At 38.4% G+C, this 139,317-nt stretch overlaps 2 protein-coding genes and 1 long non-coding RNA gene across 6 annotated transcripts; 2 read left to right on the top strand and 1 right to left on the bottom strand.

Moving 5' to 3' along the window:
- Positions 1-5,017: 5,017 nt before the first annotated feature.
- LOC140228616 (L-lactate dehydrogenase-like) lies at positions 5,018-34,145 on the bottom strand. 4 transcript variants are annotated; one of them, XM_072308858.1, is made up of 10 exons: positions 34,033-34,145; positions 29,234-29,394; positions 28,242-28,359; positions 24,177-24,287; positions 22,186-22,422; positions 20,479-20,596; positions 17,311-17,367; positions 14,539-14,662; positions 13,404-13,579; positions 5,018-8,447 (listed from the first exon to the last, which is right to left on the bottom strand). In XM_072308858.1, exons 2-10 carry the CDS (start codon positions 29,360-29,362, stop codon positions 8,360-8,362), a joined length of 1,158 nt encoding a protein of 385 aa, XP_072164959.1. In that variant the 5' UTR covers positions 29,363-29,394; positions 34,033-34,145; the 3' UTR covers positions 5,018-8,359. The 4 variants fall into 4 exon arrangements, with proteins under 4 accessions (XP_072164959.1, XP_072164960.1, XP_072164961.1 ...); XM_072308860.1 differs by having other exon boundaries at positions 8,326-8,447; positions 13,376-13,579; XM_072308859.1 differs by lacking the exon at positions 17,311-17,367.
- Positions 34,146-40,863: 6,718 nt separating this feature from the next.
- LOC140229159 (uncharacterized) lies at positions 40,864-50,327 on the top strand. The gene is made up of 3 exons (XR_011901271.1): positions 40,864-40,934; positions 49,183-49,287; positions 50,085-50,327. It is a non-coding gene; the product is annotated as an uncharacterized lncRNA (long non-coding RNA).
- Positions 50,328-74,322: 23,995 nt separating this feature from the next.
- Positions 74,323-134,013, top strand: LOC140229158 (protein FAM13A-like). The gene is made up of 24 exons (XM_072309425.1): positions 74,323-74,512; positions 90,157-90,366; positions 90,815-90,998; positions 97,586-97,844; positions 104,897-104,991; positions 106,288-106,398; positions 107,492-107,586; positions 109,105-109,165; positions 109,804-110,002; positions 110,383-110,502; positions 111,037-111,095; positions 111,757-112,268; positions 113,026-113,146; positions 115,836-115,904; positions 117,757-117,828; positions 123,294-123,432; positions 125,260-125,341; positions 125,745-125,938; positions 127,042-127,125; positions 128,044-128,121; positions 129,119-129,214; positions 131,153-131,364; positions 132,120-132,276; positions 133,704-134,013. The coding sequence occupies exons 1-24, from the start codon at positions 74,359-74,361 to the stop codon at positions 133,779-133,781; spliced, it is 3,441 nt and encodes a 1,146-aa protein (XP_072165526.1). The 5' UTR covers positions 74,323-74,358; the 3' UTR covers positions 133,782-134,013.
- Positions 134,014-139,317: the final 5,304 nt, after the last annotated feature.

Below are 139,317 nucleotides of genomic sequence, written 5' to 3'. Positions count from 1 at the left end.
CCTCACACACACACTCTCTCTCTCTCTCTCTCTCATTCTGTGAGCATTATGAGTTTGTGCCTGAGGTTGGATGTATAGCGGAATGGTAGGGATGTATTATACCTTTTTGCTGTTGCTGTAGGTAGCTGTGGTTAATGAGTTATATTCTCACAAGTGTTGTTAGAGAAGTACAGAAGTACAGTGTACTGATACTGTCAGGCATTATTATGTAACATGATTTCTGTGATATAAGTAGTGGATGTTTTGTAGGAACAAATTTACACACATTCATAATGATTGGAGATGACAATTTAATGTAATCAAAATAGTTTTGACATTAGTTGGTTAATCGTTAGCTGGCGTATATGTTTTGTAGCTTAGGCTTTTATATGACAGTTTCATGAATTTATATATAATAGATGTTTTAAGATAATAATTAGTTATAGTTAATAATTTTGAGTTAATAGAATAAGTTTATTTTGTATACTCAGTTATGGTCAGTGATACATAAGGAAAAGTTTGAGAATTTATATTTCCGTGTTGATTTATGCAACAATAATTTTAATAACAAGTTAAAATATGGTTGAAGTTATGAAAGATTAAAAGTGAATAAGTTTTGGATAATATTGGAAGTGAATGTTAATAAAGTATATGAATAATATAAACAGTTGAGGTTTTAGTTGATCATATAACAGTTAATTCAGAAAATTATAAAATACGGATAAGTTTGGTTTATAACTGGTGAGTAAAGTGAACGAGAATATGTATTATAAGTTAGTGATATATAACAAAGATTATTGGTAGATTGTGTTATTAGACTTTAAATGAGGTAAAATGGTGTTAAACCATGTAATGTTTTATGAAGCTATTCATGTACATTTAAACGTAATTGTAAAACTTTGTTTTTGTGTATTATATTTCAGATTGTTATCTGAAGGTCCGTTATGAACTGAAGGTGCATATGAACCGAAGGTCGTTATCTAAAGTGAAGCTCAGTAACTGGAAGTCCGTAACTGAAGAATTGACTGGAATTTCATATTGGAAACATCAGTGTGTTAGCGTGATAAACAAGTATTTGTCACGGTAACCGGATGTCACCTTGTTTCATATTTGACCTTGTGAATAACAACTAAGGAGGGTTGTTTGAATTAACAGTGGAAACTCCTCCGTGGTACGAGTTGTCCCGGAGGCAGTCACAACGTATATTCCCTAATTCATCAAAGAGTGTGCAGCAGATCTTTCACTTAACAAAAGCAACCTAATATGTATAGAGGCGTCGAAGGGGGGGGGGATGGTTCTCAAATAAAAGTTGGACAAACAAAAGCGAAAAATATAGCTACAAACGGCAGTTTTTGGAGTGTAAAATGTTAAAATTTTAAAGCTCGCTCGCTCCGCTCGCTCGCATTTAACCGCTATGCCATTCTCCTGATGTTGCTGCCAGTAATTGACAGCAGGTGCACCCGGTGCGCCCCCCTTAATTTTCAAAGCGAAAATATAGCTACAAACGACAGTTTTTAGGACTGGAAAATGTCAAAATTTTCAAGCTCACTCGCTTCGCTCGCTAGCATTTAATCAGTATGCCATTCTCCTGATGTTGCTGCCAGTAATTGCCGGCAGTTGCGCCCGGTGTGCCCCCTTAATTTCCAAAGCGAAAAAATACAGCCACAAACGGCAGTCTTTGGACTGTAAAATGTTAAAATTTTCAAGCTCGCTCGCTCCGCTCGCTCGCATTTAACCGCTATGCCATTCTCCTGATGTTGCTGCCAGTAATTGCCGGCAGTTGCACTCGGTGTGCCCCCTAAATTTCCAAAGCGAAAAAGTATAGCTACAAACGGCAGTTTTTAGACTGTAAAATGTCAAAATTTTCAAGCTCGCTCGCTCCGCTCGCTCGCATTTAATCGCTATGCCATTCTCTTGATGTTACTGCCAGTGATTGTGAGCAGGTGCGCCCCCCTTAATTTCCAAAGCGAAAAATATAGCTACAAACGGCAGTTTGGGGACTGTAAAATGTCAAATTTTGAAGCTCGCTCGCTCGCATTTAATTATTATTCCATTCTCCTGATGTTGCTGCCAGTAATTGCCAGCAGTTTTCGCCCGATGCGCCTCCTTAATTTCCAAAGCGAAAAATATAGCTACAAACGGCAGTTTTGGGACTGTCAAATGTCAAAATTTTGAAGCTCGCTCGCATTTAATCATTATGCCATTCATTGCCAACAGTTTTTGCCCGGTGCGCCCCCTTAATTTCCAAAGCGAAAAATTACAGCCACAAACGACAGTTTTTGGGACTGGAAAATGTCAAAATTTTCAAGCTCATTCGCTTCGCTCGCTCGCAATTAATCATTATGCCATTCTCCTGATGTTGCTGCCAGTAATTGCCAGCAGTTTTCGCCCGGTGCGCCCCCCCCCCCCCCTTAATTTCCAAAGCGAAAAAATACTAGTACAGCCACAAAGGACATGTGGGACTGTAAAATATCAAAATTTTCAAGCTCACTCGCTTCGCTCGCTCGCATTTAATCGTTATGCCATTCTGATGTTGCTGCCCGATTGCCGGCAGTTGCGCCCGGTGTGCCCCCATAATTTCCAAACCGAAAAAATACAGCCATAAACGGCAGTCTTTGGACTGTAAAGTGTCAAAATTTTCAAGCTCGCTCGCCCCGCTCGCTCGCATTTAACTAGGCATACGTTCACATTTTGGAGCAAAATTTGACAACTTTTGCAGGCGTACCAGAACTTTGTTTGGGCTTTAAATAGAAATTGGAGGACTTATCAAGCTTCAAGTTACTGTAGTATCAAGTGAAGTACATTCAGAATGATAGGTAAGTTGCTCATATTGAAAATTTCTTTCTTTGTTTTAGAGTTTTGGATTCATGTGATATACAAAATATGTCCTCGCAACTGGCTCTGCATGGTTACCACTTGTACAAGAGTGACAGAGACGATCCTTCGTTATTACCCGAAGATTTTGTATTTTCACCTCTACAACACTGCTTGAAAGAACAGTGTCATCACGGTGAATCACTGTGTGAATCACAGCGTGCACACAGAGTGAATCACACTGTGTTCACAATGTGTTCACAGTGTGAAACATTTTGATTTAGCTCTACTTTGTGAATCATTGATTTACATTTCGCCCCGCTCGCTCGCATTTAACTGCTATGCCATTCTCCTGATGTTGCTGCCAGTATTTGCCAGCAGTTGCGCCTGATGCGGCCCCCCTTAATTTCCAAAGCGAAAAAGTATAGCTACAAACGGCAGTTTTTAGACTGTAAATTGTTAAAATTTTCATGTTCGCTCGCTCCGCTCGCTCGCATTTAATCGCTATGCCATTCTCCTGATGTTGCTGCCAGTGATTGACAGCAGTTGCGCCTGGTGTGCCCCCCTTAATTTCCAAAGCGAAGAATATAGCTACAAACGGCAGTTTTTTGACTGAAAAATGTCAAAATTTTCAACGCAAAGAGATTTCACCGTAGGAGGGGGAAGCCCCCTTACCATACCCTCCCCCTCGCTTGATTCGTTCCCTCACATAACCGCTCCTCCTAAGATCAAATCCTGTCTACGCCGATGATAGGCCCCATTATTTAGTAGGCCTTCACAGTGATGTCGCACAGCAAGAGCTGAAATACCACGATTTTGTCATTCAATAATATATTGTGAATATTTCATTTTCTTATTGTTTTTTTAAAGAAAAGAAAAAATTTTCACCACAAGTGAGCACCAGATCGCTGAATTTCAGGTCTGAAAATGCAAAATCTTCCTCGTGTGGGAGAGGGATACCCCCCCCCCCATACATACCCTTCCCCCGTTCGGTCGTTCCGCTCCCTCTCACGGATATTCCCCCCCCCCCCCCCCCAAAAAAAAAAAAAAAAAAAAAAATGTTTTCATACTTTTAAGGTCTGATTTTCCGCCGAAAGTCGTCTGACAAGCAAGAAAACAAAAAAAGCAACAAGAACAAAAAGTCTTTATGTCGTTGCTGCCACTTTTCTCCCACTTTATATTTCATGCAAAAGAGTGGGGCATCCGATCCCTGTAAAGTGTGTGTGTGTGGGGGGGGGGGGGGGGGGAGGGGGCACAAAGCTTCTCCCCCCCCCCCCCCCCAAAAAAAAAAAAAAAAAAAAAAGGCTGCGCCGGTCCGGTTATGGGCTTGTAATCGTGGTGATGGTGACCATCCCCCCCACTCCTCAGTATGGATTTACGCCGTTGGTTGTAGGCCTATACTGTTTTGGAGCCACATCTACTCACAGATTTTACCTGAAGCTCTCAAGACAAAGTTCACTTGTGTGAAAGAATGTTAGCATGTTTGACGTTCCACGATATATACAGGTGTAGCTAGTACATGTACATGAATACTGTATTTTGAAAATGCGTTAAACTATTTGTGAAATGTCGCAAAGCAATTGCGACATCGTGCTCTGCTTTGTGCGGTCACTGCTGGAAATCTCCACGTCAACCTCGCATCCACCACACAATTTCATGAATTACTGTCCCTTAAACTTTCTGATCCAAAATATACTCTTGCCAAGTACACGTATACGGTGTCTCCAATAGCACAATATTCACGTCAGGTCTATACTGCCCTCGGTGAATAATAGGCCTACTCTTATGGAGTCGCCCCTGTATTAATTTGCCTCGTCTCAATCCTATGCCAATCCATCTATGTACACACATGTATTAAAGCTGTCATCCTTCATGTGCCTTGATCTATAATCTAGTACCAGAATTTTTTAAAACGAATTAGAAGTGATTGGTGTTAACAACATATCAATTCATCATCTATTTAATAAAGTGTTAGGTTGCACTGTGAACGTTTTGCCATATTTCTATTGAAGCATAATAATGTATGCTCATTTAAATGTGTGTTTGGGTTTTCCCTTCTGGAGATATATAATTGTTAGCCCAAACCTTTGGATTGTTCTCTGCCATTCCCCTTAAAGTGTAGAGAACTACACAAGTTTTATTCCCATTCCCTACTCTACTGACCGCTTGCAGACTGGACAAGAGCCACAGCAGTATAAAGTGATATTTGCACATTGTACATGTATTATATTTTGCAAACATTAATTTGTTTTATTCACACATCATGACGTATACATGCATTACACTGAAAATAATACTTTGCATGATTGTCAAAGGGCAGATGGCACTAGGCTATAGTGGCATGTACACTGTACAAGCAATCAACATTTGCCACATTATACGAATATCACCTATGACTGCAAGCAGATATGAGTTTTTCTCTGTTCTGGCAGAAGAATCAAGCCATACCTTTATATATGTATTTCAAATTTCAGTGTCAACTACTGTATATGCATACAGTGTATGAAGAAATCGATCACATTCCCTACAGAACTGACTAAACATGAATTGTTCATTTTTTTATTTCTCAGAATGATACAAAAGTATGACACAACCATTATAGAACTATTTTTTTCAAGAATTATTTCATTGTATGATATTTCAATGTTTATCATAATGCAGTTCAACTGTATTTGTTAACTGCTTTATATATTCAAGAGTCATCAAGTCCTTACACAAATATTTGGCACACATTCTGGCTTGTACATTGCTAGTGCTATGCAGCAATATAATAATTTGAAACTGGATAAAAAGTGCATGACACTGTACTTTAACAACATCTGAAATAATGATAACAATGATACCTCACATTCTACAGAACTGTCAACTGAAAATAAAATAATGGCCTGGTATGTGAAGAAGACATCACTGTGTGAATTTCCAATTCATACATTCTTCGTGAATAATTTGCTTGTGAGTTGGTATGAAAATAATGTACAGGAGTAAAAAGACAAGTTGAAAGTAACAAAGTAGGAAATTTTACAAAAGAGGAAATGTTCTATATCTACACTCAATCCAACCATCCATTTCATTTAACATTCTTTCTCAAAATTGTTTGCACGTCGTTGCTCGGCATGCTCTTTCCGCAAGTAATCATACAAATTAAGTGGTGTTACATTAATGAGGCAATCACATAGACTACGTTTCAAGCATTATTGTCAAACATGCCACTGAGAATATCAACTGACTACTTGTATTCTTTCCTTCATGGAATTGTCATGTTTCATTCCCCTCTCACTGAAACTGATGTTATATCTTTCATCTAGAATAGGCTGTTCCTCTACAATTTAAACAAAAATCGTCCAAGGTCTGAAATTTATCACACTTTAGAAAATACTGTGGATCTTGCATATTAGAAGAAAAAAAAATACCAGCTTTACGGAAAAAAAAAAAATTATCAAAACCTAAAGACACGCTTCTTGATTCAATTTGGAGTAATGAGCCCCCAAACCTTTTCACATTATGTATGCTGATACTTGCAAATTCTGATATTCAGTGATTTGCTCTTTCTAACAAACTTAGGTGCAATGTGGTTTTAGACAACCATGGAATGAAATATGTAAATCTGAATATCTAATGTTTTGAATACTGTCTCAAATGGTTCTTGTCTGAAGAAACCAGAACTCGGTAAAATTAGACACACCACCGATTTAGATACAAAATCTGTGCGACAAGGTGCATAGTGCAGGATTTCACAGCAATGTTAGGTTTGGCAGCAACACCAGTGTAAAATAGCCTGGATTCTAATTGATGCAGTGCAAACACCAATAATAATTATGTCGATTGCGGGACTCCAATATGCTGATGGTCTGATCCATAGCAGACTCCATTTCTACAATCTTACATTTTGCTCTCAAGAACATTAAGAAATGCTACAACACAGTTTTCTAGAAGACTAACATGTACCAAATATCCTGTAGGCTACACGGATTACCATGCAAATACACTATAGTCACTATCCACTGTCTGCCACATACACACAGCAATATCATTTTAGTCTCACCTCCCTGTTCTGTCTCTTCTGTATTATAACATGATATACTACACAAAATATACATAAGTTAACACTAAAGTGTGTGCACAAACATGTGTATATAAATACATGTACAAAACCTGTACATGTACAGCCTTCATTATATGTGTGAAGTCTGTATGACACATACACTACAATGATTAAAAGAATTTCAGGTCAGAGTATCACACAAGTAATATTACAAACGTATCTTATTTTTGCATGAGTTGTTTCACAAAGTTTCACTCAGGCAAATACAATGAAGGTGGAAAGTAGACCTGCCCATGAAGTGCATGTTTTGAAGAATCTCATTGGTAAAAGACACTTAATTAATGAATAAGTGAATAACTTAATAAAAGGATGGATAAACATGTAACTAAACAAATGTATGAACAAATAAGGAGTCCAAACAAAAAGAGATGAAATAAAAGAATAAAAATGCATGTGACAAGAGAAATATCCCATGATATCAAACTTCCCAACACTTTCTCATTTGAGTTTTAATGCCTACCATGTCAATCATAGTATCCCTCCAAATATGTCATCTCGATCTGTTTCACACAGATTTTAGAATATCCTCTCACTAGCAATCCTGAAATTAAAAAAAAAAAGGACTTCAGGATAGCGAAGATGAAGACCTTAAGAGTTTCCTAGTTTTCCACAAATAATAACACTGTGAGCACCTAACAGTTTACATCTGCTCACTCTAGTAAAGAAAGGAAAAAAACAAACAAACAAACAGCGAACATAGTGAGCATGAACTTGAACTAACTTTGCTCACTGTTCCGTGTACTGGTATTGCACATACACTACAGTAATGGTATTCAAACACGTTGCACAATCACTGAACATACATACTAAATTTGTGTCTGCATAAGAAGATGTTGATGGCCTACACAATTTCAAAATCAGAGATAGACAGAGAAAACAACAGCTAAATGTGAATGGTATTACCATTCTGATTATGCAGAAATAATGCATGGTTTGAACACCATAAACAGAAAAAACAAACTTAGGAGAGGTAGTGACTCTGCTTTAACATTGCAGATCAACTTTACAAGTAAGCACTGCCTCGTAAATTAGTATTACATTTGATGACCAATAATATTCGCCGTGCTGTGCACACATCAACTACTTCTGGAACGATCATGAGTCGACTACTTCACGTGACCTGCTAGCAAAATGTTTATATGCGGAGATAATGCAAATACAGCTTGAGTCCAGTGGTTGTACAAATATGTAGGTCCTTCACCATTTGAGATGGTCCTAAGATGATGTGGGTGTCTATCCTTATGACATTTTTCATCCTTCAGATACTGTAGAACATATTTGTGCCACTGAGTCTTCAGTATCCTAAGCACCTCTTAAACTCTTTTCAGCACACACACACACACACACACACACTAATACACTTCTTTACAAAATGACAATTGGGTCCTAAAGGCAAAGAAATGAGGTCGTCTGCTCTCCTGCCTGCCGTCAATCTGTATCTCCTGGTTACGACAAAGGGGGGCGCTATTTGTCGCCCGCCAGGAATGCCACCAGGGGTCCGATGATGGCCCACATGAACAGGTGGTAGCAGCCCATCAGCATGTTGGAGTACCTGGGGGAAAAAAGCACACAAAATATCGATAAATGATTCAAGACGTTTCTGAGTTTCGGAATCGATGAATCGATGGTGAATTCATTGCAATCGAATACATGAGCAACACACTTTTTCTGTGAAAATTCTTGACTCTTAATCAACAGTGCACTCCCTTGATAATGAACACAGTCATAACGAAATTCTAGTTACAACAAAGTAAAAATTCAGGTCCAAACATTATCCGCTCTTTGTTTTTAAATTGTTTATTTGTTAGGTTATAAGGAAATTTCGATATAATAAAAGGAAACAGCTAGTCCGGAGGACTTCATCATAACAGGAGTCGACTGAACTAAGCTATCGTTTGGTATACATGGCTTTTGCCTCAATGATTATCCCATTAACTTATCGTCCTTGTACACTTTTGGTATGGAATAGCTCTTCTCACATGGCTATTTTCTCTAGATGCATGTACATGTATTGTTAACACATCCTTTAGTCCAATCTAAAAAGTGTGCGGATTATGTATTTCTCTGACAGTCCTTTTGACTTCTTGGTTACAATTCTGTCGGTGATCCAACAAAGTGCTACAATTCTACTTCCCTTACCTTCAGCAAAAAAAACAAAAACAAGCAAACAAAAACAACCACCCAAATCCTGATCGCTTTGTGAAAATTGAAGAAAGAATACTGTGTTTGAGGTACTTGTCAGAGAATTTCTTCCCTCCTGTCAGGATTGATACAAAATGATGCTTACCCGATATTCAATTAGAGTTGAATATTACTGAAATCTTGTAGTTACAAGTATTTAAACGAGACCATGCAAGTAGTATTTTCATCTTCTTCTTTTCTTTTGTTTTTTTAAATTATACAACACAGAGGGTTGCAGTGTTTTATCCCGAATACATGGCTGAACAATTCATTGTCTTGCCAGAGTGGGGTGGGTGAGAATGCAACTTTCCACATTAAAATGTGATGATATTCATAACAGAGCAGCATGTTTCACTTACATGGTATTACTTCCAACATAAAACTTCAAGTCCCTCTATTGACAATGATGGAATGAACACTGAGGGTCAGATTAACTGTAAAAGACAACAAGACAGCTAAAAGTGAAATATTACACTATCATTTCTCTATCTTTTCTTTTAACACATGTGTAGTCTTCAAATAGCCATTCACTTAAAAAATACAGTGAACTTCTCACTTTGATATTCTGATTTTAAACTAAGACAGAAGTTGGACATTACTACAAGAGTTTCCACGAAGAGATGGATTGTACATTTGTAGTTTGTTAGATATCTCATTTGCATTTTGCAAATGTGAAAATCTTTTCTTCTGACTGCCATGGCATAAAACCGTTGTGAACTCTTAAGAGGAGCTAGGACATCATTGTTGTGTTATATGAAACAGCTTGCCTTTCATATTCTAAAAATAAAACAAAAACTTTAACATATATATATATATATATATATATATATATATATATATATATATACATATATATATATACTCCTAGATGGGTCATTTGGAAGACATTTCCATTTGTTTTATATGCAAATTTACTATATACATGTTCAATGGCAGTTTACGCAATGGAGACACGAAAATTGTCTCCTTAATGACCAGTTGTCTCCCTAATGAAGACACTTCCCCCCAATATGTCTCCCTAAGGTGCCAACTAGGTATATATATATATATATATATATATATATATATATATACATATATGTATATATAGATGTATAAATAATATATCCAAAATATAAACTTTTTCAATGAATGCTGCTATTACATGTAGCTCACTGCTCATTTCAGTCTCATTATTGTTCACATGCATAATATGAGTAATGCTTGCATTCTTGAAAATGCAACTGTTGTTCTTCCTTTCTACATTCACAGGTACTGAGTACGTAAAAGCGATGGCATAAAATTGAATTCGTGCTTACAAACTGTAAACAAAGACTGTATAGAATTCTATGACCTCAGCATTACTCTTCCAATTTCACCAACAGTAACAAGCATACATACATGTACATATGACACATTAATTTTTCCACTACTAAGAAGAGTTGAAATCATGAGATCACTATTCTTATAAGGATTTATGGAAAACAATCTAGTCTTGTAAGCTGACACATAACCATCATAATTCACATGATACCAACACATGTATGAAAAGACCCATAATGATGCATTGTTCCATAAATGGAATCTTAGAAATATTTTAATACAGCTTTCTTCATACATAGAAATATGTTCATAAAGTACAAATCTTTGGTCAACTCCTTTGTGGCATGGAAAACCAAGCACATGGCCATTTTAGATGGTAAAATTGTCTTTTTAGCTTTTGAATAGCTGAACTGAGAAAACTGAACGTAAGCTATAAACAAGATTAAAAGTACATAAATCATCAAATCTTCCTACTTTGACTACAATGACATCACAAAAATAAATAACTATTACTTTTCATTTTAATACTGCTTTGAGCACTGTCATCACTTTTGTTTTAGCGGTGTGACACTATGGACTCAGACATAACTTAAATAGTTTGCCGATTCTAAAAAAGCTGCAGCATGTAATCAAGTGCAGCATGTGACGTGTGTTACTACTACGAGGTAATATGTATCTTAAAAACATATTGAAATGAATAGAATAGATTGTCTCTAAAAAGCACTACCATATACCATACAGATTGAGATGATCACCTCTCAAAATTTATCATACATTACAGCTTTGCATGAAGATGAATTCATACAGAGAATTCATCAGAGGTACAGAAAATACTGTAAATCAAATTCTTGAAGTGACAGGACATTATATCCCCACACTTGATGGACATTCCTTCTTTGTTTAACCCTGTATTTGGAAAATTTCACATAAAACACATACAAGTTCTGTCGTTCACAAAACCATAACATCAATAAAACATAGACATGACATGAAGTGCTTACATTTTATTTTTCTACAATATAAGAAGACAAAATTGCTGACACACAAAAAACAAACAATGTACTTTGCAGGATAACATAGAGACACATATTAAAACAGAGGTGGATGTAAGGAAAGAAAATAAAACCCAGCTGCTCTGTTATGTACAGGAAATACCGTGTGTGGATTGATTTTGATGCTGTATGCAATGATCTTTTTGTACAGCTTCAATGATTTTCTTCAGAAACAATTGTGAAAGTGTGAAGAAAAATGGCAATTTATATGCCATCTAGCGTTCACAAGTTCACAATCTGTGAGCAGATTTCATAATTTGTCTCCACTACAAGAAAAGGAGAACTAAACAGCAGCTACAAGTGTACATACACACATACAGTGTACATGTATTCAACTGTTTCATGGAATAGACTTGCAAGCTTCTCTATTAGAGTGACAATATCTCAACATTATCATCTTTTGAAATTTTCAAACATGTAGCAAGCAGAACCAATATCTAACTGCACTGCACATATAGGAGTCAGCATGTTGAAATTATAGATCAGTGTATACAACATAAAGAATAGAACATGAATGCATGTTGAAAAAGAAAAAGAAGCAAAATTTGGGGATTTTCTGCGTGATGAAGAGAGGCGAAAGGTTAGCCATGGCACAATTACTCATAAGTAAGCTCCAAGGTCCCCTACAGCCAATCAGAGAGAAGTAAACCCATGATAAGAGAGCCTAGCCAATGTACAGTAGCATCCTTGCACTTCTAGGCCAAGTAAAATAGAGTATAAAAGAATACAGCCAGTTTAAATGTTAGTCAACACACATACAAAAAGGGAACAAGAAAGGGGACATTGGACTTACGATTGATTTAATTTAGATCAAAATACTTTTCCACCACTAAGTTCAGAAAGGAAAACTTAATCTGAATACACACATTTCGAGAAAATTGAATTATTTCACACTGAAATCAAATGGATTTGGATTGATTAAAGATTCTATTTACTTCATTGAAAAAAAGTCATAATTCCTTTTCAATTATGTGTATTGGTATTGAACTAAAATAAAACCAATATAAAAATTTACTCCAAAACCTTGAAGCACAAGAGACTGTTTAAAATCTAATACTAAACGGGAGATATGGGGGGGGGGGGGGGGGGAGGGGAGGAGGAGGGGAAACATGCAAGTGTAAATCTCTTTGAAACAACACATACACAAAATGAAACCAGTTGTGAATTTTGCAGACAAAACAAATAGTTAATTATGATAGTTGACAAGCAAGCAAAATTCTGATACAATGAAGATCAAGCAAACCAAAAGAACATGGAAGAAAGCAACACAAAGAAAGCGATTTCAAACAGAAATGGAAATTAAAAATTTGAAGCTGGAGTATTTGATGATGGCTGAAAGCGAAGAGGATTTAAAAGAACACTGCCCTCAAACATGAACCACTCATGGATTGACTCCTTTGACATTAAGCAACAGAAACACTTCTCGATGCAACTCCCCCATCCTTAACAGTCAAACTTTTCCTTTCCATTGTGGCCATTAAATACATAGATCCAAAGCTTTACAGCCCTTTTCTCGAAAGTGGTATTTCTGAGTTGGAATATTCTTTGACATTAAATATTTCATTACTCGGGAAAATCCACTTTTCTTATACATCGTTCAAAAGTTAAGATCGTTTTCACTTCTCTAAAACTTATCATAACCCAAAATCCCACCTGGTGACTTTTTATTACATTTTGTGATACAAGATCACCAAAGTGTTCACAAGAGTAACAGTTTCACTAACAAAGAAGAAACTGCAGAGCATTACAATGTTCAAAGCCGACATGCTGGTCTGATCATGCATACGAATACCCAACAATGACATTTTATCTCGATACAGGAACAACACCATCCAACACTGTGCTTGAAAAGAGAGAAAAGTAGCTGCAATGAAAGCACTACAGCTTTGATACACGCAAGCACAAGCACATATGAATAATACTATAATTTGGCCGGGTTATTGACCTTGTCTGCGATAGAGGGAGCCCCTTACTTCGACGGTTCCTTGAGATCCAGGGACCTGGCGATGTCCCACAGCGTGTTGGCGCTCTCCTGGAGCTGCGCCTGCTCCTTGGGGTTCAGGTTCTGCTTGATGACATGAGAGATGCCATCCTGGCCCAGCACACAGGGAAGACTCAGAAACACGGGATGCTGGATGCCATGGTAACCCTGATAATTGGAGGTGGAAGGAGGAAATTAGGAACATTTATGACATGCACAATGACACCTATTAAGCATCAACGAGTCCCACACAGGTGTATTGCTTAAGGTTAGTCTTTGTGCTGTACAAACGACCAATATCATATCCTGTAAAAAGAGGAAATTGTCGCACATTTTGCGCAACATGGAAGTAGTGCAAGTATAGAAGCAAGCGAACTGTTTCCTTGTTATATGGAATGCTCATTTACATATCATCTATGGAATTCAAAAAACTCGAAATTTATCTTACCAGGCCTAGCACAATAAATCAAATGTGCGAAAATTACCACTTTTACAGTAGTATAAGGTCTCTGTTTCTCTTTTCATTTCTTTTCTCTTTACTTAAACTTTGAGTCTCTTACAGAAGAAAATTCATAGCACTCTCTTATTTTCAGCAGTTTTGTAAATAATTCTCAATAAAACTGATTAGACTTCAGTAATGATTTAAGACTGATACACTGATTTATCGTGAGATTAAATTATCTTAAGTTGGAAAACAGACAAAAAAGTAGGCAGCTGCATAGTACAGCATATGTGGGAGATTTAGTTTGGAGACTGGTCGATCCACAGAGTTTCGTACCTCTGTTCAAAACAAAGAATTGAGTTCATTACACATCCTTTAATGAATTGATTGTCCATTACAAATCCTTACTTGGCAAAACAAATGGCAAAGATCACTAAAGCATAGTAAGTCCTTTGTGTTATTTACTTATGTTGTCCACGAGGAGACTGCAAATTACAAGCCTGGCTTTTCAGCACATCTCCATTTCCTGCAACTTTGATTTTAATTCAATTTCATCTGTGATGCTTAGTACTGTTAATTTCATGTATTTTTCTTCGTTATTACATTGTATTAATATTGTGTTATGATGTGTGTGTGAATGTTTTGAATAGTTGGAAATGAAATTAATGAAATGAAATGAAGTCACCTTTGCCACTGTGGACACGGCGAAGACCCCCTTCTGGTTGCGTAGGACGGCTGAGGCTAAGGAGGCACAGCTGAGTCCGATGGCCCATGAAGTATAACCCTTCAACTTGATGATTTCATATGCACTGAGTGAACAAAAGAAAAAGACACAACCCAACACAATCTTTAATAAAAAGAATCATGCTGACAAGACAGCAGGCACAGTTAGATCATGGCCCAAACCTCTTGATATTACAAATTAAAGTGTAAGCTCCGTAAATCTTCGAAAGAAATCATATATGAGAAGGAAGATCCTTCACATAAAAGCCAATCCTTTGGAGATTTTCTCACAAAATATTTCTAAAGACATTACACAACTGGCAGTAGCTTTTATCAGTGAGTGCATGATTACATGGAAGCAGGAGTGGCATATCCATTCATAACGAGAAGCACATGGCAATTTCTGAAATCTAATGAAAATCTAAACTAACCTTTAAAGAGGAAATCCAGTCCAAATATAAGTTAGTCTGATAAAAGAGTAAAATTTTACGAGTTCAACGGTAAATATTTGACTGAAATTGGATGAAAAATAAGGAAGTGATGAAATTTTGAAGTTTTGATAATTTCCCTAAAACATTTCTTGTACAGTATGAATATGCAAATAAGTGAGCCAACCATGTCATACCCTCACAATTTTTCATAAATTGTGTAAAAAAAAAAAAAAATGACGAAAATTCAATGTTTCTGTCATTGAAGTCCGAAACATGATGTTATTCCTGGTGAATAACTTCAGAATAGTGATCAGTTAGATATATTAGGATTTGAGCCTTGGGCATAATTGCGTTTGAATGAAAAACTGGAAATTTCAGAATTTTATGTACAAACTACAAGTATATGGTAAGTTGTGAGGGAATGACATGCTCACTTTCCATTTGCATATTCACATTGACTGTTCAAGAAGAGTTTCCCCCAAAATAGCGAAACTTCAAAATGTCATAACTTCCTTATTTTTCATCCGATTTTGATCAAATTTACACCACTGAACTCGTAATATTTTACTCTTTCTTATCAGACTAACTTATATTTGGACTGGATTTTCCCTTTAAGTATGTCTCTACATGCAAGTTGATCATACATGTACTTATACATGCCGCAATAAACTGAGCGACTGCATACGACAATGTGCAGGTAAGAAACATAAAGTTACAAATGGGATCATTTTTGGACAATTTCAAAATGCAGCTCGTCTACGTGTACACTAAAATCCTTCCGCAAGGTTCCATCGCAATCAAGGGTTAAAACTAGTGGTATTCCCATGCAGGAAATGTTGCATTTACTGTCAGAACACTTGACATAAAGAGAAAAATCAGACAAAAAATAAATATACATTTTAGTCTGTGAATAAAGCAGCAGCTTGGCAAAGAATCATTGTCTCACAGCTTCAAATGACAAGAAAATGAGTGTATTCTGAATTATCCAAGTAAGTAGACTAAAACTGCATGCAACTGCAGGACATCTAGAACATATTGATATCCACAATTGAATGGGATGGTCAATAGTAGAAATGGAAACATGTAATAACATGTTCACCATAGTTGCCTGTGTGAATAACAAAACTTGAAGTAAAAAAAAAAGGAAATCAATGATGTTCAGCAAATAATCCAACTGCATTCCCATGACTTAGGTGCAATCAGTAAATAATCAGTAAATAAACAAACATGAAAGAAATTCAACTTATGAAACGTGGATTATATCTTACAAGGTACACTATTATAGTATATAGGTACAGCTGTATAGGCCCTATAAATATCAGTCTGTATCTGGGTTTTGTTTTTTTTTTTTTGTATACTGTAAAGCAAAATATTTTCATGGCATGAAATTCTCGCCACTTGGAGTGGACAGCCTTTTTTTTTTTTTGTGGCATAAAATTTTCAGGAATTGCCACTGGCATTCAATGCATATAGTGGAGACAAGAACTTTTGTGTGCATTTGAATTTTGCAAATCTACATGTAGGCTCTTGCGAAATTAATGAAATTAAAATGCACGCAAACATTTCTGGTTTCACAGTGCTGTGTATTTGTGTCATCAAGTCTGTGTGCATATGTTTGTACCAGTGTTTACGTCTGGCTGTTTGGCCGTGTCTGTGTTTATGTCTCTGTCTGTCATACATTTCAGTGTGTGTGTGCGTGTGTGTGACGAGGCTCACGAAAGCTTATACTTGTAAATGATATGCTCATGTTTTGGTCAGTTCAAAACCACACAATTAAGGATTAGTTTGCAGGTTTGCACACTGACTATCTGTTCTTTTTTCTTCTTCCAGAGCTTTGAAAGCACATTATTCAGGGCACAATTCTTTTAATGCAAATCCACACAATATCTAATATAAGATTAGTAATGTATTTTTTTCTCTCTATTTTTTCACATATGATGCACAATCATTATATTATTTACCACAAACATAAGCTTAGAATTTAATTCTTGATAATATGCTACAGAGAAATGCATATAATGGGATCAGTGTGAAACATAGCAGTGAAACACAATCCTAGGTCATGCACGCTGAAAGAGTTTACATCACCAGCAAACAATAAGAGCACTGAAAACACACACACACTTTTGACAGAATGACAAACGATAAAGCATACAAATAAAAGAGAAGAAGTAAAATCAATATTTGAATGAACAATGACTAAAAGAAGTGCCGCACAATATGATGGTAGTATGATATGGGTGAAAAAAAAAAAGGAGGCCAGATGGTATTTTTTTGTTGTTGCAAGAATGAAACTCACAAACCTGTTCTTCACGGATTGAAGAATGCCATCAAGCGATTTTTCGGTATCACTTGAGGTACTAATGACAGACAATTGAAAACAAGACTACATAGCAAAACAAGACTACATAGCAAAACAATTTTGATGTTTTGAAAGGAAAATGACGAAAACTTGCACTGTGGGATCATGACTTTGAATAACAGACACACCCATAGAAAAAAAAAAACAACAACTATGCTTTTGTATTATGAATGCCTACTCTCGAACAAAAAACAATTCTGTTTTCAACAAACCATACTTCTAATGCCATGTTTCAGATTTTTTTCGTCTTTGCTTTGTTTCATGCACCATTATGCAGATCACATTGTATCTTCCCCTTACCCCATCCCCTGGAAAGAAAGAAAGAAAAAAATATATATATATACAACAGGATGTAATACAAATTCAATGGTCATCACAAATGACAAGATTTATCAAAGCAAATGAAATGTTGGAGATTGCTTGCTGAAACAAATCAATGTTTTGGGAGTAGAAATGAGTTAACTGATGGGTGTATTTATGCTATATACAGAGCACAGTTACTTGAAAATTTGCAAATGAATGGCAATCGAAAACCATAGCAATCTCCATAGGACTCAAAGTGGAGGACATGTTGGGCCCATGCATAAAATCTAACGGACAGAGCACAGGTAGAATATGTGACCAGTCACCATGGTAGCCGAGAAGAGCTGATGAGCGTCAATCGCCAGAGTAAGAGCACCACTGTACTCTACACCTTGTACATTTTGATTGAAATCCATATACACTTGCACTCCAATCGTTTCAATGACATACAATTTGTCTCACTACATCAACACGATCCTGACAATAAACCCATAAGAATTCGAGCCAAACAAATACATGTGGTTTCGAAAAGATCGAGTTTGAAGTTCAGATCACGTCAAATATGTCAGACATTGGGCTCATACAACATTGGCATACACAGCCAGAAGTTTGATCACATGAAAGGAAATGCATTTGTCAAAATAAGTTGAATTTGCTCATAAAAACAGGCTCTATCATCGTTACAACTATCAAAATAATGCGCATCTACTAATAATCAGCTTTTTCAAATGAAATGAACTTAAAAGTACTTCTTGATTGATTCTGGAACTGTTATCAGCGGTTAACAAACATCTATGACCATTTTCAACTCTGGGTCAAACTTTTGATGAATACAAAATGGATTCACTACAAAAGTTTTAAACTTCTACATAGTCTATAACCTTGACATCTAGATATGGGGTAGTTACATTGTACACTGGGTGGTATGAACCTTTTAAGATGGGTAACAAGCTTTAAGGCAACCCCATGTGGTATAGTCATAAGAAGGACTCTTTATAGGTGGAAGAGGATAGTAATGAAGAAAGGGTGTGGTTTTTTTTTTCAGTGCTACAAAAAAATGATAACTAGAAAACCATTCTGAGAGCGCAGACCTCCGCCAAGCATGCAGCTCCTTTCCACCACTGATTTTGTTCTTCCATAGATATCAGTGAGCATTGTGTGCTGAAAGTCGCCGATTTCCCAATATAGAAGCCTTTGTTACATCATAAACCCTCAGCTGCATGGCACGCCTCGCCCTAGCAGAAACTGGAGCACGCAATTTAGTGTGCGCATGCAAACCTCAAATACGCGCAGCTTGAACTCCCAAGTTCATTGACCCTACCTGCCAAAATACCACAAATCCTTCATAAATTCCCAAAAAATTCTCAGATCACCACCAAAAGTTATCGTTTGTTACTTGTGTCATTCTTAACCTTTCCTGCAAGTTTCATGCAAATCTGTTAACTACTTTTTGAGTTATTTTGCACACGGACAAACAAACTAACACACACACAAACCAACGGTAACGAAAACATAACCTCCCCCCTTGGTGGAGGTAATAATAATTTGAGGTCAACTATTATAGCACAGGACATGAGAGATGTAAAAAAAAAAAAAAAGATAAATGAGTGGCAGGTTGAGAAGAAAAGGTATTGTTTTCGCTCTTAGCAGTTCTGAATGGAACTTGTGAGGAGGGGGTAAGCAGGGCAGGGAGGTCCTGAAAAGAGCAGTGGCTAGTCATCTCAGTGGAAAGATCAAAGGACAGCGGGGGAAAGGCTACCCGTCCGCTGTAAATTTCTTCCAAGCAGAACTAATATAGTGATTGAGGTCAAGGGGACAGGCGTATTGGGGCCAATGGGTCTGAAAAGAACTTTTTGTAGAGGAGTGGTAGTGGAGGAGAATAGAACAGTGGAAAGTTGAGAAGAGAGGGGTATTTTATCTTTGCCACATATTAGTTTTGAGTGAAACTTGTAGTGGAGCTAAAAGGGAAGGTATGTAGTTTTGGTTGAGACCTAAGTTAAGGTTTCTAACTTCTTTTTTTTTTAAAGATAATGAGAAACCTCATAAAAAATATGAAAGAGCATGTAATTCCAAGAGGGATTGAACATTTATTTGATGAAAACTGGTTCTGAAATGGCTGAGATATCCAAAACAGGGCAATCCTAATACAAGGTGGGACCCACCTTTTATTATGATTGCTTTGTTTTACTTTGTTTTTGGATGTCTCAGCCATTACGAAACCGATTTTTATCTAATAAACTTTGAATTCCTCTTAGAATGGTATGCTCTGTATTATTTCATAAGTGGTTTCTTGGTATCTCGCAAAAAAAAAAAAAAAAAAAAAAAAAATTATAAGCCCAATCCCCATCTCTACCAATAGGATACCATCCTTGAAGAGGAAATGAGAAACTAGCTCAGAGAAGTGGTGCTGTCACTAAACTCTTGATCTACAACACTCATCACAGAAAGTTTCACTCACCAAATAAACCTTGGAATATGGAATAAATCTCATCTTTTATATTTTCCACCTCAAACCACCTAGTCTTGATTTTTTTTTTTCCTCAGCTCTATGGTTTACAACTTGTCAGGTTGAAAGGGTGACTGGTCACATATTCTAATATAACAGGTACCAGTATTGCAACTATGTATATCATGAGTAATGTTAAGCATGTATGACAAGGGACACCAACGTTTTTCATACAGAGTGGATGGCAAAATGATTTTGGCAAACTTTGAAGACTGGTCACAGGAACGGGGTGATGGTACAGCAATATATGGACAACTTCACATGGAAAAGGACATAATAATTATGGACATTTTGCCTTACCTCTCAACGACCTCCTTGTGAACTTTCTGCATGCTTTCCTTGTCTTTGGGTGTACCAATGTCTGGGTCAAGCTCTTTGAGGTTGACTCCTGCGATAGTTGTACCTGACCAGCAGGCAACTGGCACCAAATAAAAAAAAAAAAAAAAAACAGGAAATTGATAACAAATTCAATGTTCAGTGTGCACTGCTTTGGCTTACGATCAACTGCCCTATTCACAACACATGCTTAAAGATAATATAAAGTTTTGGTATTACCTCAAAAGTTTCTCTGAATTTCGTTGTCTTAGTTTGTGTTTCAGGTTAAAGTACCTTTCATATAACTAACACTGTGAGACTTACTCGCCCCAAAGTGCTCTCATGTCTTAGTAATCATGCAATAATGGTTTCGTACCAGAGCCGCCGCCGTACAGCGGCGGCGAGGTAGTACACGTATTGTGCGAATATCACTGCGACCAGCAGCGTGCAGCCCCATACGCATACTGTGTAGCTAACTGCGACCAGCAGCCCCATACGCATAGCTAAATGGGGCTTCGCATTGTAGCTTACATGATCATGACAGATTTAGTATCGCGGGTAAATATCAACTTAAAATCCAAAAATTTCTTCACTTTAAAGACTTACAACCAGTTAAGTTGAAGTATTGAAAACAGGCTTTGGGCAACGTTTGGTTTTGCCAATAGTCCCTTTCTGTTCGAATTGATGACTGAATGTGACTCGGTTGAGAGGACCTTGGGAGAGCTACGTACACTGAATTGACGGCCAGCGCATGCGCACACAAACATCTTATCCGTTCATGGATTTGAAATTTGTTCGCATGTGATGTGTGCGTATGCGCTGGCCGTAGTAATCAGTGTATGTAGCTCTCCCACGGTCCTCTCGACAGAGTCACATTCAGTCATCAATTCGAACAGAAAGGGACTAATGGCAGAACCAAACGTTGCCCGAAGCCTGTTTTCAAGACTTCAACTTAATTGGTAAGTCTTCAAATTGAAGAATTTTGTGGATTTTAAATTGATATTTGCCCGAGATACTAAATCTGTCATGATCCTGGATGCTACAATGCGAAGCCCCATTACGCTCTGCGTATGGGGCTGCTGGTTGCAGTTAATTGCATGATTACTAAGAAATGAGAGCACTTTGGGGCGAGTAAGTCTCACAGTGTTAGTTATATGATAGATACTTTAACCTGAAACACGGAAATTCAGGGAAACTTTTGACGTACCAAAACTTTTTATTATCTTTAAAACTCTGCACGTTTTAATCCAAAAGCAATGACAACAAAAGACTTACTCTCCACTACTATGTCACTTTGTAACTATTCTAGAGTAATTACAAATGTTCTTGAAAGGACTGACAAGTTGTGGATAGACAGAGTGGCATTTATCAGCCTGGGTATGAATAATTCACCATGCAGCTAAGCCAATATGACTTTCAAGGGGCTACTTGAAAAAGCCATCTTTGCTACAGGGCAATGCTAGTATCTTCTTTATTTTGTGAGAAGAAATGTCAAATATGCTTAGATATTTGCTCAACTGTCATTATGGTTACATACGGTTTATTCTGGTAAGGTTTCTCAATAAGGAAACTCCTCTCTTCAAATATGATTTAAAAATAGTGTAATAATTTCCTTTTTTGAAGTGCCCCAGGTCAAGACAGAAAGAAACAATTATTTTCACGATGGAGATGAAAATGAAAGCTAACACTTACCACTCGAATCTCCATGTTCGCCAACAATATATCCATGGACACTAGAGGCCGCTATGCCAAGTTTCTCGCCTAGCAGGAAGCGGAACCTGGCCGTGTCCAGGTTCGTGCCACTCCCTATGACGCGGTTTGCCGGCAGTCCGCTCAGTTTCCATGTCACGTAGGTGAGAATGTCGACGGGATTGGACACCACTAGCAGGACAGTGTTGGGGCTGTACCTCACCAAGTTGGGCACAATTCCTGAGAAAGGGGGGAAAAAAAATCAGATGGTGCTGGACAAAAAACAGATACATTTTCTGCAGATTTGATGTTACACTTGCATGTTATCATATATCTCATCAGTTGTACACCAACGAAGATTTTGTGATCCATGACATTGTAATGGTATACAAAACAAATGTTGTACAATGGAGGGAATCACTTGCTGGTTTTGATCCCCATAAATGTCTTCGTGGCTGTCCAGCTCCTGTGGGCCAACATAATATGTATCATTTGTTACTGACTGTGATCACACATATTTGGGGGGTATCATTTACATGTACATGTACTCCTATGAAGATTCACTACATCCAAAAGTCAACTCACCACACACAAAAAAAAGCACATCATGAAACTTACAGTCATACAGTCGATTTCCCTTACAAGTTCCTGGATTAGGCCTTTAGCTTCAGAAAGAAACAACAACCTCCAGGAAATTGAAAAGCTGTTTGCTTTTCTCGCCGAAGCTTAATTAGCAATCTTGATGGTACCCGCCATCAAAATATTAGATTTCATGAAGAGCACAAAGAGCTTCCACATATAGGCTACTTCCTTAAAGGTGTTGTTGTTGTTGTTGTTCACAGGACAAAACACTGTCACATTGGTCTCACAATAGAGAAGTTAATAATGAAAGCTGTAAGGGAAAAACTCTCCAGACTCATTAATGGTTACGTCAGGGATGCTACAAAGTCATCATAGTTTTCATGATAGGGAAGATAGATCTGTCTACAGACTTGATGGCTATATCCTTGAACCCTAGGAATTGAAATCCAAAGACGACGGACTAAAGATCTGGCTCCAATCTTGATGCTTTAACCCCTTCTCTGCTGAGCACTAAAATCCTAACCTATGGGATTATAAATGTAGATCCGGCTTCTGTCTTCACAGTTCTAAAATCCCAGGATGGGTACTGAAGATGTGGCTCCAATCCTGATGGTGTAATGTCTTTTCCATAGTACACTAAAATCAAGGACTGCAGGACTATCTTTTGTGAACCTGGGTTTCTTTTCTTGTGGTTTTTGCTCTACATGTAAAATCCACTTACTTGAGCAATACACAGCACATCAGCAGAATAGACTTGGCAAAAGACAAATGGGATTAATGAGTATTGTTGGCCAAACTTACATTTACTTGTAAGTCACATGCAAGGCATTGGATGAAAATGTTCAGCATGGAATCCAATATTATACAATGCTTTGTTAACATATCAGGAGTGGTGTGCCTTCTTTGTCAATAGGCAAATTGCCCCAAGACAAACGGTCAATGAATGAATACCGATAGCCTAATTCTCCCATTTCCTTTATCTGATCACACAGCCTCCCTTAAGATTTATTGAACTGCAGAACACCGCAACAGATCCCTCCTAAACTTGTCTAAGTTGGGCATACGGGCAACTGTCCAATGCATATATCACATGCCTAAAAAGGGCTGTTTAGTTGCCCTGGTCCTGTTGAATAAAAAAGAAACTGCAATCAAACATAAGTCAAAAAATCAACACACAGAAATTTCTGTTTGATTTTCTGACTTAATATGTCTAATCCCAACTTTTATGCAACAGGGCCCTGGGCTAGCAGGTAAGTGGCTTCATGGCACACTGCATTGTTATATTGGAATGGGGTTTACTGGATTGCAAAGAACTAAATTCAGGTGTGAATCTACCAAGTGCCAAAGAATTTTAATAGCAAGTTATTGTGAAGTGCAGAGTGTCATAAAGGGTTCCACGGATCCATCCAAACCTTCAAATATTTTGACGTTCCTCTGGACTAGGTTCAGCCTGCTCTCTCCTTCCCTCTGTCTGGCTCCAGCTGTGATGATGCACAACCTGGATCCGGATGTCACCTTGTAATCTACAGAACGACAAAAACATGAGATGTAATACATGAAAGAATCCCATCCAACAAAACAGGCCATATCCATGTACTGTATACCATGCCATATATTTCACAGATTTTTTGTTATTTTTACAAATTAAGGGTGCTGTTTAGCAAATTCTAAAACATGTGAATATAATTTATACAAACTGATCCCCACATGCATGCCACGTGCACACACACATTTCTCCGTCCCCTGCTGTACTCCACAATAAAAAATTCAACCTCTAATAGAATTGTTAGAAAGTCCCTGATTCGTGAAAAATGAGACTTGCTAAATATATGGTGTATACAGTAACTGTTGATGGTATGTATCAACTTTCACCCAATTATATTTATAAATCACTTTGTAACTTTGGTATGAATTCAAGACTGGGATATTAAATCTTTACAGATACGATACGCAAGATGAGATTTCTTTAGAGGAAGGATGAAACAACATGTATGGAAAACACAAAAAAATATAAGATACAGTATATATATTTTTTTTTCTGCGACATAGGCAAGACACGTTATATCAAAAAACTGCGGAAGGATGCAAAGACCTTTACGGATTGTCAGATAGATTATAGATCTTACTGAAATACAAATTGATTTTTTTTTGGACAATGTTACCAGAGCTGCTTAACCAGTACCATGATGGGCAGGAAGAAATTGCGTGGTCCAAAGCCTGAGTTAATAATCCCCAAGGTACATTTTGAGACCCACCACTTACATAATAGGTCCAAAGGGAAGATACTGTAACCTGTTACGTGCTAAGCAAGCTACTGGTTCGTAACTTCCTGGTATCCTAAAATACACCACTATGGCTCCTGCTAATAACATCTACAGTTACACCTCCCCCAGACACAAAATGATAATGAATATTTTTAAAGGCAGCATTTATCTTTGGCCTGACATTAATTTTTACACGATTTAATTTTAAGATGTTGAGCAGCAGAAAAAACAAACAAACATATTCTAATATCTCAGATTGATCTATTTGACTACATTCGGAAATATTACTGTTTATTTTTTTTTATTTTTTTTTATTTCTCTATGAGCTTCTAAACCTTTCTTGGTGTGAAAAGTTCCTCCAACACAAGTAGCACCTAGATGATATACTATTCACTAAATGAAGTACCTTTACACAGATATAACAGTGAATTTGATTTTAAAGAAATGTAGTGTTTTGACTGAGACTTGGAAGACTGTTTGTGCAATTGGGAGCATACTACTTGTACTTTAATGGTAGTATTGATATAATTTCCAATATTTTCTAATTTCTAATATCTTTCAATTCCCAATATCTTCTCATACCACTGCATGTACATTCAGATAAAATGAAGAAATTGATAGATTTTGCATTCAGAAGTCCTTTTATTGTTGCTGTTGTTACCTTCCTTAAAGGGGATGGCTACATGTAGTAACTGATCAGTGGGAATCAGTGGGAATGCTGGAGGATGATTGTTCCAATCCTTGTGGGATTCATTTAAGAGTACATTATATATCTATTGTTGTGTGAAAATTATTTGCTTCAGAATGGTCTCATATTCAAGTAATGTGCAGTTTAATGTTTCCAGCTAAGCATGCCTGGTCAGTGACGGGGCATTAATCTGCACATTACTTGAATATGAGACCGTTCTGAAGCAAATAATTTTCACACAACAGTAGATATATAATGTACTCTTAAATGAATCCCACAAGGATTGGAACAGTCATCCCTCAGCATTCCCACTGATCGGTTACTAGCCATCCCCTTTAAAGTGCATTATTTCAGAAATGTCTATTTGAATAGCTCGTATTTACAAAAATCAGTTACAAAGAATGACAATGACCTTTATTTCCACTCCATCAAACTTATAATCCAGTTTATACAGATTAGAAACCAGGACACAGGAACTGTGTGTATGCATGTTTGGAAGTCACTATCATGAATGCGTAAACAGTGGTGTTGAGTTTCTTGGACCGAAGTATCAGTGACATCATAAAGCAGCATTCACTTTCATACCAGGAGTACAAGGATGTGGTGTAATGAGACATACACAACATCTGTATTTGTATTTGTTTTTTAATTAAAGTCATCCATATCACCTACTTGGTAAGGCATTAAAAGGCCTTCCTTTTTCCTAGAGAATCAATTACTTTATTTCCAATGTGGTTTGTGAGTTGAATGACCGATATGTAGTTGTTGTGTGGCTTCACAAATTTCTCGATCAGCTCAAGTGAGATTTGCAATCTCACATGTACAGTGCACTCCCGTTACAGCGAGCACGGTTATAACAAAGTGAAAATTCAGGACCCCAAATTTCATCTGTACACCTTTATATAGTTTTCCTGTTCGGTAATAAAATAACAAAATTTTGACATAATGAAAGGAAACTGCCAGTACCAGTTTCAAATTTGCCTGGATGAAAGCACACATGGGTGATCATGGTGCGTTTGCTCTGTACAAGAAACACTACACTACAAAGAAAAACTGTGTGATTTACTGCCTTCTACTATTTTTTACAGTGTTAAGGTTGTAAACAATAGAAATCATAAGTTCTTTGGTACATTTATCTTTCTTGTTGAAAATTAACTAAAACATGAGCAGTTAATGTTTAACCTGTTGAGGACAAGTCCGGAGTATACTCGGGCAGGGGTCTATGGGAAATGCGTGTTGTAGCAAAATCAGTCCATCCTTAATGGGTTAAGCATGTGCAGCAATGTCTGCTATCAAGTTCGATCACAATTAAACATCACTGATTTTCAATGTCATCAACTGAACAATGACATACCCTGTATCTAATATAATACTCCTATTTCCCACAGAACTTAATTTTCATTAAGTACAGAAGTTTGGAAGTGCATAGACTTATATTCAAACACACACACTAAAACCTATAATTGAAACAGATTTTAAATAGTTCATTTGTTTTTATTTGTTTTGTTTGATTATTTTTGTTTTGATTTTTTTTTTTTCAAAACTGTACCTCTTACAACATGCACACATCCATACCATGTTACAGCTCAACCACCCTCTCTCTCTCTCACACACACACACACACACACACACATTTCAAGAGGCCATATCTCTGTCACATTTAGCTTGGACATTCAAATATGTCTCTAGTGCAGGGATGGCTTTGACATTTACCCCAGCACAAGGACCGTATGGGCAACATGTCTGGCCTGCATGCCACATAGACATCTCCACTGAAAGAGCATGCCTCATTAATGTGCCTGCTAAAACATCTCATGGAAGCAGTCAGTTGGAATAGACTGGGAAGGAATCGCTCCCACCCTGTTCTCCTGGACCAGGGATGGCAGGCTTATGTACATTCGACCTGATCAGGGATCCAGGGATGAGCTAAATTGGCAGCCACCTGCATTGTGCATTAGAGAGTGATCGGCCTGCCTGCTCATCATGCGCTGAAATGTTGCCCTCTCTGGCCTACTTAGCATAATGCCTGCTGGCAACATTCAGTTTCTATGGAGCGCATGATACGTTCACACATTGTACCATCTCGCGAGTGGCTACATAATAACAGACATGCTCAAAATGACAGCGATCTCTCCATTTTGACATTGTAGTTTACCCATACGGTTGAGACTTAGCACACCTGTTTCCCCATAAGGGGTGGGTTGACAAAGAGAAAAGTTCATATGGTAGGAATGATGTACACACAACTGTCATTTTTTAATTCGATATTATCTATTCAAACCATAATGACACCGCCCCCTGACCTATACCGTATTAGGCACAATACCTGGAGGACTATTTAACTTAGGTCTGCACAAACATGCATGACAGATTAAGGCATGTCATACTCCACCATTACACGGCATAAAATGCTGAACAGTAGTCAATTATGTCTGATTCTCTGCATTAAGCACAGTCGCAGTTCATCCAAAGTCTGAACCAGACAGACTACCCGCAAGCGAATCAAATGTCAAAAATTGGCGTACCCGTATCGCCTTTCACGGCGCAGCCTTTGACGAATGCCAGCCCATGTTGCATGTCGTACACCTCGCCCTTTAGCTTGTCTTCCAATACATCCACCAGTGCAATCTCACTGGCAATGTTCTGATTGTGGGAATGAATGAAACATGAAAAAGAAGACATGATATATAATGTCATGGATGTTACAAATGCCTGGTGAATACCTTATCTAATCTTTCATGTTTATGGCAAATGCTGGAATGCAGGGGGGTTTTTTATTCTCATAATTTGGCTGAATCTGCAAAGTATTTTTTGCATCCACTCTATCATTTGCTCCTCATCTATTGCTGCAGTCACACTAAAATCATCAGCCACAGTGTATAGGAGAGTTTGCATGATCGATAAATCAGATCTGTTAATCCCTCTTGACCACTAAAATCATATCCTTTCCCCTAAAATATCCTTTTTCAAATATCTTTTTTCAAAGACAAAAATTTTATGTGTATCACTGGCCAATCCAACAGCTTTTTATAATAAATTGTGTAGGAGTTACCAAGGAGATTTGTACTTGAACCTGACAGGTGCAATGGCAGCTCCATGAAGTATCAAATTATGACAAGATATTTTCTTCTGCAGTTACAATAGAGAGCCACTGGTACAATATTATTGTAGGAAGTTCTAAAGTTCAAGACCCTTTGGCTCCATGACTAAGGGGTTACAGGGCTATAAACTGTAAATTTATGCCACTGGCCATTTAAGCCCTTAAATGTAGGCTTTATGCAATGATGTACATGCAGTCATAGCTTGACTAAAAATATATGAGATACTTTTTTTTTGGTCAATCCAGCCACTACCTCATTCAGTCATCCATTGATTCATTCATTCATTGAGTAAGTCAGTCAGTCAGCAAGTCAGTCAATCAGTGTGGATCATTTGAGCAAACACATCATCTAATCTCCCTCGTGCACTCTTACCACCAACAATCAAGACATCATATCACAGTAAATGAATATCATACCTGTGTCATGATGCTGTACGCACACGCCATGCCAACCTGACCCACCCCCACCACCGTCACTTTGGTGGGGGAGCTTTCGTCGAGCTGGTCGGCCACCATGTCCATCAGTTTACTTGCGATGGTAGACATCTTTTGGTAGGGTTTGACACTTTTATGAAGATCTAGATAGAGAATTAGAAAGCATGGTCATCAAGTTTGTCTTTGTTGGTTTGTTTATACAGCAAAAAGACACTCACTCACTAAAAAAAAAAAACGAAAAAAAAACAAACAACAACACACAATCGAACATCTTTTGAGCATTGTCTAAAAGCTCCTTCATATTAAGTATTGTTCTGATACAGGAATATTGAGAACAGACCAGTGTCACTTTATTTCCAGGAGAGTGAAATAGCTTTGATGTTGCCATGTGGGCAATCAGCAAACTACACTGTAATTACAAAATTTGTATGTTCAATCAGCCTGATGACTAAAAACAAGAGGAATCAAAAGTCAGTGAAGAAACATGAAAGATACATTTTGAAACATTTCAGTGGTTAACAGAATGTGCACCACAAGCATCTTGTATGACACACTGTACAATGTATGTCATAGCATGTTTAAATATGTAGCTCAATAAGCACAGTTTCTATACATTGTACGCCTGCAGAAACTGTTTATTTTTGTTCTAAAATGGACAAATGCATGAGAGATGTGTGAAACAACACAGTGATGACACAATTTCAGCTGGGTAACCATAAAATGTGAAATATTAGCCTAAAAGGTACACTGACAGTACCGTACTGCAAATCGAGAACATGTATATCAACGTGTACATGCGATAGTGGCTGCTATGTAATGTTGCATTTTATAATTGATTACATGTACCACTTATCAACAAATCGGGCCATGCAGTATCCATCAATTTTCTGTGTGAGAGTGAAATGCATGCAGCTTGTTAGGGACTACTAAAGTACTGCTAAGGCACGATTGATCACCACAAAATGTTCTACCTTCCCACCACTGAATGGGAAGAGCACTTCAGGAAATGAAGTTGAGTACTCTGATCTAAATCATGTTACAGTTACACTTTTTGATGTCAAAATGCTGTACTCCAGTTGAAACAAGTCAATATCCTTGCAAAATGCTTCAGCCAGACAATTTTCTTGGTAGATACTTTTGCTATATATATTGCAAGTAAATTCCAAATGGTGCACGAAAATGTTTTAGTCCTTCTGAGAACTAGATATGTTTTATCTCTAAGCCTATCAGCTAGAACAGCTAAGATGGTGTGCAACAAATAGCCCAATTTATGGATAGCTACAAATACAGTATATATATCCAAGAACAATATTAAAGTGTACACAAATGCAGAGCTCTGTATGTCTCTCCAGACAGGTGGAGATTTTATAGAGCGAGGAAAAAAGGTAACATTACAATGGCATGGGTTGCATGTGCCTTGCTTGTGACATACATGTAACCACAATGATTGATTAGCACCAGGTCACATGGGCAACTCAGTAGTCATAGATCTGTGAATAGATACATTGTAACTCTGTCCTCAACATCATGCTCATTAGGATTCATACATTGACATGTATGTGCCCTTTCAACTACAAATGTCAAGTACACTACACTGTACATCGCTACTGTATGTGCTTCAAGATTATTGAGGCACACATTATAAAACAGCTTGTGGTACGTACACTGTACATTATGCGCAAATACTATCGTGGACATGGTGCGCCTTCCACTACACAGCACTCACTAAAGGCAGCGGCTTACATGTCCTTCTCATCAAATCATTTTTGTGTGTGTGTGTGTGTGTGTGTGGTAGGGACTGATTTTAAAACCTAGTAGTTTACATTTAATAACACAACAATAAGCAGTTTATGGAAAATCCACCTACCCCCTCCTCCATGCTACTTCATTTTGTTTTCTGATAAAATGTGATGTTTTCAACACTTGTTTGCAAGTGGTATATAAAGAAAATCAATGAGATGAAAAGTGAATTCATGACATCTGCCCACATTTTATGGTTAACATTGAGCAAAAATGTTCACATACTGTACAAAATGAAAATATGTAACAGTTTAGCAGCTGTACAGGACTGTCTAAACATAATGTTGATACCAAATGCATGACATAACAAACAAAAACACATCAATAGATGAATGATTTTTCAATGTCATTATGCCAAGTATGTTACACTAATCTCTCTTCAGAGGAAGTACTTTCACTTCAAATCATTATCTTTTTTATTGTTGTTTTTTTAAGTTGACCATCATACATTTTATCAACAAATGCAAATTCAGGTAGGTACATGTCTGTGCAAAGGACAGCTAATCAGACTCAGACACAAAAAGGATCTAATTCATAAATATCAATATTTGTATTTTGGGTCTGATGTCAAGACTAGCTTTGACAGACTTATCATTACTAATTACAGGAAAAACAGTTAGCTCCATATGAGAAAACATACACTATTACACAGATGTGGCTCTGGCACAGCATCAATATGCTATAATTTTGAGGGCTTTTTATACACTAAACCAGGCAGTGTACGTCGCCATCACTACTTTATTCTAGGCTCACAAAGCACAAAGTGAAGAGTGAGTTGTTTTCAGTGACAACTTACAATAATGTAGTAAAAGTAGATCTGTGTTGATACGTACACATTAGCTTCCTGAAAACTGATTTGGATCAAATTTACACTAAATGATTTTTTTTTTTTTTAAATACTACAGGTAGGTACATGCACTGTATATTCTGTGATTTTGGTGTGTTTTGGGTTTGCAAATTTTGAGATATCAACATGGATTCGAAAGCCTAGTATTAGTGCCAGACTTCCTAAGGCTGCTTTCACATAGAAGTATTCGGTATTCGGTATTCGCTATTCGCTATTCGGTATTCGCTATTCGCGGGCCCCGAATACACCATCACCCGCACCGTCAACTCACCATCCCATGCAGTGAGGATTTCTTCCTCCTACATCCTAGCAAATCTTATTAACAATTTCTAAACTGCATCAGAATGTCAGTCTACATGCTTATTTTTGCTAAAGGGCAAATCCAGACCAAAATTGTCATTATTTCATAAACGAGAGACGGTATACGCTGCAAGAAAATCGAACAAGTTCGATTCCCACTTTGTTATACTTTTCGCAGCTATTCGGTACTTTCGAATAGTGCCCTCCTATGTGAACCGGTGTGAGGAAATCCTATCGTTCGATTCAAGCTATTCGCGTGCCCTCGAAAAACGAGCCCGAATACCCAAATAGTATACTTCTATGTGAACGCAGCCTTATGTCCCTGCAACTAATGCCCCACCATTATTCCCACCACTTGCTAAATCAAATGCGCTTGTGTGTGCATCCATGTGTAACAAGCGCAGGGCTGTGTAAAGTGTAGTGCATATACTGGTAGTGGTATGGCAAACTTTAATAGTAAAGGGGAGGAGTCATATCTTATGGAAGTCTTCCCATATTTTACTACTTAGCAAAATATAATTCAGCAATAGCTGAATAGGACTAGACTAGACCTAGAGTCTACTACGTGTACTAGACTACCAAAAGTAAGTACTGTAAAGCCACTATCATCATCACATCCACAGTCCATCATGTTGATTGTCCTCACACTCAGTAAAATTTACTGGGAACCTTGTCCTGTCATCCTATTAGTGTCAGCATGCAGCAATGAATGTGTTGAAGAGAGAGAAAAATAAAATCACACAGAGTGCCATTTCACCAAGTTTTAAGTGAGGTAGACCTAGTCTAGTAGTAACGTACATCGACACTGGCTCAGTGGCTATTTATCTGTGACCTACTATTTTAGGTTAAATTTTTAATACCTCACAGTCGATATATATCACTTAACACTATACGGCCGGCATTGCATAAGTTGGTTCATAATATAGATCGACAAAATGTGTAACTAGACTCCTAAACTGCATTAGAGTAAAACAACCCTGTTTGCAGCAGGCTTTGTACTATTTACTTACAGGGTAAAAACACCTCGGCCTAGAAAATCTAGGCCTATGCCTAGTTCCTATTTCATTTATTTGCGGCAGAAGCCCTTTTTCATTCATTGAAAAGGACCCAACCATGAGGTGTCACTTCCCATATAGCACTTGCAAGTTTATTAAATTTACAAACTCCTGCTTGGCTTCTGAAGTGGGACTACACACACATGATGTTCATTAATTTAGTCCATTAACCATTAATAGCTGTTTTATTGATGAATGAAACTCCCTCTGCCACAAATAGGCACCCTGCCACAGACAGGAGTTTATACACAGCCCGGTCCTGTCGCTGTAAATTTACAGTCAATACAGAAGCTTCGCACGGCTCTGGCAGGGCCGGGCTAACGCCGGTCGCAGTTATGGTTGGGCTACAAAATGTGTAAATTTAACTGGTAGAGTTCTAACATAGATCTAACGTTAGTATAGAGTCTACTTGAACTTAATGTGATATGATACAAGTGTCTTGAGCCGGGCCGAGTCCCCAGGAATATTCAACGTAGAGCGCCGAACTCTACACGTCAAATGAAATGGGTAGTCATCTATAAACAGAATTGCTTTGAAGTGACCTCGTCCCTTGGATCGTGTGGCAAACAAAGCTCGCGCGACCGTACCGACAGGAGTGCATAGCAGGCTAGGCGCAGGGCAGGGGGCACCCACTCGACCGCAGCAGTGTCGTTCGGTGCACACGACCAACGTTGTTACGGCTGTGAAAACGAACGGCCCAGCCCAGCAGTGATCGGAAAAAGTAAAATGAACTTATGGTAATCGTTGATGCTAAACTGTGACATTCAGTGATAACTTACTCGAATAAAGTGATTCTCCCCAGCAAGAATGGAGCACAGTGTTCCCCGGGCTACTCAATTTGCCGAGCTGAATCCATAATGACAGCTACATATCATTACGAGTTTCTCGGCGCTTCGTAGTCCAATGGCCTCCTATGTCTAGCATCTCACATGTCGGTCATGCACGTACCACACATGCACGTTGCACCCCTGCATGCATGATCGCGTCTTGTTTATACAGAATTTAAATGATAACCCTTTTTACCTGTAGACGAACCACACACTACCGAGATGGTGAACGAACGGAGAAGACGTAGAAAGGTTTGTGCACCAGTCAGGTAATACGTGCAGCTGGTCACGAGCTTCACACGCTTCCACGAACCGTTACAAATATTGGAAATTGCTTGCATGATTTGATACTATCTCAGGAAGTTTTCTCCAGTAATGACGAATAAGGAGTAAATTATTTCAATTACTGCTGAGATAAAAACCATCCAACCATGTTCTATTTAAATGCTAGTGTAGAATCATGGTCGAAATCGTAAAGTAATACCTGCAATTCTTCAAGATAAACGAGAGAATACATAAGTTTATTGTTATGAAAGTATACATCCATCAAAGTACTAACTGATTTGTTGCAGCACAATAAATATCTCTCAAAAGCATCAATGAAAGTCTGACCGCATGGCAATGAGTATTTACGCCATCGTATAATTCATTCGGAAAACAATAGGCTTATTACATGACTTTGTGATTGATTGATTCTTTATCAATTTGATTATGAAATATAGGCCTACAAGTATACCGTAAGTAATATTTCTCTGTCCGTAAAACGCGCATTGACACAAGTACATCCTCCCATTTGCAAACAAACATGATTTATACGTCTACCCATATGATAACCAGCCTTTTGCTCCTATTACAAGCTGCATCACCTTGTAACATTTTCAATGAAATCCTCAACTTCACCAGGACCTGTCGATATTCGCCGTCACGGTATCAAATTTCATTTCATTTTCACTTCATTTATTTCCATATCCAAATAATACAAATTTATTGCTACGATAGGATATTAACAATTTGCACAAGAAGGTTGGAGTGTCATAAAGCAAATTCAAACAATAGTATAACAAAAGTATAATACATACACACCTCAAAGAGTGAATCAAAAGAGTGAATTCAATCAAACGCAATTTGATTAAATTAAATTCAAATAATTATACCTAATCCAATATACTCAACTGGAATTACTGTACAAAGTTTTAAAAAAAATTAAAAATTGGTGTGTGTGTGTGTGTGTGTGTGTGTGTGTGTGTGATCAGTTCACTGGGATTTCACCGGTGCTCTTTACAAGAGAAGTGACGAAGTGGGTACACGTGCATTAAAGTGCATAGCTCTTTTATCCATAGCAGTGCGGACAAAACGGTTTTGAGTCTCCACTAGAGACTTGGCAATTGAGCTGAGAGTCCAAACCATTTATGTACCATGGCCGGCGGAACCGGAGGGGGGGGGGGGGGTCGCCCCCCACTTTTTGTGCACCATAAAAGGAATACATAGTCATAAGGTGTCATCACTTTGGGTCCCCCTATATACTTTTTTTTTTTTAACCCGGAAGTATCTAAGTGGCACTAAATAGAAATAGAGATCTTGAAGTGTGGTTCTGTTTTTTCCGCTTTTTTTTTTTTTTTTTTTTTTTGCTAGTCAGCTGAAGAACCCGGAAATAGTAGGGTGAAACCCGGAAGTGCCCCTCCCCCCACTTTTGAAAACGCTCCGCCGGCCCTGTGTAAGGTCCGTCATAAGTTCAAGTTCAAGTTCTTTTATTTAACACTTGGCATAAAACATACAAAGATACATCAAAAAATAAGACAATACAAAGATCACGACACTTCATGTAAAAAAAAAGAGAGAGAAATTATGCAAGTGTAAGGAATCAGCAGTCTTTCTTCAATATGAACGATCAGAGATGCATTTCATAATATTTTACATCAACCAAAATATCATTTTACACGATAGATATCTCTCTAAAACAATAGAGGTAGGCCTACCTATGTAATGCTGTTAACGAGTATAGGGGATGTGTACAGCACTATGCATGACTTTGCATCGTTGGTTGTGAAGTTCAGGTTTTAGTTTTCTGTTTGCAAAACGTGCATCGGATATATCTCAAACATTTTATACCTACTTATAACAGGTTAGTTTATGACCTACCCACAATCCTATCACGATTGTGATGCCTTTTTGTAATTCTTAGTCTATGGTACTACCTCCTGAAATTATTGATTATTTTCAATGAACTACTGTATATCCTCAACTTCATCTGACCTGTTGGTAGCAGTCATGCTGATACACACTCACATGTACACACACATGCACACCGTCTTTTTCATTGGTATTAATTTTTTTTTTCAAAATAACATCTTAGCCAATAATCACAACTGTACAAAGTAACAAGTTGCAAAGTAACAAGTTGTATTATTTGGAAATGAAATTTGAAAATTCCACCATGCACGCTAATCCATATCACCATATAAATGTCTCCATTCCAAATCCATGTCAGCATACAATGTCACACCCTACACATTACAGAGTAACTTTGAAAGAGTCTAAAACACAAGAAGCGAAGCCGAGTGCGTTTCAGACTTTTCCAAAAAGAGTGGATATTCTTTCTAGTACCCTCTGCAATGTGCATTATCTACTACCTAAATGTGCTTCTCGCCTATACAACTAAACGTCCGCGTTGATCCCAAGGTGACATAAAAAAGGGTGCGTTCTAACAAATCATATTACTTTCATTTCTTGATTAACTAACCTTGAGTTAAGAAACTTATTTTTATTTTCGGGATTACTTTACATTGGGAATACTGAGCTTTCGGAACAACGAACTCTGTCATAGTGAGTTACTTCATTGTGTTTTTCTTCCGTTCTTTTACATTTGAAATTAGAATTTCTACCCAAAATGATGTATATAGAACCTAGTCATAAATGAAACTTTAAATGAAAATCTAATGACAAAACTCTCTTTGATCTTCTTTGTATCCTTAGTTTTATAAATACTTTATTTCCTCCAATCTGCAAATTAAAACTTGGATTTTTGAATCGCTATTTCTATTACGATTCCATGGCGGTTGTAGTTGTGGAGTCTTCTTCGAATACAGTGGAGCTAAAACCGTTCTATCTATATAACTTTTACTTCTTCTTTGTTGGTGTTGTTACTTTATCTCACTGCATATTTCATTTTATGATCAACCTGCCGGATTAGAATCATTTAACCTGTTGTTATAGCCTACATTATCCTCTTTTAATGCATGGCGGATCAATCCGAAGTGTGTAATATATGCTTTGCTTTACCTCTGGTTTCAGCGTATAGGTCCTACATGCTCCCATTAAAATCATTACACTATAGCACTCATCTACAGTGAATTCGTTATGAACTTGATGGTAGATATCATCCTTATGCTCGTATACTTGTGTATTTATGTTGTTTTCCTGCAGTTCTTATTATTTTCCTTTTTCTTTCTCTATTCTTTCATTTTTTCTAGGCTAGCATTTTTAGCTGTTATAGTTTGTTTGTTTGTGTGGATTCTTTTTTTTAGCACTTTGTGTCCACGCCATATTGTAAAATATTTTCCATTTGTATTTTTTTCCCTGGAACCCGCGGTTATTTAAGCTTTGCTTTTGCGGTTCCTTCATATTTTTTATGTTCATGAAAATTGCCTTTGATGTACATAATGCTGACACACTTTTTATAGTCACGATCCACTTTATATCATATTTTGCATCTTGCTTGTTTGTATTTTTTTTTTTTTTTTTTGCTAAGTATATGGTATTATACACTGTATGAGATGTCAAGTGAAATATGAAAATAAACATGCTCGGACTGTTCTCTGTGTCTCGAGTGTAAAACAAGACCGATGCAGTTTCAATAAGTCAGTTGTCATAATATACTTGGTGCACATAATCTTGTGTCACGACGGTAAATCAGGATGCATTCTCTGGACCGAATGTGGACGCTGATGATCCAGAAATTGAATGAATTCATGTATACATACTACATATAGGTTCTTGGTCTCCAGCAGCCGACATCCGAGTCGCTGCCAGTATCGTGTCATGATTCTCATGAGAATAATAATTGTAATTTAGTTTTCAACTTTGGAAGGCCCGGATAACGGTGCAGGATACCATTGTACACATTTACTATAGGTGTTACAAAAACATTTCCCACTATAAGATAACACTAACATTGATATGAGCAATTTAGCTGAATAGTGTACAATTTTTCAAATTCATGAAATTCTTCCGTCGAGATGTTTTCATTGCAACTGATTGACAAATTGCCCTACATCGACGTAAATAAGCACTGAATTGATCAGTGTTTTAGTAGTAGCCATGATAAAAAATCATGGGCGTACATACTCGAGCAGGATTCGAACCTACGACCTCCTGATCACCGGACAGGCGTCATCTCCACTAGACCACCGAGCTTTCGCCCGACAGCAAGTGTTGGTTCTAATCCTTATAGCATGCAGCGGGTACCGCTTTGTTATTCAAATTCATGAAATTCTTCCGTCGAGATGTTTTCATTGCAACTGATTGACAAATTGCCCTACATCGACGTAAATAAGCACTGAATTGATCAGTGTTTTAGTAGTAGCCATGATAAAAAATTATGATGCCATGATAAAAAATTATGGGCGTACATACTCGAGCAGGATTCGAACCTACGACCTCCTGATCACCGGACAGGCGTCATCTCCACTAGACCACCGAGCTTTCGCCCGACAGCAAGTGTTGGTTCTAATCCTTATAGCATGCAGCGGGTACTGCTTTGTTATTCAAATTCATGAAATTCTTCCGTCGAGATGTTTTCATTGCAACTGATTGACAAATTGCCCTACATCGACGTAAATAAGCACTGAATTGATCAGTGTTTTAGTAGTAGCCATGATAAAAAATCATGGGCGTACATACTCGAGCAGGATTCGAACCTACGACCTCCTGATCACCGGACAGGCGTCATCTCCACTAGACCACCGAGCTTTCGCCCGACAGCAAGACTAGTGTTGGTTCTAATCCTTATAGCATGCAGCGGGTACTGCTTTGTTATTCAAATTCATGAAATTCTTCCATCGAGATGTTTTCATTGCAACTGATTGACAAATTGCCCTACATCGACGTAAATAAGCACTGAATTGATCAGTGTTTTAGTAGTAGCCATGATAAAAAATCATGGGCGTACATACTCGAGCAGGATTCGAACCTACGACCTCTTGATCACCGGACAGGCGTCATCTCCACTAGACCACCGAGCTTTCGCCCGACAGCAAGTGTTGGTTCTAATCCTTATAGCATGCAGCGGGTACTGCTTTGTTATTCATGGCTACTACTAAAACACTGATCAATTCAGTGCTTACCTTACGTCGATGTAGGGCAATTTGTCAATCAGTTGCAATGAAAACATCTCGACGGAAGAATTTCATGAATTTGAATAACAAAGCGGTACCCGCTGCATGCTATAAGGATTAGAACCAACACTTGCTGTCGGGCGAAAGCTCGGTGGTCTAGTGGAGATGACGCCTGTCCGGTGATCAGGAGGTCGTAGGTTCGAATCCTGCTCGAGTATGTACGCCCATGATTTTTTTATCATGGCTACTACTAAAACACTGATCAATTCAGTGCTTATTTACGTCGATGTAGGGCAATTTGTCAATCAGTTGCAGTGTACAATTTTGTTGGAGATAATTTGAAAATGAAAGCATGACTTAGTTTCATTAAATTTAACATTGATTTTTCAGTTAGGTTTCAGATTTTGCTCTATTTTCGACCCTCTGTACAAAACTTTAACTTTTCACGGGGGTTACTGGTGTGTATAGGAGTGTGTAGTTGACATCCAGACTGGTCTTGAACAATAACCAGTAATGCTCTATTGCGATATTCATGGGGAATGTTGTTGTTGTTTTTGGTTTTAATGGTGTGTATCACTTTCCGTTATCACAGCTATCACAGCACAGTGAATTCCGCTATCACAGCTAGTCTTTAATTTTATTCTGAAATGTGGTGTATGCAAGCACATGGAAACATGTGCTTACTGTTTTTCATGTGCATGCATATTTCACCCTTTGTCATGAATTCAGACTAGAAGTGCTCAGGGCAATCCACATAGGCCTAAATAATTGATAAAGCATTAATGTGCCTTAGAGCGGAGCTCTGAACAGGTGGTAGCCATGTACATCGTTCAGGGTCATTATAAGCACACACTCACATACACATCATTGGTTCCTGTGTAAAGTTCAAGTTTTTTACAGAGGGTTAAAATTTGATGAATCATAGATTTCATAAAACTAATAATATGCTTTCATATTCAAATCACCTCCAACTAGATTGTACACTATTCAGCTATTACTCATGTCAATGACAATTTTATCTGATGTACAGTTTTTGAACTATTAAGGATCAGAATTGGGAAATGTTTTTTTGTAACACCTAACCCGTTAGTATTACCAGTATACATTTCAACCACGAACAGACTCGATCGACGGTCCTGTAAACTCCAACGTAAAAATGGAAGTAAATGGATTTGCGCCATCTACTGTTCTTGCGTTTATAACAACTCTCCGCAGCGACTTGTGTGTGATACGTATTGTATGTAATGAGTGTATGTGACCGATCCGACCGTGTGTGACCTACCATCACCAACTACCACTGAAACCACACACAATAACAGTTTCCCCCCCCCCCCCCATGCATATGTGTACCACGTACGTAAATGTAACGTGCGCGCCCATGGATGCGATGCGAACTACATCGCTGGTGGATGGAAGCTTGCGAAGTTCGAAGTGGGACGAAGTCTCTGCTTGGAGATATCGTAGGTTTTACTAAAACTTAGCCCTGTGTTTATCGGGCAGGACAGAGGTATTGGCTCCCAGGTAAGCGTAAATTTATTTGTTGATGTACTGTTAAAATGAGGGTGGTTTGTCAACACGCCTTATGCCAGTGAGCAACTGTACTGATCATTCCTTGAAGCCAATGAAGGTGACACTTGTCGGACTGGTAGTGGTGTAGTGGTAGTGCATCATCCTCGGACAGCTAGCGGAGGAGGTTTTGTCTCATCGCCCATCGTGGGCCAGGCCATGGCCATGCACAGTTGCCCGTTGGGTTGTGGTCGCTAGGTGAAGCCACGCATTTGCCATGGCCGTTTGGGCTTTGGCATAGCACTTAGCAGCAATGTAATGAAGTAATTTCGTAGCTTTTATTTAGCTTTAAAGCGTGGGGCTTCTGGCTTGAGCTAGGCGCTTCACAGTGCAGTGGTAACCAGTTCAAATAATTTACTAACGATAAGAGTAAGACTGTGTCTGGCTTCATGGATCCCCTACCACTGTACCAATACTACTACGGAGGAGAGCGATAACGTCAAAAAAATAAAAGACTCCTCCGGACAGACGGATCTTTCTGTACGTCTAGGCAGTATGCTACAGCGACAGGATGTACAGTACATGTAGCTAGAGGGGTCTTTTGCCGTAAGCGGATCCAGAGAGGGGGCCGCCCCGGGCGCACGCCCCCTCTATTTTTTTTTAAACAAAAGAAATAAAAAGAAAAAAATGAAAGGGGGCACGGGCGCCCCCTTTAATTTTTTAAGATGCCATTTTTGTCAGCCGATTTATCCTGATTGTAGTGGGAGCAGAAAAGCCTTTTTTTTTTTTTTTGCTTTTCTGCCGATGAAACCTGGAACTTAAGTGGAGGAGGCACCAAAAATACTTTTGGCGCCCCCCTTTTCGGAATACTTTTCGGAGTACTACAATGGGCTACTCCTCACTGATAATTAGATGGGTACTTGAACTTGTCAGCAAACTGAGCACACTATACACGTAGTGTATGTGTGTCTAATGTAATACCGAATTCGAAGACTTTGTACACAAAGTTCTTCTACCCACACAGAGATTTTCACTTTGATGGAATGACATATTTTTTACTTTTTAATCAACATAAAAGAGAGTCATACACATGAAATAATAAAGCATGAGAGGGACAAACAATGACAAGTGCATGAACAAGTGGTGACTTTATGGTATGGTCACGTTAATACAAGTGCTTGCATCCTTTTCTTACTCTGACAGTGCAACTCACCAGCCTTTTATAAGTTATTGCAAGCTCCTGCATAAAATCTTTTCAAAAAGATTTTATTAACTCCACACCGCTCATGTTTTTGATGGTTCCAACATTATTAATGAGTAGTAATCCTCAAAAGATACAGACCACATTAATATTTGATTTGTCTCTGTATGTTTTTACTCTCTGCTTCCTCAAGTAACTGCTCCAAATCCTCAGCATTCAACACTTTTAATCTCTTGAGTTTCACTAGCACTTGCCATGTTGAAATATTCCTGTGCGCTCCGCGTACATGTACGTGATGCGCGTAACGTACAGTAAGCGATAGCCTAGACTCGATGTACTTGTGTAGGCTGCCGCAGCAGACACCACGCGCAAAATTGTACATAGTGTGCAAAAGTCGCGGAAGGGTTGCATATTATCGAAGCCTGGGTTTTGGCTTTCTGGCAGTTGACTTTAGGTCAAGTGATAGATAGTCAAAACCCTGAGGCAATGATACGTTGTAGACTGTGAGACCTACACCATGTCACATGATATACTTTTGACCATCAGTGATAGGAATTGTAATACAGTTGAACCTCTCGTATCCGGACAAGTCGGGACCGGGGCTCATCCGGATAAGGGATTTGGCCGGATACGGGAGACTCGATGCTTTATACATGTACATATACATACACATGTACTGATGTAGCCCATTGTAGTACCACATGTAGTAATGTGTATGCTGCAACCTTTTCATTGTTACACTCAGTAACAGACCCCAAAATAGATGTGTATGTTAATGTTGGAAGTAATATGTAATTCATGTGTGTTTGTGTAGGAGTTCTCAAGGAGTTTGGAATCCCCCTTTCCTCCCGTAATTATTAAAAAAAACAAAAAATCACGGCGAGATTGCGTCCGTATAATAGAGAGATCCGGATAAAGGGAGGCCGGATAAGAGAGGTTCAACTGTATGAGGTACTACGTATATAATAAATGAAGTGAGTTTTTCAAATTTTGTCATGTCTTGTAGGCCGGTACAACATTCTATCACTCAACTGTAGACTAAGGCTGCTTAGACCAAAAGATCCATCTGCATTCATTGTCAGTGATATGTTCCGTGGAGACTACAGTCCGTACATCTGGATTGACGGAATCCCTCTCATTGGAGTAGAACTGTAAATATTATGTAAAAAAATGTTATGAAACTCCTCCAGATATAAAGACGGATATTTCTGTGTAATGGTGCTATGCTACAAAGCGAATAGTTTAACTAAAATCTACTCCGAGGCAGTATTGCATACCTCTTGTGTTCGATCTGTATCAGGGACACAGTGCAGACCAGTACAAGTGAAATGTCATTTTTTTTTTCTTCTTGTAGGATAGCATACTTGCCAACTAATAAGGTTTTATCAGATTCAGTAAGATTTTTTACATTAAAAATAGCAAAATAAGATTTTCTGTCAGAGAAATAAGATTTAAAAAAAAAATATTTGGATATACCTTCATGTGTATTTTCTGAAGATTTGACTGAAAGTAAGATTTTTAACTTCAGTTTGCATATAAAATAAGATTTTTGCAATCCACGAGTAAGATATTTCATCTTGAAATGTTGGCAGGTATGGTACAACTTTTGTATAGTTCTGTTTTGTGTGCTATCTGTGGGCAGAATGTGTTTCCTAACCATATTCTCTTGAGTGAATGGAAGAAAAAAAAACATCCGTCAAAGAAATAAATTTTTGATTACAACTTGTATATCGTGCTGTGATTTCATATTGCATTTCAGATTGTCACTTGTAGTATGAATAATATGAGCATGCATGCAGCCTTGTGAGTGAAACTTCTTTTAAAAAAAATTAATTTCCCAAGATTCATCAGATCTGTACAGGCAATCCTGATCAAGGTCATGTTTAAAAATAAACCATCTGCTAAAAAAATGCAAACCTTATAATGTCTTTCCAAAACATTGGGTCGTGGGCCACCTTTGGTAAAGGAAAAGAATAAGACTGGGATTAAAAATTGCATCTTAGCCTAGAGAAATGCAAGCTTACCAATGATTTTACCTGGAAAATCTTGCACCTTGCTCCGTTTAAATCCATTAAAGTCGAAATGGACTGTGCATGTAAATGTCTGCATCCTGGCCAGACTGCGTCCCATTTCCCCGCTGCAGTTCTGGTCCACGGCACATGACAGTGACTACGCACGTGTCACGCACGCCCAAATTTGTCAACATCCAAATGCGGAGATTAAGCAGGGATTTTGAGCCATTAACGGAGTTAATCTGGAGCCGCGTACCAAAACAAATCGGAATGTTCATTAGCGTGTCACTCTTGTCTTCCCTCCTGTCGAGTGAGGGGGTACATTCCTTCCCCAACCTGAGCTCGTTGATGATAGAAAGGAGGCTGGGCTGCAGACAAGAATTACCATGGGAAATCATCGTTCATGTGGAGTAGACTGCTCCACCCTCTCCCGTCTTCCCCTTTTTTTCTACATTGGTCAAATAAGGAACCAGTTTTCGGTGCTCTATTTTTAAAGAACCAAAATTATGATGTCTGACATGCAGAGATAAAAGACTGTTTCACAAGAAAGCCTGACATTCCAGGAACAGAATTATGAGCTGCATGGATTGATTTCAGCTCAGTGCAAAAATATGTTGTGATACACTGCATGTATATTTATCTTGCCATACTATGAAATACTAGTTTTGGGAGGGGTTTGTCAACCAAGTGTGAGCTTTTGCAATTTTATGACACTTTCTATGTTATATTTATATGTTATATGATACTCATGTTTACAGCTTGCTCATGACACCCCTGTGTGAGCGAGCAGTGATTGAGTGCAGCTCACATTGTGTATGTCTGTCTAATTGAATGGTGACCAATATGAAACTGATGATAAAGATTGCGAACTTATTGCTTTTAGCGTGCAATCTACTTCTTTGCTTTTTTGCATTTCTAGTTTTAATGGGCAAATTCCTCTTACTTTTTGAGGTGGCTCTGTCATATTTGAGGATCATCCGTGTTGAAAATAAACTGATCAAAAAAAAAACAAACTAGAGATTGTAATTTGTCATCACTGACAAATTAAGGTGATCCGATTTCTTTTTTAATCAATGATTCGAATCGTGATAGTGCAAAGTCTCAGCTACAACATACTAAAATCTGAGAGAAATTCACCGAAGCATAAGTAAGATAGTGCTCGATAAAGAGAGTCATGTCAATTTTCACATCGAAAAAAATTCACTCCCATAGAGATAACACGTCATAGCGAAAATAGAAAAAGAAGTACATATGACCTTTGACCCCACTTTGCACAGACAAGATGGCATCTGAGCAAAAAGTGGTTATTTTATGAAATGATCCCTGTAACATGGTCTTTACGTGTGCAAAATATGGGAAAGATAGGACATGTATTCACCAAGATACAGGATGAAACATCTATGACCTTTGACCCTAATTTACATACCCAAGATGGCGTCTGATCAAGTCGTTGTTATTTTATGAAATAATGTTCGTGACATGAACTAAATAAGTGCAAAATATGGTGGTGATAGGGTATGTTTTTCTTGAGTTATTGCACATAACATTGCAAAAAGAAAGAAATATTTCAATACATCGAAGATAAACTTTAATTTCAAGTAAGTTTTTTGACGTGATCTCGACATCGTATGAAAAAACGAGGGGCACATTACGATAGCCCAAAGTCTCAGCTACAACATATTAAAATCTGGGAAAAATTCACCGAAGCATAAGTGAGCTAGTGCTCGAAAAAGATAGTCATGTCAATTTTCACTTCCAGAAAAACTGCTCTCCCATAGAGATAACACGTAAACTGGTCAAATTTTACAAGGATACTTTTAATCCATTTTTACGAGGTGATGACGTCATCCAATCAAAAGTTTGTAATAAAAAATATGAAAGAACATTAAATAAGCTACAACATACTGAAAGTTAGGTGAAAATCGGCAAAGGATAAGTGAGATACGCTCGAGTAAACTTGAAATTTGATGACGTCATTTTGAAAATTTACTTTTTTTACTTTTTTAAGAAATTTGATATCTTTTAATCATTTTTTCAGTATCGCCAACCCATGAAATGATATGTACAACTCATCAGCTTTCAAAATATGTAAAGAAAATGGGGGGTCACCGTCCATCCTGACGAGTAAAATCGGATTTAAATTTGGCGGTTTTTTGGCATTGTTGCACTGTATATCGCCATTGACGCGCGCGCGGAATTTCAACTTTGACGGGTCCGTATGACGTCATATTGTGTCGGATCGACTTGAAACTTGGTAGAAACATTCTTTGACATTTCAGACATCTGATACGTGTGAAAAAACGGGAAATTTCTATTGCATATGAGCTGTGCGTGCGTATATGCGCGCGCGCGTACGCGTCCGTCAATTTTTTCTGAAATACTCCAAATGACCTGAAACGTGTGCAAAACAATTTTGAGCTCGATTGGAGCATGTTAAATTTTCAACGCGCGCGTACGCGCTCGTTTACTATGAACGTGACTAAATTTTATAAAATGTATCAATAGAGCTTGACTTGAACTATATGATATGTAAATTTCATTGAGAAAATCCCTTCCATTAATGAGATACGAATGTGAACGTGTTTTCAGATAATGACGTCATAGTGACGTCATGGTTGACTGATCACAGTGATACATTAGATCTGTCGTCCTTATGACGTGATACATATATGGTATCAGCTTAGAAGTGATAGGTGAATGACTTTTTGAGTTAACCTCTGCACAACATTTGAGGAGAAAGAAATAAAGAAGAAGAAGAAGAAAGAATCCGTACAGATACAATAGGTGATCCGAGAGGATACTCGGATCACCTAAAAAAACTCTGCTCTGGGAACATTGTCATCTCTTAATACTGTAATTGCCAAGTCATGATATCAAAGCAAAATGTGTAGTGAACTATCCTTGGATATCCTCTGGCCCTGATAAGTTTCCGGGAGAGCTCTTCAAAATCTACCTTGCTTTCGTAGGATTATGACTCTTCGGCACAAGTAGAATGTCGGTAACCTCGTGAGAAATCATGTTAAGCTTGCACAGCATTATGTCACAAGTGAATGAGTGCCCTATTAAGATTGATTTGATTTATTTCAGTTGAATTTATTGCCACTTTCTGAACACAGAAACAAAGAAACAGATATAACTGAATTACAGTGATTATTACGGTACAATGACTTTTTTTTTGAGGGGGGTCGAAAATGAAAAAAAAAATGTAACAACCCATTTTGAGTCTCAGTTGCCTGATCAGGTCACCAAGAGATAGTCTTTTTAAAAATTTGGTGGCCCTACATAACTTTTTAGTGGCTCTGGACCACAATTAATGTTGATCCTTGAAAGGGTGACAAAATAGAAATTAGAACAAGAAAAAGCACAGCTTCTATTACTCACTTAGGCCCCAGATATCTTCATGTATGAATTTGTTTCTAATATCAGATGAACAATGAATACCGGTACATAAACTGATATTCATAGCAAAGGATGGATTATAAATTGAAAAGCAGTGCTCAGTGAATGTTGTATTAAAGGAGTCATATTTGACCTGATTTTTTTAGAACACTGGTTTACATCTGTATATTTGTAGTAGGCTGTGTGAGAAATTGCTTGTAGGAAGCTTAGCTACTGTGCATATACAGTACATGTATCTCCTCATAATGTCTCTATGTACATACATGTACATTTACATTGATGGTTGCCTTTTTCTTGCGGAAGCTCATACACTGATAGGACATCCCAAAATGATTTGCAGGAAAATAAACCAGATAGTTTACTGCGTATTTGAGTGTGCCAAATTTGGGAAACACTGTTTGGTCTCAGTGAACTTTTATACAGTGTACATGATGTTGTGACAGCAATATACAGTATACAAATGAATACTGAGATGTAGGCCTACTCAGAAGGCTTTAAAAAAAAAAAAAAAAAAAGAGGGAGGGGGATACGGGGGTGTAAAGTTTGACCGTACTTCTTTAAAATTGAATGTGATGAGAAACTGATGAGGCAGTGACAATGACAAGTGATGGGGCCAAATTTTCCTTATCCTGAGGAAGGCTGACATTTAGAGGGAGCATTTTATATTTGACTGATCCAGATTAATTTCCTGCCTAGATTTCTTGACCGTTGGTGTGCCATTCATAATAAAGCAATGACCAGTGAGTGTGTGTATACATGCAAATCACAGTGGAGTTTAAAGTGAATTACAAGTAACAGTAACATGTGATCAATTTGTGTGTTAATCACAGTTGCAGTGTGGATACATATTGTACATGTCTGTAAAATGCCAATGTAGAGTATAATTCCTTCTATGCATGAAGTATGCAGGAATATGACAAGTTTGTGGTTTGAATAATGATCGGTACATGCAAGCATATATGTTTTTTGTTCATTTTTCCCTATGGCATTTTACTCTATTAAAGCCATGTATAGTACAGTGTACACGTACAATATTCTCAGAGCTATGCTTCAAGGCATCTTACCCCTTGGAGTGGACACATTGTGATTATATTCATATGTATTTTTAACGTTATGATTACATGAATTATTAAAAAAAAAAAGTGGGATTGCAGAAACGAAACATTAATCTGCATTTTAAAGGTAAAGTTTTAAAGGGTTGGCAATGCAAAGTTGTTGGCATGAGTGGGTTGGTACAGTATGAACGTACACATTGTATGTTGGTCGATTTCGAGATGTGCACAAATGACAAATTGTGAATGTAAACAATGACAGCAGCAGATGTACATTTTGCCTGCGGAAGAATTGGAATACCCTGTGGGAAGCTATCACATGGTATTTACATTGGAGCTCATGTGTGTTTGGGATGGAAATTATGGCATGAAAGACTCAGTGCATTCTGGCATAAACATGTGTCATTTGAGAATGATGCGATTGAATGGGTGTTATTGCGAACCCCACTGCACAGCATGACAATGTTTACATGCCTTGAGCAGGACGAGTATGGATGACTCTCGGGCGATATCAATGAAAGGACTTCCGTATTTTAAGAAAACTGAGTAGTTTGATAGACTACTTTCTGCTTACATTGTATGCACACTTTTGTTTTCAGGTTTAACGGAGTTCGTGATGCAGAGCATGGTTTTCAACATGGCTTGACTGTGATTCAGAAAAACAGACAAATTGAGTACCACGTACGGATTTAAAGAGTAAACAGGTCAGTGAAGAAAACAGCTAGCTCTGTTTTTAATCCAGGTGCACAAAGAAGACAAGTTTAGTATAGAGGAAAATGCATGACAAACTTTACAGAACTCATTTGTTACATTTCCATGCTCGTAATACAGAGATATCAGCTTGTCTTCCTTATTTGTACATGGTATGTTAACAGTTACTCTTGAACGAATCTCATTAAAAAGAAATATGAAACATCAGAAAAGCTATGATTTCAAGAAATGATATACAGTTGTACATGAAAGATTGAAAGAGTGAAAGAAAATATGAAAGTGAATACTGATTTTCCTTTGTTTGCTCATTTATTAAAGGAATCATGACATGTTCAACGCACCTGCTAAATTAGATGCAGTGAAATACGGCCTGAAAGATGAGCTGATCTTGTATATAAATCAGATTTTGATGCATGGACACCAAACAGAGGGGGAAATGAGGGAAAGATGGATGGGGGGAGAACTGAGAAAGTGAATCTGGAGGGAAGAGGGAGAGAGGAAGACAATAATAAGTGGATTCAGCTGTGTAGCGATGCTGGATGAGGAAGGAGAAAGGGGGAACATACATGACTAACGTGCCGTGCGTTGTTTGCCTGCCACAACGCAGTGACAGTCCCTGGCGCACACAGCCAGTGTACACACACACACACACACACACACAAATACACATACGTGCACACATACTATACAATTGTACCTCCTTAGCCAGTGAAGATACACACACATTGCTACTTGTCTTCATCTTCTTCTCCCTTCCCCCTCTCCCTGCTCTCCCCTGCCCTGCCTGCAGTGGGACTGCGCGGACGACAACTCATCAGTCACGAGTCACTAGCTCTCTCGCACTGTGCTCGACTGGTCTGCTCGCTCCAGCCCCCATGTTGTGCCAGCAGCTGCTCTCCTGCAGAACCCTGAAACAGCCGTGAACACCGTCAGATATCGTCCAGGGGGAAGATACGCTTGCTGGTACGGAACTATAGTGCCGTCGGACATACTTTAACACATCTGGTGAGTGTTTTACCGACCACTGTCTCTAGACATGAGGATACATTCTTTGTGGCTTGTAGTATTAGCGGCCAGACATCCTTTCCATTTTAGTAACCTAAGTGTGAATTTATGTGGCAATTTACTGCTTATAAAATCTGTCATGACATTCCTTCTTGTCAGGCGCGGTGGAGCACCCCAATTATCTCGCAGAAATCCATCGGCAGCCGAGCCTCATTTGCATAAAGTAAACAACATGTACTCGCGTAGTTGAGAAAAAGTAAACAACTTCTCAAGCTAATAACAATATAAGGAAACCTATTTTTGGATTAAAATTGAGTTAGTTTGAATTTGAAAACATGTCCGAATATTCACATATAACATATCAAAGGATTTGACAATGATAAAATGTGAAATTTTAGCGAAAACCTGGCGAGCAAAATTACCAAAAATATGCCTCGAAAATCATCCTAAGATTCACGAAGTGTGATTGCGGAACAAAAGCGCCATTTGGACAAAGTACACCGACATTTATTTATCTGCTTGCATTATAAATGTCATACCGTAATATTCCCGGCCATGGTTGTGTCGGAAAAAACCAGAAGGTGATGTCAAAAATGACACGAACGCTAAGCGTACAGGTCGGTCCCATGTATATATAATCGCGTCACTGTAGCGTTGCATGTCACAGCACACACAACGCATTGCTGCATGCAGCGTGCGCGGCAGCAGCTCAGCAGTCACCGCCGTGCGACACTCGGCCACTGCACTTTTATTTGATTGAATAAATGTAATTTCTTACCTTCTACGAAGGAGATATTTTAACAGAAACAAAAACACGAGAAAGTAGAAGTATGCAGACTGAACTGAGCTGACATGTTAATCTAAAAACTGAGAACTGTGTTCTGAGACAATATAGATCTAAATGCAAAAAATCTACTCCTGTGTCACATTACATGGCATGTGTGAGGAAGAAGAAAATTTGGCCTAGGGAAGGGGGAGGGGGAGGAGGAAAAACTATTTGTTCATAAATATTCGATGACACAGAAAATCTAATCTTTATCATTTTTTTTTATTTATATGATTATTATTTAAATTATTATTTTTTTTTTTTGATTACCTTCTACTGGGTGGATGGCATAGTTGGACGAAAGCAGATGGGGGGCCAGTTTATGTAAATCTGAATTATTTTCAGCGGCCATGTTCTTTATTGATGTACATGCAGGTAGGCATTAATTTTGTGTGTGTGTGTGTGTTTATCACTATCATGTGTGTGGTACTGTCTTTCTTCCTATGTACATTGTTTTAAAGTGTTTCTATGTATTAAGTACTAGTAATTTTTGCTACAATTATGTGTATGCACCTTCTTCCAACAAATCCTTCCATATTTCCTCTCAGATGTTGTCCACATTTACAAAATCATGTATCATCCTCAGGGCTGCCAACTCTCACTCATTGAGAGTGAGACTCACTCATTTTGGTCCTTTCTCACTCTAAAACTTTATTTCATTTGCATGCATTTCTATTGATCTCACTCATTTTGACTCCGAAATTATAGCATTGGCCTATGGGAGTCTCACTCTCAAGTAGTTTCCAATGTTGGCAGCCCTGCATCCTTCTCACACATTCCAATAGCAGCATCACTTTCCTCAATGATTGCCTCTTCCAACTCGGTGCACATCAATCGTACAGAAACGCATAAACAGAAGTATGCATCCCACTGAAGCTACGGTCACAGAAGTCCTTACGAACACTGTAAAAATGACCGATTTGTACAGCCCCAAATGGACAAAAATCTTTGTACGGCATTTGCAGGGATATCTGTGACCGTAGCTTTAATTCCGAGAGAAGTAATATTAGATTCTAGTTCACAAGTTAACAGAGGGATGATCTGCATGATTGAGTGCTTTGATTTCTACTTGAATTTTATTATAATTTAGAGTTTAAATGTTAGTGTTACTTAAATACGGTGTTATTCATTCAGCTTTGCTGGCCATGGTCATTGCTGAATTCATAACTAGGAATAGAAAATTTCATAACAAACACATTCCTGCTTATGATTTTTATGAAGAAGTTAATCGCATGTGCTACCAAAATCGCAAAAACAACGCGCAAAATCACAAGCTTCACACCCGGGCCTCACACATTCACAAACACAATCACAGGCTCCGCTCAGCTTTCTACCAACTGCTAAGGTCCACCGCCCGGGCCGGCCTGGCCGGGCCGAACCTCGAGCTCGGCCTTGACAGAGACGCGCCGCAGAGTCCGATCAAAACCACATCATGTCAGACCGTTACATTGTTATGATTATTTTACTCATTTAAACGAAACATTAAGATGTTTGTAAGAAATACAACATTCAAATATGATTATCACGAATGAAATTTCATCAAACTTCCTACTTACCAAATCACACAGCACGAGAATCCCAGCTGGCAAAATTGACTGCGGCCGCACAGCGTCACATGCAAACCAACAACAACGCACGAAATCCTGAATCTCACGTATCCACGCACGCATCCCCATGTTACGGGAAAAGAAATGACGTCATTTTCAAATGTTTCGCTAACTGCAATTTTCTATTCCAAACCCTGTAGAAACAAGTTGATTTCTCAAAAAGTACAGGTGGAATCAAGCGAAAACTTTCACCATACATGGATTGAGGCCTGATGAACTTATGTTGCCAATTTCGGACACATTGGAGCCCGGCCATGGTCCAGTCGAAAAAAAACAGAGAGCATGTTTTGCGAGAGATGATTTTCAAAAAGCTTTAATATCTCAAGTTCTAGTGCAGCAAATTTCATAATTTTTTCATCAAAAGGAAGATTTTTAAAAACTTAGATAGTGTGGGAAGTTTGAGTTTACTAGCGGCACGCATAGCGGCACAAGGAGAAGGTAAAGATTTGACTTTTTCATGCACTCAGTTTCGGGCAGCCGTGGATGCCCGTTGGAAATTCAAATAGAACGGGGCGATAATGAGATGCAAATTGGGGTGCTCCACCGCGCCTGTTGTGACATGCATGTTTCTTTTTATTGCTGGAAGCTGGGTGGGCTTTTTTTTTGGGGGGGGGGAGTGGGGTGGTTCTCTTGTTTTGGGGATTGCTTTGTTTTTGCTAAGCAATGTCCTGTAATGTCAAGAATAGTGATGATTGGCCTAATAATTAACCATGTAAATAGTAAACATTGGTTATGACAAAATTGTATATCACACCCTCTCTAGATATGTTTGTATCTGTGTTTTCCAATATTTCATGAATTCTATCAGATTTGATAGTTGTCATGGTTACAAACAGAAATATGTAGCGTACATTTTGAACATATGTAAAAATAACAGCATAGTATCGTCAAAGAGAAAGAGATGTAGCCACCAGTGTTGTTAGCGAGATTTAACCCTTTGAGGATTTTTGTATTCTGTAAAAGTGGAAATCTTTACGGTGTTGAAATTTTTGCGCATTTCACACTACCAGAAACTAGCGTGAAAATAAAAACACGCAAATATTTTAGCTTGCCATATGTTCTTGTGTGTGATGTCTTGATTCCGCAGAATTAAAACACGCGAAACTCTTCTTAGGTGGCCGAGTGTGAAAAATTAGTTGCGCGAAAATACTGGTATCCACTTTTACAGCAACACACATATCCCTAGACACCTTCTGGGATATGCTTGGGACCAGTCTTCAACGGGTTAAGGTCGTAATCCCTTGGAGCACATGTTTTTTGGAGATGGGTGTTGAGTGGAAAAACTAGTCACAGTAATTGTTGCATATCAAAGATGGATGCAAACTATTTGAATATTAGAAAACCATCTGATATCTTATGTACAAACATTGAATATTTCATGGTGTGAAATTGTTCACAAATTTAGCACTCTGCCAGACTTTAGTGAGAGAAAAAAAAAACAACAGAACATGCTAATACCTTTTAGAGATATTCAGTATGAACAGAAAACATACATGTTTAAGCTCCTCTGCAAAATTATGGAATATGAACTTCTCTGAATTCATTTGTTGCAAAAAATTTAGTAACCAGTTCTTTTTTTAAAGGATGTATTGTTCATAAATACACAACTCACATATTGTATGTAATTCCACTGGCATCTTCTTGCCTCTTTAAGTGCTGTAAAACCAGCAATTTTTGCATGCATGAAACTTTCGCAAATTTTGCAAGGAGCCAAGATTTGCAAAAAGTCAAATGCACAAGAAAGTTTTTGTCTAAACACAAAGCATTGAATGCCAGTCACCAATTCGCTAAAGTTTCATGCCCAATAAAAGGCCGTCAGCTCCAATTCTTGAAAGCTTCATTTCGCAAATATTTCTGGTTTTGCAGTAATACTGCTCATGTGATTTCAAGGAAGATCGATGCTTATTGTTTTTAACTAGGTGTGAAATATAAAAAAAAAAAAATGGTTTTGTTTAATATAAAAGAAGTGTGTCATTATAAGTGTAATACCATCCAGGAAACAAAGGGAAAGGATTCATTCTAAGTTTGTTTTTATGCCTCCGCCACGAAGTGGTGCCGTAGTGGTGCCGGAGGCATTATGTTTTTGGGTTGTCCGTCTGTCCGTCCGTCCTTCCATCCGGACGACCTCACGGTGATATGCTTGTGTGTCTACCCCTTTGTTCTCCCTTTTGTTAAAATAGACACACAAGCAAAAATTTTAGCCACACAAGCCTGACGGAATAAAGGCCATCTATTGTGCACTATTGTTCTCCTAGCCACACAAGCATACTCTCGTTAGCACGTCCTTCCGTCCGTCCGTCGTTCCGTCTGTCCGTAATGATTTTTGTGGACAGCGTAGCTAAAAAACCTTTTGAGGTATCCTAATGAAACTTGGCATGTATGTGTATTAGGGGGTGAAGTTGTGCCTATCAACTTTTGGGTGCACATGCTCAAGGTCAAAGGTCAAAAGGTCAAGGTCAAACGCTTAGAATTTCACTATTTCCCCCATATCTATGCAATGCCTGAAGATATTGTCTTGAAACTTAGTGTATATATGTATTACCCAATTAAGATTCTCTTGCGAAAGTTTGGGGTCATGAGGTCAAAGTTCAAAAGGTCAAGTAAAAATGTTAAAATTTTACTTTTTTTTTCCGTATCTTGGAAATTCTTCAAGGTATCTTCATGGAACATAGTATATATGCATGTACTGACTGGCAGTGGTTATCTAGGGAATTTGGGGTTCATCGGGTCAAAGGTCAGGGGTCAAAGGTCAAGGGCAATACTTCAAAGTTTTACTATTTCCCGTTTGTATGCAATGCCAGCAGGGTTTTGTTTTGTTTTTTGTTTGTTTGTTTGTGTTTTTTTTTTTACGTGGTATAAGCATGTATAACCCAATAGAGATTCTCTGGGATTTTTTTTTTTTTTTTTTGGCCAAGAAGGTCAAAAGGTCACAAGGTCAAAGATCAAAAGGTCAAAGATCAAGTGAAAGTGCTGAACTTACTTCTTTCTCCATATCTCGGAAGTGGCTCAAGTTATCTTGAAACTTAGTATTATATAATTTGCCTGACAGTGATTCTCTTAAATCTTAGGTCAAAGGCCAGATGAAAATGATAACAATTTACTGTTCAATACAGACATTGTACTTTTTTCTCCATGCCTTGAAAATTACTCAATGCATAAACTTATGAAAGGGTCAAAGTCAAGTTAAAGTTCTTACATCCCCAAATACATGCTCTCCTATTCATCCAATTAAACATAGGTCAAGGAAGGTGAACATTCAACACATTTGTGACAAACATGTCATTTTAAATATTTTGCCAATTTTGTGAAAATGTAATCACACATTATCCACATGAACTATAGACCTATTAGGAGAATCATGCATTATGGCGGAGGCATACCGGTCGCCATAGCGACATTTCTAGTTTTAGATCATGCTTTTGTGTGTGTGTGATCAGTGGTGTTGAATTGCTGATTTTTAACATTCCCTTTTATAAAGCCGACTGGTAGAAAGTAGAAGTTTTACACATTTTGCATAATGTGATGAAAACTTGATACCATAACTATACTCAATGGTGGAGGCAGTTAAGTATTGTCCATGAAGTAAAATACACTGTACATCTCCTCCCATTTCAAGCATGATGTCAAATTTGCCAGAAATGTTGGATTGTGCATACAATATGTTTCTGTAAGTTTTCTGAGAATTCACCAAATTCATGTAAATAAATAAATGGTTATTATGCAGCCCTAATTGTGTTTGCTCTTGAGCTGTTTCAGTATGTACATACTGTACAAAGATTAGTCACGTACATTCGCAAATAGAGTGCCATTCAGTTGAATGACTACAGTATGCAGAGTGTGTTCAAATTTTTTGTCACAAACACATGACATTTTGAGCATAGATTTACAGGGTTACCAGCGTGTGTTACTCTGTTACAACTGTTGATGAAATATTATAGTGTACATGTGTGAATTTAATATTCAGCTGATTGCTCCAGTAGAGGTATTTCCTTTCACTGTATGTGTGATATCCCAGTACATAGTTGTTAATTCCTTCTTCCCTGGCGAGAATCATCTTCACAAGTTACAGCCGGATTCACTTCCTGTAGATCAGGTCGTAATGGACAAGGTACAAGAGGTTTAAATCTCTCGGAGGTGAGTTTCACTTTTCCCCTTCAATTGTGCTTCCCGCTCGTCTCAAGCCCTCCGAGAATTCTCACTAGTGTCGGGACAGGATTATCATCCCGGCCTATTTCGGGAGCGTGTGTGCGCGCTCAGGAAATCAACTAATACGAGATGATGGTGCGTAGTGCAGCCGGGATTTGATCCCACCCAATTCCCCGCCCTTGTTTGCGTCCCAAGACTGTAGGACATTGTCAGTCCTGAAGTGTATTGTAGCCTGTTTTTGCAGGAGACGGCCCAGCAGGAAGTGCCGAAAGAGAGGGGAAATGTGATATGCATGTACGCATTACAAAAATGACTATATACAAGTAAGCATGCACTTCTAGTTAGCACACTTTCTAAACTACCATATAATTTGTTTCAAGAACTTTTAATTACGATATCACCTAATGATTAGTTGTTGACCTGATATAATTAATGTCGGTTAGTGGATTATGAGTCCCATAAATATTAGTAATAAATATGACTGAATTAATGACACTACTCTAGACATGGCATTGAGCCATTCTCGTGCCTATTAAATGTTGGCAACTTGTGAAGTATCACACTGTAACGTTACCTTTTGATAGCAGAGATCATAGAATTCTGTGCATATTTTGAAGGCCAGATGTTGCCAAATGGTAAAGTATCGCACTGTAGCACTATCTTGAATAACAGAGATCATCAAATTCTGTGAAGATTTTGAAGGCCAGATGAAATACGAGGACCTTTGCTGCTAGTGCTTCAAGCAGTGAAGGTTCCAATATTCATGGAGGGGGGGGGGGGCATGGGGAAGGGGTAGGGATGATTATATTTTGGAAGTAAAACATTGACACAGCTGTTCATCTGTTTGCGTTCATCCGTTCATTACGCATTGGATAAAAGAGGTATGACAACTTTGAGTTTGAGTCGGATGTGTTGCCACTCTCTGCTGTTTCAGGTGAACTTCTACAACATGTTGCTGCCCCATGTGAGCATTTGTTTGTTGGGGCTAAAAATAAAGTGCTGACTGTGTTGTACCATTGCCTTGAAGGGAAAGGGGACAGAAAGGGTAAGGTTTAGAATGCATGTTGTCCAATTTAAGGATGATGACCACTGTGGATGGGTTTTTAGGCTGGGGAAATCTGACCAACTTCATCAGAAGAGGGATCCTCTCTAAACAGGAAAGATTGTTCACATCAATACTAATAGTGTTGGATCTCTCCCATTCAATTGTGTCAAAAAATCGTGGTTTCACTGCAGTTTAGAAACCCTATGAGTTTGTTTGTTGTTGTTGTTGTTGTTTGCTCTGTAATGTGCATACACTGCAATGTACATGCATCATATTTTTGTGCACAAAAGTAAGTCCAAGAAGGAGCCTGCCTGGCTAGCAAAGAAACATACAATGTCATGCACTTCACACAGCGTAATTGGTAAATATTGCCAGAGAAGAGTGGAAGTCACATGAGTTTTCTGCAATGAAAGTTCTTGTTGCAAATCATGAAGGCAAATATTATGTAATGGTGGAAAATTATCCCTCACTGCAATATTTTTGGATGGTCTTTTTTGAAGTTTCTTAGAAATTTTGCCATAAATTTGTTAGACCTCTTCGTAGGAGGCCTTCATAATCTGATACTTCTAGAGACATTCAGAGATTTTTATACTCTTGAGACTTTTTGAGACTTATGCAATTTTCCCTCTTCAGTGCAAATTGCCCTTTCGATTAAATTGATGAAAAATCCAATTCTGTCTATCTCGCAAATCTAGAGACCTTGTGGAAGGGAACAGGAGGGTCTGAACATGGAGATTTGGTTTTGTATGATGTTGGAAAGATAGATTTTATAGATTCTCACCAAACCTGAATGTAACTAAGCAGGGACTGGGAGAATGAACAGTGGTGTTCATTTTAGTTCAGACTTACCTGGTGAGATCTCTGCTTCAGATCTCGTTTGCAACATCAGAATCTAAGGTTGATGCCGCTTGGATGCCACAGCATGCTCCATCGAGACTTTCACCTTTCGTGTTACCTTCCGTGCCGAAATACATCTGTTGATAAGGATGCAGATGCTGCAACCCTATTTATAGCAATGCTATCACAATAATCATATTTGCCCAAGGAAGTCCCTGTGTACTCGCATCTGACAGTATGCCTGCAACATTAACAATAGATCAACTTCTCGATTTCCTCGCCAATTGCCAGCAAGACTTTCTACAGTATGACTCAAAACCAGTGAGTATGGGTATTGGTCTGGCACAAACAAGCAAGCAGTGTCTTTGTGGCCCACTCAGGCATTTTTTTATAATGACTATGTGAGAAAAATCTATGGAGGGAATTATATTTGATGTAATATAATGCTGTGTTTGAAATATGCAGTGTCAACTAAGTTTCCCAAGCTCTGAAATTGAAGTAAATTGTGTACATGTAGGTGCAAAGCTTTCAATACCTGCAGATGAAAATGTACATTATATTTCAAGAAAATGACTATCATACATTTGTAAACATTGGCAATCAGTGGTCTGGTTATGGAAAAGTTGCGCCATGATATCCCAGAGAGTTCCATTGACAGTGTTAAAATGAGAATCCGATATTTTGTATTGGCTCAAGTAAAGTCAGGTTTCCAAGTGCGGCCATGAAAAAAAAAACAAACAAACAAACAAACAAACAAAAAAAAAAACCTCTTCACGTTTTTTTTTTTTTGTGTAAATGAGCCACCTACATATACAATAAAATGATATAAGGCAGCATCCTGCTACATGCTTCAATACCAGGTACAGTGTAGTCACAGTAACCAATGCATGATCACTTCTTGAATGCACTTTTTTTTTTTCAAGAGATGAAGAATTAACCATTTTTAAAAGTGATGCTGCTTGTATGTGTGTGTGTGTTTGTGTGTGTAAGAGAGAGACAGATTAATTAAAATGTGTTGGCTTTAGTTGTGCATATACACATGTCGGCGGATATGAAGAGATAATAGATACTGTGTTTTCTGTGCTGCTTAAAAGTCATCAGGCCGTTGCTTTGCTATCTTATGCAGATGTTGAAACAGCCAGTGTAAATAATCACACACTGCATTCTTGTGATTATTGAACAGTACGAAATACTTGCGATAAACCCACATCATATGTTTATTAGATTGCTGTGAGCAAGAGACAATTTCAGGGATGAGATCTGTACACTGTGTATTGCCAACAAATGACTTGAAAGATTAGGTGGAAGTGTGATGCCCGTTGGCATCAGTTAGCCGACGATGAATATTTCCAGAACTCTGTGGAGGATGCAGACAGTTTCAGAGAATTGATGTCTTGGGCAAAATTAGGACGAATGTTCCACGATGACTTGGGGATTCGTCAGCATGCTTGCAATGCATAGCCCACACTCATTCCTCTGTACAGTGAGGGCTACAATAGTACAATACATTCTAGCTCTCCCCCCCCCCCCTCCCCCCCCCCCCCCCCCCCGCCCCACGCTTTCATGAGATTGATGAATTTCAATCAAGTACAGTTGATTGAATGAAGGCATCCTAGAATACTTAAACAGTGCACTTTTTGGGTCTTTTTTTTTTTCGCTTCCTTTTTTGTGTGAAACGCCTTTGCAGGAATCAGATTCGATGGTCTGAATGCTCAATAATCTGGACATTTCTGTATTTTAGAGAAGAAGAATGAATGGTGAGGGCATGATTATTGCATCACGTACGGGCACAATCTCTAACTCCTTCTCGTGATATTGATTTTCACCACCACCCACCAGATTTTACCATTGGTATCACAGTCAACTCCAGGGTCGGGTAGCGTTGAAAGCGTGCTTCTGCAAGCATGATGTCCATTAGTGTATGCATTGTACATTGTAGAACCTTTTCTGGCATTAGTGTGCAGTTCTCTGTCTAGCATTGAATAGTGAACAAGCATACCAAGCACTGTGTGATAATACATGTATTGTACGTTGTAGCTTTACCGTGGTTTCAAGCCATTGGTTACAAAGTATAATGCGTACACGTGTTTTGGCTAGTTGACAGCACACCTCATTTGTAACACTTGATTGGCTTAGCGTTTCATTATCAAATGTATTGCGTTTTTACCCAAGACAGTGAAGCCTAATTGTACATTGTAGTCTTTTTTCCTAAAGAAGTGGTTCAATAGTATTGTGTAATATATTGTGTCCATTTGTATACTATAGATGTTTTCATCAGGATACAAATCTTGAATGTTAATGTGGTGTTTTGTACTTGTAGTGATTTGATAATTGGTATAATCTACAGTTTGTAATGGTTGTGTTTATTCAGTGTGTAGACTGAATAACATACCATGATGCAGTACCTCTATATTTAGATAAGAAAGCAAAGTATATTCAGGACACACAATTTTCAATTTTCAATTTTTTTTTCAGTCATCTATGAGGGAAGTTTACACGTAGTTAACCAGTTATCATTCAAGTTTCTGCAAGTATGTGAAGTGGGAGCTAGATTGCTTTACACTGTTTCTGTATAAATTTGTTAATGAGTGGATACAATGAACCTTTCTAATAGAAGTAGAGAGCTCAACTGGTACACTACAGTATAATTGTATTTTGCAGACTGGAGTGTAGGTAATTATACTTATCCCTTGAATACTACTGATTCAGTTTAATGTAGTACGAGGCTGGATGAATACAATGGGTCAGCCTTCCACTTACATGTAATAAGCAGATACAATGTACATCAACCCTTCCCCCCCCCCCCATACACTAAACACACAATCCAATACAGAGAGTCATCACCAGATTCACAATTCTCTTATGGAGTAAACTGCGTTGATGTCTATCTGTTCTATAGATACGTCAGCCACTCTGTCTTAATTGATTGAAGGACGGCATACATTGTATGTACCTGTACTGTATTAGCATATTGTTTGCTGTGATAGAAATCTCATCACACCATTAACAGGTACAATCTTGTATAATAATGTTGAAGATATGAGAATTTGAAAAAAAAGTGGAAATAATTAGTACATCATGCTCATGAGCAATATTATTAAAATCCTCTTTAATTTTTAGGGAAATTATTTCCTATTCCCATGTACACATAGCTGTTTAGTTTTGATGTACATATTCATATCTACGTAAAGTTTATGTATGGCATAGTTCTTAGTTAAAGCTAGCCCTATTTCTTTCTCTTTCTCTCAAGACTGTGAGAATAAACATAGAGCTGCTACAATATGTAGGATGTGATGTTAAATACAAATGTATAGGTTTGGAACATTTCAAACTAGAAAAGCACTCTGAGAGCGAATACTTCTGCCAAGCAGTTACTATTATTATTATTATTATGATCATTATCGTCATTTTATTATACTCTTTATTTACTTCATACAAAGCACATATCATATACAATGAGATATTTTGTTAAAAACAAAAACATGCAGATACACAAGTACGAAAATAATGTATTGAACTAGAAAAAACAGGCACACACATAAATAAAAGATACCTTCAGGTAGAACAAATACAACATTGTATTTGTGTTGAATTCTCTCCAAAAGTGACATCGCTTTATCCAACAGTGAATATTTGTGACCATGCATCGCAAAATGCAGGGTCACATTTAATAAAATTGATGTATGTATGAAAAGGATTTGCAGAATTTGATTCTGATTGTCAATTTTCTCACATGGTGACCTGATCAGTGTCCTTTATGCTCACTTTGCTTCCTGCATACTAAGATGAACTTTATTATCTTTCTGAATTGAAGGATGAATGTACGTAGATGGTAAGCATTGTGTGCTTTGATTTGGCAACGTCTAAACCGTAGATTCTTCCATCTAGTGTGTCTGGCCAGATCACGGAATCCCTTACCCACAGCGTCGAAGCGAGGCTTATTATTAAAGCCTCAAACAATGGAGGCATACTCTCCTTTCCGTGTGCTTTCAGTTTTAGTCAAAGTAATTGTGCTTTACTTTCAGAGCATATTGTTAATTGTTCATCCCTCATCTTCATATCATATGTCTTAAATCATGTTTCCACTTCCTTATCCTTTTTTTTCTCTTGCACATTGTATGTCGGCTGGTATTGGTAGCAGAATTTATTGTAATCATTCATGATTGATCCAAATATTGAATTGACTTGTTTACTATTCCTGTCTATAGCGTATGTCACTGATTGATATACGATGATAATATGTGAAATGAAAAGGGACAGCTGCAGTAATTTTTGTTTGAATATTAAGTTGCATCATCCTTTGTTATGGAAGATGCTTTTGTCATTGTGCCGTTGATCTTGTTGGGTAGTGAAGTACTGGTACAGCAGGACAAGAGCTGGATGATGTTATTACCACTACGGAAGGGAATGCCATGATTGTTATGAGCAGAGTATATAAAGCCAAAAGAGAAAATCTTCTGGATGGGTTGCCGTGACGATTCTGCTTCCCGCCCGGCAGGACAGTGACTCTTGGAACAATGCCCTACATGTATTTATAGGATGATAGTCTGAGAGTGGAATTGGCAGGAATAAAGTCATCGCACTTCTCAAACGGCTGGTCAAGGAATCGAGACACTGTGACTCATGAGGGTAGACAGAGACTTGGGACTTGAACGGAAGCGACGGACAAAGCTTGCACATGCCAATGCCACGCATCTGATAAAATTGCCCATCAAATACCGCCGACTATTTTACTGTACTGGCATGCGGAATCTTTTGTTTGGGCATACATGAAGACTTACAGCCAATACAAAGACAAGACATAACAACATACATACACAGCAATGAAGTCTGATTAACAAAATTTCATGATAGGATTTGTACATTGTACATCCTCTGAACACCATGACTTCTGTGAGTAGACCTTGTTTCTAATGTATCACAGCCTTGCTATACCCCCACCCCCCTCAAAAAAAAGTATTCTTGATATACCCCCTTAGAAATACAAATTGTAATGAATTAATAAAAAGAAAATGGTCAATAGTGTTTTTAGGAAAATAGGCTGGAAAAGAGAAAAGTACTCAAAAGTTTGTTTTATTCAGGATTTTGGTAGAATGGGGAAGCTGAGGGGTTCAGGAATCCTAGCTTACTTTCCCTAGCAGTGAAATGTTGCACTGTATTGTACTTACAGAAAAAAAAAAAACCAAAAAACAACCAAAAAACAGAAAGTAATTTGTCATAAAGTCAGCAACTAGCCATTGTTCCTTGGTTGTTGTTCTTGGGCTTTTTTTTGTCATTTTGCATACCGTTTTTTTAACTTACTGTATATAGAATGCTCGCATATTTGATACATGAATATGGTTTCTAGCATAAAATGGGCTAGGGCATACAGCATGACAATGTTGTTCTTGAATATGTTCACATAAGTTGTATCAGTCAGCACAATATGGATTTGAAAGTCCTCTATGAAATGTCTGTTTGTTTGCACTTTCATATCTGTGTAGGAGTGGAGGTTGATTGTTTTTCCATCTATTCTTGACCTTCCTTGTAATGACGATTGGTTGTGATTCACAACATACCAGCTGAAGGGAAGTATCAAATCTGGGAGTCTCTCCGTCCTGGACTGCTGCACACGAACCAGTATTCAAATAATGCCAGCCTCTCTTGTTTCAGACACGGAGGTTATGTGCCTAAATATAGACCTCACCAAATTCTGCATCTGTGTGCTCTTCACTGGGTGAGGAGTCCGATGTTTAGCGACTCGAGTACTTGATTACAGGCATCTGCCATCCATAATTAGGGCCCTGGGCTAAAAGATGGCATGTGATGAACTAGTAGAGAATATGTTTTCCCTCAGCTCTTCATTCTTTTTTGTCATACAAGTATATGTGGGCATGATGCAAATCCACTAAAGTTCATTTGTGTGACAGACTTTGATACAGAGGCAGACATCTCTCTTCAAGACTTTTGTACTTTTTTTTTTTTTTTTGGTCTCATCTGCATGTCGAGCAAATGATGAAAAACTGGAAATAAGTGTAATTTAAGTAAGTACATAAGTATAGTAATTATAGTAGAAGTACAGTGACCCTCGTGTAGCCCTCACCGTAGTTTGCTCTGATTGGCATGGACTTTTGGACACAAATTGTCAATTATTGTCAAAACTATGACCATTTGCGGCATGAAACTTGGGCGAATCGCAGCCGACCACCTTTTCCGCGGTGTGAGACTTCCACAATAGCTACTGGCACTCAGTATGTTGTATGTAGACAAGAACTTTTGTGTGCATTTTACTTCCACCACTCTTAGCTCCTCACAAAATTCACCAAAGTTTTAAGCAGGCAAAAATGTCTCTTTTTTTTTTTTTTTTTTTTTTTTTTTACTGTGATAGAGATTATATACTCCCCCAACCCACATTGTGTCACCTTAGGGACCAAGGCACATTATTTCACATGAGTGGGCGTATGTACAATGTAATCTATAGTTTTGTAGGTCAAGTTTGGATGCATTAATATTGCATGCTGCTTAAGAAAAAAAAATCTTCGCAGGCTAAACAAAATTCTTGGCCATGTACTTGTAAGTTTATAGTGTGTATCAGGAAGGGCATGGCTCCCCTTTCAGTGATAGCTTGCATTGGCCCATGCAAATCACCCCGCATAAAATCCAATATGTGTACACCCCACATGAAATACAGTATGTGGACATTGTATTCAACCATGCCATTCCTAGCAATGCTTGAGTAATTTTGCAAGATGAGTGGTTGTTTACATTACTAAAATCAGGTGCTGAAATGCTATTTTAAGTCTTCTTGCAGCCTTACCCTGCAGTATACCCACAGGTTGACATTATAATTCACACTAATGGCTAGAAGAGATCCCCTCCATCTCTTACAACCACTAGGCCTTTGTAAAGGACCGTAAAAGATTATTGGTCTTAGGAAGTACAATCACCTGCCAACTGTTCCCATTTAAAGTGGGAACATTCCAATTTGTTTAGGGAAGAAGAAACTTCATTCAGCCTTGGTGTTCCTATCTTTGTCAACACCTGTTAGTAGTGATGTACAATGAGAAGATGGGTAAAATTTCCATTTCTGCATTTATTTTCTCTAAGTTATGCCCATACATACTGAATTCTATGATTGGCAGGTCTGTGAACAAGATCCATGCCAGCAGCCACAGCAATCTGAGTGGGCTCAAAACGGAATGTTCATGCTCATCAAGTGAATTGTAGCTGGATACAAAATAAAACAAAAATGAAAAATAACCGCTAAACCAAAAAACTCTGTGCTATATAAAAATGGCCCTGAAAATCTCACAACAAATGTACATCAGTCACCTTTTGCTGACGTATAGTGTGCATCAAATATACGTATGTATGTTGTAGTTTGTGCATATCATTATTCTTGCCAGTATGCTGTCAATTGCCATAGCTGCTGGTGACGATATTTCATTTATGTGTTCATGAAAAGACTAAGCAACTGACATTGTGAAGCATTTTCTTTGCGTCACTGAAATTACCGTTTGACATATAAATATAGAACAAAACTTTCATCTTGATTGATTTGCCCTTGCACGCACAATCATCCTTGACAATGATGAATTGAAAAGACCTGACTATGCTCTTGACTGTAATTTTGTGGTACTCATTTTCCTTGTTGACAGTGTGCCAGAAGATTCTGTCACGTTTTGATAAATCATATTAAACGGAAATGCTGATGTTTCATGAAGCTTTGCTATTCAAGTGGATTAAAAAAAAAAATAGGAAAAGAAAGGAAAATATTTTTCCTAATGTGTACAGCTCCCTGTCATTCCCCCAATTCATATTCCTCATTCGTCTTTCTAATTCTATATTGATAACTGTACATAGAAATGTAACATTATACAAATGATGCACAGGACGCAGTGGATCAGTGAGAATTTGATGCGCAAGTTCAACTTTGGAACTGTTCAAGCCCATGAGCGCAGCAAGGAGGTTTTAAATTGTTTCCAAAGTTAAACAAGAGCATCCAGTTCTCATTGATCTGGCCTGTACATCATTCGTTTTATAAAATTGGCCCATAAACACATGAAATTGAACTTTTTGCGCGATCACGCTACACCTACACGTACAACACTGTACTGTACGTGGCTTGAGCTATGCATTCAAATTTTACTGGATGCATGGCTTAGTGTTGATAAGTAAAAATCAATGCATGATGATAGACCAATCAGATTGCAGACGTCCTAGAACCCATTTTATAATATTTTCTTTAAGGTTTACAGAGAACAAAATAAAGACAATTCATGTTCTTCTGGTCATTATAGTTTATACATGTATGTAGTTGGGTTGAATGGATCTTTGCACAGGGTCTGTTGAACCATCTTCACTCCTTTAAGAATCCATGCCAGAGTCGTGCATCATTGCGAAGCAACCACTGGAGTGGAGACTAATAGACGAAGTCTGGGGATTCGCTTGCTTGTGATGATGCGTTGAATTGATTGCCCATCACGCCCTGTGATTGAGAAGTCCTTGCCAATTTGTCAGCCCTCCATGTACACCAAGAGGCCTGGATGATACAAATGTAATGACGGTGCTTCCGAATGTAAAACTTCGTCGGGGCTCCTCAGACAGACAGAAACTCCATTCAATGTGAATGATGTGATTTCAAGTCGGTGGCTGCGTCCCATGTTTGCATTTCGGCAGGTCTATAGATTGTTCAGCCCAATGTTTTAAAAATGATGTCACCTCTTGAGGGGAAAGTGACTTCCGTAATACACATGCAGTCAAGCCTGCCATCTTCCCCTAAGTTTTCCTTTTTTAATGAAAGGGTAATAACAATGATCAATATTTTATTGTAAATCATTTAATTTCGTGAACACTCCATGTCAAATGGCAGTATTGCAGGATCATTGTAAGACTGGAATAATTGGATATGAATGATAGAAGATTCTCTAATTTGAGTCATCGGTTTGGAATGGATTTTAATGATGATTCATTTGCCGCCAGTAAAATCTTGTTGGGAAACGACATTATCAACACATCTTCATTTGCATTTTATAATTGATAGTGACAGATACTCTGTCAATCCTGTGAATCCATAAAACTCTGAAATTTCATAGATCCGATGTTAAATTAAATGCCTGATTTTATCATAGACTTTGTTTGTATTTCGTTTTGTTTGTTCAATTCAAACATGAAGAGCTTCCCTTTGATTTTCTCTCAATTATGAACCTAAAAGACAAGCAAAAATGAGAAGTGTGATGTAAAAATTCCTTTTCATAGTGTTTACCATTTAATCTGTCTAGATATTTTCTCATCAAACTGTGCAGATTATTGGTCGTTAGTGAAAGGATGTTAGAATTAAAAGTGATCGTGTGTCATTGCATTCTATTATAATGGACAAGAACTGTGTGTGTCACCATGACAAGAACTGCAATTAATAGACTTACTGTATATACTCAAAATAACTGTTACACTTACTGTGAAAAATAGTTCTTGGTAGCGGTGCAAAGGGCATTCACTGTATGCCTGTTTACACGAATGTCTCCTATAAAGCAGTGTCTGATGTCAAACGTACAGTCTTTGTACAGGTTAAAATACAGAATGTACCAACACAATTCAAGATATAATGGAGCAATGTTGATAAGTTGATATGCATGACTCAGAAGTGGTACATTGTACCTTTAGCCCCAAATCCCATTTTGTGTTTCGAAGATCAAGAGGAAAGAGAGAGCCACAATTGTATTGAGCACATTTGGCCTTGACTTTAAGAAAACCTGTCATGAACAGTCAAGTCAGTGTTATGTCAAGTGTGCTTAAGCAATGTTAACAGAGTGCAAGGTTCATTACCTTTGGGTCCTCTGCTATCTTTGTACAAAGCAGCAGAATGATAATTTTTCTGGTTTGAAATGCATGAGAATCTGCAGTTTGTGTGGGTTTTTTTTGCCTTTTTTGATAGTCTTGCCAGACAGTAGAGCTATTTAATCCATTGTTATTTTTGCAGGTGAATGGGGCGGAATGAGCTCCCCTCTTTATCCAGCTATTCCTACTTTTATTTTTACAGTGGAAAAAAAAAAAGTGAGTCAGAATAATTATATAATCTATCTTGGCATCTCTTGATGGAAAGAAATAATACATTTATGTTAGGAAGGAAATGGAGGCTGTATTATTTGGAGTTATCTCCTGCTACAGACAAAATAAATAGATCTCTTACCCGCCCCCATCGGACTCCTGTCTTCTATCTAACATGTCTTCAGAATTCATGTTTTTCCATCTACAATGTACCCTGTACCCTGTCTTCATTCACCATTGTTACAAGAACCTTGTGTTTCTGTCTTGCGATTAGTAAAACAAATTTGGACATATGTACATATATGTAGAATAAGCCTTTGAAATGTATGTTTTTCAAAATAATGACCCTCAGCAACCCATGCTAAACTTATCCCATTGATAATGAGCTGATTTTGCTATAACCTGCATTTTCTGTTGACACCTGCACGAGTATACTCCGGACTAGTCTTCAACGGGTCAAGTATCTGCTTGGCTAGCCTTGCAAAGACATAGTCTACACCATAGATTCCACCTGTATTGTAGATGGAACTTGTTGAATTGCACCGAAGACATAAAATCAAACATTGGCAACCACTTATCTGGGCAGGTGGGAAATTGGAAATGAATATCAATCATATCATTGGCTGAGAACCAGAAGGGCTTTATCAGAATTTTCTGGGAAGAGGGGTATTGAGTTATCAGTATCATGTTGTAGAGCTCAATCTTTTCTACATTATGGTGTCAATTTTAGATTAGCTTCATTTTCAGTAAAATGATCCAAATTGATACCACAAGGGTGCAATTTTGCCCTATATTTGGAACAGTGTTTATAAATCAACCCACTTTTAATTGAATAAACTTTTCATTTCATGAAAATTGAATATTTCATTCTTATTTACGCTCAAATCTTAGAATGCGAAAGCACCCTTCAGGATCTCAGCTGATGATATACATCTATTGAAGGCAGTATGCCTTGCATGGTTCCTTTTATTGATTATTAATCAAGGACTTCTAATTCAGTTTCATTCCTTAAAAGTTTGTCATGCTGTTTGTCATTTTCCAAATGATCTTGAGTTATAATACTCTTCTGTTACCCATATAAGATGGAAACTGTTGAGTTTAGTCATACAAGTTGTTGGCATTATGCACAGTGATTTCATGGCAAACACATACCCAGTTTCAGCCTGTTCAGGATTGTATTTTTCCACAAGGGAATTTATTCTTCTTAGGCACAGTGAAAAAAGAAATGAACATAACAGTCTGAGTGAAAATATCGTTGAGATTTTAGATGTGTTGAAATGATAAAGTTATTTAAATACCAACATGAGAGCTGTCTTGACATGATACATATACTGTAAAAGTGGAAATTTTTGCGGTGTTGAAATTTTCGCGCATTTCGTGCAACCAGACACTAGCGCGAAAATAAAAGCATGTGAATATTTTTGCTTGCTAAATGTTCCTGTGCGTGATGTCTTGATTCCGCGGAATTAAAAACACACGAAACTCTTCTGACCCGGCCAAGCATGAAAAATTAGTCGTGCGAAAATATCCACTTTTACAGTAGGCTATTCTCCACTTTTCTTTTCTTTTTTTATTGTGATTTACATTGTACAGTAATGTGAAAAAATTTGATCGTGGAGATGCCATTGTAGAAAGGATATATTAGATTTGTTTGTGCTTTCTAGCTGATGGGTCATTTAAGATTAATGTCCAGCATTCACTATGCTCTGAGGGTCACCATATGACTCCAGTGATAATGCCTTTTGTGCTGAGGTGATTGATCGCGCACTAAAATCTCTGGATCACCCGTCCCTAGCTTTTGACTCACTCGCCTCACTCATTAGGCCTGTGGTGTGTGTGAAGAGAGCTGGGGACCGATGAATAATCCATAGAATTCTATTCATGCTCATCCGTCTCCATTGGTGGTGCAAAGTTATTCCAGGTCGTTTTTCCCTTAATGAGTCTGTCTGCGAGTTGATACACAGTAATCTGTGGCCATTCACCAGAAAGGAGTTTACATTGTGAATCAAATTTCTAACTTCAGACATACATTTTGTTCATCTCTGCCAATAAGGGGGGAGGGGGGATGGTGGCTTAAGTTTTTTGCATTATGGTGTAGATGATCATTCATGTTGTTGGTCGTAAAGATTCAGTTATGTTTGCATTCTACTTGATGTGATATTACTTCATCTTTGAAAAAAAAAGAAGTATGTTTTTGCCTTTGAAATATGCATTTTCCTGCTTATCAGATGTCCTTTCTATGTAGGTCTGCAGAAGTTGGCAAACCTGGAACAAAGTTTATGATATGAATACTGTGCTGCTGCAGAGGTATTGATAGTTAATTTTTGAATGTTTTGTCATTGTTGTTGTGTGACTCCTACCTGAATGTAAGGACAGATGGAAGATGTGAAGAGACTACAAATGTGAATGCACAGTGCTATGAAAGCTCCAGTGGTGTCATTAAGACCTCAGACGTGGGGGTGTGTAGCTCAATGCCTCGTGTGGAATAATTTAGAGGAGTAATTGCCCCCAGATGACACCCTCTCCCCCGGCCGAAGGGAATCGAGCGGCTGATGTTGGACGAAAGAGAATGACTCATTTAGCGGCTGATTGTCGGTCTCATAATTGATCTCGCCTTGGCTCCCGTCTCAGATTATCTCCCTGACTTAGTTCTCCAGCCATCTGTTTTATGGACGCTGCTAATTGTTTTTGTTGTCTCCCCAAGCTTTCTCTATCCAACCGTACTCCACAGTGCAGGATGCTATCTAGAGATTCCGGGAATGTTTCATCATTACGTGAACAAATACAGCCGTGCGGTGCATACCAAGTTAAATGTATGTATAGGCCTATCAAAACTATTTCAAGAGAAAAGGGTGGGGGGGGGGGGGGGAGGAGGGGGATCCTGTAACTGTGATGTGAATGTACCAAATGTGGGTTCATCTTGAACAGTGGTGAAGTGGTGGCGCTCTATATAATTTGTTTGCTTCTCTCGTTGTCGTATTCTATAAATGGGAGATTGTGCAACTTTTGATCTCATCTGTTGTCTAGATGATACGTCACTGGCATGCAGGATCATGAAATCACCTTGCAATTTGCATCACTCACACAGAAATGATTTGAACAACATTGTTAGAGACCATTATTGTGAAGTATAGGCATTGCAACTGATTGACAAATAGCCCTCCATTGATGCAAATACAGACTGATTATTCAGTGTCTGAGATGTAGCCATGATAAAAATCATGGGCATCCATATACATGCTGGGATGGTATGTATGCCAATGATTTTTAGCGTGACTATTACTACATACACAAAACACTGAACAACCGCTGTGTATATACATGTTAGTGAATGGTTATTTGTCAGTCAGTTGCAATAAAAACAACTGGACACTCTAATCATTATTTTGAATAGATGATGTGTTGTGTGAGAGGTGCCCTAAAAGTTTGTTGACCTCACCAGGAGGGCAATGTCATGGGAAGTCATTTTAGGTAAAATCCTTATCTGCATATTAGGATTGGAGGGGTGTCTCCAAAAAACAACAACAATAACAACAACAAAAACATTTGCGAAGTTGAAATGCCAAGTCAAAATATTAGGTAAAACCAGATTTAGGTCAACATGACTTGACATTTGCCTTAGTGATTGTGATCTTTATCCATTGAGCTTTAAATTTTGGGAGAAAATAAGAGGAAGTGCAATACAGTCTGTATTACTCAGTGTTAATAATGTGCCTTTGTCAAAACAAAAACAAATCAAAACTAAAAGAGGCTAGAAATTTCATCAGAACAATTATGTACTTATGGACAGGATGTTGAGAGTGTAGATTGTGCACATCGCTTTGCATTCTATAGCAATTGATTCTGTTGACCATGAAAAGGTGTTACTATTGCTGGCGACATTGCTTCAAATAGCATAGAGATGATGTTGTTTCCATGCAGGTCTGTGCAAGTACACTGCGTTTAATTGCCCACATGGGCTGCGATGTCGGAGCCTGATGCCACCCACTTAGAAGCCTTTCATGCCTTATCGGTAGCCATAACGATAACGATAAACCGTTGATGACTGACTGACCAATCAGTGAGATGGAACTAAGCCCATTTTGCATGACCTCGCTGCTTCAGATGAACACTTTCCCCGCTGCACCCTATTAGGCTTCGGCACGTTAGGTTAGATTTGTGCACACGGGTGGAACTCGTACAAATCTCATTAGTACAATGTGCCACCAGATTAGAGTGGTTCATTGGTCTGTTACAGTATTCAGAGTGAATCACATCTTTGTAAATTGTTAATGTGCCTGTGTTGATGATATTTATCAAAAGCATTGGACTGTCACCATGGAATTTTAAAATGCCAGTTTATTGAGATATTGATCATTGCTTGTGTAGGCTGTCACATATTCTGATTGACGGAGAGATTTTCCTCATTGTTTTTTTTTTTTTTTCAACAGTAAAAAAAAAGTAAAAGAAAAAAATAGTAACTGCAAATTTTAGATGTTGACTGTTTGAGTAGTTAGATGTTGTACGGCTTTCCTTTGATAGGTTTTTAATTGATGTCTTTCCATTGTGTATGAATTATGCAAAAAGATAACTATTGAAGGTTCATGCTGCAGTAAAAAGGATGTCATGCCACTTGATACACATACATTGGATTTTAAATGATTAACTTATTAGGCATGTAATCAATTTGTTACTTTTTTGAAATATTGACCAACCGTCAAACAGAAATGATTTACCAATTATTTATGCTTGTATGCTATGTGCATCCCATTCAACTTGCTCTGAAAGTGAAATAAAATGTGACTAGCCAAACAGATGCATTTTTATTTTACATGTTTCAACAAGCCATTTGAAAGCTGTTGACTCTTGTGATCATATGATAATTATGTGTACAATACGCATGTGTATGCACACTGCAACATTATTTGATAATATGATGTAGTGCTTGCATGGATGATACATTGTCAATCTCATTTAGATTGTAAATCTTATTAAATACTGTGTAAGCTGTTATTTTCGTGTACAGATATTTTCGCGAATTAGAAGGTCACAGACATTTTCGCGAGATGTTGTTTTTGTGAATTGACACCAACGCTATCTTGCATGCATTGTTACTCTAGTGTATGGCGACATTTTCGCGTGTTATTAAATTCGCGATCCAACTGTGATTCGCAAAATGCGCGAAAATTACACCCTCGCAAAAATAACCACTTGTACAGTAGCATAGATTGATTTTGTACTGTAGTATACTTTAAAGCTCACAAAAAAGAAAAAGTGTAAATATGTATACACTTGAACCATATTGTTCTATCTTACCATGACATACACATGTACACACACACACACACACACACACATTCAAAATCCATTGTAATATTTATTATATATTTACCATGCAAATGTCATTTTTATATGCAGATTATTATCATTGTTAGTATTATTATTATTATTATTTCTTTTTTAAATACATTGAATGGGCTTTTGCAAGCAAAGGTCATTGGCATTATTATACAGTTGGAGATCTTCCTTTTGTTTTCAAATCACTCTACAGGTCGTGCCATCTGGCACAGACCAACACAGAGGGGTCGTCACCATGCAGAAGATTCTTCGCTCACCGGCCAGCATGAGGCGAAAGGTCGTCAACAAGACGTTTGGCGTCCCGCTGAAAGACCTGTGCCGGGTCGGGCCCTCAGGCTACAAGGTGCCCATACTCCTGCAGAAGATTATCGACTTCATCCAGATGCACGGTCAGTTGTGGGTGGATCCCTTCTCAAGATATGCCACTCTTTGAACACAACCCCTCTGACTTCTGACCCATTACTGTCATATACAAACAGTACTTCACCCATCAAACATTTTCTCAGCTCGGATGACTTCTATAAGCAATACTGTATGTTTCTCTTACCCTGTTTACGCTATGAGTTATCTTGCTTCAGATGAAGTTAACTTCTAGTACAGCTGTACATGAGGTCAAGAAATGTTTTGCCTTAGCTAAAGCCACTGTAGGAAGGGGTTCAGGTCCACTATAGGGCACAGTTTTGTAAAAGTTGTCAGCCCTGACAATCACCATGGTAACAGTCAGTGAGCAGGGCTCCTCAGCCAATCAAAACGAAAGATTTTACTGAAATTGTCAGAAACGACAACTTGTCAGGGCTGACAACTTTCACAAAACGGTGCCCTGGTCCAAGTTGACATTAGTATAAAAGGTATCTTGGGCTAAACTCAGTGACCCAAGCCTTCAACAAGGGATTTGCTTCCAAATGTTAACGTTGATGGAGCCCCGATGGGAACACTGTTTCACACGCAACTCAGATGGTCGAGAATGGCAGTAAAACTGACTTATCCCGAGCTGAAGTTATCTCACTTTGGGAGTGGACTAAAGTAGTGCACAGTATGAAAGGGGTTCTATCTTTCTCTTTGCTGTGAAAGATGAAATCACAAAAGGTGATGCACAAAATACTGGGAGTTATTTGATTGAGATAAATACCAGTAGACATGCTGAATTGCAACTGATTTAGAAATAGCCCTTCATGGACATAAATAAGCACTGATTATCCGGTCAGTAGTTAGCTATGATAAAAAAAGCATGAACATACGCAGTACTTGGGTTGGATTGGAACCAACGATCTCCTGATGACAGGACAGGTGTCATCTCCACTAGACTACTGAGCTTTCGCCCGGCAGCCAGTGCTGGTTCTAATCCTTATAGCATGCAGTGAATACTGCATGTTTATTCAAATTAATGAAATTCTTGAGTCAAGTTGCTCTTGTTGCAACTGATTGAGAAATTTCTCTTTGTCATCATACAATATAACTAAACACCATTTAGTCAGTATAATAGAAACCATGGTAAAATATCATGAGCATACATACTCAGGTTGGATTTGAACAATGATCTCCTGATTACCAGACAGGCATCGTATCTACTAGACCACTGAATCGGAAGATCATTGGTTCGAATCCCACCCGAGTATGTATGGCCATGATTTTTCTCATGGCTACTACTAAAACACTTCAGGAATAACTGGTGCTTAGTTACAAGTATGTTGGTGAAGGGCACTTTGTCAATCAGTTGCCATGAAAACAACTTGACACAAGAATTTCATAAACTTGAACATTTCAAATGTTGCTGATCTCATCCAGCTTAAATGGTAGGTAATGGGAGATCATATATGGCGCCAGCTTGTCAAATGCAAATTTGCTGTCCTGAGATGATATTGAAGGCAGTTTTCTGTGGCTTACATAAAGATGCATGCTGATACCATGGTATTAAAATGAGAGTCGACACTCGTCTACATGATTATTTTACCACCAGACTGCCCAGTGTACGTATAGCCTTTAATGGCTCGAATTCTGAGTCGAGTCATGCGTCGTGCGTGTCTCCTGGTGGAGGCGTCTTGTCTAGACAACGTGAAACTTTGGGACACCTCCTTGAGAGCACACTTCAGTCTGTACTGTAAGGAAGTAGAAGACATTTGATGTCGCATTCGGACTTAATCCTTTCAGAGAACATAATGTAGCTTCCAGTTTCACTGCCTGATTGGAAGTACAATGTATGAGGTCTCTTTATGTTGACTTAAATAGTGCAAAGCTTCCACGCGATTAGAATGGTTAATGTGGACATAGTGCCGCTCTGCTTTTACTTTCTGTAAGGCTTGCATACATATTAGATATGTGTATTACACTATTACAAAGCAGGAGGGGGTCATATCTGAACATCTTTATAGCTACGTTTTGTTCCTTTATGTGTTTTAGTGGGTCATATGTGTTACTGCATTTTCTAAAGAGTTTATCAAACTCTTTGCCTTACAAAAAAACAAACAAAAACAAGGAAAAAGGAAGAGTTTATATATACACATTGTAAAGGGCAAATAAAAACTCTCTGTGTGTGAAGACACACCTATTTTCATATACTGTACTTATTTTATGGGATAGTCCAACAGCGGTCATCGACTAGATGGACACAGACATGTGATCGCGGACCATTTGTGACCCGCTACAACAAAAGGATCCTAAAGTCGATGACGGCCGAGCCTAGAAAATCAAGTTTGAAGTCACATCATCAAAATTGGTCAAAACAGTCAGATTTCTGTTTTTGGCATAATTTTGTATAGTCTAATGTTTTGTATATCATCTGCCAAAATTTTGAAGCTAAGTGATCAAAGGAAAGGCAAGAAATCAGCATTTTTCTGGGCCATGATTTTCCGACTTTCAATGTAACGGAGACGTGTCCGAAGATTTGGATTCAGCACTGCAGCTAGATTCCGCCCTTAGCAACGAGGGAGTGATCTTATTGGTCAGTGCGTGGCATCCTGATTACCGATTGGTCGTGCGTAGACCGCTGGCGCTAAGCTTGAAGGAACATCGCGGAGGTCGCTAGGAGCATGCATTCTGTTGTCGAGCACTGAAAACTGTCTCACCTCCCCTTGATCATGATAACGTCGGAAGGAAAACTTTTTTCTCGAAACTCTGATTTCCTCAACCACTTGACATGCACTAATAAAATCATTGATATCCCCGCAACCGAGTACTTTTTTAAGTTGTGCTATATATGAAATTAAAGTTGAAGAGTAAGGGAATAAAGTCATGCCATTTTCAGAAAATTGTCCTCTCCCGACTTTTGTAGCGGGTCACATTTGTTACGTGCTTTTCAAGGGAGAATGCTTTTTAAGAAAAATTAGTGAAAGGTGTTAAACGAGAGGATGGCATTTTCAGCACAATGTACAAAGTGTAGAATTCTATATATTCCATTAATGCTAAAAACAGCAAGCACTTACACAAGTGTAGTTTGCTGATACATTGATACATGAATGTGATGTGGGGAAGCAGCATGTAATACAGTTTAGTATATGCTGGGCACATTAGATGCAAGCTTAGTGGTGATGCTACAGTTGGCTACCATAAGAAAGTTGATGAAAGGATGTGTTCTCAAGGTACTTTATAAACTATTAAAAATAGCCCATTATGTGGCTCAGATGGTTACTTGGGCTTTCAGGGAATATTTTGCATGTTCTGACTTCAGTGGTAAACATGCTGTTTTGGGGAGGGCTGACTCTTTGGTCTTTAATTAGAACTTCTGGAAAAACAACAGTCCACCAGAGATGCAAACTACCAGGTATTCCTTTTTGCAGTATCTTATATATATATATATATATATATATTTTTTTTTTTTGGGGGGGGGATTGCTTCTTTTTTGTTGTTGGTTTTGTTGTTAAGGTTTGTTTGTTTTTTTGCCAAAAATAGTGCAGTTTCATGGAAAATACTGTTTTTCCTATGTTGTATCATTACACATTTTGTCTATTGCAGGAAAGGTAAAATTACTGTTTCCCCCACCAAAATATGCCTTTTCAGCTCTTTCAATAGAATAGTGCAGTGCTGTTGACAAGACTGGTATTCCTGGTCCACACGCTGCGAATGCCTTGTTCTGTATGTTCCCTCCCTAGCAAGTCATCTGCATTTTTTAGTGCTTGACACTGGTACTGGTCCGACGGTCCTAGACCATTAAAAATCACTGTCGGGCCAGTAACTTTTCAGGAATTGCCAAATTTACTGGTCCAGCATGACTGGTAATGAAAGAATAGATAACATTGTCGGGGCCACTTGAAAAAAAAAAAAGAAGAGGAATAGTAAATTTCAGGTTCGGACTAGTAAAAATAGTAAAGCTTGGTATCTACTGGCCAAACAGGGACAGGTCGGACCAGTAGAAAAAAAAAAATGGGTTACTGTGTGTATATTATGTACAATTTTTAGTTATTTGATATTTAATAAGACAGCCAGGGAAGAGATAAAATCAGAGAGCATTTCACTCCATATGCCTTTTCCCAGCTGGCAATGTCTGCTAGTATTTTTGCTGTAGATTTTATGCTCTGGAACTTCCCGGTCAATCCCCTCCCATGGCATGGGGAAAGTCTGGCATCCCCCGAACTCAGCACATTACGTGAATACTGATCATATCATTCTGTTGCTATTGGAAACACGATAGCGTTCGCTCGACCAGTGTTGACTCTTAGTCGCATTGGAATAATGTATAATCAGCATGTTAGCAGCGTTGAGAGAAAGAAACCCCATTCAGTATGTGTAACACATGCTGGGCGCCAAATACATGTCTCATTAATGTTTACACTGAGACTAATGAGATGCAGGGAGGGGAGGGAGGGAGGGAAGGGTAAAAGGCGGGGCAGCCAAAAATATGCATTTGTATTTGCTTTGCTGCTGCTGCTGCTGCATTTTGAAAATGACCTCTATCCTGTTAGAAATGTCAAGTTTACATACAAATTTGTAAATGCCTGCTGACGTTTAGATCATGGCATTTTAGTCAGATAATTCATGTGCTGCTCTAATTCCATCAATTCAGTTGACATACCACACATTGGGTGTTTTTTGTGTGTAAGTGTGTGTGTTTCTCAATTCTCAAATGGAAAAAAAGAACAAACACACAAACAAACAGAGGCCTACAAAATTGTATGTTACATATTGTTATTTTAATGGAATGGAAGAAGTTGTTGAATTACAGAGAGAGGAAATGAATAAAGGGCACAGGGAGAATCTTAATAGCATGAAGAGGTGCATGCCCCAGGGTGCCAGAGGAGGGGCTCTAATGTGAGCAGCGTCACCAACAGGTGATGGTGTTAGAGTAGGCACTTGTCAGCACTCAATCCCTGCTTGAGGGATTACACAGCGATATCAATGATTTCCTGTCCACATTACACATAATTTCCATGAAGCTCATACTGTCTTTCCCTGCGAATCAGTCCAGCCTTTTTTTCTTTTTTTTTCTTGCTCGAGTAGCGGGCAGCGAAAGCTGACTCTTGTCTTTGAGGGAATTTCTCACTTCTCTGAAGGACACGTGTAAACTTGTTTAGAAACATTCTCTTGCTAATCAAGTTATTTTTACAAACGTGAAAGCAAACTTTAATAGTCACGTTTCTCCCAAACATTTTTTCTTTACTCATTATTTACCAGTAATGTTCCATTTTTTTTTTTTTTTTTTTTTTGGGGGGGGGGGGGGGTAAAGTCATATTTTTTTTTTCTTGGAATATCAGTGTATGTTTGCAATTTAAACAGTTTGTCCGCTGAAACTCAATTATTAGATTAGAAGCTGAAGTTTAGTTTGACTATTCATTCACTTCCATCCCTGGTACATGCACTCTGGTAGCATTAAAGGGCATCATCAGTTGCGCAAGTGATTGACTTTTCTCATGACACAGCTGTTGTATGAAGTGTAGTTCGTTGTTGAAAACCAGTTGGCGAGGGGAATTAATTTTCCTTGATATGCATGGGAGCATCTACACAAATCTGATATAACCTACTGCAAACCTTAGAACTAAAACCAATGTGCTCTAAAGAATAATTAGACATTTACACTGCAGATGAGTGTGGCTGTTTCGCAATCGAGACCGAGTGTCACTTTGAAGAAAGAAGATAAAAAAAGTAAACTTCTATGACCTTTTTTATTTTTTTTTTTCATCTGGCCAGTCTGCTTCTGTTCATTGTTGTGAAACAAATACAGAAATGATATATTATCCTTTTTTTAATGTTGTCATTTTTGTGACACAAAACTACCTTGTCACTATAGATCTGTTATTTTCTGGTGCTGTACTATATCATTTCTCTTCTCAAAATTTCATGTTTGTTTGATTGTTTGTTTTTTAGGTTCCTATACTCTCTGGAAAACTGTTCACAAGAAATAGGAATGCTTGTAGAGTTTTCCATTCTGCAAAGTGTTATGCCCTCCAAAAGAAAATGAATAAAAGATTGAAGCTCTGGGAATGCCCTTGTATACACATACTAGATTCTCTATGGATAGGGATGCACTCAATAATCCGCCCTTAGCTGGGATATTGAACAGTGTATCATATTTTTTTTTTTTTTTTTTTTTTATCTGACCTTTGCTGTAGCTGGAATTGACCAGGAGCGAGGTCAGCCAGAACTGATGGCTGTCTGTTGAGTGATGACCAGAGCTTTTGTGCTTTATAGCTGCTTCTCTTTCTGTCCTTTCTGGGTACACAAACAGTCTTCCTCATAAAATTTTACAGGGAAAATTGCAGTCAATTCAGTAGGAAAGAGACCTTTTTTTTTTTTTTTTCATTGTTATAAAAACCTTATTCTCAGAAAGTTTTGTGATGTTATTCTGCAGATTGGTAAAATACTGAAGATTGTTACAGCTTGATTTGCCTTGTTTTATTGTCTCTATAAGTTGGAAAGATTGCCTTTTTGTGCCTCAGAGTGCCCAGCTCTCACAATCTCCCAAATGCCCAATATTTAGAAGACATTGTGGTGAGGGCGCTCTTTCATATTATGTAACATTGTAATACTAGCACTTGTAAAAGCAAATGAACTTTTTTTTATTTAAAACCTAAAATGTTGACCCAGCAGACTTCATTTGTTAGTTTCACAGAAAATCTAATACCCCTTTCATAAACTCATCCTCCTATTATCCGCATAAGAATAATGCGGACAATTCAATAAAAAATGCGTTCACAAACTCTGAAAATAATCCGCATTATTTTTACGAGCGCCCGTTCTGAAAAAGGCGGATAATCGTCATGGTGACTGCACACCCCCCTTCTGCGGGAAAGACAGGTGACGTTTGACCGCACCCCGGCAATTATCCGCATTATTTGGGTTTGCGTTCATAAACTCAAAATCTCGTTCCGATGCTGCTATTATGCGGATAATAGAAGGGTCGAAATAATGCGCATTATTCTTTCCCCTCTCCGATTTTACGACCAAATGTTGCGGATATTATCCGCATTATTGAGTTTATGAAAGGGGTATTAGGTAGATACTTGCATGAAAGAAGTACATGTAGGCTTAGTGGGTAAAGAGTAATATAAGCCTATTGACTTGAGTTATGGACGACAGCAGTGTCCTTGTTCATTGGATGAAGTAGAAGTAGCAAAATTTCTGTGACGCTTCAGCAAGTTTTCTGCCCATTAGCCATTATCTATTTCTCCTTGTGGATTGATTTACCCCTCATCTTTGGTATTCAAGGCATTTCAAATTCTCAGTGAATGGCATGTCTTAATCATAGAATGTAACAGTTCTGTATTGCCTGTGAAATGGGGGGGGGGGGGGGGAGGAGAAGAAAGTACGGAAGTAGGACTGAGGAGATGGCATGGTACACCTAGATCAAGTTTTGTTTCCATTGCATTGCATTTCATCCGGTATGCCTTAGGTGTACAGACTAAAAATGCAGCGTGCCTTTTGTTATTGTTATGATTTGCGACCTCCCGCGCAATACAGACATGAGATATGATGTGCATGCTTCCTTTGTGCAAAGGTTGAGATGATGTTGATGTGGACTTCAATAGCACGGTACCCCTCTTCTTCCTTGTTTTCATACCTCTGTTGTGTACCTCAAAAGCAGTCATGCTGTAATGATCATAACATACGGCACAAGTATTGTAATAATATTGCCGCATTCGCTCAATTCTCATAAATTTTGGTTTCATTTCCCTTTAAGAGTACAAAGAAAGAGTGATAAAGGATAGTTGTGGTTGTTGGGAAGGTGTAAGGGGATTTGAGTAGTCAAATTGCTTCTATTTCCCCCACCCTTCCCCTTTCCAAGAAGACAAAACATCCCCTTTTTTTGTTGCAGTTTGCCATTTTCATTGCAGTGTGCTTACTCATCTAGAAAGCTCGAGGAAGTACATACAAGCAATTATATCCGTTTTTCACAATTGAAAATGAGACAATAAATCAATCAGTTTCATGCCTTTGTACTACAAATTCCAAGAGCACTACAGTGTATGTTCACAACTTTAGGGATCAGGTCCAAACAAAATGTTCTGACTCATCACTACTTCTCTGTGATGACATTGTGATAGAGTGAAATTCTGATTTCTTTCTTTTTGTGATGGTATGAATGATCTTCGCAGAAAGTGATCCCATGTGTAACATGATTTAAATGAACAATGCACTAGTGTACATGCATCAGTTCTTAAACATTTTTTTTTTCTTCAGCCAAAACCATGAATTCGCACTTTTAAGAGGAGATGAAAATCAGCCATTTTTTTCACCATGCAGACCTTCAAACAACAGATAATTTTACTCTGCATGAAGCCTTTCCAAAGTGAAACCTGGGGGGGGGGGGGGTCCTTCATGCCCAAATAAAGGCAATTGTTTAGTGTAGAAAGTGTGTAATATGTGTGAACTGAAACCAGACCATTCATTAGAAATGGGTTTCATGTGAAAATGAGGGCAATGTATGTGAGTAAAGTCCATAGGTAGATGTCATTACAACCTACGATAATCATCCAAACCTGTGCCCTATACTATATCATGCCTTGTGGCCTATACTGTATACGCTATAATTTTTGCGTACATAAATTTTCGCGAATTGCCGCTGTCACACATTTTCGTGAGTGGTTAAATTCGCGATTGGGGGACCAGAGAAAATATGAAGTGGCAAAGAAAGTGTGAATTTTCAACTTGTTACTAGGCTACTAGCAAATAAGAATGATACTAGTTATACACTGCATGAAAAAAAAACTGACCAAACTCTGCAAACTAGTGAGTTAGAATTCAACATTTATGATTTTTGAAGTGGTTAAGTCCATCGCGCTAGATTTCTGACGAGTAGTACGAGGGGTACGAGTAAATTCAGCAGCAACCAGCTGCTGGAGCATACGAAGCCCCGGCCCCTAAAGTTGTAAAGACGTAGCGGCATGCAAACGCAAGAGCTAGTACTAGTACATGTAATCAAGGGTGACACGCCGCGCGTTTGTAACGTTGTGGCGCAATGGATTGGCTCTCTACAGTATTCGTAAGTAGACGTGGACGTGCTATATGTACGTAAACAAGCTTAGCCAGTATGGTCTGTTCGGTAAGCCGTGACATGGTACACTAGTACTGAAATGTTCGTATCATCAACGCAAGGGATTCATTTTGGAAGGTAATATTTTCGTGTGTTGTTAATTTCGCGAATAGCTCCTGACTCGCGAAATTCGCGAAAATAAAACCCCCGCGAAATATATAGCGTATACAGTATCATAGTATCAATTTCAGGTTCATGCTGGGTTTTTCTTTTCTTTTTCTTCTTTTTTTACTGTTGTTGTTTTTGTTTTCTTTTTAATGCTTGGTGCCACCAGTTACTTACTCCTACCTCTCTTGTAATAAATAACAATGAAATAAAGAGGGTGGAGGTTTTGCTGCTACGTAGGACCTCCTTGCTCAGACATGATAACTTGAGGCTTTAATTCCCACAGTTTGTGCTTCTCTGGCTGTAATGAAAGCTTCCATGGAGGAGCTGGTAAAGGTCGAAGGTGAACATCTGTTTACAGACCTTTCATTTTTATATCCCACGAAACTGGCAGTTTCTTGGGAGAACCAGTGAGGTGCTTGTAAATTACCCAGCCCCAGGAAAGGAAACCCATGATCCTTTCTCTTTTACCCGTGTCTTCTCTGTCTGTCTGTCTGTCTGTCTGTCTGTCTTTAGTGTCTTCTATGTACGCCATATATTTTGCAAGGTCCTCATGTCATAACTTCTGTGAGCCAGGTGTTACTTGTGAATGTAACAAGATGCAGAAATATTAACTTTGATCCCAAATGAGTGCGATGTGCATGCAAACATAGTTTCTCTGTCATTACTGTACAATATGTACTCCACAATCGCAAATTTAACCACCTGCAAAATTGTTGAGAAGTCCCGATTTGCGAAAAATTAGACTCGCTATATGGCATAACACAGTGTCTATCTGTAGCAGCATCTGTCTAGCCATGTTTATCTCAATGACTTCAATGTCATAAGTTTGTGATTGCTTTTAAAATACTGTTAGTAACCTTGTTCATAATACAATAGATAGTCTATTCAGAGTTTCTACAGGATATTTGTATTACATTCAATAACTATGGCTCATGTTCAATTCAAGCAGGCCTACATAACAGTGACAGTATTTACATTTGTTATGCGTCATCATGTTACCCATGTCTGAGATCAAAGTTTCTCTCAAGCATGATCACATTATCTGATTTTGTGATAAATGTGTAAGCTGGTTGTATGTCATGTTATCAGAGCTGTGGATGTAATGTCACACACTAATGAACAGCTGTCTGAGGAAAAGCTCATCTCCTTGCTATAGAGGAGATGCCCCTTCAGAGCTACCTCATATGGGGGTTAAATGTCTCTCGTCTGATACCCCTTTTATACTGTGCACAACTTTTAGCTCATTTCAGAAGCAAGCTAACTGTAGCTCAGGCTAAGTCATTTTACACTGCAACCCAAGGTTATTTGGCGAGACCAGACCTATCCCCCCCCCCCCCCCCCCCCGCCCTGCTGTCCTTCCAACGATCACGAAAATTCAGTAACTGTATTTATGCTTGACTTTACATGTGTACGAGTACAATTTCAGTTCCATTGTTATACGTTATGCACGAAATTCAACCAGTCATCGGCAAAGAAACATTGTATACAGTGTACGTACTGCGGTGGTCTATCCTTTTTTCCACAACTTAATCATGTCATCTGCTAGTTCAAAGAGTTCCCTGATAGTTTTACCAAACAGCGAACAGTGATAGCGTGAAATGCTATTAATACACCATTGCATGCGGCGCGTCGTAATACACAGCGCGCTAGTGGCAATTTGTACAGCAGTAAACATACATCATTGGCAACCTGGAAGCACCGTACACAATTTCTGGTCACGGGTGAGTGAATTTAGCTCGAGCTAAACTCGAGATACCTTTTATACTGATGTTAGCTCGGACTTGAAGTGGACTTGATCTACCTCCCTAGAGCGGACTAACTTTAGCTCGGGCTAAACATTTTTCAACCTTTCATACTGGGAATTAGCACACTTTAGGTCCACACTTGAAGCGAGCTAACCCCCAGTATGAAAGGGGTATGAGAAAGAAAGACTAACTGAGGCTGACCTGGGCTTTTGGTTCTGGTCCAGCTCCTATGGGTTGAGAGCACATTGTCTTTCATCGAGCAGCGACTGTGCTGGGTGAATTATCGTCTCGGGGGTCTTGTTAATTTCAAATATATGGAAGGGCTTGTTGGGAAATTCCAATTACACCCAGGAAGATTCTGACACTGCTGTAATAATGACTGAGGAACCTTGTTTCTTTTTTTTTTTCCCCTCTCTCTCTCTGTTAATGATCTCACAAAGCTTGCTTTCCTGTGCACAAATATAAAATTTCTCTGTCGTCAGCATGCTTGGAATGTTTTATTTTGTCTATCCCCCAATGACTTATTAGCATGGTTTTCGTCTACAAAAATTGCCCGTGATGGACTGGATGACATATGTCCATCTTTGCTAGGTAATTGACCCCTTTAATGCCATCTGCTGTGGTGGAGAAATATAAATGTGTTTGTGTGTCCTTTGCTTTCACTCAGGTTAGGTGAAATGTCTTTTTGTGGCCAGCAGGAACAAGGCCTAATATACACATGTCATATTGATTCATCTGTGCAGAATCATCTGGTCTGTCAGCTTTAGAGCCAAAAGGGTGTTAACTCCACTGATTTTTGTTTTGTGTTTAAATCCTTCTAGCTCTGAATTTCCAATATTTGGAGTGAGCACAGCATGAGTCATCTTGGCAAATTGCCAAGAGTTCATTGTTTGTATACAAAGTGATGTATAGGCATGTACAGTCAGTTTCCTGTCTAGCCATCACGCCACACAATCATTTCAACATTTAATTTAGTGACATCAGAACTTCATGATTTTTGCCATCTCACTTTAAACCAACATTTCTTGTTGATTCACAGTTCAATGAACCAGGAGTTCTCCTCTCCTGTTGTATCAGAAAAAGACTAAAATATGCCCCCCTTCAAAAATATTGTGCTGTTCTGGTTTTTGGAGTTATAAAAACATGAAAATGATATGATTTGATCAAATTCATAAGGGAAAAAGTTTATAGATTTAAAACTAATGATAATTCACTGCTGAAACAAATGACAACTGCTCAAGTGAAGCCATAATGTTACAAATTAAACAGGTTTTTATTTATTAGATACAGGATAGTATTCATGAACATTGAACCAATAGTAGATTGCCACTGTTTGGGTATAGATTTTTAATATCTTTCTCATGGTTTTAGTTAATGTGTTGCAATACTTTACATTCTTTTTCTTTTTTTTTTTTTGATAATAGGAGATCATTTGTGTTGAGTGACTTGCTCTTAAACTAGCCAACTTTGAATATCTCTCCCTTTAAAAGATGATTTCTTCGTAGCCAATATTTCAAACCCATGTCAAGAGGCATCCTGGACGACATTCACCTCGTAAAGTATTAATGAGCTTGATTGCTTCTGGCGAGGTACAGTCCGAACAAACAGTGAAGACGAGATGTCGGCCACATCACAAACTCGTCCGCCCCATTGCCCTCGTTCCTGTGGCTCGAGGAAAGACAGTCGCCGTCCATCATCCTAGAAAGAGAAAAAAAAATGCTGAAATATTGCTTGGCCTCATAATCAGGAATGAGGGCGCAGATTACCCTCTCTTCAAAAATGACATTTCCTGCTTTTAGCCGTCCAATAATTCCTGAAGGGATTGAACTGGGAGTGATGCTAATCATGTCTGGATTACATCTGCTGTAATGAGCTCCGTGCTAGCTAGGTGTCAAGACATGAATTGTTAATCTGATTAGTACCTGGCTGGTTGATAGGGTGATATTTCTTCGGTTCGTTGTTGGCTAGTAATGACTTTAGATTTGCTGTTAATTGCTATTGTGTCATGGCCTTTGTGTAAGTTCATGTGTCTTTTTGATGGAGTATTGTGCTTGATTTATTTTGAATCATAGGATTTTTTTAAAAGCTTCTCCTTTTTACTCAAACAGAGTTTTCTTTGGGATATAATACATACATAGCCTTATGTCAGACCCAGGGGGCCTTATTTCCCTGTCTGCATCATGTACAGTTTGCATAAATGCATTTGTAGTACTTGTAATGGCTATATCCTTTTGCGTGAAAAGAAAACACAATTTCGTTGCGCTGCAATTACACAGTAGGAGGATGACGTAGACTATGGTCCCCCTTTGAGAGTAATTCAACTATTGAATTTGATCTGTCTTTTTTTTTTTGTGCTTCATTTTTTTTCTCCTTTTTTTTTTTGCGGGGGGGGGGGAGGGGAAGGGGAGGGTCAGCGTGCAACGTGCATGATATGTGCATCACTGGCTATTCAGAAATAAGGTTCGTCAGTCACTGTGTGCAAGGCAAGGCCTCAAATAACTTGCATTGTAGTTGCTCCAACCAATGAATATTGTAATATTTCAGACATGGCTCTCCCTACCTTCCAAACACACACACACACACACACACACACATACTAATTTCATCAATCCTTTTTCTCTTCCCTGTGAAAAAAAAAAGGAAGAAAGATCTATGGAAATAACAGAGTAAAACAAGACAAAGATTTTTGCAGCATTTGTGAATGGGAGGTGTATGCTTGTGGTTTGTGTTAGCAGCTTGCTGCTGTCCCTAGACAAATGATCTGCCCTTACTTTTTATGTAAGGATGCAGATGAATATGGAATTGGTTGTATCCTGCAAGAAAATACAATGATAGCTTGGATCTTGGATGACCTACTGATATTAGGTGTGTATGACATAGAAATGCACTGCTTAAAGGGTGTGTACAGTCCTGGTCGAGGTGAGGATTTAGCTTTTAACTTTTTGTGAGATATTCAGAAACCACTCTATGAGATGTGAAAGAGCATACAATTCTAAGGGGTATCAACAGTTTATTCGATGAAAACTGGTTTTGAAATGGCTGAGATATCCAAAAACAAGGTGAAACAAAGAGATCCTAATAAAAGGCTTGGCCTGTCGCCTTTTATTATTATCACTTTTTTTTGGATATCTCAGCCATTTGAAAACCAATTTTCATAAAATAAATGTTGAATCCTTCATAAAATTACATGCTTTTTCATATTTCATAAGAGGTTTCTCATTATCTCACTGAGGAATGTTCAAAACATGAATCCCCACCTCAGCCAGTACTGTACAGTCCCTTTAAGTGTCAGCATTTGGGTTTTCCGATCATGCAAGAAAAACATCAGATTTGTGAATATTCCCCTGATGCTTCATATTGGTTTCCTTGTGCACCAGGCAACCGCCAAGGTAGAATCTTGTTAGAATCATTCTAAAAGGGCCTGGAAAAACCTTCATGTCATCTCGCAGTGAGTACTGTACGAGCTGAAATTTTCGCGGTGGTTTTATTTTCGCGAATTTCGCGAATCGCCTTTGAACCACGAAAATAACAACACGCGAAAATAACAATGTGCGAACAGATAAGCACAGTTAGACCTTGCAACCGCGAAATTAACAACACGTGAAAATGTTCTCCTAGTAGCAATTCGCGAAAATATCTGTACGCGAAAATTTCAGCTCGTACAGTACATGAAACACTCCGACTGAATCATTAAGTATCACTCTCAATAATGTTTACCTGCTTCCCTCCCTGTGTGTTAATGTGGTTTTGTGAATCATGGTGACACTTGGGGGGGGGGGGGAGGGGGAGTAGGAGGGAGCTAGGCTTGATGGGCATGAATAAATGATGCTTCTTTTTTTTTTTAAGTAAACATGAGGGATGGCTTGATGTGGTTGCGGATATTGAGAAGGATGACGTTGATTTTGCCTCAAGCTGAGGTGTTTTGATGGATATCAGTTGAAATGAGTAGACTTCTGTATTTGATATCCATTTGGAAAGCAGGCAGACACTCATTTTGCCGACTTGCGGGGGGGGGGGGGGCTGCCTCTGGATGCAGTCACAGAAGTTGGAATATTTGAAGCTGTATATGGGAAAGCATTTAGCATGCAGTCTTGTAAAAATGTCTCTTCTTTATCTCCATTTATTTTGTGCCCTCTGTCTGCTCTCTACCTCTCATGTGTTTTTCTCTCTCCGACATTGCTGGGGGTTTTTTTGTTTTACTTTTATGTGATTACATTGTCCTTAATTTTTTTTTTTGTCTTCCAATATTTGTTTTTAATATTGTGTGCTATTTTCTTTTCTTATCCTATCCTTGCTTTCTGCTGTCCATCACCTCAGCAATGTGTTGCAGTCCCCTTCCCTGACTGATGACATGCCACAGAATGAAATCACAGTGTCAATTGATACACAAACATCTTCCAGTACTCGGATGCACTAATGTTTTGCTCAGTTGTTTTGTTTTATTTTTCTTCGATGATCTAATTATGCTGGCCATTGACAGAGGTCAAAAGATGAAGGGAAATATTGAAGTCTTAATTCTTTGTCCGTGCTATTTTATTGTCAATTTTATATAGTCATCATCATCATTATTGTATTGTGTCTCTCTCAATGTATTCTCTTCCTACACCTCCCTTGTAAAATAGAGATCAATTTTCACATGGGTAAGTTCTCATTTAATCTTTCTATTAAGCGCTTGAAGAATAGAAATCTGCATTTTCCATCTCTCTGTTGGCTTCTGCAGGAATCGGCCATGAAGGCATCTTCCGCATCAATGGGAGCTCCAAGGTGGTGGACAAGCTCAAGCTCCACTTTGATCGCCATGGCGATGCCAACTTGGAGGAGGCCAGTGATGTGATGGCAGTAGCCAGTCTCCTCAAGCTCTTCTTCCGAGAGCTGCCGGACTCCCTCATCACTCAGCAGCTCCATGCCCAGTTTCTGGCTGTACAGGAAGGTGATGAATTGAATTCACATTAACCCAGTTCCCCCGAGATGCCTTGATGAGACCATGAATTTGTTGCCATGGTTTCAGTGTCTGGAGCACTGAAGTGCAAAATACAGACATCTTAACGAGATACCTTTTGAATATTTTTAAAGGATTTTTATTCTAGAAAACTGTACAGCATATTCACATTTTCTGATAGACAAAGGGAATTGAATATATTTTGTATACCTTGAATTTCACTCCTGAGGCAGCATTACTTTTTGAATCCATGTGATTCAAGTTTGATTTTAGGGTTTTTCAATGCCTAAATGCTGGCATCACAATGATCATACTAATAATGTAGACATCATTGTTCACATCATCATCATCATCTTGTTCATCGTCATCATCATCATCATCATCACTACATTGTATCATCATCCCCTCCTCCAATGATTGTGGTATTCATCATTCACAGAGTTCCAGTACAACAAGGAAGAGAGCCTGAAGCAACTCAAGAACCTCCTCCAGCAGCTCCCGGAGGAGAACTTCCTGGTCCTCCGCTTCCTCTGCCGCTTCCTCCTCAAGGTCACCCAGTATGAGGACACCAACAAGATGAACTCCATGGCGCTGGCCATCGTCTTTGGACCCAATCTCTTCCGGTAAGTCGGTTTCTTTGCTTTCAGTTTGTTTTTATTTCTCAACTTTTCAGATGAAATCGTTTCATGTGAAAACTTTTCAAATGAAATCGTTTCATTTGAAAACTTTTCAAATGAAATAGTTATGACAAAAAGTCAACAATTTTCACATCGAAATATAAACAAGAGTACTCAGAAGAAATATATAATTACATGTGTAGTGTACACACATATATTTCAAGGTATACAGATTTAGGAGGCCGTTATCTTTTACAAGTAATTTGCTTGACTTGAATATTGGCCTCTTGGCAATATGGTTTGTCACAGTTTTCCCTCATTTATAACTGAAGGAACAGGACACAGACACACAGGTAAATAATATGAATTTCTGAGTATTTTCAATATCATTTGACAGAGGAGAACAACACAAGGGGAATATAACAAGACAGTAAAACAAAATGAAAGGACAAAGAAGGGGATACCTTAATAGGAAAAAGCTAAAAAGAAATATTAGTATACAGTGTTGACGAGTTCGGAACTAAAAAAAAAATGTCAGTTTCATAGGTGCCCAGCTTGACAAAACATGCACGTAGAGGTGGTTGCACGAATCTTAATTACTTTATTCGAAAGTTGGGCAACTTTTCTTAAATCATTTTCTGGTTTTCATCAGGAGTTTCTTTTAGTTGTTTCAGTTTTCATTCAGATCACAACACTTTGATAGATTCTTCCTCGTCTCGTCGGATTACACCAATATCAAACCTGATGCAAGATCGCGGGGGTCTGAGAGTGGTATTAGACTCCAGTGGGCAATCAGCACAATAAAACTGAAACCAGCGGATGTCTCTTCACGTCTTTTTAAGTACGGTTCTTGCCGTCAGAGTGTCTGTTAGGGATGCGGAGCTGGGAAGTAAAAGTTGATGATTTACGCCACCGAGATGTAAATGGGGGTGATGAGTTACGTATCCACAGATTTTTATAATGGGAGATGATGTACAGCACACATGCGAGATAGGGATGAGTAGATTCTCCCGCCGACCACAGCCTGTGGGGACCGCTGTAGGCATGCACGTATAATGTCTGACGCAACTAGTCCACTGCGAGACTGCTCGGTTTGACTTTATGGCCAAATTAATCTTGATAACGACGCTGTGAGTAAGCGCAGTGCAGCAAATATCCACAATGCCTGCTCTGCAAGTGTGCAAAAGGATATCTGTTGTTGGTCTCAGATTGAGAGGAAAATGTAGGGAGTAGTTTAAAAAATTGAGAGGGATGTTTTTGATGGGATTCTCTCTACATCATCAAACTGACGTGTTTACACAGATTTGAAGATAATTTTGTTTTGGAATTTTCACAGTAAAATTTACTCTGTACTTTATTGCTTCCCACATACCGAGCCATTCGAGGTTTGGTTTTCCAATACTGTATACGCCGTCATTTTCGCATACAGTTATTTTGGGAATAACGAAGTCATAGACATTTTCGCGAGATGTTGTTTTTGCGAATCGACGCCGACGCTTACGTTAATGCTCTATTAACAAAGCGCATGGCGACAATTTCGCATGTTGTTCAATTCGTGATCCAACTGCAATTCGCGAAAATCGCGAAAATTAAACCCTCGCAAAAATAACGGCGTATACAGTAGTTTTGTTGTGAACCAGTGATATGATGACATAATGAAATTGCGACATGTTTACTTTATATTATCGTATTTCTTTTGTATGCTTTGTTCAGTCCCCTTTTGATTCTATTTAAGTATAGGTTTGCTTCATGAAAGAAAATTTATCAATACGCTCGTCTGCATTCTGACGAGTAATATGCGGACCCATTTTTTCTTTAGTGCATAGAGGATAATCTTTTTATGATATTGAAAGCACAACTATGACTCAAAGGTACTTATATTTTGTTGTTGTTTTTGATCAAGAGGTGTATGAAGGGAGGTGTATGATAAATGGTTGTTTTGAAGTGTAAGAAATAATTTAGGGCTGGTTTTTTTTTCCCATGGCGTGGTGAGAACTTTCACTCTTTATGAGTGTACGCCAACACCCTTGTACATAGAAGACTGAGAAATCCAGATAAAATCAGGTCGATTGTCTAGACAGTTTTGTTTACCAAGTACATGTACTTGGCTAGGAAACCACCCTGTAATTTTGTGTCATTGTGTTACAGACTACAAGTCACCCCTGCTTTTGCTTATGTATCAAAAGTGTTAATGTCTCTGTATGTCTTTTCCATTTAATCTGAAAGGAACCTTTGTAGCTTACATGGATTTTTTTTTTTAAACCAAATCATGCAAAGTTGTTATGGTGTGATATAAGTAAAGCACAAATGCATGTTTACTTTAAAGTAGACATTAACACCCACCCTCCTTGATTGAAATAAGTGACCAGCATGATTTTTTTTTTTTTTTTTTTTTTTTTTTTTTTTTTTGGGGTAGTGATGGTTTTGGGGGATGTAATCACAAAGTTGTTATGGTATGGTGTGACTTTATTGTTAAACATTTTAAGAGTTAAGCAGATATATACATTCACTTCTAAGTACACAATGTAGATAGCAAAACACCTTGCTTATATTGCTTCCAAATTTCTACCAAAACTTTGTCCTGGCTGTTACTTTTCAACCTTATAGCCCCTAACCACCCACTACCTTTCTCCTTATTTTCCTCCCTCCCTAGATAAATAGGTGGCTCCCAGATGTAGTTTTAATATCATCTGCAAATGGAGCAGAAGTAGGGTTTTCGTTATTGGTTCTTCTCATGGGCATCTGTAGCACTGCTCATTTTTTTTTTCATTATTATCTTAATGGCCTATTATTTTATTAAATCGATTGCATCTTTATCCTTTAATAGCTTTTGGAGGTCATAGAATCTGTAAGCAACAAATTGATCAGCCGTTAGATAGGAATGGCGCTATAACCCAGTTTTCATGGAAAGCGGATCTACAACTGCGGGGAATAACCATTTGTAGGAGGCAGTAGACAAGGATTCCTTGTACATTTTACAATAGATACACAGCATCAGTGTATGTTTCTACATGGCTTTTATGAGTTTGAATGACTGTTGCTCAACATCAACATGTTGTTTTTACCCCTATACAAAGACTACTGATAAAACAACAAGTTGATGTGGAGCATAGTACTTTTATTTTTTTCTCTCCCGAGAAAAAGGTTACTGGTAATAAAATATGAGTGTGCCTATTAATTTTACTGTCTGAATAAAAGGAAACTTTATATCACAATAACTAATTAGTAACATTAAAAACATTTTGCTTTTCCAGATTGTCCAATTCTTACACCCCCCAAAAAAACACACACAAAACAAGAGGCAGAAGTTACAGAAAAAATCATCTTCAATAGAAGAAATGTGTCATTTTCAAGATACAATTTGTAAGAACTATAAACACAACAGCTCAACCCCCCCCCCCCCCATTTCTCCAACAAGAGTGCAAAGAAGGCCTGAAAGGGTTCTGAGTGATAATACAAGAGGGGGTTGCAGTAGAAGGTATATCGGCCAAAGACAATGATTGAGTCATTCATAGACTAGCCAACACCCAAAAATAGGGTGGGGGGGGGGGGGAGAAGGTGATAGGTGGAAGAAAAGGGGATTGGATGGCAAAAGGACATAAATGTCACTGACTTTCAATGTCCTTCTGCACTGGAGTATTACTGTCGACTGATTGTAATACTGTAAAAGTGGATATTTTTGCGCGACTAATTTTTCGCGCTTGGCCAGATAAAAAGAGTTTTGCGTGTTTTTAATTCCGCGGAATCAAGACGCCAAGTACAGGAACGTATGGCAAGCAAAAATATTCGCGTACTTTTATTTTCGCGCTAGTTTCTGGTTGTGCGAAATATGCAAAAATTTCAACACCACAAAAATTTCCACTTTTGCAGTAGATGATCAATGTAATACTTGTGTTGTGGTCACTGATGATAACTGCTGCTCTTTGCCTTTTGACTTTACCCCAGTGGACGTTGCCCTCTAGTGTTATTATGTGATGGACAGGTGCCAGCTTACAAAAAACCCAAACCTCTGTGACTCATCGTGTTTTCATGTTTTTCACAACATTATGTTGGAGTCTTGTTGGCATGATGCAGCTCTGTCTCCATTGTTCATGCACACCATCAAAATGTTTTCTCACATGGCTACTGTAGAGAGAATGACACTGTCTTGTGTCTTGCATGGGGTGAATTGTCTTTCCAGACATGGTCACTGTTTCCATTGTCCAGCGCAAAATGAGCCGGTCACAAGCTGTTACATCTGTTCATTGTTAATGTCGAGGAAAGGACTATACAAATGGACATATTCTGAACCTGATGTTAGTGAGGGTCAGTTGCTAGCTGCATGGTGCTCCCTTTCATTCCCTGTCTACTTTGCTAGCTAAGACTAGTATATAATGTGTCAATTCTGCAGAGACCTTCATTGCTACCTTGAAAAAAACTACTGTGATCCAAAATTACTAAAATGATAACATTTCACCTCATCGCTGATCATGTGATTTCTTTTCACATTTGTCACACATGTCACAGTTAGCAGTGTGGGTTACACCCTGATGACAAATTCTCGTAGTTGCTGACAATTCAAGAATTTGTGACGCATTGCGTACTCAGCCTTCAATTATTACAGACACATAGTAGCTAACAAAGCTTGATCTAACGAAGTGCAGTTAGAGAAAATTATAACCGGCAATGTCACTATTAAATTACCATTTATGTAAAGGCTTTTCACATTGGGTGTACATGTTTATTCTGGTTATAGTGCAGGCTATATGATTGACATGGAAGATTGATTGTTGACAAGAGAATTAAAAAAAAAAAGGTAAGCATGAAGATTAAATACAAGACATGCCTCCAGTCATTAGCACTAAATGATAGGATGCACCTTGTCTAAAACTTGATATCCAGGTCATTTTTTTATACCAGGTATGGTTTACAGAATAGAAAATTGGTTCAAAAAGCAAGAGGACTCCCAAGTAAAATGATTATTCAACATTTTTATTAAAAATGATGACAAAGTAAGGATTCCTGTGTGATAGGAGATTTTTTTTTTTTGTACATTATTGTAATTCTCTATGGAGTTAATACATAGCACTCGTGGTACCCATAACCAGTGGGTTGAGTTGCCATTACATTGACAATTGTTGACTGTTTTATGCATGTCCAGTTCATTCGACCATATTTTTGTTGGAAGTCCCAGTGATATTTCATTCCAGCCAAATTTTGGAAATGAAAGACACAAGAAAGAAATTTTGGTTTGAAAGTCCATCAAAATAGGAGATGTCACTCCTTCTGCTCAATCAAAATAATGTCAAGAAACAACACAAGATTATCAAAAATATGTACTTGTGTATACTGTTTAGTGTTCCTTTCATGGACTGCACCTCAAAAAGAAGAAGATAATTGGGCATATGATGCATCACACGTTACCCCACGTTGTGTAGCACCACCTCACGTCCGCCAGAGAAAAATGCATGCACTGTGTGTGCGTGTACATAGCATTCCCATGCCATTGCATGTTATACTATGCGTGCATGTAAGCTGCGATACCACTAGCGTGTGCTTTAGTGCAGTGCAGTGCAGTGGCTAGCGCGCGCTAGCTCCAGCACCAAAATAATTTCCTCTTTTTGGCACCCAGGGTACAACCTTTTTAAAAAAATAATAATAATTCAACAAAATGGCTGATTTTTATTTGGTACCCCGAGATACCATTTATGTCATCATATCTCCCCTCAGGACTCAATCATGGTCTAGCAATGACTTTCACCAGACCACGTCATGAGTGAGTGTAGTTTCAAAGTGTAGACAGGGGGTGAGCCAGGTTTCATCCAGTCATGATCCAGAGTCAGCTGAGGAGGAGTCAGAACAAGGGCAGCAGTCATGAAAGGGTTAGGGTTACAGACGAACCGTCATCTTACTGTCACGTGTCGACTGCATCTGAGGGCACCGAGAGGCAGCCCGCATCGTGGCAAATGTGTTGGGGAGGGAAAGATGAGCGTGGTGATCCGGTTTCATGCTGCGCCACGACACATGGCACGCCAAGCAGATAGTGTCATGTGATGTCTGCACAGAAGACCCCTTCTGAAAAACATTCATGATGCATGCAAGAGCTAAAAGTATCAAGTCATTATGCAAAACAGTAAAGAGAAGTTTTTCCACCTCCACATCACAACAGGGGCTCTGCTTCTGTGGCCTTGCACATTAGTTTGTGTTGCAGCCATTCAGTTGTTTTGAAGTTTGTTGTTTTTTTCTTGGGGGTGGGAGAGGAGGGAGCTGTAAATTTTGAAAGCTGAAATGTAGAATTTGACTCTTTTCTCAGACCATCCCCACTATCTGCAAATTTCTGTCTGAAAATGGTGTCACTCCTGCATGAGGTACAATTAAGGGCTACAATGGGCTCATTTCTATTCCATGACCTACTGTTGATGGTGGTTCTGAAATATGGCGATCACCTGTTTACAGTAACAGGAGGATTAGTTAAGCTGTCTGCCAAAAAATATCACTCAAACATGTTTTATTTTCAAATAACTAGACAAGAGGATAATTTGAAAAAGTAACAAAATGCTTACATGATAATTTGAATTAACCCTTTTGTGACCCTTTCTGTTTATACTAAAAAGGTGTGCTGATGGAATTCAGGGCTTACGAGAACAGGGCCAGACAAACCATCTCGTCCGCCTCTTCATCGACAAGTTCGAGTTCCTCTTTGGACCGGACAACGGGGGCTCCAGTCCACCCCAGGTCGGCGTCAACGGCTCCGGCCCCATCACGTGGAGCTCCAAGCGGATCGAAGTGCAGGCGGCCAAGGAAAAGAAATCTCCCCCAGTTATACCGGCACCAACGTACGAGCAGCACCTGCGATCCAAGAGGAACAAACAGGTGAGGCAGGGGTATAGCGTGACTCACTCTTTCTTCACTCTTGCCTGTTTTCCTTGACACCCAAGCTGTAGTCAGTCTGATTTCATGTGGGAGCCATTTTTCTGCCCCAGTAGCAGATGCTGCTGCTGATGATGATGTGTATGTTTAGTCTGCCTTACATTCCAACAATGATTGGTGTTTTTTAGGCAGTAGCAACCAACATGTACAGACTCTGGTGTATGGCGAATGATAGTACTGTACATCCCTGAATGACAAGAGATTTTTAACTAAAAATTTAAGGACTTGAGATAACTTTTTAGTACAAATTGAAGATGTTTGAAATTCTACATATTTTTCTTTAAAATCATAACCAGTTATACTCTGTTCGAGATGCATAAAGGATAATTAAGGGATTAACATCATTTATCCCCACCTTTGAAATCTGATTGATATGCATTTGAATACTATCCACGTTTGTGTAAGAGTGTTATTTTTAAAATGCAGATTTTTTTTTTTTTTTTTGCATGTAGATTTTACTACACAGTTACCACCAGAAAGTGGTAGCCCTATAATAATCAGTATTTAGAATCGAATATCAAGTTCAAGTTCAAGTTGCTCCATTATACTAGAGCTTCCCTGTACATTGCACAGGCAATGCTAATTAGATGCGAGTTTGGATTTCTTAACTGAGAGTTTCAATTGGTATAGCCATTTGTTTCCAGTTTATTCTCACAAGAGGTTCCCATATGGTGTGATAATTACCTGACTGTTCAACATGCCAAGTGTAGGCATCCTGTACGGATTGTTCTTAAGTATCTTTGAATTGAGGAAGTAGAAATGTAGAAATATATGCTATGAAGGTGAATTCAGGGTGCAGTATTGATATACCATAGCCAGATATTTCCTTCCTGAGCTTGCATTTTCCGTGTCCTGCTTGATGAAATCTTTCCTGCTTGATGAAATCTTTGTTTTGAAAGGAAGCTCAGGAGTAATCCGATCTGGGTGTTATGTTCATAGAAATAGGAGAAAGGTCAAAAGAAAATTGGCCAAGATTTCCACCAGGGTGTTTTTTTTTTTAATCCTTTATTATTATGTCATATGTTTTGTTTTGTTTTTGTTTTATTTTCATTTTGGTGGGAGTGTTGTTTTTAGTGATAAATATTCTACAAAGTACCAGGGTATTGGATCATAAGGTCTTCGTTTTGTTAGACGTGTACCTGCGTCGTACTCGGTACAAGGCGAGTGCAGAAGGTCATTTTTATCCATGTTTATTCTGAAATCCTCCACCTTTAGAAGGAAGTATGCACACAGGATGTTTTGTACGTACATGATCCAGTTTTTACTGTTGAAATGTACAGCATTTGTACCATGCCTATGTTTTATCATTTTTGGTTTGTTTTGCTTTTGTTTTAGGACAAGTAGTGGCAGTATAAGTCATCAAGAGAGAAAAATAATGGGGGGGGGGGGGAATAGCCTATTACTTAGCAGAAATGCCAACTGCTACTTTTTGCATTATTTTGAAAAAAAAAATGCTGCAGGTTTCATAGAAAATAATTGTTTTATCCAAATTGTGTTACTACAAAAGTCTATTGCAGGGAAAGTAAAAATACTATTTTCTGCCAAAAATATATACTTTTTCAGCCCTCGGAATACTGTAATAGTGTTTATTAGGTCGTTGTCCCTGTAGGCTAATTTTTTGTTGTTGAGGGGGTGTGGATGGGAATTGTAACATTTTTACAAGGAAATCAATTCTTTATAATGTGGACCTATCCAACACTCCCCATGCCCAAACTACCAAGTCACTCTCAACTCCAGAGTCACATACACCAAGGTGTTGACAGATTTGGACCTTACGCCTCCTCCCTTCCCCAATACTGTACTTGATCAGTGTATCTAATAATAATCCATCCGGCTCCTACAGCAGTCAAGCATCTTGTCCGAGGAATGGTGACATTTAACCAACACACACTGCTGCCTAAAGGTCACCAAATTGGGTCATATTGGCAACCTACTGAGCTCTTGAGGTTGTGATTTTGATGTTGATATTCCAGAGTCGCGGACACTGTCTGTGATTAATGGCGCTTCTGAACTTCAACCAGTCCATTATATGATATGCACAGTATGCCCACCCCCCAGCTTTAAAGCCCCTCAGTATGCACAGCTCTTTCTGATTTTGAAGTATCCTCAGTCTTGGTTTCAGACTCCTTGTCAGATTGAAGTGCTGCTTGTCACAATTTCAGTTGCCTTCAAGAGGATTAATTAGAACTTTGTGCCAATAAAGTGAAGCAGTGACTGAGAAGAAAGAGACATTTGGAGAAAGAAAGAGAGGGAGAATTAAAGGGATGGTATAGTATTGGTTGAGGTGAGAATTCAGCTTTTAACTTTTTTGCGCGATACTTAGAAACCACTTAATGAAATATTAAAACGAATACAATTCTAAGAGGAGTTCAAATTTCTTTGATGAAAATCGGTTTTAAAATGGCCGAGATATCTAAAAACATAGTAAAACAAAACGATCTGAAGAAAAGGTGGGTCCCACCTTTTATGAGGATCGCTTTGTTTTGGCCAGCCATTTCAAAACCAATTTTTCATCAAATAAACTTTGAATTCTTCTCAAAATTTAATACTCTTTCATATTATATGAGAGGTTTCTCATTATCTTAAAAAAAAAATAATGCTAATCATAAAAAAATGTTGGAAACCTCAAGTCCCATCTCAGCCAAAACTGTTCCATCCCTTTAAACTGATAGATTATGCATAGATAGTCATGTTCTGTGGTCAACACAAAGTCTGTGATAAGAGCAATGTGTCACTACAGTCCAATGACCTGACAGGTAGGTTGGTGGGGGGGGGGGGGGATGGGATGGGAGTAGGGAAGTGGTACAATATATTCCTATGTTTCATTGTGGTGAAGGATGTATAGAGTGATAGGTTATTCACCATCAGGTGCTGGTTTGCTCACTCTTCTCTCCTAATCCAAGGCAGATATCAGCTCTCTTTGGGGGGAGACCCAGACTCAGCAATAGACCTCGGTGCCAAGATTATATCCAAGACATGAGATTAGTTTTATACCCAGTGGACTTTATCCTTCCTGGTGTCGTCTGTAAACCCATTACACCCTGTGTGATTTCTCTCACAAATCCATCTCTTCTCAATATTTCCTCATCATTTGCACAACCTGTTAAAATACACCTGTGCAGTAATGACCCTCCAGGAACAGCTCGGCATCTGCCCAAGCTAGATGAGTGTTTAACAGAGCAAGGAAGCTCTCCTTTTGCAGAATTTGCTCTCATCTATGATGAACACAGAGAGATTATCATGAGAAATGAAATCTCATACGTTGTATCTCCACTTGTTTTGGTTATGAGAGAATAGGTGTTAAAGATGTACAAGTAGATTACCTTCAACCGTAAATAAATGTTGTCCTCTACACAAGTCATTACATGTAGTATGAAACTTTGTTTTTACATGGATGATATTAACTGTTCCTCTTTTCTAGCAGTAAAAAGAATGTAATCCTTGAACTTCCTTCCTTGTTCTTTTTAATCATATTTGTTCAGTACTTTTGAATACTTTTTATCCAGAGGAAAAAGCAGTGTATAAATCAATTTAAACTTATTATCATTTCAGGTAGGCCTACATGTAGATGGGAAGTGATATTGTTTCTGTGTAAAGATATATCCACAACTCAGTACAAAGGAACCGGAAACCCAGTGCATGCTTTGGTGTATAACACATGGTATGCAGTAGTGACGTTCTTCCAGGGGCTTAAGGGGTGTCATAACATTGAATATATCTTCATAAAAATAGGTGGGTGTATGATCATCCAGATGATTGGGGTCATGATGCACACATTCTACAGGCCATCGCTCTTGTGTATAAGAATTGGAAGTTCTATTTTTGTTTTTGTTTTCCCAATGATTTAATACATAGGGTGTGTGTATGTGAATGTGTGTGTGTGTGTGTGTGTGTGTGTGTGTGTGCCTATGTCTACAGTTTTATGTTGGATACCAGACATGAATTGTTCCTGACACAAGAGCTTTCCATTTTTCGTATTAGGGTTACATTAGGCAATGAGTCCCTTGTCTTAAAGGTATTAGCCCACATTTGTAAACCTGCAGCAATTGGTCTCATAGTTAGCATGGAGTTTGGGTATGATTGCAGTAACACCTGTGCAAAATTTCGTTCCAATTAGTCCATTACTTTCATAAAAATAAATGAAAATGCACCGTAATCCGTATGCATGCGTATAACGCTCGCTAGCTCCGGTCCACTTACGTGTTACATGTACAATGTACGTAGCTATAGCCCGCGCTCGTAATTCGATTTTGGGTCGGGTTGACCCGGTTTGAAAATTGATTTTAAAACGATGATTTTCTCTCTTTTATCGAATGGTATAGACAAAGAGTGACAGGTGAGGTATGTTACTGTTATAACTTGTACTTGAAGTCATATTGGACCTGTATTATGCAGTTTTGATTTTTGTGGGTTTGCAAATGTGGGCTAGTACCTTTAAGTGCCCTTTTCTCCCACAGTCAAGTTTATTTTGAGTGGAAGTGACTGGATTATGATTTGTCTCTTCCTCAGTGTTTTACATACTGAGGCAAGTGCTGTAAAATGCTCAACAAGTCAGCTGTCACTGTTTTATCTCACATTCCCCAATGTTCCAGCAGGTATACAATCTAGTCAGTATGCCTCCCTTACATGACAAGAAACTGGTTAGGTTATCTCTAACCAGACCGAGAACTTGTATTAGAGGCATGGATGACTGCCTAATTACATAGGACACTTGAAGGAAATTAACTCTTAACTCCAGTTTCCCTTCAGTTTAAGAGGGAGGATTTATAACCCCCTGAGAGTAATAAATAATCTGTGATGATCAAGTTTTCTTAGCAGGTTCACCTTTATCTAAGTTATGAAACTGTCTTGATTGATCAATATGACATCTATTATTGTGCATAAAAAACAAAGAGAGAAGGAGTATACTGAGTATTGAAAGGGTAGTTTGTGGGAGAAAATCAGACAGCAACGAGATATTTATTGGTATTACAGTTGGGGGGTGGGGGTGGAAAAGAGTCAAGACTAAAATTCATTTTAATCTTTTATTTGGCACAGACAGCCCATGGCTATATTTAGCTCCTGTACACAGAAAAGGAATTTACCAGATTTCTGTGAATAATGCCTTGTCTTTTAATGTGATCCACATCCACAGGGAAGGTTTGTGTTATGAGAGTCTTTGTGATTGCAGAGGCTATAATCTCGCCAAGATCAAGGCAGGCAGAATTATTCGAGCAGCTGTAGATTTGCAGAGCAGATCTCTGCCTGCAGATAGCGCAGTATCCCGTGGCAACCAATACTCTGTGTCGTGAGGGAGCTCGGAGACAAGACACTTTTGGGTGTAAATATAGCAAATCTCGGGCTTCTGTGTCAGTCGGTGCGCAGCCTTCACTGAACCTTGACCGTAAGCAGTATTGGTGGGGGGAGGGGGAGGGGAGGGGTAATCAATCGTGACCTCCGCATCATGCCATTATGATGCACTAGCGGCGGCGGGGGAAACCTGTGGCTTTTTGACGCGGCACCGCTTCGGAGACGATCATGGGTCGCATCCTCCCCCAGGATCAAACAATTACAAGCACCACCACTCTGTTTCCTGTGCATCCTGATTTTGTCGTATTTTTACTCCTCATCCCCAAGAATGTGGTGAAGGGGGAGTGGAAGGGGTTGGGGACCAGTTTTTGCGATAAGTGATTCTGCACGTCATTGTCATGCTGTTGTTAAAATCATGTACCCGCATTAAGCATCCCTGCCTGAAAGTTCATGTGGGTAGAGACGTCAGTGCTGGCTTTTGTTTTGAATCAGAAACAGCAGTCAAGTCTTTTTAACCTGTCGCTCTCCTTTGTACAAATGAATTTACGTCAAGAAGGATAAGATGTCCCAGTATTCGGTCTTGATATCCCCAGCGCAGTTGCATAAAGGCGTTCACACCCCTTACTACCCCCTCTGTACAGATGATATCACAGTGTCAAAGTAAAGAAAGTCATCAGAATTAAAACATAATACTGTTCTACTTGTTGTTTGCCACTTTGTTACTTTTGTGAAAACTCGTATAGATGAGAAATTTTGAGCTGGTTTATCACTTTGATAAGATTGACTCTCTATATACTGTATGGGCAAACAGACTGCAGAATTAACAGACTTACAGCCCCACTAATGAGGCACACAGTACTATTTACAGCATTTTTATGTCTGTCTCATGGACAATGTTTAATATGCAGGCATGAACTTTGTTTGACTTGTGACGAGTTTTATGACATTCAAGTGTCGTTAACATTTGATCTTCGATCTACAGTGAATGCAGATGTAGGTGTACATTTGCGTTGGTTCAAGGCATTAGGGAGCTTTAGATTTTAGACGCGCGGACATTCAGAGGGAAAAAAACATGATCTGAGCGTGCGCAGTATAATGACCCGCGCTACTGCGCACGCTCAGATCATGTTTTTTTCCCTCTGAACGTCCGCGCATCTAAAATCTAAAGCTCCCTATTCATACGTGTACCTGACAATTCACCATGGCCTATGCACATGATTGCATGGGTCCCAAATTTTTGTTGAGGTGTCAATTTCAAGAATGGGACATTGTATATAGTTGCTTTTGAACAGGCATGAATGTGTATTTGTGAGACAGAAGTGTGGCGTTGTGAAGTTACAGCAACCACCTGCTCTGCTTTCAACATCATATTCAACTACTGTTACTGCTGCTGATACTACTACTGCAACCAATACTTTTCTACTATTGCAGAATCTGCTGTTACTTGTACAACTATGCTGCTGCTACTACTACTTAGCTTTCGTCTCTCCTATTGTTTTTCTTTCCTTTTTTTTTAAAGTTTTTTGTGAAACCTGGGCTTCAATCTCTTTCCCGTCCTTCATGTTATCCTTAGTTTTTCTTTTTCCTTCTGAGTTACTGTATATTCTAACATCCACCATGCTGTGATTATATCATTGTGTGCAGTATGGCTGTGAGTACCAGAGATGGTGCTATTATCTGTTGATGTCATTTTTGCTCTGCCCCAGGTCTCACAAGACGAGGTGGACCTGAACTCAAACTACTCCGACCTCTCGCGAGATGACACCTCCTCCAGCAGCCCCCAGAATCAAAGCTACCTCAGGTGAGTGAAGATTCCACACACACTGGCCTTGCTATTGTAGAGGTCACCCTGCTCCAGGTTCCACGCTTAAGCATGGCGCTGAAGCGAAACTGGTCCCCATTTCATAAAAGATGTTAGGTTAGCAACTCTTGCTGGAATGGCAATTGTCATGGTAATGACAAGAATCCAGTTTCCCGATTGGCTGTTATTATTGAAAGTTGCCATTTCAGCAACAGTTGCTATCCTATCATCTTTTATGAAATGGGGCCCTGGTTTCACCCATCACTGTAAAAACAGAAATTTTTGCATGCATGAAACATTTGCAAATTTAGCCAGGACCCAAGATTTGCGAAAGTAAAATGCACATGAAAGGGTTTTTTTTCTACGCAGTGCATAGAATGCTAGTGGTAATTCGCGAAAGTTTCATGCTGCGAATGTTTTTAGTTTTACAGTACCTCCAAGAGTTCATAAATCCCACAAGGTTATTATTCAGCCCACCCAGTTCCAGTAAACACAGGTTTAAAAAGCATGTTTGAGTGCATCATGCATGAATATGATACAGGGAAACCGTGTGATAATGAGGCTGCAAGGACTGTCAATTTTATGTCATTATAACCGGTTCATGTACCTGGTTGTACGTAAAAATACTTCTAAAGAGACCAGCTAAATACAGTTAAATGGAAATCAGGACAGCCGAAATCGCCTTGCTAAAAGCAAGTCGTAACATAATACAAGTTGAGCTATCATTGTGAAATCATTACAGAGCTTTGATGTAATGTGATGGTAATGAACAGGTAATATGTGTAGAGTACCAAAGTAATGATGTCACAGTCTTTTGTTATAGTTTGGGTTGGAATCAGATGCGTACATGGGTTTGCGACAATAGCGTTCACAGATGTTCAGACCAGATGAGGATGTTTGGAACCAGTTTCCAAGGGGATGAATGGTTATGACATCACACTTTGGTACTCTATTGCACAACGTCACATTGGCCCAAATTCACAAAGGTGATACAAATTTAGACCATGGTTTATGCAAATTTCTTCAGCGTAAATACAGTTGACAGATTGCTCATGCCAACAGACGTCCAGTACAAACGTGCATTGATATGCGGATGTCAAAGGTACGTCTATTTCACGCTTATTTTAGACACTGATCTAAATTTGTACCATGGTCTAGGTTTAAACCAGGTTTAGACCACCTTCGTGAATTCGGGCCAATGAGTCTGGTCTCTTCCAAGTATATCAATTATACAAAGCTTCAGTGAGTTAGGAGATGAGTGTGTGGCATCTTTCTGTGTGTTTCTCTAAATTCCAGTACTGTGGATGCTGATTTTGCCGAGGACAGAGCCCTCTCACCCTTCACCCTGGACAGTGAAGTAGGAACAAGTGCGGCTCCTTCCCCCGTTTCATCGTCACATACCTCAGAGTGAGTCATTCAGTCAAGTTGTGTTTACTGCAAAAGTGGGAATTTTTGTGTGAGAAGATAAATTTCACATGTTTGCAATTTCGCGGACAGTCATGGTGGTGATAAAGGCCTCAGCATCACATTGTATGGTAAAATACCCAGCTTCTATATACCTATGTTGAGATCACAGGTATAAAATAATAACTATGTAGCAACAAGCAAAAAAGTTGCATGCTTTTCTTTTTCGCAACAGTTTGATGTCGGATGAAATGTACAAAAATTTCCACATTTACAGTGTGTCATTTGTACAACAAAAAAAATGTAGTCTCTCCATGGCTTTTCTCTTTTTCATCTTTCTCTCTCTCTCTTCTATTTTTTTTTTTTCTGTTTATTTCCCCCACCATTACACTGTGCTGGGACTAGCAAAATTATGTTGGCTTCAATCAATGTTTTTCCTCCTCCTCTTTGATTACCAAGTCCATCAAATTATCTTTTCAGAGAATTTGCCATAATAGCAAACACAAGCTCTGAAAAAAAGCAGCAAATCCAAGATGATGATTTAGAAATATATTGGAAATATTACAAAAAAGGTTAGATGCATTTGAAAGTATTTGAAAGTAGATCTCCTTTCATGAGAAGTAGTGAGTTTTGCAGAATAGCTTTCCAGGGTCACCTGCTTCTGCCTGTGATAGTGTGTAAAAGTGTATCATTGTGATATTTCATGGGCAAAGTAGTTCAGTGTTATATTTGTAATACTTTGTTTTGTTTTCTTCCATGAAGACAGTATTATCATGCAGACTCTGCATTTTAAAAATACCCAAAGATGCCAAGATTATCAAGTAATGTCCGTTCTTCGTGAATCTGATATTTGTGATTTTGCCAGTTTCGCTGATCTGTAATAATTTTGCTTAATTAGATATCTCGCCTTTTGATATATTCTCTGGCACCAAAATATTGCTATCAGTCAAACCCCCCCCCCCCCCTTTCCCTTGATGCACAAATCATTTACTGGCACCTGTCAAAACTCCTGGATATGAAACCAACAAATATCCAGAAACAGTTCTTGAAAAGATCAAGGACTTCTACATTGTCTTTATGTGGACCTTCTCTACAGACTGGTCGAGAAGACGATTCAAGACTGCATCTCACAACACCTATTTGGTTCTCAGTGGAGTCCGGAGAGAGGCATCAGCCCAAGATCACAAGAAGGTAAGGTCATCGCATTAATCGTCACTGCATCTCCGTGGAACCTTGCTTAAATGCTATTCATGTCAGAATTTCTTTTCCTACCCGAGCTCAGTACATTAAGAAACAGAATATGTGGTTGTGATGTGCTACTGCACTTTGTATGTCAAAACCACTTCACTAACTGCTTTCACTCTCATGTAAACCACGCATGATAAATGTTCACTGTACACTTCCTTCAAAATAATCCAGTTCATGTCTTGAACTCATATTGTCAAGTACATTTCCTCCTCTTGTTGAGTGATACGTGACACAGCAGATGTAATGTTATGATGAAAGTGACACCATTGATATGTGTCCAAGGATATGTTGAGTAGAGATATTGTCAAATCAGTTATTAGCTGCCTACTTTTAAAAAAAAAAAGAAAGAAAAGAAAACAGGAAGGAGAAAGGAAGGTAGGTACAATGTATAGCATCATACACGTATCGAAACCCTGAGTATTTCATACAAATTTACATGTTAAAGATAAAAAGTTTAATTCGGTATGTTATATACAGGACATAAGCATGACTGCCTATGTAAAACAGGATCTGATTTTGTGGTAGAAAATTTTTCAAGTCACACCATATCTGTGTTAGATGGATCAAAAATTCAGTGTGCACCAGTAATAATCACAGAGCAGGTGATAATTGCACCTGCCCTGTAGCCTTTATGTCACAATCCATTACCGTTTGTCATACAACTTTGCAACCTCGCTGCCACACAGGTTGTAAGATTAGGTCCCGTGGGTAATACTCCTCGTCACTTTGGCAAAGTTTGTGTGAAATTCAGCAGTCAGATGGTATCCTTCTCTCAACCACTGCAAATCTGTGGTCAAGGGAATGATAAATATGGGCCAAGTGTGTGTGCAGGTTGATTGGTCATATATGGGTCAGCGGTGGTCACCTTTAATACCATCCGTAACTGATTTCCACAGCAGCCAACTTGGGACCAAATCCACGGGTCTTCCATGCAAGAATAGCTCGCTCTATTTCCCCAATAATATCAATTGTGCAGGTTTGAGGACAGTTGCCTGACACTTGCAGCCTCGTCCCTTTAATGTGAGAGAAAAAGTTTGTATCTCACAATAAATCATGGGTTTATGCTTCATCATTGCCTCCAGCATTGCTTTCGTTATATCTATGTTGATATTTGTATTATATTTAATCCACCAAGATTTGCTTTCTATCATTACAAAGGTATTACAAAAAAGTGTGACATGTGCAAATGTACACAGTGATTGTTGCAGTGATTATCAAGTGACTGAAAGAAAAAATCAAGTTCATTTTCTAACTTAACAGAATTAACTTCTCACAATGAATTTTAACATAAGGGTAATTCACTCTTTCTACTGTTGATATTCCTTACAGTGCAGCTATATTGAACACTGTACAGCCAAAAATATTGTACGTGCTTGTTTCCCTTTACAAACACTTGTACTAACATAACCTTGGTGAACTTTAAAAATATTTTTGTTTGTGACACTATTTTCTTCCCCTTAGGACCTGTCGCTATGCCGAGGAGGAAACATCAGAAAAAAGTGCAGGAAGGAACATCCTTCAAGTAAGAACTTCTCTTCTTAGTCATCAAGTTTCGTGTAATCAGTTTCTTCAATGATTTCGTTGTCACAAGTTTCATTGTTTAATGCCTTATGTCTATCAAAAGAGGATTCAAAGGTATCTGTATGATTGTAATAGATATTTGTTTCATACTATGTGTACTCAATGTTACGTTATTATTCTTTGTTTATTTCTAGTTGTAGAAATATTACTTGGGAATGCAAATAGAAATGATGATGATTGATGATGATGATGATGATGATGATGATGATGATGATGATGATGATAATGATGATGATGATGATGATGATGATGATGATGATGATGTTGAGTACCATAGAAGGTATTGTGCAATATGATGCAAGTTGAATACTGGACTATAAAACATAAGTGATCGCAGTGACCAAATTAATGACTTGTTTGTGTAGTATTTCTTCAACAGGAGATATAATTCATCCTGCCTTACTACATGCAATATCCACAATAATGCATGCTTCCAATTGGATACCAAATAGAGTTGTGCTTAATGAGTTCCCTGTTTGAGTCCATGCTGCAAATAGGCAGCTATTGCAAGATTAGAGGTAGAGAGGGGAATGCGCTGGCTAATTTTTTTTTTTTTCCGATGCATTTTGGTTCCCACAGTCGGAGGAGCAACTCTGAGTCTTCCCTAGAGCGGTTGGTCAGCTCATTTGACAGTCAGGACCCGTCTGTCAGGGCGAAAGTGCTTCAGTTTACAGACGACACCATGGTGACGGGATCGCATGACCACATCCGAAGGAAGGGCAGGCCCTCCTCCAAAGCATATGACTTGTCTCATTCTCAGGGATTAATCATTGGGCAGGTAAGACTGAAACAAGTGATGTATACATATAAAAGTTGAAGTACCGGTAGGTTGTTATTTTCTGTGTGTTTGTCAAAATCTAGTCACTGTTGATTAATCTCATGAAATCAGTCTTTAGAAAGTTTCAGCTGCTGTTAACATCTGTTGCATGTTGTGTAAAAGAGAGATAGGAGAAGAAAGGAAGGAATATGAGATGAGACAAAGACCAACTTGTTTCCATCGGGAAAATATGTTTGAATCCTGTGACGAAAGTGGTGGATATCCAATAAGGATGAACACATAGTCAGCAGATTAATCTTTACAACAAGGGGTGTACGTCAATCACGGCATCTCGTTACCGTTGTGATCGTTCCTTTATTATGTCTGCGTCCTTGCTCCAGAAATTAGCCAGTTCGTCGCTCCGTGATGGACGTTTGCGTGAGGATGCCTCGAGCGATGTGACCCAGGAAGAAATGTGCGAGCTGGACAGCGTGAAGCGCAACTCGGGCACACTGCACTCGGTGAGACCTTACCCCAGTACTGTCCACTTGAATCCTAGAGGGTAGAAGATGGCAACGTTCCTTTGCTGAACCACATCCCCCCCCCCCCCATTACATCTACAAACTTTGTCTGTCTGATATGTCCCCATCTTGCATCTCATTGATAAAGACATATTTCCCAATGCCTATTTTGTCCATGAAACTATCGCATCTGGCGTTGTAATTACATTTTTAACAAGATTAATTGAATAGTGCAATTAACAATTTCAGGAGTGCAAGTCTCTACATTAACAATATGAAGGCAGATGGTATCTTCAGCATCCACTCTTTCTTCTAAATGAATGAATGTACAATGTACACTATTTGTCCACTAACCTTGGTAGCTTGGCAAATGTTATAGCATTGCTTTTAAATAGTGGACATCCTCACTGTAGGATATATGCACTTCTGTTCTTTGTTCTCTCAAAAAAGCTAGGTTCGTGATGTTTTATATTTTTTACAAAATTGTATGTTGCCTCCAGTCACTTAATAGTCATTGTTCTTTAACTCTTGCAGCTAACAGCAGGCCGGGCAGCACCTCCAAAGCGAAGATCTCCTACCAAAAAGAATTTTCAGTAAGTCTTGACTGTACCCTTTGTTTTGCTGAACCAGAAACAAGTGAAAACATACTTACATTGCATTATTCCTTGTATGAAAAATGATATATTTTCTGTGTAGCGACTCTATTTGTTTCTGAAAAAAAAGGCCCATCACTTTATTCTCAAATGTAGTACACTGCTTTAGGTTTATAGAATTCTTGAAATCATAGAAACCACATATCTGTAGTTTGTTGCTGTATCGTTTTATCATTTTGTAAGTGTCACAAGATTGAGTAACAAATCATTGTTTATTTGACCCTTTTGTTATCTATAAATGATTGTATATGGCAATTGCAAAATTTTCAAGCCTCTGAATTCTGTAATATGTAACTGATGCCTAAATTGATGACACATTTCAGAAGATCACACTTCCTATCTCTTTCTCTCTCACAAATAGGCCGACTTTCTGTTAATTTCTTTCTGAATTTTGTGCCATTTTAATGTGTTTAACCGGCTTCATCTAATCTTTCCCCATTGGAAGATTTGTGGTGAAATTGGCAGAGTTGCCAATGCAGTGATAATAAAGATGATAGATTTTGTAGCCAGTTTTCCCCAGGACAAGTTGAGTCGAGAAATGATTGTTGTAGATGATGTGAGCTATTGATCAATTATGTCCAATTTGATGTGATGTCTGCAGACCTAGCAGTGAGGACCAGAACCAAGAGATTTTGGCAAATGGCCGAGAGCGATCCTCAAGGAGAATCAATGACGCGGAATCGCGGTCCCCAGGCCGGGACGTGTGGCTGCGACAGAACGGGGAGGGGCAGAGAAGCGCCAAGTCCAGAAACGTCAGGGAGGGAGGACTGTGGGGGGTGCAGACGTCCGTCAACTCGCTAGAGGGACCGGTGCCCCAGCCGAGGCAGAGGCGGAAGAAGACCAGGGAGTCCGAGCAGGAGGCGGAGGAAGAGGTCGGAAGGAGGAGGAGACTTGGGGACAAGGCTGCCATGCCCTACAGGGGGACTACCACCGGTGGGGAGGAGGGGTGGGCGGAAAATGGAAGAGTGGAGCGGAGGACGGCGGGGGATGAACAGAGGTTGGCTAGTATGGAGAGGGGGGTCAGTGGTGAAGACCGTGGTAGCTCCCCTCTCAGGGGACAAATGGTTCCTCCTCTAGATCTGACCTGTCTGCATGTCAACACCGACGGGCATGGTAAGTAAATTTCAAGGTCAGGGCAGGCTGTGGCTTGACCCTCACTGTGCCTTGTTCGCCAGTGGGCATGCTTGGCACAGTGCTTAATTTGCTGGTTAGGGCAGGTGTCTGAACTGTTGTTGCCATTGAAAAGAGATTTTGCAACCCTTAAATCTCTATTGTGTCAGAGTGACCTTGTTTTTAGACTGAAGCACATTGTTACTCCTGACTTTGCTGGATAATTCACGATAAGGTCAATTCTTAGAGGAATTATTGGAGTGGTGATTAAAAAACAAAAAGCTCTGTAAAATACTTCGACATTCTTGAGTACAAAAAGATATTTATTGTTAAATGAAGGTATAAAAGATTTGATTCTTTTCATTGGTATGAAGATATGTCCTAAAGATCACACATAGATAGACCCAGCACAATGCTCTGTACTGCTGTTTTATGTCTTGGGTGTACAGTAATCATGGGTGAGAGAAAGGCAGATACATGTAGCGAATGATCAGTACTCAAAATCATGTGGTAGATGATGTGGACTGACGTCACACCTTGTAACTATTTTGTTGTAGGGAATTAGATGACAACTGAAGTTTAGTGCTCAGATGAGTAACATACTCATGCTTTTTAACCCGTTGAGGACGAGTCCTGAGTATACTCGGGCAGGTGTCTATGGGAAATGCATGTTGCAGCAAAATCAGACTGTCCTCAACAGGTTAAACATTGATATGTACATGTATTGGTAGTTAACTCCAAATCAATCATTAACCCACAGATGCAGTTCAGGCATGGCATGGACATCAGAGTGGAGGAAAAGAAGGAGGAGGAGGAGGAGGAGCTAATGAAGGGGGAAGCCAGACACTTTCAAGACTGGAGAAGCTTCAAACAATAACTAGGTTTGTCTTGAACTGAGTCTACTGAGCTCACAGTCTGGATGCCATCTCTGCATGTAGAAAAGCAGTGCAAATTATTCAGTGCAAGAAAATTCCACAAGTTTGTCATGGGTTTTTTTCTCTTGTGGAGGGAACATTTTTATTGTGTGTGAGGTATTAGCTTCTCGACATTTTAGAGTTCTTTGTGCAATAGTCTAGCTGTCTTTTATGATCTGTCATTTTACGACAGAGCGCAATTTATGCCCCTTCCTTTTATCTTTTAGCATTTCTGATAATCACTTTGTAATCATGCATAGTATGTGTACATTTTTTTTTTTTTTAATTCTGTTTATTTCTTGTTTGTACTACCCTGCCGTGATGTAATTCATGATATTTTATTTCAAGCCCCGGAGTGGATTTGATGTAAACAAGGCCTTACTTTGCCCCGTAAATTGGTATTTGTGAGTTTTATGTGATGACACATAAGGCAATGCATCAGTTATGTTGCAGTGCAGTGATTTATATACATATATATCTATATATATTCTGTTTGCTATACTAGAAAGAAGAAAAGTTTTTGTTTTTCTGGCATTGCCCCCTCAAAACTGTATCCAGTATTGAGTAGAAATAGGAAGGCTCCCAAGAAGTGTAGAAATGTGACTTACCTATGCCATGTAAATCTCCTGTTTGTGATTCTTATATGTTGATGTATTTGTAGCAAAGCTCTCATTTTCATTTCTTATTGGCTGGGACAACCCAGATATAATCATTAGTATACATACAGACCGCACAACCATTCTGAATTTGGAGGAAAGAAACTAAATTTTGACCATTCCCTTCCCAGCTCTTGTTTTAATAGGCGTTTCATATTTTTCTTTATGATTTTACCAAACACACCTATGGCAACAGCTTTTTCTTTCATACTTTGAGCGAAATCATCCCTGTTTTGTAGTCAGAAAGGTTGGGAAGCCTGATGCACATCTATAGATTATATACTATTCTCTTTCTTTCTTTCTTTTTAGCACAACATTGACATTGGGCTCTAAAAACATTGAACACCATCTTTATAACACTTCTGCAGTTGACGTCACGATCATACACCTGTAGTTCACCATTTTTTTCGCCAAACTTTTACGCTAAAAGTTAGATTGTAAAGGCAGTCCCTGTCATGTTTAACTCATATTCATTTTCTAGGATAGGTTGCCAGAATGAATCGCAAGTGTAACAGATTTCTACCCAAACAAGAAAAGAAGAATGTTTTGAACATATGCTGCGAGAAAATATAATCAAAGAATTTCGGGTATATAGTGGCATTTAGTGAGAAAGTGTGATACAAATTGTAATGTAAAATCAAGTGCAAGCAATACATGAAATTCTTTTCCAAAAAAGTTCCATTGCAGAAAAAAAAAAAATCAATAAAATAAACTGAAAGACAAGTACAACAAATTGCCATGTAATGCTATGGCCCAATGTCAAATGTAAACAAAATGTCTATACACAATACTAAATATAAATCAATAGATGAATAAATAAAATAATTCCACATCAGTGGAGCACTGTATCTTTGGTTAGGTCATCGTATAAAGTTTACAATCAGCAGGGACAAAGAAAGAAGTATAACTGTCAAAAGATGTTATGTTAGTGATGCAAACAAGGTGTCATTTGATTATGTACCCAACATTTGGTGTTTCAAACCAAGGTTTGGACTTCAAAGATGTAGAGACGTAACCTATTCATCTTCTTCATTGTTTATTGTGTGTATTGAATTTTCCTGAATCGTCCTCGTGTGTGAAACCTGTGTAGCAGAATGTGAGTTGATGTTTGTGCATTTGTTTGTATGTACGTCAGATTTGACATGTACTAGTAATCGTCGTCTTTGAAGTTTTATTCTTAAATTTAGGTTGTATCTTGAAAGAGGTTCATGTCATGCGGGAAAAACAAAATACCCCAAACAAAGCATTTTTATTGACGTGTTGCTCTGGTGTATTTATGGTGGATAGACCGCATTCTTTGTAAACTGGTTTTTTCCAGGCTCATTACAACAATGATGTATGCATTAGGATCATGTGACACAGATGCTTCAAATCTTTTGGTGCATTCACTAATATACATCATGAGCAGAAGAACAAATATTGCGTACAAGGTCCCTTACACAAACTTTTGGAAAGCCCCGATTACAAAATGAAAACAATATTCAGTTGCAACATCATGAACTCTCTTATCTGTAGGGCCTGGAATATCAAAAGAATATTACAATTGTCATGTCACATGCATACAGAGAAATGAAGAAGAAATCCAAATCAATGAATCCCTCCTTGTATTACTCTGTTGTGATACAATTTAAATCCCAAAGTTCTGCTTTTGCAAGGTTATATTTACTGGGGTTGTACTTGAAAGCTTATATCATTTATGATTTAAAAAAAAAAAAAAAAAAGAGGTAAAAACTGTACTTGACTTTGGGAAAGGGGGAGGGGGCAATCAGTTTCCCCAAAATCTTAATCCATGGGGGAAAGGGGGGGGGGGGGTTATTGGTTTCATATAAACTGTAATCCACAGAGGATGGATGATGGGAAGGTGTTGGTTTCACTAACTGGTGTAAGGGATTTGATTTGTCTGTGTGATGTCTTGCGTGTGTTCCAGAAGGATTGTCGCACCCGACTGCCGTACATCTCTAAAGATGGCTTTGTGTTCTAACTTAATCCTTGTTTCACAGTCTTCTCCACGACCCTTATGACGCCCCACTCTCACCCCGGGCCAAAGATGCCCCTCCCACCTTTGGAAGGTGACTATATGTGCATTTATATATTCATCCTCTATAGATGCATATATATATTTATTTTTCATTTACTTCAGTGTCAGATGCCTTTACATATATGTGTGTATATATGTGATGAGAATAGTGCTGTGAAATTTGCAAATATAGACTTGGTTCAATGCAATCTTACCCCTATGTAAATGCTGCCCTGTCTGGTTGTCTGTTTTTGCTAACACATCAAATAGCTTGGTTTCCCTTACTTTTTCATACGTGTATATCCATGAAACATCATGTTTCTCTATCTTATTTTTTCTTTTTTTACGCAAATTTCTGAATTTAACTTTCAGTTTGATTTTTCTTTTTCTTGGATGCAAAAAGTGGTCTTAACCATTCATTCCACTGTTTGGAATTTCCTAATGTGTGGTATTGGTTTTAAGAAGCAAGCTTCATCAGTATGACTGTGTCAGTGGCAGAATTAACCTTGTATCTTGCTGACATGGTGATCATCACCCCTGGGTCTAATGGAATAGCCCAACATATCATGCATGTGAAATCATGATAGAAAGCCACGCTTGATTTTGGGAGGACACGGTGCATGATGTGGCTGCAAAGTTCACTTGATTTGAAAGGTCTTTATATTCCGCATAGAATCGATAATTTGTCTCTTCCGGTGTCAGCTGAACAACCAAAGTGACAAAAGTCACCCTTCATGGAAATAGTTTTGATGGCATCGAAAGCATTTTCTCTGAAAAAACAAACAAACAAGATACTTCTGATATCACCAAACTGTTGTGATGAATAATGCATCAGTTGATGCCATCAGATAGATTCAAGCTGCCATTACAAAAATTTGACTGTCATATTTTACAAATTATATATATTTTAGTATGCAGAGCTGCCAAATCTTCCCGAGTCTGGAAGGGGGCTCTCGGAAAACTGAAATTTTTCATCATGTCTTAAACTCTTTATGTGCCACATTCGCATGCCTGACTCAGTCGATGGCGTGCCAAGTTTGCATATTTTGCTGAAACGCACAATGGTCAAACCCATGGAAACTGATTGATAAATCGCCAAGTGCTGTAGTACAATCTGTGTAATGAAAGCTTCACTCGGAATTCCATGTCTGTCACATGCAAGTTTGTATTATGGGGTGATTGAATATCAACCAGTGTTCCCTTTTTTGATGTACATTTTATTAAAGTTTCTGTCATGTTTCGTGTGCAAAAGTCACGCCTTGACAATATAGTAGTTACTGATCATTTGAAAGAAAAATAATCATAAATTTGTCATAAATTTGACATTTTTCTATGACTTTGCTTTGTATGTCCAGCATAATAAAACTCTATCAAAAGTTACATGGATTTGAAAAACAGAATATTTTCCCCAAAATATGTCTACTTTGCAGTCGAGGAATAATGTGGCACACGAGGGGTTTACACCATGGAGTATAAGGAGTTAAACAATAGAATACGAAAACCTTCCTGAATTTGGTATGAGTTTGACCAATTGAGTGCATGTAATAAACAAGCATCTTCCTGATTCCTGATCTTGAATCCTCCTGATTTTGATGAGGGAATTTTGGCAGCTTTTATATGTATTCGTATATATTTATACTTTGCTTTATATGACGTGGTTAGCATCATTGGACAGTGTATTTCAAGTTCTGTATCTGTTTCTTGCCAGTTCGGTTCAGATTATCTGTGACAAGGAAGACAATTGCTTTTTGTCTGATTTCAGCATTGTTTATGAAAGTGTTGCATAAACACTGTCTTACATTTTATGTTTATTGTCACTTGGGCTTCTGCTTTCGCAGTGATTCATTCTACATTTTCAGAGAAGAAAGTCTTGTATTGAGACCAGGCTCTGTGTTCTCTTCCAGCAGTGCACTTGAAATGGAAGGGCCTCCGTCACCCGTTTCCAAGCACGATTTCTTTCCTCGGTTGGTACCAAGGCACACTGTTATTTCCTCTCTCATTTGAGCAAGTAATGGTTGCCTTTTTTGTGCTTACGTTCTCATGCCCCAGTTGCGCGCACAGCATTGCTGTCTGACGAACTCACTGGATGCAAATAGAGAACCGTTTGGTCTGTGCTCGCAGAGTTGTAACAAAAATGTAACAATTTGTCACAAAAGTAACAATTTGTTCACAGAAGTGATCTAAAGCACGGCAGGATGTCTTCATTGTTTCATCAAGCTCAAATTTGTGGCTGTAGTAGTCATACCTCGGAGTGAAGGTTTAGGTTTTCTCATTAAAAAGAAAAACAAACAGACAAATCTGTGTCTGAACTGCCAAAACTGGTAAAGTTCTGGAGAATTTGATAGATGAATGCAAAGGGGTATGTTATATTGTAAAAATTACCCATTTTGGGCATTTGGTGCACCACGATTAGATGGACTGAATGTTTTTGAATAGCGTGTGGAATATACACTAGCTGAGGCCTATAATGGAGGCATTTACTGTTGTGATGAGTGTTTACTTGTCAAGCTAATTCCAGTGTTTTTCGATGGATCCATATCGTGAATTCAAATTCATGTTGGATTTTAGGGTCGATCAAGTCCCCTTCAAGATACAAAATGTGCACAGACTATCGTTTGGTCTAGCCAGTGACTCACTGTGAAGACTGCAGTGCATAAATTCGCAGTAACTCTTGCTTTATCTCAGTTATGTCTTACTTTTCGTATCATTTCCTTTGCGCGAGCAGTGGTTAGCTGCCAAAAAGTGTTTTCTTCTTTATTATTTTATTCCTTTCAATGTGCATCAACATATCTTCAGTTCTGATCTATATATTCCCTCGTCATTTCTTTTTAAAAGTTTCCAATTCTTGTAGCTATGCAGCTTTGTCATGTTAATTTATCATCTGCTTATCTCATTGACATAAACTGTCTGTTGTGTAGCTGGTTTTTCCATTCTTCTTTCATCTCTTGCCTTCTCAAATGAAGATTTACCCCGACAAGTAAGGTTTTAAATAAAGCTGCAAACGAGCAGCTCAGTAAAGATCACAAGAAATATAAATGAAACAGTGGTGACCAAATGAATACTGATCGAGTGTCATACAGTCAGCAGTTTCATAGCCAAATGTATAGACATTTGGCTATGACTTCTGTGCTTGGCATCTCATATGATTTGTACACATAAAGCAAAACTTTCACTTATTTTTTCTGAAATGGTTTATAAGGAATCATGATAACTTAGTTCCAAGATTTCCCAAATTGTGGGATTTTTTTTTCTCTTCAAACCAGTTGATTTATCAACAGCGGTGACAAATGAAATGTCTGTCTCAGAAATAGTGGCAATTGTTGAAAATACTTCTGAAGTGAATTTTCAGCCCTTCCATCATGGTATGCTGTATGAATGTTCCTATTTAAGAGGAGAAAAAAAAAAATCAGATTTGTTTTCATTGTTTTGTTGTTTTACCTTCTTAGTTTCCATCAGCAATAACCTGTCTTGTTTAAAGGAAATTCTCCTTATACCTTAACACATCTCTTCCTCCGTCTTTCCATGTTAAAAATTACATTCTTTCTCCCTGCCTTCATTCATACTTACATTGCACGTTTCCCTCAACTAGGGTTTTCCCCAACTAGGGTTTTCCCCTCCTAACGTCCCTCATTCTGCCTATGCTTGTTCTTCTTGCTAATCTGTAGTGAAAGCTGTTTTGTTCTTCTCTGTGCATTACATCTAGTGACCTGCTTCAAGCAGCCCCCATGTATCTTAAAGGGGATGGCTAGTAACCGATCAGTGGGAATCAGTGGGAATGCTGAGGGATGATTGTTCCAATCCTTATGGGATTCATTTAAGAGTACATTATATATCTACTGTTGTGTGAAAATTATTTGCTTCAGAACGGTCTCGTATTCAAGTAATGTGCAGATTAATGCCCCGTCACTGACCAGGGACGCTTACCTGGAAGCATTAAACTGCACATTACTTGAATATGAGACCATTCTGAAGCAAATAACTTTCACAGAAGAATAGATATATAATGTACTCTTAAATGAATCCCACAAGGATTGGAACAATCATCCCTCAGCATTCCCACTGATTCCCACTGATCAGTTACTAGCCATCCCCTTTAAGAAACATGAAATTTCTCCTCCAATGTAGAGAAGAGTCCCTTTTTCTTCATGTAACAGACAAACAAATGAAAGATGCTTATCAATGAAGGATTGTTATTCACATGTGCTGATGTCATTATGTTCAGTATGTAGGCTGGGGGGGGGGGGGGGTGGGTTGTGATTACCTGTGCTTTTGCTTTGATATTCAAAGTGTTAGTGCAGCATGCCTTGTTACATGCTTCCGCTGGATAATGCTGGACTGTAATGGCTCTCGCTGCTGCTTCTGCTACCATTGTATGTCTACTCGTATTGCTCGTGGCTTTAAATAAAGGAAGAGAAATCAGAAAAGAAAGGAAAAACATCAATACAGAAAGAGAAATTGTTGCCGATCCATATCTTACGGTTGCTCCTGCCAAGTTTCCAGATATGCCGACTTTTCTCTTTCTGCCTCTCCTACATATTCAGATTACAAATGTCACTGGGCAACTTTTTTTTTTCTCTCTCTCTCTTTTCCATACTATCTAGCCTATTTTAATGAAATCCACTTATCATTGTTGTCGCTGTTAATATTTTTTTTCCCCATGGCTTTTGCATATTTTTGAATTGGATTTTCCACGAATATACCAGCATGTCTGTGTTTGTGTTTGTGTTTATGTTTGTGTTTGTTTCTTGTTACATCTGTGGCAAATTCTATCCATTTCTTTTTTCTGTTTTTACTTTTTCTTTTTTTTTTTTCATGGGTATCTCAGAGAGATCCTGTTACCCATATAATGTATATACCCATGTAATGTATATAATTTATAACATCATAGAAAAAACTTACATTGCTGTCATGATCAGTGATATTTTTGCCAAGCATACATAGTAGGAGCTAAATATTTTCATGGAGATAATGATGCATGGAACATGCAGTGTCAATCATCAAGTCACGTGGCATTACTCTTGAATTTTACAACATCATGCATTCATGACTATTTGATTGAACTGTGTTGGGGATTTCTTTATTCATAACATATTTACGGTATTCCATAGATGAATTAATCTTCTTCTTTGTGTCATTTTTTAATTACAAAGTGAGCATCTAAAACTAACCAGTGATTAGAGGCAGTTACATGTAGTTTTAATCATGTCAAATTTGGCATTGCATCATATGTGCTCTCTCATTCCAATATTACTATATTTTTTTTCTGTGGAAATGCCTTTCTTTTGTACATATTATTGTTTTATTTTGCTATGTATTATCTAACAAAATAACAAGATGTATGATTTCCAGCTTCTCATGGAAGAAAAAAGAACTACCCAACATTATTGCATGATCAGTGCATAAAGGGCAATGCTTTCTCATTTCCCCAACCTTGGATTGAAATATCTCACGTGAGCATTGGGGCTTTCAGGGTGCACTGCTGAGATTTTTTTGATTTTTTTGATTTTTTTTTTTTTTTTTTTGGGGGGGGGGGGCGAGGTGGTTTATGGATTCCTTTTGGTTAGTAGTTTTATTTAATAGTAATTGTTATTTTTTCTGTCTTTGTCTGAAGTGTGGATGCACTGATGTACATAAAGTCTGTGGTCATTCTCAATCAGTGTATCACATATCGTTGATGCGGTTGTTGAAATGCAATATTCTTCTTTTTAATAGTTTTTGTTTTTGGCCACTGTGTGTAGACTAGGTTACCTGAATGTGGTCCCATGTAATACTCTCCCAAGCAGGTAGCTTGCATTCTATTCTTGTGTTTAATTGTGCCACTCTACTTTCCCAAGCCCTCTTTGCTGCATTGACTCAAGTATGGAATGCTTCTGTCACAAGCAAGCACTGCATGGCAAAAGAACAGAAAACAAACAAACAGCAGGCATAGCTTTGATGTTGAACAAGTAAAAGCACTTGTTGTTTCCGTGGGTAGTTCGATAGTTGTACAATACCTTCAACAAGCCCTTTCATCACTGCATTATCTATGGTGGGACTGTGAGAGTAGCTACACAATTTAACTTTACCTCCTTTGCAGGCTGTTCCTCGGATAGTTAATCTGTTCTCTTCTCCCCCTTATCACCACATCTCTGATTGCAAAGTTACCAGAGAGATTTGTCCTCCATTGTATTGCACACAGAAAAAAAAGTAAACGATTAAGTTAGAAATGTTACTCATACTTAAAAAACTGTAGCAAAAGTATGAGAACACATTTTTATTTTTGTTAATGCAAGGTTATGAAGACAAATATCTCTTCAACGAGTATAGATATATTTAATCTGCATATGAATCACCCATGGACTGCTACTCAAGTGACATGGAGGGTGCATGACAAAAAAAAAAGAAAAAAGAAAAAAGAGATAGCCAATGTTCATATGATATGGCTGTGGTATGCCCTGTGAAACTTTATGCTGAAGCTGATCGTAACTTTCTTAGTGATGAACCGAAATCATTCACTTTTCTTCAAGCTGGTACTGCTAATTTCTGTTTTCTTTTGATATAACTATTACCCAGTTGATGATCTTCATGTTGACTTTCAAAGTGCTTCAAGCAGCTAATACTGAGTGTGTATGAAACAAAATAAAAAGTGTTTAAACTTTTGATAGAAACGAGTGTAAGGCATACCAGTTAAAATGCTCTTAGCAACATGTCACGTGCGTATATCTGGTTATGGTTTGTGATCAAGCTAATATTTCTGAACTTCAGTTTGTTGGTTGGTTTAACAAAGAATGATAAGATTGAACATCATTTAATAGCCAATATGGGACACTTTCAGTACCCTGTTCAGCTTTTGAATAATGCTCTCTTTTAATTATTTGTTCAGCATTCTAACTTTGCAGGCCTCATGCAAATATATTTATATATTAACAAATAACACAAAATAAGCAGACCTTCATTTTTTTAACAAGTTTGCTATCCTGAATTACATGTCAGACATTAAAAATAATCAGTATGCAATCATTTACACATATCCATTTGCATTCTAAGAATGCTTCATTGAAGTTGACATGTATTATCTTCATGTACTGAAATTGTTTTGATTTTGCAGACTTGTGCTATAAATAATTCATGTCATATCTATCCAGATATACATTAAATCTCATGAAGCCATTTCCATACATCCATTGGTATTAATCATGACCAAACAATTCTGACCATGGCATAGCGAAAACACATTTCGAGCAGTAATTTTATGCAATCCCCGTTTTTTACATGTGTTCTGATATTGTTTATTCATACACAACTTTCATAGACAAAGGCATAAGATCTCTGGCTGCCAAAAACACTGCACATCATATCAAGGATGACATCAGTATTGGAATGCACGATTTATGGACACTTTATCACTTTCTTCCTTTTTTATTTCTTTGTCTTTTTTTTTTTGCCATTGGTCTGTTTTCAGTTCCAGTAAGCGGTCAGAGAATTCTTTGGACGAAGAGGACAGCGTAGCAGCCATCAAGCAACTGACCAGACAGGTGCGCTCGCTCAAGCAGAAAATCAAGCAGTACGAGGAGGAGTTTGAGCGCCAGTACAATGCAAAGGTTAGCAAAGATGTATGCATATATTATATCACTTTGAGAAACAGGAGATAATTTACATCATTTTCATCAAAGTCAAAGCCACACAGCTGTAATTCTTTTAGCCATTTTTTTTATTATTATTATCATTATGATTATCATTGTCATTCCTCTTCGTCGTATTATTATCATCATTGTTGTTATTATTATCATTGTTGTCATTATTATTATTATTATTATTATTATTATTATCATTATTATTATTATTATTATTATTATTATTATTATTATTATTATTATTATTATTGTCCCCGCCGAACGAGTTCGAGCAGGGGACTATGAAACGGGCTCCGTACGTGTGTGTGTCCGTCCGTCCGTCCGTGCGTCCGTGTGTCCGTGTGTGCGTCCGTGTGTGATCAAAATCTTCAATTTGCTACTTCTCTGTCATTTATGAGCCAATTTTGATTCTGTTTGCTTTATATGATAGCACTACATGGGAGCTTTGAAACTTCTACACAGAATTTCAGTCGTGACCTTTGACCTTGACCTTTGACCTATATTGTACATTTTACTACAAAATGCTACTCCTTCGCCATTTCTAACCCGATTTCGATTCCATTTGCTTTATATGATGGCACTAGGTGAGGGCTTCAAAACTTCTACACAGAATTTTGACCTTTGACTTCTTTGACCTTTGACCTTGATTTTTGACCTATATTGTACATTTTGCTACAAAATGCTACTCCTTCGCCATTTCTAACCCGATTTCGATTCCGTTTGCTTTATGTGATGGCACTAGGTGAGGGCTTCAAACCTTCTACATAGAATTTTGACCTTTGACTTCTTTGACCTTTGACCTTGATTTTTGACCTATATTGTACATTTTGCTGCAAAATGCTACTCCTTCGCCATTTCTAACCCGATTTCGATTCCGTTTGCTTTATGTGATGGCACTAGGTGAGGGCTTCAAAACGTTACACAGAATTTTGACCTTTGCCTTCTTTGACCTTTGACCTTGATTTTTGACCTACATTTTGCTACAAAATGCTACTCCTTCGCCATTTCTAACCCGATTTCGATTCCGTTTGCTTTATGTGATGGCACTAGGTGAGGGCTTCAAAACTTCTACACAGAATTTTGACCTTTGCCTTCTTTGACCTTTGACCTTGATTTTTGACCTGTATTGTACATTGGCTACAAAATGCTACTCCTTCGCCATTTCTAACCTGATTTCGATTCCGTTTGCTTTATGTGATGGCACTAGGTGAGGGCTTCAAAACGTTACACAGAATTTTGACCTTTGCCTTCTTTGACCTTTGACCTTGATTTTTGACCTGTATTGTACATTGGCTATAAAATGCTACTCCTTTGCCATTTCTAACCCGATTTCGATTCCGTTTACTTTATGTGATGGCACTAGGTGAGGGCTTCAAAACTTTTACACAGAATTTTGACCTTTGACTTCTTTGACCTTTGACCTTGATTTTTTACCTATATTGCACATTTTGCTACAAAATGCTACTTCCGGCGGGGACATATATTACGCACCGCGTAATTTCTACTTTTCCTTGTTGTTATTATTATTATTATTATTATTATTATTATTATCATTATTATTATTATTATTATTATTATTATTATTATTATTATTATTATTATTATTATTATTATTGTTGTTGTTGTTATTATTATTATTATTATCATCATCATCATCATCATCATCATCATCATCGTTATCATCATCATCATTGTCATTACCCACTGATGAGTGGCATATGAAATGAAGCAAAATACTGTCACATGCTGAATGACTTAAACTTATCACTTCTGCTCAATCTGCTTTCTCATCAGCCAACTCAAAACGAGAAGCTTGGACAGCCAGAAATCAAGAAGATGATTGGGGAGCTGAAAAGAGCAACCAAGCAACTCAAAGGTGGGCGGACAAACTATTAACTTCACCTCCTTTTAGTTTGACGCATATTCTCTAAACTCCTTTGAAGTCCAACAGTCTTGGGCGTAGGTTTGAATCCTGCTCGAGTATGTGTGCCCATCATTTCTTTTTCCATGGCTACTACTAAAACACTGATCTGTTTGATGCTTGTGTACATGTATGTTCAGCTGTAGGGCAATTTGTCAATCAGTTGCAATAAAGTCTTGAAAGAGGTTTATGATAAATTCACCACCAGGAGGCAAAGGTATTATTCCAATGCTATGTAAGATTCTGATGTGTTTGTTACTGTAGTGAAAAAGGCCGATACAAATACCACACAAATTTTAAATGCTGTAGTTTGTGGTGTCTATATTCATCATCGTCATTCAAATCTGCCGTGTTACAGCCTTGAAGAGTGAGGTGAGGGAAGCCAAGAACCCCCTCCACAGCACCTTGCCGGCCCGTCTCTCTGGCAACGAGATGAACGAGGAAGGCGACTCCTCCCCGGTCCACCTGGCTGGCCTCAAGGAATCCCTCAATCTGGCCCAGAAGCGGCTCCAGGAGAAGAGAATTGAGGCAAATCGCAGCTTTGACATCCACGTAAGATCATCATCTCTCTCTTGATTTGAACATGTTCTTCAATTTAACCAAATGTTGTTGATTTTATATTCGGTTTAGAATATTTCTCTCTTGTGCACGTAAAGAGCTGATGAAATTGAGAATGGATTGCGGTTTCTTTCTCTGTAGGATGTAGGTTTACCATTAGAGAATAATATTGTATGCTGCTAAGAGAATTTGCATAATATGTTCAGTGTGATGTCAGTAAGTAGAGCTACCAACTCCACAGCAGCTTACCTAGAAAACTTCAAAAGTTGTAGTTATTGACCATCAAACCAGCATTAAAAATCTTCCTGATAAGAGATTTCTTATTTAAAGCTGTGGAAGTGACAAGTGATGCAGGGGTTGATTTACTTTTCATCACTTAAGTTATTCATGCAGATTGAAGATCAGGCATTCTTTGCTCCAACTTCTGTTACTGTGAATGTGTTAATAAGGAACATTCTGGTAGGTAGAAGGTCTTCTAAACTTCCACAGCTCAGGAGTATAAAGTGAGGGCATTGCCAACTCTCCTCCCCACACTACCATCACTCACACCATTACCAACATCATTGCCAATGGCACCATTGCCACTACCACCACCATAATTACCACTCCCACCCATTACCACTACACCCACTGCCACTGCCACAACCACACTGACTGCCACCATCACAACCATTGCCACCAATACCACCACCACCCCCATTACCACCACCATTACCACCAACACCAACATCAATGTTGTCACCACCACAATTGCCACTACCCCCATTGCCACCCCCTCCCCATTACCACCACCCCACTGCCACTACAACCACTACAACCACCACCACCACCACCCTCAAAACCATCATCCATCATCACCATCACCACCACCACCACCACCACCACCATCACCATCGCCACCACTACCACGACCATTACCACCAACACCAACACCACCACCCCCACTGTCACCACTACCACCACTACCACCATCACCATCATTACAACCTTCAAGGCAGGCATGTGGGCCACGCCTCCATCATTCATTCTCTCTGCCCCCTTCATAGTTCCAAGAGCTGTATTGATAGGCCTGCTTTTTCTCTCACCCCTGTTTTCAGGAGATGACTCAGGATGAGATTAAAGAAGAGAAGGTGGCCATTCAGAAAGCATTGCTCCAGCTTGAGAGTAAATACGGCAGGCCGGTAAGATCTCACCTCAAAAAGACAAACCACCCACTGTGGAGCTGGTGCTGTCTTGATTGTGTTGGTAGAAACAGTGCTCTAAAGTTGTTGAGGACCCCTGGTAGAACAATTAACTTCACAAACATCAAACAGACATCGAGCAAAGACAAGTGCATTTTGTGTCATGTGAAGAAATTCAATTTTAGTCACTGTCCTTAACAATATGGAGAGCATCACTATGAGTGTTTTAAGTTTTATCCTCACTGAATAGCAGAGCAATAATGAGATGTTCAATATCAAATAAACAGTAAAATTATTGGATAGAGAGCCAAAATCACACTGAGTTCTCATAGACCCCAGGCTATTTCCATGGAATGGTAGACCTTCAACATGGTCATGGATGACACATGAATCATATATCACCACAATGACCAGATAGAGTTGCCCCGAAAGATGGTTTCCTGGCTTTAAAATCCTTTTTCAAATTCTCCAGATTCTGAACTTTCTATCGATTTGTTCCACCCTATACACACTGTAGAAAAAAGTAAGTTGGCAACTGTGCAAATACAGTTTTGAGAAATGTGCTTTGAAGTTAAGATGCGGTTGTGTTTGGATAGAACAGCATGTTAATTCAAACAATTATTTTAAAACAGCAGTTTATGCATTTTATAAAAGATATGGGAAGCAGGAGGTAGTTAAGGTATCAATGACATGGCATGCCATTATTGGCAAGTATTCTTAACCCGTTGAGGACGAATCCCAAGTATACTCGGGCAGGTGTCTATAGGAAATGCGTGTTGTAGCAAAATGAAACCGTCCTCAACAGGTTAATATTATCTGTTTATCAAACATGAAGATATTGATGTATTTATTCATTCAAAGCTCAAGGTATTTCACATTTTGAGAATACAGCCAAACTCTCTTTATCTAAACCCACAGACGACGAAGGCTTCCAAGGAAATCATGAAGCCCCTGTATGATCGCTATCGCACCTTGAAGAAAATCCTAAAAAAACAGGTGAGGCCAGTCAGCAGAATGCCAGCATGCATGTAGCAGTCCTCCGTTCGACTAAACTCCTTCTAATGACAGTTTTTAATCACCATGTACCTCTTCACAATCACTGTAACTTACTTATATTGTAGTTGTTTGCTGTTTTTCTCTTCTGTGTAAATAACTGTTGTTAACTTCTCCAAGTTTGCCATTTTTTCTCTTTTACTTTAGTCTCCCCAAGTAGTATTTTTCCCTCCCTCAATCTATGTCTACAGATGTTATTACCAAGTATATTGTGTTTTGTCTTCTGTCTTCTGATGAAATAGTTCCCTCTAGGAACAAGTAAAGTATGTAGGCTAATGCATGTTTAAAAAAAAAAAGGAAAAGAAAAAGAAAACATTTTCCCTGTAGCTTTTGTCACAGCTCTCAACTATCTTTGAAAGTATGCTGTTGGGGGAAAAGTCCCATACTCGTTTGTGTGCATGATGTACCCAAAACTACTTTATTAGGGCATGCAACAGTAAGCATTTGTGTTGAAGTGCTGGAGATACATGTATGAGGATTGCAAGGTAAGTCACCATCTTTCTATAGAACTGAATGTTAGCAACATGACCGGCAGTTCACTTTACATCCGATGTGAACTTGAAAGCTGTCTGCTTTACATCTCCTGTAGTCAGAAAAGAATGACTTCCGAAATGAAATCATGTTGATTGATTACATAAGATAGGAATGATCCTGTTCTTGCATAAATAATTTACTCTTTTGTGTGTTGATTTACAGTGACAGTTGTTAGGTGGAGTTGGGTTGTTTTTTTTTTTCCAGTAACATCACAGCTTCTATAGGTGGGCAAACTTTTTGTTAGTTGTATGTTTAATAATGAATGTCTACTGTTAGTATTAAGACATCCAAAGCTGTGGCTGTTGGCGGAAAACCTAGTTGAAAGTTGGATTATATTTTGTGATGAGAAGTAGTGGTAATGACTTGAAAAGTCAGGAGCAATGCCTTGTGTCTGACCATCACTTAGGATGCCAGGAGAAGTGTCCAGGAGGAGGCGACTCCGTCCGACCTCAACACGATAGAGGAACACATAGAAACCAAAGATTTCATGCCCAAGCAGATGGTGAGAACACTCTCCTAAAGTCTTGGTTCCTCCCATTGAATAGATCGTTCACACCGTTGAACAGAATGTAGCAACCAGAGAATCCATGTCAAATGAGTAGATCATTGACACCATTAAATTCTAGAAACCAGAGAATTCATGCCGAATGAAATTTTAATGGTATGAATGATCTGTTCATTGAATAGATCATTCACACCATTAAACAGTTTATAGAAACCAGAGAATTCATTCCTGATGAATAGATTGGTCACACCATGAAACAGATTGTGTAGAAACCAGATAATTCATGCCTAGTGAATAGATCGTTCACACCATTAAATTCTAGAAACCAGAGAATTCATGCCCAATGAAATTTCAATGGTGTGAATGATCTGTTCAATGAATAGATCATTCACACCATTAAACAGATTATAGAAACCAGAGAATTCATGTCTGAGCAGATGGTGAGAACTTTCTCCTGTAAAGTCTTCATTCACACCATTGACCATATTGTAGAAACCAAAGAATTCATGCCAGAGTAGATGGTGAGAACACCCTTGTAAGTCTTGGTTCCTCCCAATGAATAGATCGTTCACACCTTTAAACAGATTGTAGAAACCAGAGAATTCATGCCCAAGCAGATGGTGAGAACTTTCTCCTGTAAAGTCTTCATTCACACCATTGATCATATTGTAGAAACCAAAGAATTCATGTCAGAGTAGATGGTGAGAACACCCTTGTAAGTCTTGGTTCCTTCCAATGAATAGATCGTTCACACCTTTAAACAGATTGTAGAAACCAGAGAATTCATGCCCAAGCAGATGGTGAGAACTTTCTCCTGTAAAGTCTTCATTCACACCATTGATCATATTGTAGAAACCAAAGAATTCATGCCAGAGTAGATGGTGAGAACACCCTTGTAAGTCTTGGTTCCTCCCAATGAATAGATCGTTCACACCTTTAAACAGATTGTAGAAACCAGAGAATTCATGCCCAAGCAGATGGTGAGAACTTTCTCCTGTAAAGTCTTCATTCACACCATTGATCATATTGTAGAAACCAAAGAATTCATGCCAGAGTAGATGGTGAGAACACCCTTGTAAGTCTTGGTTCCTCCCAATGAATAGATCGTTCACACCCTTGAACAGATTATAGAAACCAGAGAATTCGTGCCCAAGCAAATGGTGAGATAACACCCTCCCTCATCTTTGTTCACACTAATGAACAGATGCCTAAGCAACTGTGTTTTTGCAAATGGCTCCAAGTCTTCATTCACACTGCCTATTCTATTTTCCATGTCAAAAAAAGAAAAAAGAAGTAAATATGATGATGCAGAACTTTCGGTGTCTTGAATTGCAAATTAGGTGTGAAATGTGATTAATTTTGGAAGTGAGTAGTTCAAACAAATATATAAGTCGGGCTTCAGTTTCTTCTCATTCCATGATGCTACTGTGTATGTAGCAAAAGCAGTTACATTTCTAATGTGTGTGTCATGTGTAGAGCTGTAATAATCAAATGTCTCAACTGACCATGTCTTGCTTTAAGCAAGAATTGAAAAGTTTGCTGTTATCAATGACAGACGTTACATTATTAACTTGCACTCATTTATAACCATCACAGCATCCTTTCAATGCACACTAGATGTTCGGACTTAACCAAATCTTGGCCTCCACCGTAACAACTTACACAATAACAACTTACATTCTAGATGATATTATTATAATAAAGTTATGATTTTAACAATTGAACAATTGAGTCGTGATAGTGACTTGGTTCAGTGGCAAGACAATGCCTGTTCAGCGGTAAGGATGTATAGTTGTTATCATGGTTGCGGTAATTGTCGGTGACTATTACTGTAGTACCTAAAAGACAGCAGACCAGAAAGGTTTCCCAGCACCACATGCAGAATGCACACAGAATATCTGTGCTAAGCTTTGAGCGTTTTCCTTTCCTCCGCAGGGCCCCGTCCACACCAAATATGATGAGGGAGAGGAGGAGGACATCTTTGGCACCGCGGAGTTCAGGGTCACCCAGATGATCTCCCCCTCGGGTCAAAGGTTGATGGGGAGGTCGCCCTCGGACCTGGACGACATCTGCCCGAGCCCCAACGACAGCGGACGGGTCGACTCTCCGTTCAGCCCATCGAGTGCCTACTTCCACGAAGCTTCTCTGTGAGTGTGGCGAATCATGCGTCGTACCTACCTTATGTTCCCAAAGCCAGGTTTCGAAATACATAAGGCAGTGCCTTCGGGCCACTAAAATTGATGTTTGACAACCAAATATCCAAACAGTCTATCTTTAGGCAACTATAAAGATTTATATAGATTGTTATGTTTCCTTTTATTTTGGATCAATACATTTCTTTTTCAGGCAACCAAAATTTCAAATTCACCAGAGAAAACAGCTAGTGTCCAGCCCTGCCTGAGCCATAATAAAGTCGATCTCTGCACTAGGCGTGACTGTCTCAAAATCAAAATCTATTTTTCATGAAAATAACATATTCCATCAACTTGATACTGACATATGTCAAGGGTAACAATTATTTCCCCTGCTTTCTGAAAGCGGTTGGTCAAGTGCTCTTTCATTATGCTAGAAAAGTGAATTTTTGTGGAATTTTCTTTATATTTTCTTTATATTGTTGTCTACACATACGTCATAACCTCTAGTAGTCTCCTCATCCAGCGGTTCCAACACCAAAACTTTGAAAATTCATAACTTTTGCATCAATTGTCCCATTTTCCTCAAACTTTCACTGATGTGTTCTACTAATGTTGCTGCTTTCACTCAATCCACATTGCTCTTTGGGTTTGGGTTCCCTTTAAAGCAAGTCTCTTCCATGTCACAAAGTTAATGTTGGGAGTATTGATGCACTGTAATACCATGACAACCTTTGGAAGATTATGACACCTTGGTTTTTTTTTTTCAGGGAGGAGCTGCTGGCGAGGCAGGACCAAGCCCAGTCGGAGAAGAGGCGGCTACGCAGGGTCCTCAAGGACTTTGAGGACAACTTCCTCCAGGAGACAGGGCAGAGAGTCCAGAAGGAGGACCGGTCCCCCATGGAGATGGAGTACAACGACTACAAGGTAAAGGCGCTGCTTATCTGAAATAAGGCAGAAAGGGTGTATCGGAGCTCCACACTAGGAGAAATGAAATTGAGAAAAATGGTTTTTAGGTTTGAGCATTTGATTTTGCTCTAAAAGCCTCGGGAATAGATTTTGAAGATGGAACTTGCCTAAGGGTTTGCTTTATACTTCAAAGATTATTGTTTAAACATTTCTTTGTTTTTCAAACTATTCATCACCAGGATTACAGTCAGTTTTCTGTTGACAAACCATTATGCCAACAAAACCTGGCAAGTGCTGCAGTAGTCTCTTCATGGTAAAAGGGTGTATATAGAGATACACACCCTTTTGCCATCAAATTTCCCCAAAAAATGTAAAAATGCCTTGATAGCTCATTCTATGTACGAAAAGAAAACTTTTCAATTAGCTAACTCTCTCCGGAGTTTAACTCCAGCACATCTGAGAGTTAGCTGAATGACAATTTTGACCTCAAAGACCCCTCAATTGGAACACATTTACAAAACCCCCATTTTACCCAGATGTGCCCCTATCACTACACGTGAGCAAGACATTAGGGGGTCATGATTACTGCTTTGGGGGTCATTTCACGGCAGTGTCTCAGATTAGCAGTGACTACATGCTGATTGATTGATTGAGATGTAAATGATGTGTTCTAATACATTTGAGTAGGCTGTATGTGAATAATTAGTTCATGTTGGTATTTCCTCTCTGCTGGAATATCCTCAGTTTCAGTCAGTGACACTGAGGTAGTTCAACAAAAGCAACAACAAAATTAAGACAGGAGAAAACTATCAACCTCACTGGTGAATTAGAAGGGATCAAGTAAATCTTGCTATTTTCAGCATGATTTTCAGCATGCTATTTTCAGCATGGCAGTATTCACACTGCCAATTGAAAAAAAAAAATCATTATTTTTATATGAGGAGTTTGATCACAAAACAGTTTCAGCACCATATTTAAACACTTCAAAGTAAGTCCACTGTCAGATAGAGCAGAATGAATCATTTCCAATGATATCTCACTTGTTACCTGACAAATTGCTGACATAAGCTTTCGATAATTGTGGATTTTTTTTTTTTTAATCATTTTTTTCCCTCAATTTGGTAAGTCTGTATTTGTAGGACTTGTGAAGATTCCAAAGATCTTATGTCAATTGTCAATAAGTTTTTGTTTCCCCCCCCCCCCCCAAAAAAAAGTCTAATGAAATAGAAATGCTCCATTTGTATAGTGATTGAGCTATATGTGCCAGTAATTGTCTGAAAAAGATGACTCTGCCGTGGACGCAAGAATCGTCACAAGTAAAATCTCATCTAGGTAAAAGAAGAAGAAATATCTTGACAGCATTTGTTGATGTGTGAATCTGCGATTCTCAGCGTGTTACTTTATATCCCGAATAATGCTTGATTGTTTGTTTCTTTTCTTCACAGCACATCAAGAAACAGCTGAAGCTCCTGAATGCCCTGATACAGAAACACCAATCACAGACATCGGCTGCTGTCACATGACCCCGACCGTCCACTCAGGACCTCCCCTTTACGTCAGAGAGGGGAAGTGATTCCACAATGAATAGATGACCTGTCTAAGATAGAGCCTGGGCATTTGTACAATATTTTTGTGTGCTTTGTAGTCCTAGCACACCTTGCTTTGTTCACTTTTTAGTTTGTGTCACATTTTAAAAGTAATTTACTCCGTCCAGAATATATATCCATACATATTTATGTCATCATTAGAGTTTCCTTTGCCAATTTTTTTTTTTTTTTTTTTTGGTCAAAATATTCTTTATAACTGAAAGTTTTGGTCACTTTTTGATAGAATATGTTAATATCTCCTCTTACATTTTGTTTGCATATTCTGATTTGAACATGCCGTATCTATTCCTCATTGGACATCCCATAAGGTCAACAATACCACCTGCTATTATAGAATCCATGCATCTGTAGCTCTCGAGTGCTAGACATTGATTTGCAGTGATCAGTTACACCCATGTGGAATACCAAACACTCTTTGAGTTTCACCAGTGTGTGGGTGGAGTCTGAATCGACGTGCTGCCAGCACAAAGGAAGCATTTCAAATCAAAACTTCACTCGTCATTTCCTGGGTTTCTTGCCTCTGCTTCCAGAAACACAACACTGTGCCAACTTTATTCACTTCATATACCATGTATTTCATGGATTTCTGATCTCCATCAAGACAAAATAGGTTCCTGCAACTAATCACAGTATTCTCTTAATGCAGGTTTGCTTTGCAATTTACTGTTTATGTAGACTTGAATACAAAGGGGGGGGGGGGGGAATCAAACCATAGTGTCACACACATTATGTAATACACAGAGTTCATCAAGCAATTTGTATGCTTCTGTGTGTACACGGGTGAAAAAGAGAATTTATATCTTTTTCCTTTTTTTAATTACTGTGTGAATTAGATTTCTTGGAATAGTGAGCCTATTATTTCAAGGCTTTGGATTTGTTTTCAATATATTTCTCTGGTTTGATAATATTGCACAAGCAGATGAAAGAACTTCAATAATGAAGAGAATATTTGCAGTGAAAGGTTTAATCTTTCTTAAGTGTTTCTTGTCACATTTGTCCATACACCTGTGATGAATAATGAAACAATAAGTTACAGTGTTGTAAAAGCAAGAATATACATGTTGCATTGAAACTAGAATTTTATCTGTTAAGGTATTAAAATACAGTGGAACAGATGATTTGTCATGATTTATCATGATTCATCGTCTCATTTTATCCCTTTTTGCACCTTTGGGGTCTTATGCTGTCAACGTCAAGCCACCTTTTATATGGACACAGTGAATTTCACTTTTGCATTTCATTTTTAGACAGTAAATATGCAAAGCAGAGCAATACAAGGATGATGTGAAGCAAGCAAAGGAATTCACTTGTTTTTATACACGCAGCCACACCCAGGGAATAATTTTCCTGGTATCGCATTGCAATTTGCTATGCATTTTTACACCAATCAAATTTGAGTTGGAAAATTATTCCCTGCACACCCACTACGCATGAAAACACATACACACACCTGCATTCATGGCTGCAGGTGGTTTGATGTGTGTGAAGAGAGGTATAACTGTCCGCAGGTCAGAGGTCAAGGGTTAAACAAAGAGTTCAATCTGTGAGGAACCCCTAGCAAAGTGATGTTGATCATGAATGATTAATTGCTTCTTTTCTTTTTTGGGTCCTGGCACAATAGCATTAGTCCCGCTTCCAATCACTGGCATAAATAGATACATGTAAACAATATTTACAAACCATAGTACAGTCAGAGAGGTGGAATTGGAATCTACAGTTTGATGCAGTTGTGCAGGATCCTCCTGGTTTCTACAGCAATGACCAGCTGTCAGCAGGACAACTGTAACGCTGATAGAGACGATATACGTATCAGCAAAACTACAAGTTACATTACAATTTGCAGCAAATCAAAGCAACAGTTGCCGCTCTCCAAGAAAATACACCATGTATTGTTGCTTAATAGATAAAGTAATTTGAAAACAAACAGATTTTATTATCTTCATGACAAAATATGGTTAAAAGAAATGCCGTCACACCAAACTTGCCAAAACGAGATAACCTGGTATTTAAAAACTTAATACTTCACGTACCTTAGTTATTTACCATGCAAGTGGTAGCTAGGACCTGGGTATAATGTTGAGAACGCACAGTAGAATAGGGCCTGATTGTTAATCACCCTGTTTGTAAATTATGGACTAAATGCATGTCATGTGTACCGGTATCATTATTTTGTCTGTATGTTTTGCACATGATTTTATATGCCAATTCTGTTTTACATATCATTCTTTGTATCATTTTTTTTTTACAAGCATTTGCAGGACATGTCAGAGTGTTAATATTAAGAACAAAGTTGCCATGTTCAGATTTGTACAGAAAGTATCGAGACATTCTCCGTTTTTTTCTTGATGACCAAAGATAGCTTATCAAGAGTGCTTTATTTGACATCTGCTTTGAAAACCTTTTGAAGTGTAGGGAAATCTCTATAAATCCCAAATCAGTTGTCAGTGAGAACCTTTTCATCAGTAAAGTTGTGACTTGGTGTTTTTTTCTATGCTCAGATGATTCTATTATTCAATTGTTCGCATCATCACTATGCGTGTTGTCTTGAAGAGTCTGACATTCTGTTCAACTCATGTTTTCACATCAAAAGGACCAAATTTATTCGAATCATTTCTATTATGTAATCGCTGTCTCTTCCTGCATGTAGTTTGGTCACTTTCTTTTTTTCTGTTGGACCAATGATGCAACGTAATCAGTGTGTTGTCCAGGTCAAATATTTGTGCGAAGAGAAAATGAATTCTTTGTGGTCAAGGTACCAACAGTATACACAAAGTGGATATTTTTCAAGTTTGAGCTGTCAAACTGATATATTCATATGTAATTGTGCAGATTAAAAACTGCTTTTTTTATCATGTTCTTGCTTATTTGACAACAAATATACATCAAATCAATGATTTGCTCGCCGATTCGTTGAGTTTTATTGCAACAGATGCCTTACGGATCACTCCGAACTTGCATCCAAGCCAATGAACAAAATGGCAAAGTGAAGAAAGGTAATGAGATTAAGGATGGATACATATAATGGGCAAATATTGATCGCGTAAGAGATTGACTGGTGTAAATAAAGTGTAAAGGACTGCTCAAATTGCCACCCGTTTGCAGTACTAATCTTGTGATCAAAAACTCTCTAGAGCAGCTGCGGTCAGAATGGGTTTGTCCTGTGCTTTTTTGTATTTCAAATTGTTGTTCACCACTGCGTTTGCATTGTTAACACTGTGTTGACACCCTAGGTGTAAGAACTCTCAAGGCAATTGTTTCAGAGTGTATGATCCTTAAGTCGTACTACCTGCAGAGTGTAAATGTATCTCTAGGACTAGTTTGTGCGTTACTTTGCCAGTGTAGTTCCTATTTAACCCGTTGAGGACGAGTCCCAAGTATACTCGGGCAGGGGTATATGGGAAATGCGTATTGTAGCAAAATCAGTCCATCCTCAACAGGTTAAGTGTATGAAAACTGTAGTTTGTATAGCAGAGGTTATACACTTCACACTGGTGAACTACCTGCCAGTTGTGTTGTTTATCAGGTGTACATTGTATGAGGCACTTGTGTACCGGTTGCAAGGTGTACTACAGAGAGCATGTACGACCTCTAGGGTATTGCATATGTGGTATATTTCAGTGTGATTTTTTTTTACCCCCTGAATTTTGTGTGCCCACCAATATTTGGGAAATTAACACCTTGCAAAAATATTGCCTCCTGTAACACAAATGAGCAGTATATTGTCTTCAAGGTAGGATTGTGCAAACTTTTCTCCTGTAAAGGAGTAATGCATATATTGCCCCATCTGTCACAGTGGTTCTTGATCACATATTCTTTTGAAATTGTGTTATTTGTCCCAATTCAGGGAATATTGTACTCTCAAAATATGTCATATATATACAGTATACACTTGGGATTTCAGCAGCTACACTGTGTACATACCTACATGTATGCATTCGCCACTGGTTTTCCAGCTCATTATGTATTACACACTGCAAACACCACCCGAAGGATGAGCGGTGTTTTCACCCTAAGGTGTACCAGTATTTCATTCTTACCACAGGGTGTACGAGGTAACTTTCTACTCCAAAGAGGCAACTCATAGGTGTATGACACACAGCATGCCACAGGGTTAACACTAGAATCACCCTCTGGTGTATTACACATGTTCTTGCAGTAAAACTGATAATGTGCAACTTGCAGGTTGAGTTGCACACAGCATGTACTACTACCAGTTATGTATACACTGAGATCTGTCACTGGTGTTCTACACATGTTACCACAGTGTTTCAATCTCTCACTGTTTTACCCAAATTGCAACACTTTGCATCTCACTGTGATAACTTACATTCAAGACTATAGAAAAACAAGTATGAGAAGACTATTTCTTGTGAAGTTGTAAACTGTGAATAATACTGACAACAGACCTGCGAGTTACGACTTGTAAGATAAAATATTTTGCATGTAGATTATTGAAATGCCAATGGAACAAGGCAGCATAGAGCTATATATATTTTCTGGTAGTTTTGCTTTCGACAGAGGCAGATGAAAATTGTACAGACTTTTCATGTGAGGATGTATTTTACTGTAGAGAGATATGTTGATGATATAAGAAGGAAGGTTTTTGAATGACACAGCTCTTATGAGAGGGGCTGTTCCATGCTATGGATGTCGAAATAAAAACACACCATTTTTGTGGAATATGAGACTGATTTTGTGTGTTTTGTGTATCAAAGTGAATTGTGGTGTTTGATTCAGAGAGTAAGTGTAAATATGGCACATACTCTGCAGTCACATACAGATAAAAGGAACGAATGCAAATTTGCTATTGCATACTTCAGGTATATGCACAATGTGTTGCATATTTATACTTGCAAAATGTCTCTCCTAAGAGTGATTATATAACTAACAATTGTTCCCAAATCAGGCCCTTATCAAGACACTCTTGTCAAGACTACATTTGTTATCTTGCAGGTCATATATCATCAAATTCCGTTTCACTTAGCAAAGCGATTTCTCACATCTACTTCAGGATAGACAGAAAATACAAATACAGCTAATGCCAATTTTTTTTTTTTTTTTGTACATGAATCCATTGCAGACATCGTTTTACATACACAATATTTTTATTATGATGTAGTGTGTGTAGTCCAGGGGGATGTTTCATAAAGCTGTTCTTAAAAGTTATGAACAACTGGAACACGTTCTGATGTGCTATACTTAATCAGAATTTCAATAAGTCGTTCGTTACTTTAAGAACAGCTTTATGAAACACCCCCTGGTAGAGTGCATAGGCCATATTAGGATGTATCTGTATAGTTGATGCAATAGATAGAAAGAGAGAAAGAAAGAAAATAAGATAAATAGACAGAGAGATAGGTAGGTAGGTAGGTAAATAACTAAATAAATGAATAAATAAATAGATGGGTGGATAGTTGATAAAATTGATTGACAGACTGATTGGTTGGTTGGT

Source organism: Diadema setosum, chromosome 5, assembly GCF_964275005.1.
Source record: "Diadema setosum chromosome 5, eeDiaSeto1, whole genome shotgun sequence".
Taxonomy (NCBI): Eukaryota; Metazoa; Echinodermata; class Echinoidea; order Diadematoida; family Diadematidae; genus Diadema; species Diadema setosum.
This window is presented reverse-complemented; position numbering and strand designations above follow the sequence as displayed.

Bases quoted from the DNA above. Each gene is read 5' to 3' on its own strand.
- LOC140228616 (XM_072308858.1), bottom strand. From the start codon at position 29,362: ATGTCTACCATCGCAAGTAAACTGATGGACATGGTGGCCGACCAGCTC. The intron at 14,663-17,310 runs GTTTGTGAGTTT...TTGTTCACTCAG, and splicing joins CTTCAATCCGTGAAGAACAG to TGCATATGAAATCATCAAGT. The intron at 13,580-14,538 runs GTGACTTCATTT...TCCAATTATCAG, and splicing joins CCGTGTCCACAGTGGCAAAG to GGTTACCATGGCATCCAGCA.
- LOC140229158 (XM_072309425.1), top strand. From the start codon at position 74,359: ATGCAGAAGATTCTTCGCTCACCGGCCAGCATGAGGCGAAAGGTCGTC. The intron at 117,829-123,293 runs GCACACTGTTAT...GTCTGTTTTCAG, and splicing joins TTTCCTCGGTTGGTACCAAG to TTCCAGTAAGCGGTCAGAGA. The intron at 127,126-128,043 runs GTAAGATCTCAC...CTAAACCCACAG, and splicing joins AGAGTAAATACGGCAGGCCG to ACGACGAAGGCTTCCAAGGA.